The sequence below is a fragment of the Lissotriton vulgaris genome, chromosome 3_2, assembly GCF_964263255.1.
Source record: "Lissotriton vulgaris chromosome 3_2, aLisVul1.2, whole genome shotgun sequence".
Taxonomy (NCBI): Eukaryota; Metazoa; Chordata; class Amphibia; order Caudata; family Salamandridae; genus Lissotriton; species Lissotriton vulgaris.
The window spans coordinates 28105759-28249937 of record NC_141690.1 but is presented as its reverse complement, the minus strand read 5'-3'; positions in this window follow the sequence as shown (position 1 = coordinate 28249937).

Genomic DNA, 144179 nt, shown 5'->3' with positions numbered 1-144179 from the left:
ATTTAACATAATTAAATTACTTCCCACCCTATTCCCCTATATACCCACAACCCGCTACAGTACTAAAAGACATTTAATTAAATTGCATTAAAAATTAATTATAAAACATAATAAATACAATATAATATACACAAAATTTATTTAAATTTCGATATTAGTAAAATCGAAATTATTTGCTTCGATATTACTGACATCGATATTTAAAACTTCGATATTACTAATATCGATATTAAGAGTGTCGATATTACTTACCTTCTATATTATGTCCCTTCGATATTTAAACTTCGATATAATTGTATATCGAAATTTAAAACTCAATATTTTGTCTGTGTAAAGGCCAAAATATCCTTTTGGTTATCTTTAGACGTGGCTAACCCACCTTTAACCTCATCTGCAGGAGATGTCATTAGCTGTTCCAAAAAGTTATCTTGAGACTCATTCTCTGTGTGAATATGTGAGATTTACTCTGGCAGGGATTTCCCCTCCAGGATGTCCACAGTGTTAAGTTTGTGTCCTGCTTCTCCTGAACTCACAAATGTCTTATTAACATTGTCACCTTCCATTTCTCTTACCTTGCTCAAGGGCCCAGGGTTATATCAATCAATCAATCAATCAATCATATCATTTGTATAGCGCGCTACTCACCCAAAGGGTCTCAAGGCACTGGGGGAGGAGGGGAGGGGTCCGCTACTGCTCGAAGAGCCAGGTCTTGAGTCGCTTCCTGAAGGAGAGGAGGTCTTGGGTCAGTCGGAGATGGATGGGGAGGGAGTTCCATGTCTTGGCTGCCAGGTAGGAGAAGGATCTTCCTCCGCTGGTGGCTCTGTGGATGCGTGGAACGGTGGCGAGGGCGAGGCTGGTCGATTGTAGCTGACGGGTGGGAGTGTAAAAGGTCAGGCGGTTGTTGAGGTACCTGGGGCCCAGGTCGTGGAGGGCCTTGTGTGCGTGGGTGAGGAGTCTGAACGTGATCCTCTTGCTGACGGGGAGTCAGTGCTGGTCTCTCAGGTGGCCGGAGATGTGGCTGCGGTGTGGGATGTCCAGGATTAGTCGTGCTGAGGCGTTCTGGATGCTCTGGAGTCTTTTCTGGAGTTTGGCTGTGGTGCCAGCGTAGAGGGTGTTTCCGTAGTCCAGTCAGCTTGTGACGAGCTTTTTAAATTCATCCATTTTCTTCCCTAGTTTCCACTGCCTATTCAAAGTAGTTTGAGAAATATCAGTTCCGAACACAAAACAGAACCTTTCCCATTTAAAGAGCCTGCTTTCAGGGCTTCATTCAAAATCTTGTCATTGATAGTATATGTAAGAAAGTTCACTAAGATTATATGTGGCTTTGTTCTGTTTGAATTCTTCCTGAAGGGGTTTCGATGGCATTCTGAATATCCTGAGTCAGAATGTCTGCCGGACCTTCCCAAGTGCCACTGGACTTAAGCAGATCCACTATAAAGGATTTTATATCCTCCCTCTCACTTCCATCCAGCACATTCAGCAACTTGATGTTATTTTGCCTTGCATTATTCTCTAAAAATGCCAGTTTGTCTCGGTTTTCCTTCAATTTCACCCTCAACCTACACAACTCTTGACTGTCTTGCATCTTGTTCTCTTGTAGTTCCACAACTGAGGCTTCTAATGCATCTGTTCTTGAGATATAGATTCAAACTTCTCAACAAAGCCAAAATGAATGTCTGATAAAATATCAAATACACAAATATCGATATACAAAATTATCGGACCAAAAATATCGATGGCAAAAATATCGGAATCCTATCCCTAACAAGGTAAGTACAAATATATCGAATTTTTTTTATAGAATGACACAAATATCGTTTTTTGTAAAATATCGTTTTATTTTTATAAAATAAAAATATAATATTAACAAAATAATACTTCTAAATGCAATAAACATATTTAAAAATGTACTATAATATTTATAATTAATACATAATGTTATACAAATTAATATTAATAAATATATAATACATAATATATTTTTCATTAATAATAACTTTAAATTAATTATTTTCATAACCTATAAACAAATAAAAATATAATAAATTACTAATACATTTATATACATAAAATAATCATATACTTTTATAACAATTAATAACAACATAAAACTAATAAAAAAGCGAAATACTTTTTAGATAGCGTAGGAGTAAAAATTACTATTCCCACTCCAGAGAGTGCAATAGTAGGGAAAGTGTTGGATAGCGTAGGGGTAACAATTACTATTCCCAATCCAGAGAGTGCAACAGTTGGGAAAGTGTTGGATAGCGTAGGGTTAAAAATTACTATTCCAACTTTAGAGAGTGCAACAGTAGGGAAAGTGTTGGATAGCGTAGGGGTACCAATTACTATTCCAACTCCAGAGAGTGCAACAGTAGGGAAAGAGTTGGATAGCGTAGGGGTAACAAATACTATTCCCACTCCAGAGTGTGCAACAGTAGGGAAAGTGTTGGATAGCATAGGGTTAAATATTACTATTCCAACTCCAGAGAGTGCAACAGTAGGGAAAGTGTTGGATAGCGTAGGGGTAACAATTACTATTCCAACTCCAGAGAGTGCAACAGTAGGGAAAGTGTTGGATAGCGTAGGGGTAACAATTACTATTCCAACTCCAGAGAGTGCAACAGTAAGGAAAGTGTTGGATAGCGTAGGGGTAAAAATTTCGATTCCAACTCCAGAGAGTGCAACAGTAGGGAAAGTGTTGGATAGCCTAGGGGTAACAATTACTATTCCAACTCCAGAGAGTGCAACAGTAGGGAAAGTGTTGGATAGGGTAGGGGTAACAATTACTATTCCATCTCCAGAGAGTGCAACAGTAGGGAAAGTGTTGGATAGCGTAGGGTAAAAATTACTATTCCCACTCCAGAGAGTACAACAGTAGGGAAAGTGTTGGATAGCGTAGGGGTAACAATTACTATTCTAACTCCAGAGAGTGCAACAGTAGGGAAAGTGTTGGATAGCGTAGGGATAAAAATTACTATTCCAACTCCAGAGAGTGCAACAGTAGGGAAAGTGGTGGATAGCGTAGGGGTAACAATTACTATTCCAACTCCAGAGAGTGCAACAGTAGGGAAAGTGTTGGATAGCGTAGGGGGAAAAATTAATATTCCCAATCCAGAGAGTGCAACAGTAGGGAAAGTGTTGGATAGCGTAGGGGTAACAATTACTATTCCAACTCCAGAGAGTGCAACAGTAGGGAAAGTGTTGGATAGCGTAGGGGTTAAAATTACTATTCCAACTCCAGAGAGTGCAACTGTAGGGAAAGTGTTGGATAGCGTAGGGGTAACAATTACTATTCCAACTCCAGAGAGTGCAACAGTAGGGAAAGTGTTGGATAGCGTTGGGTAAAAATTACTATTCCCACTCCAGAGAGTGCAACAGTAGGTAAAGTGTTGGATAGCGTAGGGGTTAAAATGACATACTTATAAAAAAATTTTTTTTTAAATAATACAAATATGAACTATTAAATAAATATAAACCATTTACAATACATATACATATTTATTAAAAACATGATTAGCTAAATATATATAACCAAAAATAATCATTAAAAAATACCATTTTATAATATTTAATTACCAATTAATAAATAATTAACAATTAAAAAATTAACTTAACAATGATTTTTAATTCATTATTACTTAATTAAATTTAAATTAGTTCCCACCATATTCCCCTATAAATGCACAACACGCAACAGAACACATTTATCATTTAATTAATTATTTAAAATTATTTACCAATTTTTTAAAAATAATTACCAATTAATAAAAATTAATGTATGCTTCCTACTAATTAATAATTAATTCAACATAATGAAATTACTTCCCACCCTATTCCCCTATAAACCCATAACCCGCTACAGATCATATTTATCAATTAATCAATTAATTAAAAATAATTACCAAATTAATTAAATGTAATTACCAAATAATTTAAATTAATGTATGATTCCTGCTAATTAATAATTATTTCAACATTATTAAATTACTTCCCACCCTATTCCCCTATAAACCCATAACCCGCTACAGAGCATATTTTTCAATTAATCAATTAATTAAAATTAATAAAAAATATTTCTCAATTAAGTAATTAATAATTCCTACTAATTGATAATTAATTTAACATAATTAAATTACTTCCCACCCTATTCCCCTATAAACCCACAACCCGCTACAGTACTAAAAGACATTTAATTAAATTGCATTAAAAATTAATTATAAAACATAATAAATACAATATAATATACACAAAATTTATTTAAATTTCGATATTAGTAACATCGAAATTATTTGCTTCGATATTACTGACATCGATATTTAAAACTTCGATATTACTAATATCGATATTAAGAGTGTCGATATTACTTACCTTCTATATTATGTCCCTTCGATATTTAAACTTCGATATAATTGTATATCGAAATTTAAAACTCAATATTTTGTCTGTGTTAAGGCCAAAATATCCTTTTGGTTATCTTGAGACGTGGCTAACCCACTTCTAACCTCATCTGCAGGAGATGTCATTAGCTGTTCCAAAAAGTTATCTTGAGATTCATTCTCTGTGTGAATATGTGAGATTTACTCTGGCAGGGATTTCCCCTCCAGGATGTCCACAGTGTTAAGTTTGTGTCCTGCTTCTCCTGAACTCACAAATGTCTTATTAACATTGTCACCTTCCATTTCTCTTACCTTGCTCAAGGGCCCAGGGTTATATCAATCAATCAATCAATCAATCATATCATTTGTATAGCGCGCTACTCACCCAAAGGGTCTCAAGGCGCTGGGGGAGGGGGGGGGAGGGGTCCGCTACTGCTCGAAGAGCCAGGTCTTGAGTCGCTTCCTGAAGGAGAGGAGGTCTTGGGTCAGTCGGAGATGGATGGGGAGGGAGTTCCATGTCTTGGCTGCCAGGTAGGAGAAGGATCTTCCTCCGCTGGTGGCTCTGTGGATGCGTGGAACGGTGGCGAGGGCGAGGCTGGTCGATTGTAGCTGACGGGTGGGAGTGTAGAAGGTCAGGCGGTTGTTGAGGTACCTGGGGCCCAGGTCGTGGAGGGCCTTGTGTGCGTGGGTGAGGAGTCTGAACGTGATCCTCTTGCTGACGGGGAGCCAGTGCTGGTTTCTCAGGTGGCCGGAGATGTGGCTGCGGTGTGGGATGTCCAGGATTAGTCGTGCTGAGGCGTTCTGGATGCTCTGGAGTCTTTTCTGGAGTTTGGCTGTGGTGCCAGCGTAGAGGGTGTTTCCGTAGTCCAGTCAGCTTGTGACGAGTGCCTGGGTGACCGTCTTCCTAATTACGGTGGGGATCCACCGGAAGATCTTTCGGAGCATACGCGGGGTGTTGAAGCACGATGACGAGATGGCGTTGACTCGTCTGGTCATCAAGAGGGAGGAGTCCAGGATGAATCCCAGGTTGCGTGCGTGATCCGTTGGCTTGGGAGCGGTGCCCAGGGCAGGGGGCCACCAGGATTCGTCTCAGATGGAGGGTGATGATCCCAGGATGAGAACTTCTGTCATGTCTGAGTTCAGTTTCAGGCGGCAGTTCTTCATCCACTCGGCGACGTCTTTGATCCCTTCGTGTAGGCTGGTTCTGGCGGTGGCGGGTCGTTTGTGAGGGAGAGGATCAGCTGGGTGTCGTCGGCATAGGATATGATGTTGAGGTTCTGTTGGCGTGCGATGGCTGCGAGGGGGCTCATGTAGACATTGAAGCGGGTGGGGCTGAGTAATGATCCTTGTGGTACGACGCAGATGACTTCGGAGGCCTTGGATCTGAACGGGGGGAGGCGGACTCTGTGCGTTTTTCCGGAGAGGTACGAGTTGATCTATTCCAGTGCCTCCTCTTGGATTCCGATGTTGCTGAGGCGCTGTACTAGGGTGCAGTGGCAGACAGTGTCGAACGCTGCAGAGAGGTCCAGGAGGATGAGGGCCGCAGTTTCCCTGTTGTCGAGCAGGGATCTGATGTCGTCTGTGGCTGCGATGAGGGAGGTCTCAGTGCTGTGGTTGGCTCTGAAACCGGACTGTGAGTGGTCAAGGGATACGTTCGTTTCAAGGAAGGTGGCAAGCTGTCTGTTGATGGTCTTCTCGATAACTTTGGCAGGAAAAGGGAGGAGCGAGATGGGGCGGTAGTTCTTGCGGTCGGTGGGGTCTGCTGAAGGTTTCTTCAGGAGGGCGCTGTGTTCGGCGTACTTCCAGCTCTCCGGGAAGGTGGCGGTGTTGAAGGAGGTGTTGATGATGTCCTTGAGTTGGGGTGCGATGATGGAGCCGGCCTTGTTTATGTTGTAGTGGGGGCATGGGTCGTTTGGTGATCCGGAGTGGATGGTGTTCATCAAGCGGATGGTGTCTTCGGTGCTGACCGGGGTCCAGGCGCGAAGGATGGTGGTGGGGGGCGTTGGTTCGGTGATAGGGTGCGTGGTTTGTGTGCCGAAGCTGTTGTGTATGTCTACGATCTTGCTGTGAAAGAACGAGGCGAGTGAGTTGCAGAGGTCTTGCGAGGGTGTGATGTCGTTGTTTCCGGCGCTGGGGTTGGAGAGCTCCTTGACGATGTTGACGAGGCTGGTGGTGTTTGCGGGTGGCTTGCTTGAGGGCAGTCATGTTGTCGGTAGTCGGGTCGTTGCGCTACGCTTTCTCGAGAGTGCAGCAGTTTTTCTTCGAGTTCTTGAGTTCGTCGGTGAACCAGGAGGCTTTCTTGCTGCCGGGCCTGCTGGGAGGGGTCTTCAGTGGTGTGAGGTCGTCTGCACACTTGGTGATCCACTGTGAGAGGTTGCTGGCTGCTTCGTTGGGGCTCGTAGTGCTGGTGGGATGGTTCTGGCTCAGGGACGTGGTAAGCTGGTCGGTGGTGATCTTGTTCCAGCTCCTGTGAGGAACCTGTTGCGGTTGGTGATGAGTCGTGCTCCTTCTGAAGCTGAAGTGGACGCAGCTGTAGACTGTCCAGTGAAGTCCGGAGGAGTGGCTGAAGGAGATGTGTTTGCTGGGGGAGAACACTGGGTCAAGCATGTGTCCGGTGTAGTGGGTGGGGGTGTTCACCAGTTTCTTGAGTCTGAGGTTCGCGAGGTTGTCCAGCAGGGTGGTGGTGTTGCTGTCTTTGTTGTTCTCCAGGTGGAAGTTGAGGTCCCCTAGGAGGATGTAGTTGGCTGAGGGGATGGCGTGCGGGCTGATGAAGTCAGCGATGTCTTTGCTGAATTGTGTGCGAGGTCATGGGGGTCTGTAGATGAGGGTGCCTCTCAGGGTGGTCTTGGGGTCCGTGTGTATTTGGAAGTGCAGGTGCTTGGCGGTTGTGAGGGTGTCGTCAGAGTTGGTCGTGATGCGGATGGTGTTCTTGTGCACGATGGCGATTCCTCAACCAGTCTGGTTGACGCGGTCCCTCCGGGTGATCTTGTATCCGTCCGGGATGGTAATGGCGATGTCTGGCGCTGAGGAGGAGTTCAGCCATGTTTCTGTGAGGAAGGCGACGTCTGGAGATGCAGTGTCAAGCAGGTTCCAGAGTTCCACGGCGTGTCTGTGGACGGAGCGGGTGTTGATCAGGATGCACTTGAGGTGGTTGCTGCTGGTGCTGGTGCTGCTGGTGCTCGGCTTGGCGGGTTCGGTGCAGGTCCGGAGGCAGGTGAACTTGCAGGCTTTGCAGGTGAAGGGTCCGTGGGTGCATTTCAGGGTGGCTCAGTAGCAGGCGGGGTTCCGTCGGGTGAGCTGGCATCTGCGGGGACCAGGGTTCCTGACGCTGGGCGCGGTCCAGGCGCGGACGGGCGCAGACGGGCTTGCCTTTGGGGCGCCTTTGGCGCACAATCGTCGTACCCGCTGCACACGTCCGCTGCGCTTCCCTGTGGCGACCTCCATAAATGGTGAAGTGGGAGGGAGGAGCAGCTGGGAGGCGGGAGCGGGGTGGCCAATGGCGGGAACACAGGGAAAAAGGGGGCGGGCCGCAGGGGAGCAGCGGCGGGGAGCGTGGAGGGGAAGAAGCGGCGGGACAATCACGGGGGCACTGGCAGAGGAAATACAAAACTGGCAAGAAATACGGGGCACAAGCAGAGAGACACAATACTGGTGACAAGAAAAACGAGAAAAACGGGGCACAAGCAGAGACAACAATAGTCACAAATTACAGAAATAGCGCGACAAACCTGCGCTCGTCCGGAGCGAGGCAGCAGCGGAGGAGAGGGGTCCTGGCACTCACGGGGGGGAGCCGCATGGTGTATCGAGCGGCCGGCCCTGCAGGCAGGGGCAAAGGTCACCTGAGAGACGAGAGTTTAAAACTTCTGTAGAGGAAGCTTGGAGGGTGTCATGCAATAAAAGGCCCGTCTTAACCTTGGGGCTTCGCTCACGCAACTTGAAATAAGGCCTAGGACAGGGGGTGGGAATATTTTACCTGACCTCTGAGACTGAGGATGCCATGGTGGTGTGGCTCACTGGTTAGAGGAAGCTTGTTTCCAGTCCAGGGAAGACATGGCTTAGCAGTTCGGGCTGGACTGTTCCCATGAGGCACAGGGTCAGACTGATTTGCATATAGCCATGTCTGAACTGGGGTGGCAGAGTGGGCTAAAGAACGGTGATGGATTAAACCCAGATCTTTTGACTGGGTGTGAGTGTTTGATTGATTCAGATGCTCCGTCCATCACCACCCCCTTTTGTATCACTGGTTAGAGGCGGCAGACCCGGGAGCAGAGGACAGCACTGGACCAGGGTTCAATTCCTGACGCAGCAGGGTCGTGGACCAGGGTCAGCGGACTCGATAATTCTCACCTCGTTGCCTACTCTAACCAGGGATCAAACTCGGCAACTCTGGGCATTAGCTTGCCTCATCTCCACAACGGCCCCCCACATACGCCGGGGATGCCTGATTTCACCTTGGAGATACCCAGTAGGGACTATCTCACAGGGAAAGCCAGGAAGGGTTCCCCAGCGGTTTATTGCACAGCGATACTCCTTCGGGAGTCGATACTAGCGCGTTAGAAACCCACAATTAATTAATAGTATCCCTTGGAGCTCTTTGGGGGGCACAATCAAATGCATATATGCTGCAGCACTGGGTTTTCTTTTTTGCCCCCCCTCGGGCCTTTGCTTTAACTTTTGTAGGGCCCACCTCTGATTTCCCCACCAAAACCCCAGCACTCCTCAATGCATACCTGTTAGACTTCTGTGCCTTCCTCTCATTAGCCAGACCCCTGTTATCTTCCTACCTTCACAGTTCCAGCTTGGGACTCTCCTTCTGTATCATGGAGTCTAATAAGAGACACCTGATTTGGTTGTCCCATGTGCTGTGCTCCAAGCATTTAAAAGAATTCCAGGCAACATCAGTGACACATAACACAGGATTGGAAAAGCTGCTTCCTCCGTAGTTGTTTCTCCCCCACTATATGACGCTGGAAGTGAGCCTGCGGCCTTGCCTTACTCCCTGTCCAGCATTCTCTCTCGGCTGCATCTCTGGAAGCATCCAGCTGCTCATCGGTGATTCCTAGAAACATCCTTGCTAGTGGCTGATCTCTTACCGCAGCGGTGCTGATGTCCGTGCACCATTCTCTACGAACTACAAAAAGCTCTCATTCTGTTAAGCTAAATTCATGACCCCTAAATCTCTCTACCTTCCACACAAACAGGTATTTTTCCATTTTCCAGTGTGTTGTTACTGCTTCTCAGTTCACTGAAACAGCATATCCCCTTCTTCCTGTAGAGCGCTTGGGCAACAGTTTCAGAGAAGTACAGGAAGTGGAACAAACCTTTGTTGAAATTGTTTAAACCTTGTATACAGAGGATTTGAACGTGTCGAAGGATCAGGTCAATAATTGGTTGAAAGGACAGATCATGGGGAAACTTTCAGTGGAAGAACGAGAAACCCTTGATGAGTAGATAACCCAGAACAAGGTCAGGTTGCTGATTAAGGAATGTAAAAGAGGTAAGGCGGCTGGGTCAAAAGGGATTCCTAATGAGCTTTATATAACTTTAAGTGATAGATTATGCCCAGTAATACCCAAGCTTTTTGCAGAGATTTTGGGAGAAGGAGTTCTGTTCTCAGAATCCTGGGAAGAGGCAGTAGTCAACCTAATTCTAAGACCAGGCAAAGACCCAATGTCTCGTGAATCATGTAGACCAATCTCACTGTTGAATTGTGAGTATAAGCTCTATGCCAGTATTCTGGTCAGTAAACTGAAAGGAGGGTTGATAGCTAAAGACCAAAAAGGTTTCATGAAAGGCAGATTTATGCACCACCTAGACCATAAGTTAATAGGATTTGATTTGGCAACAGAAAATAAAGTACCATTGGCGAATATTACAGTTGACCATGTTGGATCATTATCATATGCTTATTAAGTTCTATACGGCCATATGGAGAATTTATAGGGCTCCTCCTGCAAAAATGTGGTTGAATGGTCATCTTTCAACGGGGTTCAGGATAACAAGAGGGACCAGGCAGGGCTGCCCTCTCTCCCCGCTGCTTTTTAATGTGTATATCGAAAAAGGGATTATCCCCTTTTTGTACAGTACATGGTTAAAGAAATTATCCTTATATGCCGATGATGTAGTGGTATATAAATAAGATCTGATCCTACTTTGGAAAGCCTAGATCTCCTCTTTTCAGAATTTGGGATGGTGGCTGGGTATAAGGCCAACTCCTTCAAGACAGAGGTCATGGTGTGGAATATAGGCTGATAAAAGGGAACTAAAATATTTGGCATAAAGGTTGTTTGCTCTTACAAAAACAAAATAGAATTAAACTTTCATAAAATAATGGTATGAACAAGCAGGTTACACTCAGCTGGCCCACTTGGGAGCACTAATTTAATAAAAATGTCAATACTGCTGAAATGTACCTTCTTTTTTAACATGATACTCCTCCATTTTAAAAACAAATGGCAGCAAATAGCCTCATGGTAGAATAGACTCAATTATATGGCCATCTAAGGGCACGGAAAGTGCAAAAATGAAGTTGGAGAAGAAGTATGATAAAGGGGGCATTGAACTGCCAGATTTTAAACTATATGCATGGGCTTTTCAATCCATAAAATGTGTGTTCTTGTTATCTGAAAGGGGTAGGTCAAGGAGCGACCAGTTCTTGCAGGCACTGCTAAATTAAGTGGGAAATGGTGGACCCAAATAAACTTCTGAATTTGGAAATCGGAGGTACTTAAAAAAATATTAAGGCTAAATGTTTTGCATGCATGGACTTTTGGGGCCCAGATTAGGCATGCAACAAACCTGTCATTTTACAGCAGGTATGCACCAATATGGGAATCTCCCGGATTCCTTGAATGTCTGTAAGATAGGCTAGCGGTGAATTTAAGAGAAACAGGCATTACTGAATGGGGCCAGCTCCTTCAATAGGGGCAGCTTTGATCTTGGGAACAGTTCCAACAAGTAACCAATAACACGGTGTCCAAGTTTACACTTCTCCAACTACAGAGCTGTTCCTGATCTGTGGAAGAAGATAAAGGTGGTACTAACGATTTGGAAGAACACTTGATTAAAACTCACAATGGAAAAAGGTGGTGGCTACCTGGTATGCGCTAATTATGGATATCTCTGAGAAAGGGAGAGTATACCCAATTCTCTATGGGAGAAATAATGCCAAATATAAGTGTCTACCAATTATGTCAAGTATCTTATTGGTCACTATACAGGGTGGTTAAACCAACATATCTAAGATAGAATCATCTCTTCTCCCTCCACAGAGGTCATCAAAAAGGCTAGTCAAACTGAAGGGTTCTAATGAGGTATGCTGCAAGACATGTGGCTTAAAGATCACTGATGATGTCTAAATGTTTGCATCTGGGCCCATTATTCAGGACTTCTGGAAGCAAGTGTGTAAGTTTGTGAATTACCTCTTGCATACTCAAATTCAGGTATGCCATAAATTAATTATTTTTGCGTAGTCACCAGAAGCTGGAGATCCTTTGAATTATGGTAACATATTGGTGTTTTATTCAATTTTTTGGGAAGAATATAGATCTGTAAATATTGGATTCAATCATTGCCCCCCCAAAATCAGAATGGCTTGACCTAGTATTTTATGTTCAAAGGATGGATTTGAATCGTACCTCTTCCAAAGAAGAGGCTAAGATATGGGATCCCTTGACTACCTGGTTGAAAATGAATGATCAAAGATAATTCTTGAGATTAATTAGGATGGGATTGAGTTGCTACACTGCTGACTGGAAAACGACTATTTTTAAAAGTAATTACAATCCGATTCAATGGTGAAGTTGGATTTTTAATAAATCATAAGGCAAAGTAACCTTTAGAAAGTTAACCTTTACCTTCCTGAAGTGTCAGGTGGCTCATTCGCATATGCCTCTGCCAGCCCTGGAATAGTTTTGAAATGCTCCCAAGTGGACAAACAATAGGCTGACCTACATGGGCAGACATGACTTTTCTGAGCTCCACAGAACATTTAGAGTGGGGATTGTTGGCATCCTGTGACACCACACTCTTACATCCTACTTGATAAATCTGGTGAGCCACATCTAACATTGTGTGCCTACTTCACAGGAAGAAAACAGGATGGCAAGACAATTCTTGTGGATCCCCTGTCACGCTGCTGGAGGACATACATTTTTCCAGACTTCGATCTCTGCATTTGTTGTGAACACAGTGCCTGTTTCAAACTTTAATTTAATGTGGAAATTGGGAGGATGCTGTTGATTTCTCTATGCAACTCCCATACCCACCACTAGAGCTCAGAGCCCATTTTGGTGTGGCTGTTTTTGATACATTGAAAATGCCCTGACTTTGCGATTTTGGCCTTTTTGCAGCAAGGCAAAAAGGAACTACTAAAATAGGGGCTAGGATTGGCACTGTGAACTTTTACCCCATTGGTTATGGAGTGCACAGGCATAGAAGTTCCTTTAGACACCCACTTCCAAACACGTTCTCTACCAGTGGAAGAACAGAAGAGGACTGAACCTGCTATCTGAGACTCAAGAAGATCCCTTAAGGGCTGGACCTGCTCCCACTTATACCCACTGCAAAAAAGTTCCTTTTCCCTAAATTGCCCAACTAACCCATAGCAACTGGAATTGGACAGGACCTTGCTAGCATCCTCTATTCGAGTAGGCCCTGGCCCCCTAAGTCCTGCCTCTGAGTAGCCATAGAAGTGACCCAGAGGAGCCGCTCCAGAAAAGCTGAAACGTTGGAACGCATAGTCCAAGTCAGAAGTAAAATCATTGAGCAGGATGAACATGGTTGGTGTAATTAACCCACGCTCCATTTCAGTCTTCCTGTAACAACGCCTATGCCTGCCTCTGCAACAACAACTGACTTTCATTGGAGCTTTGTGCTTTATGGGGCAATTTTGCTCAGGTCCCGATATTAGATTTCTACATATTAGTGTCATTTTGTTTATTAAATGTTACTCTATTTTTCTTAGTTGTTTTCATGATTGTATTTATTTGGCTTTTTAACTTGGTACTGCAGGAACATTTTACACATTACTCTAAGTTAATCCTGCCTTCTCTGTGCTATTGCTAACAAGAGATTGTGCTCAGGTTAATTTAGTGATCATAAAGGTTTACCCTGACAAGGGTTGTGATTATTCTTTGTGGTGGGCAGTCACCCAACAAAATAATAATCCTATTTCTTACACCCCCCTGGCAGCCAAGATCCTTGCTGATCTTCACCTTAGTTATGTTAATCTCTTGCTTTGTTAAAATTACTTTCTGAAAACAACTGGTGATACAATAAAGAAATAATTAATGCAGGGACCCAATAAGTCATGTGAAATAATATTGTTTTTACCAAAAATTACCAGTAAATTTGGAAGCGTGATATTGTGCAGTATTCAATCTTGTACCATCTCCCTTTCTGACTCATTCCTGGCTGTGCAGCCTTGCTTGCTCTGACCCCACTGCCTGCTGTGCCACATTGCTCCACATGCAATTGGAATCATTGTTTTTGTTGAGTGCTTGTTTTTATTTTATTTTTCTATTCATTGCCCTTTATTACCACCTATAACTCAACAAAACCACCCTGGGATTTCCACCTCAATTACTGGCTGTAGAGAGAGGGATAAGACAGCAGTTTTTAGAAAAGAGACTCCTCTCCGAGCATAACCCATGAGGGGGGGAGGACAAGGAGTTCTCCTCCACAGTGCTTCAACCCTTACCCCCAAATCCTCTCAATAAACAAGAGGACTTTCACCAGCCGAGACAGGCTAAGGCTTATTCATTGGAGTTATATCTTCCAAAAACCAAATCACCCTACCCTCACCCAAAATGTGTTAAAAAAGGAGTCCAAAAATTGTATCTCTTCTTTGCCTGAATATCCAATTTTGCAATAAATCTCATCGCTCGTAACCAATCCATTTCTTTTGGTGAGACCTGAGAAACTCACAATTTACACAATTCTCTTTGTGCCAAGAACACAACATAAAAAATAAGGTTTGCATTATAATCTGTGCCCTTACCTTCCAAATCAAGTCTTCCAGATATGATTAGTTCCGGGCTTACCTTAATCTGTAGCCCAAAGGCAGTCGACAACAGGTACTCATGGCCTCCGAGAATGCCTGAATCTTTGGGCATTGCAAGAACATGTGCAGATCATCTTCATTAGGCTTTTGCACTTGGGACACACAACCACTCCACCTGAACCAAATATGGCGTGTCTTCTTGGGGACCAGTATGCCCTGTGCATCGTAAAAAAAGTGATTTTTACTTAAATTTGCAGGTTTTACTATTTTACAAAGTGTAGACATTGTTACTTGCCATTGGCAGCTATTAAATATGGGTGTGTTGTCAGTTTAGTCACGTGTTGTCTCATGCATCTAATGTAGTGGTGTCCTTTGTTATAGGTGAGCAATGGTTGTGAGACAAAAAGGATTACCACTGGGGCAGCAGAGCTTGGTCAGCTATGTTACTTTGGTGCATGCTGATTGTTTGTCCCAGTAGGTGCATCTAGTGTGTCTTTCAGGCCGGAGATATTCACCCAGGTCTTAATATGCTGTTAGATTGAATGATAAGTCCTGTTGGAATTCCATGTTAGCAAACTGGCTAGGATATATACAATACTTCATACATATATGCGATGTACTGGCAAGAATTGGGTTGAATATTTAGGTACAGAACTACTTGGCATTTAATGATGTTGTGAACCCTGGATTGCACCCTTTGCACCAGGTTCTGTGGTAAATCCTATTCTGCAGCAAACTTTAATTAGCTTCTTAATTTGAATTGCAACGTGGGCATTAATTTTGCACCTAGCTCATGAAATATGGTGAAAACTGAGGGGAGTTGTTCAGCAGTTATGAGTTTCCACACCTCAGAACAGGGAAAATATGTACTATTAGTATGGGTGGGTAATCAATTCCGCTCCGACGGCTGAGTTTTCAGAATTTTGGTCACTCCGTGTTATACATGTAAAGTGGAGTTTCTTCCCTGTGACTCGCCAATGTTACATTGCCAAGCAAGATTTGGCATCCACTAGTGTGATTTTCTGTTGCTAGGAGGGCACCTGGCAAAATTTCTCTAACGTGGGTGGTTGCAACTGTTCGCGGTCAGAAACCTGCCACTCGAGAAGAAAACCTACCCAAACAGCAGCAAAATCAACTCAAGAAGCAGCACCCTCTGACACACTGTATGGTGCAATTTGCACTGATTTGGTCAATATGAAATGAGCTCCCAGTGCTACATCACAGCTCAAGCAGTGCAATAAGCTTATTTCTGCTCATTTGCAAAGCTCAGCTTAATTTCACTGAGTTTTAATGTACCTCCATGTAATTCTGCAGAGTGAAACTCCACAAGTTCCACGCACCCGTAATATTCCTCGACTCTATGGTGCAACACTGAATTGCTTAGAAAGATAAATCTAAGCTTCTTTTAGAAGGCAACAGTGGATGGAGGAAGCTAGATCTTGGCCATGATGACAATTCAGTCCCTTGTAACATAGCAGAAGCAATTCAGTTATTTCTTCTTCTGCTGCATGCGTGTCTGGTTTCTATATTGGTGAAACTGATGCTGCAGGAGTTGCAAGTTATGTGGGCTATCTTGATTTTAGATTTTTAATACATTTAGCTATTGATCAATTGGGCCATGTGGGTTTATGTTTGTAAAGCATGTATCTTTATTGAGCCTTGGCTGTGATTCCTACTGTCTGATTGTGCCGTGTCCTGCCTCTCAGTTGACCCAGTTGTAGCGTTCTCTTTTGCCCCCCACTATTCCCCCCTTTCTTGTCTTCTGCTCTCCCTCGCCACCCCCACCAATTCCTGGTTCCTGCCGATTCGGCCCCTGCAACCCCGCCCCCCTCGCCCTCTGTTGGCCTCCCTGCTCCGGCCTCCCAGCTGCACCTCCCTCCCACCTCCCCATATATGGCGGCCGCTGTGCAGCAGTAAGAGCGACCCTAACCCTGCCTCCTGGCATGTGCCTCTCAATTGACCCTGTTGTAGCGTTATCTTTTGCTCCCCACTGTTCCCCCTTTTTTTGCCTTCTGCTTTTCCTTGCTGCCACCACCCATCCCCGGTTGCTACCGATGCATCCCTGCAGCCCCGCCCCCCTCGCCCTCTGTTGGCCTCCCCGCTCCGGCCTTTAAGCTGCACCTACCTCCCCATATAGGGCGGCCGCTGCGCTGCAGTAAGAGCGACCCTAACCCTGCCTCCAGGCAGGTGCCTCTCAGTTGACCCCGTTGTAGTGTTATCTTTTGCTCCCCACTGTTCCCCTCTTTTTTGCCTTCTGCTCTTCCTCGCCGCCCCCACCCATCCCCGGTTCCCGCCACTGCGTCCCCTGTGGCCCCGTCATCCTCGCCCTCCATTGGTCTACCCGCTACCACCTACCAGCTGCACCTCCCTCCCACCTCCCCATATATGGTGGCCGATGCGCGGCAGTAAGAGCGACCCTAACCCTGCCTCCAAGCAGGTCACTCCACTCACCGCGCAGCTCCACCTGACTGTGCCATTGCTTCCAGCCAGCCTCTGCCGCTGTACCCAGGGTTTGAGGCCCATTGTCAGCTCTGATCGTCATTTAGTCTTTTCTCATATCGCTATTGTGATTCCAACTGTTTAATTGTGCTGTGCTCATCTTTTTGTCTTTTCATCCTGCTATTGTACTATTGTGATTCCTACTGTCTGAATGTGCCATGTCCTGCCTCTCAGTTGACCCCGTTATAGCGTTCTCTTTTGCCCCCCACTGTTCACCCCCTTTTTTGCCTTCTGCTCTCCCTCGCTGCCGCACCCATCCCCGGTTCCCGCCCCTGCGTCCCATGTGGCCCGCCCCCCTAACCCTCAATTGGCCTTCCTTTCCCCCCTCCCAGCTGCACCTCCCTCACACCTCCCCATATATGGCGGCCTCTGCGCTGCAGTAAGAGCGACCCTAACCCTGCCTCCAGGCAGGTCGCTCCACTCAATGCACACCTCCACCTGACTGCGCCAGTGCTCCCAGCCAGCCTCTGCAGCGGTGCCCAGTGTTTGAGGCCCACTGTCGACTCTGATCGTCATTTGGTCTTTTCTCATATCGCTATTGTGATTCCAACTGTTTGATTGTGCAGTGCTTATCTTTTGGTCTTTTCATCCTGCTATTGTACTATTGTGATTCCAACTGTCTGATTATGCCATGTCCTGCCTCTCAGTTGACCCCATTGTAGTGTTCTCTTTTGCCACCCACTGTTCCCCTCTCTTTTTTGCCTTCTGCTCTCCCTCGCCGCCCCCACCCATCCCTGGTTACCGCCGCTGCGTCCCCTGTGGCCCTGCCTCCCTCACCCTCAATTGGCCTCCCTGCTCCTGCCTCCCAGTGGCACCTTCCTCCCACCTCCCCATATATGGCGGCCGATGCGCGGCAGTAAGAGCGACCCTAACCCTGCCTCCAGGCAGGTCGCTCCACTCACCGTGCAGCTCCACCTGAATGCACTAGTGCTCCCAGCCAGCCTCTGCTGCGGTGCCAAGGGTTTGAGTCCCATTGTCGGCTCTGATCGTTATTTGGTCTTTTCTCATACCGCTATTGGGATTCCAACTGTTTAATTGTGCTGTGCTCATCTTTTGGTCTTTTCATCCTGCTATTGTACTATTGTGATTCCTACTGTCTGATTGTGCCGTCTCCTGCCTCTCAGTTGACCCCGTTATAGCGTTCTCTTTTGCCCCCCACTGTTCCCCCTTTTTTTCCTTCTCCTCTCCCTTGATGCACCCAGCCATCACCGGTTCCCGCTGCTGCATCCCCTGTGGCCCCGCCCCTCTCACCCTCCATTGGCCTCTCTGCTACCGCCTCCCAGCTGCACCTCCCTCCCACCTCCCCATATATATCGGCGTGTGCAGTGGGCGCGCCAAAGGCACGCCTAGGCAAGCCTGTCTGACCCGTCACTGCCTGGACTGCGCCCAGCTCCAGAACCCCTGGACCCCGCGAACGCCACGTTGCCCAAATCCACTTCAACGCCAACACCCTCCACGCACTCAACCATGGACAAGAACACACCTGCTACAGGGCTACCCAGAAGCGCACCCAAGGGCCCTTCACCTTCCGGAACTGTAGTTCCACCAGCATCTGGCCCGCCAAACCGCCAACCAAAGAACCCAACTACCTCAGATGTATCCTCCTCAACACCCGCTCTGCCCGCAAACATGCCGTCAAACTCTGGGACCTCCTCAACTCAACCTCCCCAGACGTCACCTTCCTGACAGAGACCTGGCACCCATGCCACCGACCAAACGCTTGACCCCCATCTTCTCCGCAAGTCCCCACGTCTCCTTCAACCACACCCCTGAAATCCACTGAACCGACCATCGCTGCATCCATTTCACCTTCAGGATACCCACCACGCACCAACGCACCCAACAGATGCCCCGACGCTGCTGGGGCAAAGTCACCGAAGACCAGCTAACCACCACCCTTGTCCAGAGCCAACCTGCTGACCCCACTGATCCTGACACCACCGCCCACAACCTCAGACAGTGGATCGACGACTGAACCAACACCCTCGCCCCACTCAAGACACCCTCCAACAACCACACCAGCAAGAAAGCCACCTGGTTCACTGAAGACCTTCAGGCCTCCAAAAGAACATGCCGGAAACTGGACAAGAACTGGCTCCGCGAACGATCATCGGACAGCTACACAGCCCACAAGAACGCCACCTGCAGACACCATCAACTCATCAGAGCCCCCAAAAGGGCCTAATTCAAGGACCGCCTAGATAACAATGCACACAACAGCAAAGAGCTCTTCAACATAGTGAAGGAACTCTCCACCCCCAGCTCAAACACCAACGACATCCCGCCTTCGCAAGATCTTTGCAACTCACTGGCCACCTTCTTCCACTGCAAGATCGCCGACATCCATGACAGCTTCAACTCCACGACCACCCCGACAACCACCACCCCATGACAACCACCCCCATGACCAACCACCTGCTCTCCTGGACCTGCATCAACAACGAGGACACCTGCAAGATCATGAACACCATTCACTCCGGATCACTGTTAGACCCATGCCCTCACCACATCTTCAACAGAGACACCACAACCATCGCACCCCATCTCCGGAAAGTAATCAACATCTCCTTTGAGACAGCAACCTTCCTAGAAAGCTGGAAACACGTTGAGATCAACACCTTACTCAAGAAACCCAAAGCGGACCCCAAGGATCTCAAGAACTTCCGACCCATCTCCCTGCTCCCGTTTCCAGCGAAGGTCACTGAGAAAATTGTCAACAAACAACTGACCCACTACCTCAAGCAGAACAACATCCTGGACCCATCCCAGTCCAGGTTTCACAGCAACCACAGCACCGAAACCGCCCTAATCTGTACCATCGGCGTAGTCAGGACCCTGCTAGGCAACTGAGAAACAGCTGCCCTCATGCTCCTGGACCTGTCAGCCTCCTTCGACACGGTCGACCACCGCACTCTACGAACACGCCTTCACAACGCCAGAATCCAAGAGAAGACCCTGGAGTGGACCACATCCTTCCTCTCAGACAGAACTCAGAGTGTCCGTCTCCCACCCTTCCAATCCAATGCCACCGAAATCATCTGCAGCATTCCCCAGGGCTCATCTCTCAGCCCAACGCTGTACAACATCTACATGGCACCCCTCGCCCACGTAGCCCGACAGCACAACCTCAACATTATCTCCTACGCCAATGACACCCAGCTGATCCTCTCTCTCAACAATGACCCTCACACCGCAAAAACCAACCTCCACAAAGGAATGAAGGCCATTGCCGAATGGATGAAGAACAGTCGTCTGAAACTGAACTCAGACAAGACGGAGGTCCATATCTTTGGCTCCACCCCAGCCTGGGACGACTCATGGTGGCCAACAACACTGGGAACAGCCCCGACACCCACCAACCACGCACGCAATCTAGGGGTCATCCTCGACTCCACCCTCTCCATGAATAAGCAGGTCAATGCTGTCTCCTCATCCTGCTTCAACACCCTCCAAATGCTCTGCAGGATCTTCAAGTGGATCCCCACCAAAACAAGAAGAACGGTCACACAGGCCCTCGTCACCAGCAGGCTGGACTACGGAAAAGCCCTCTACGCAGGAACTTCGGCCAAGCTCCTGAGACGGCTACAACGCATCCAGAATGCCTCTGCACGTCTGATCCTCGACACCCCCCCACCGAAGCCACATCACACCCCACCTGAGAAACCTGCACTGGCTCTTCTTTAACAAGAATATAACCTTCATCCACTCACACAAAGCTCTCAATAACATCGGACCAGCATACCTTAACAGACGTCTCTGCTTCTACACCTTCACCCACCAGCTCCACTCCGTCAACCTCGCCCTCGCCACAATCCCCCGCATCCAAAGAACAACCTCGGGCGGCAGATCCTTCTTCCACCTCGCCACCAAGACCTGGAACACGCTCCCGACCAACCTATGGCAGACCCCAGACCTACTGGCCTTCAGAAGACTCCTCAAGACCTGGCTCTTTGATCAGTAGCAGCACACCCCCCCTAGCACCTTGAGACCCTCACAGGTATGTAGTGTGCTCTATAAGTGAACTGATTGATCGATTGATTGATTGATTGATTGATTGATTGAATCTGCGACCTTGCAATGATGGACATTGCAAGTTTTAGGGGTCCACTACACATATGTAACCCATCTCTCTTTTCTGAATTTGAAACATTGTTGACCATTTTACCATGCTTCAATTTAGCTTTTTAGGATCATGCATGCGTGTTATCTCTCTGTCTGTCTCACTGTGTTTTGAACACTAACACCTTTAGTCAGTCTGCTTTCTTTTCAGAGGATTTGAATGGATTTGGTGCAAAGAAGATAGCGACTCATCTTATGTAAGGGAGAATAGCATTTAATTGAAAAGGTTATCCCACATTATGTTGGCGTGGTTGTTCACACTGGCATAAAATCTTTTGACAAAGGTGAAAATTGCGATGTATAAAATTTGAGCATCTTTTATACCTCGTGTTGTAGTCTCGGCAGGTTTCTCCTTAAAGACTGTTTTAATTACATTTAGAAATGGAGTGATTACTACTAAAGCAGCGTTAAACGTTTTTCCTAAAGAGAAATTGATTGCTGGGAAATTGATACAAGCCTTGCTGACTTCTGGTAATGATCAACAAAGCCTGCATTTTAAGTAAAGAATGTTCACAATGGCTATTTCCGAGATATATTCTAAAGTGGTTATATTTTGTTTTGGGCATTAAGCATGTGCAAAAAAGCTTAAAGACTCCGCATGAAAGGTGTTCATTTTCTTTACCTTTATCTTAAATTCAAACAAATACAAGTTTTACTACATGTTTTACTGGATAAAATCTTCACCTACCAAATATTTATTTATTTAATCTGTTATAGTTGTTTCCATAGCACTCCGAAGGACCAAGAGCGTCAGGGAACTCCATATGTCGTATAAGCATTACATAGTCTGTAGGTGGGCCTCCATTAAATAAACAGGCAAATCATATACAGTATGTTTACGAACTTCAATTCAAGTCAATAAAACTTTATTCGATATTAATAAGAAAACACTGTATAAAATACAGAACCAAGAATAAATTAGCTTAAAACCATTTTCAATAAATGTACAAGTTATCGTCGAGCCAGAAAGTGCATTGTCAATTAACTCATAACAGAAAATACGCCTCACTCCCCATTCCACAGTCACAACCTCATGAACTGTAACCACAACGCTCATCCCACTAAGTCTGGTTGGAAATAGACTGCACAATCGGGGTAGGGTAACTTTCTCTCCGAAGAAACTGCAACCATTACATAGTTGTTAGATCATAAGAGTTGCACCTTTAATACAGTTGGGATCATAAAAACTATTAACCGCAGCATATAATCAATACATCACACAGTAACCTGTTCCCCAAAACACTTGTGTACAAATAGAGCCACTTAGGTTTTATGCCCTAACTGTCGCACAAATCTCCTTGGAACCAAAACCATGTAAAAAAAAAAACTAAGGCGGGCCCACAGTTTCTAATATTATTTTTAAGCATAAAAGCCAAACAAACATAAGAACTTTTTTCTAACACCCAGAAAAAAACACGGTAAAGTACATTGTGCTTTGTAATGAGGTTCCATCATAGGGACAAGGAACATGCATACACAACCAGGTGGTCACTTTGGGGAAAGACACCATGATATGAATCAGGTTCAATATAAAGTGGGACGTTAAAAATCTCTTAAAACTATTCATTACCCTCATCAGATAAGGTTAAACTTAAGTAATGGTTATTAGAAATTGGGTTTCTGTTTGACAGAGGAATGCACTCTGTCCAAGCAGGAACCACAATCCTAGTCAGGATAAATCAGATACACACCATATATTAACCGGTGCTCACCTTCTGGTAGCTTGCCACAGAGCAGTCAGGCTTAACTTAAGAGGCAATGTGTAAAGTATTTGCGCAACGCTTCAAACAGCAACACAGTAGAAACACCTTGAAAAGACAACAAAAAATCCAATAAGTATAACCGGAAATATGACATTTTCAAAGATTAAATAAAATTGTAGTGGTTAAAGTGCCAGCTCGGCTATCTGTTTCCTCTAGATTGGTGTAAATCCAAAAGTAGAGGCTGACCGCAACGGAGCACTGGTCCGATACAAGGACCAGCCTTGATCCACTGCATAGTACCTTAGATGAATCTTAGATGCAGTCTAGATGCAGAATGTAGGGAGGCGATGCGTCATCATCGAACCTCTGGGTTGAAGGCAATTCATCGGCACTGAGCTGTGCAAAGGCAGAGATGCATTGGAAACTGGAGGTTTAAAAAAAAAAAAAAGGAAACTGGAGGTGATGCACCCTGCAGCCGGCGATACGATGTCCGCAGTCCATGCAGCTGCAGCAATGTGTCAGCTGGTAACAAATACAAGTGAGCATTAATGCCCCCTCCTCAAAGAATGTAATTCTCATATCTCTTATTCACCCATAAAACCTTTAACTCTTTATCCAGCGCAGCTATCTCCCAACTTCTATCTTGATTGATAAGGTTTTTTTTTTTATTTTTTTAAATATGTTTATTGATTTTCATCAAAAAGAAGAGCAGCAGTATACAAGACTGCAATTACAGTAGAAGCCATACAAACAAACACCCCGCCCTCCCTCCCCCCACCCGCCCTCAAAGCAGAACAGAGACAGTTCCTAAATGATGTAAACATGCATGTGGCCCTATAGTTGTATACAAGTAAAAAGGATACCTTAATGACCTGGAACCGGACATGTAGCAAAACCATAAGTGATCCACCAACAAAGGCAACAAGACATAAGAGTACTACCACCATAGAGCATTGCTGAAGAAAGGCAGTGAGCCCAACATTAACCAGAGCAAACTGGTACACACAGAATCATAATGAGTCCTGACTAGTGAGTAGGTATGCTGTGAGTGGGGCTCAGAAATGCTTGCGGCGAGGGTGACTCAGGTAGTTCCTCCTCATAAGTTTGTAACTGAGTTTTACAGTACAGCAGATCTCAGAGTCCCTTTTTTTTTGTCAGAGCGGCTTTCGCCCCCCACTTTGTGCCACAGCTCTCTTTGCAAACAGGGTAGACAGTGCAATTATTCACCTATTACAGGCTTTGAAACGTTTTACATACCGTAGCAAGAAGAGTTTGGGGGCAAAGTACTGGTTCCTGAATGACATCTGTTAGCATCTTTGTCACATCCTCCCAGAAAGCAAACACATGCGCACATTGCCAAGCCACGTGTAAAAAGTCTGCATCTGCCATGCCATACCTCATACAATTAGCAGTATCTCGCAAACCGTATTTTGAAGCTGCATGGTGATATAATATAATTGATGCAGAAACTTAAAATGTATTATTCTCAAGTTGCAATTATCTGTCAAACGGCCAGTGAGGGTACAACATGCAAGCCACACATCAGGGGTGAGTGTGTCTCCTAGCACTACCTGCCACTTCACAAAGAGAAGGTTGGTTATAACAGTTAATTAGAACTACTCTATGATCTGTATCAATCTCCAAACCAATACATTGGTAATAGGGGGAAACAAGAAGTAGCTTCATCGTGTTTCACATCTTTGAAAGGGAATGATTCATCCTCTTTACTGGTAAACTGGATTTAACATTACTATTTTGGAAATGCCACTTTTAGAAAGCGTACATTTCTCTGCTCTTACTGCTCTGTGTGCCTTGCAGACTGTCTCCATTACAAATCTGGGGTGGGTGACAGCTACACTGTGAGAACTCATATGCATTCTGATAGCTCTGCCTGGGAAGGAAGAGTGAGAAGAGCTGACACTTACACCTGAATAAGGAGTGTCCTGTTTACCACACAAAGCGTCTGATTTCCCCCTATTGATAGTCTTTATGAGTCATTGCTGGGAAGAAAGAGTGACCTATCCACTTCCAAGGCCAGCTGTGTATTCAGCTCCACTTTAAAGGCATAACTGTTTATAAGTAATGGGCCTCCGACCTTACCAAGACAGTACACTACTGGACCTGTGAAGAACTCTGCCTGGAATAAAGACTTGTGTGCTACAAGGATTGCCACTCTGTTTTACTACTGTTCTGGAAGAACTGCTTTTCTGCTGTGCTAAGCTGCTGTGCTGTCTGCAGATTTCTGCCCTGTTGAGGACAAGGACTGCACCTTTCACCCAGAATGATTCAAGGGGCTTAATGGTTTGCCCCTGTTTTGAAGTCTCAGTGCCATCAAACACTTCTTTCAATCCTACAAGAACACCTATACTCTATCATCTGTGAGTACTGTCCTGTGAAGTGGTCTTAATCCAGGACACTTGGAAGGTGATTTCTGCTGTCTTCATAATCAAAGCACTGACAACTTTGTTTTAATAGGAACTAACATATTGCCCTTTGACGCAGGATCTGGTCGATGACACAGCTTCAATGAACTGCATGACTCGACGATGGCAGATAATGTGGCTCGATGACGACGCAGCGCCTGCACCGTAAAGGGGTTTGTTGACAACGCCTTCATTGCCTGCACAGATCAGAACCAACGCATCAAGTCTTCGAGGCTTGCTCCAAACAAGGTACTTTTTCAGCGAGACCTTTGTGGGTCCTGTAGTAGGCCTGCCCTCTATCGCAGTCAGCCTGAAAATTAGATTTACTCCAGACCAACTCCGGGTTCTAACTTTTTGATGTTTTTTAGTTTTGGCCTTGTTTTACTCATAAAAATAGAACTTATTTTTCTAAATCCTGTGTAGAGTATTTTTGCGGTGTTGCTATTGTGTTGCTGTGTGTGTGTTTTGCACTACTACCCTATACATTTGCACTTTAGATATGGCTGACAGCTCTGTGCCAAGCTACCAGAGGGTGAGCACAGTTTATCTTTTAGTGTGTTTCTAGCTTACCCTAACTAGAGCAGTGGTTACTGCTAGAACAGGGTGCATACTCTGAGAACCAGAACCCCCAGTTCGAACATTGGTGGCACTGGCAGAAGAGGACTTGTTGTACCATATAGTAACTCATTGTTCACTACAACTCCATACTAAGACCATTTTGAATTTTTTTTAATTCTCCCTGATTGGCCTTTTGATTTGATTTTTTGGAGAAGCAGCACATGCACCTACAGGAATTGATTTTGAGCTGGCCAGGTTAGAGGTCTACGCTGTCCCTCAGTTGATAGATTTATGAAAGGATTTTCAAGTTTCTACAAGAGGCTTCACCAGGAAGGTAGAGTAGCAGAAACCCTGAGAGCCTGGGTAGAGTCTCAGGTTGCTGGGCATGACAATCTAAAGGAAGAGCAGCAAATTTCTGAGGAGGAGAATGAACTGTTTCTGGAGTCTGCTATGGCCCTGGGACTACCTGTAGTGGGGGGGGGGGGGCAACAATGTGCTGAATGCCATGGTGATTCCCAGGGAAGGGAGCAGTGTTTCTTCCAAGACAACAGTTCCCAGAGAAGCTGGCAGACAGAAAGGAGGAAAGGAATAAAAGACTGAGCCTGCTAAATTGAAGCAGGCTTGGGAAGAAGAGAGGAGGATGGCCTTGGAGAAGGGGAAACTACCTCAAGAGCTCTACCTCACGGATCTGGACCACGTGGGATCCAACAACAGCAGTAGTGGCAGCATACCTCCAGGTCCAACTGCTAAGTCCAGAGTTAAGATTCTCAAGGATTTGGTGTCCAGCTATATGGTGGGGGATGACATATACAAATGATTTGTAGCCTGTGAAGTGGCTATAGAAGTGCGCAAGGTCCTAGAAGAGGTCTGGGTTAGTAGTTTGTGGCGGTATATGCCCACTGTGGGAAGGGATGCACTCTTTACAGAAATGTTACGCTGCTATGAAGGTCATCCTAGTCAGTAAGTTTGGACTGATCTCTGAGAGGTATAGACTTAGGTTCAGGGGCAAACACAAGATTTTATCACAAGCATGGGTGGATTTCCAGGATTATGCCATCAAGGCACTGAAGGGCTGGGTGAGGGGCTGCAATGTTGAAGATTAATAAAGGAGCACATGCTTGATATTTGTTTTCCAACAGCTGCACCAACAGCTAGTTGATTGCAAGTTAACTGACCCCAAGAAACGTGTTGGTATGTTTGATAGTTGCTTGTGTGTTTGATGTAGATTGGCCTATATGTTTTTGGGCTGGAATTTGATAATCTGGTGTGTGTTTGCTTTTAGTTGGTGTTGTTTTATGTGTGGGTGTGATTTTGTGTAATTGTGCTGATTTTGATGAGTGTGTTGTGGTGGGTGGGCAGCTTCTGGTACTTCTGGGTACAGATTACATACTTTGGCTATGCTGCTTGGGTGTTTGTGTTTCTTTGTGTGTTTGTGTTTATGTTTGTGTGTGATTGTTCTGCCTTTGTCTGTTGTAGTGCGTACAAAGATGTGAGTGTGCTTAGGTTGAAGTGGGAGTTTGGAAGTGGGTTGAAGAAAGGCCAGAAGGTGGGATTGGTGGGGAGGCTGGTGTGAGTGAAGAAGCTTCTACGCTATAGGTTAACAAAATGCAAAACACACTAGCAACAACAAATTCAAAAACAAACACTACAAACCGAATTATCCCAATTATTTCACCTCCCAGAGTGGCTAACGGTCATCACCCCCCTTATCTCCAAGATAAGGGGGTTATGGTCAGAATATAATTGAGGCTGTTTAATAACATCTAGGTTACCTATCAGTAAATAGGAGGCTAAGAAGTAATCCAGTCGTACAAATTTCCTGTGTGGGTGGGAGAAATATGTAAATCCGGGATCTTTGCATTTTTCTACCCATACTTCACATAGGCCATGGCTATCTTTAAGTGCCATAATTGCCCTAAAGAAATTCGGTTTCCTTCCTACATCAATCTGCTTTTGAATATTCGAAACATCTAGATGTATATTAAAATCAATCATTGGGGACATTTAGCTAGTTCAATTTCCAGTTTGTCCCAAATGCTCGTATCATCTAGATTAGAGCCATAAACATTAGCAGCCTGCTTGTCAGTTACACCCCCTCTCGTGCTCTCCGCTCAGGTCAAAAGAACTTGTTAGTGGTGCCTCGGATCAGGAAACAACGCCAGGGAGGCGGATCTTTTCACTTCTTGGCCTCCTCCCTGTGGAATTCTCTGCCACTGACGTTAAGGCTTCATGAAGACCTGTTAGCCTTTAGACAGGCTTTTAAAACTTGGCTCTTTAAGCAAGCTTACCCTTAGTTAACTCCGTTCCTTTCTGTTACATGTTATGTTTTGCCAGTCTTCCTATAGCGCCATGAAGCCTACGGGCGTACGTGCGCTTAATAAATTTAATTTAACATAACATAACATTCACAACGTCAGCCCTATTGATAATTCCAATATAGCCCAACGTCCCCATTTATCTGCAGCTGATCGCATTGTCAACACATTCCATTGTCAAGTATATATCGCAACCCCTCTGATCATGGTGGTCTGGGAGGAACATGCCGCCAAGCGATATCCCCTGATCTCTAAAAGACCTTTATTACACCATGGAATGTGTGTTTCTTTTAAGCATATCAAACCTGGATTTAGTGTTCTAAGTTTCTCATATACCTTTCCTTTTTATTTTCTATCATTTAGACTGCCAACATTAGATGAACAGAGCTTAAATGTATCCGTATTTCACAGTATGTTCCCCCTTGTCTAGCCATTGCCATTGCTGATCTAACAACTCAATATTGACATTTTCATAGAAAACAAAAGTCTCTAATATCATTTTCCTTGCTTATCCCTCTCTTTAATAGCCCCTCAGCTTGCCTTCCCCAAATTCTCTACCCCCCACAACAACCTACCATATCCCCACCTACACCCAAACCCAACATTATACTCCACACCCAACCCTGTGCCCTCCTCCGCCACCACCGCACCCCCCACCCTTTTCCCAATACACAAGCAAAAGGGCCGATGACCCTTGCGATGGAGAGAGACTTGCGCCTCAGAGTCTCCCCTTCTTCTGGTTACAAGTAGTATTGTCACAGTACTTAATTTTATTTCAATTCACTGATTATCTGTTTGTTTCATATCTAGCCCAGTGGTCTTTAACAGCCCCATTTTCTAGTTACTCATATAGAATTTAGGCATTCTTTAGCTTGTATTTCAGATATGAAAAATTATGTCTGACCTTTAACAACGACCTTTAATGTAGCAGGGTTTAACAGAAAAGCCTGCACACCCTCATTCTGGAAGGTGTTATAGCTGGCGTAACTGCCACCTTTCTTCTACAGTGTGATCACAGAAGTCGGGTCTTACGAAGAATTGAACTTTTTTCCCTGTCACTTCTGATCCGGTCGAGCCAAATCATAAAGGACCTGGAGTGCTAAGAAATTGTTTAAACAAATGAAAATTGCCCTTGTCCTAGTCTCAGTTGGTCAAGAAAAGTATTCCCTTTAGAAAACTAAAGATAGCATACAATCACTCACTCTACACTGAAACGTCCATTTACACAAGAGCTGTGCCAGTAGCCAAAAGTCAAATATATAAATGTTTTATTCAGGAAATAAAATACAATAAATTAAAAATGTTAAAAACAATGTTTAAAATGGTGTTTTTTTTCAACTCATACATTTGAGTGTACATGCATCAAAGAACTATTGCGTAGTATGTAACATAGAACAATTCATTACACAGTAAAAAACAGCTTATAAGTCGACAGAGTGATCCTTGAACATGTAATTATATATATATATATATATATATATATATCACTGTTTCTTTAATACACATAAATATCTATATTATCTTGTTATTTATCATATACAAGGCATTAAAATTTCATAAACAAATCAAGCATATACAAGATGGTTGGCTAAGTCACATAATTTATAGAATTATCCATCTCACTCAAGCTACATTAAAAGAATGAAAGCAAAAAGATCCCATGTATAACAGGCAATCAAATTAGTTCTTGCTAGTATATCTCCGTCAGTATAAGCGAGAGAGAGGACTCCTACCACTCTGCACATTCCAAGATAGCACCCACTATTCTATCAATATAGCATAGGAGGAAACTTGGTTGTATTGGCTTGCGCACTCACTTTATCAGCTGTCACACGCACACCTCAAAATAATTGCAAGAACCCACTGTGTTCTCAACGTGCGGTTCAGTAGCAGGGGAAGAAACCTCATAGTCTTTAGTGGCCAACAGGTCCCAGACTTCAATGAACAACACTCCCAGTAAGATATATATATATGAAAATGGAAACTGTCCAAATTAACAGACTATGTAGGTAATGTTAACACTGATTCTAAGGTCATGTTCCACCACCAGTGCCACATACCTTACCATTCTGGGAGTATATGCTATCTTCTTATCAATGATATTTCCACAGTTAAAAAAGGGGCCAGTAATGCTTCCCTATAAATGGCAAGATAATATATATGTATTTATAAACATATTGCCCTCAGACTCAAGGTGTGTGCTCAAATCATAATAAATAAACAACAGGGGGTGGTGATGGACAGAGTTTCTGAATTAAGCAGAATACTCTCACCCAGTCAAGAGATCAGGGCTTAATCCAACACCGTTTTTTAGCTCACTGCACCATCCCAGTTCAGAACCTGGCTATATGCAAATTAGTCTGTCCCTGGCCCAGTGTATCATGGGAACAGGGCAAACCAAACTACCAAGCCAATTCTTTCACTGGGAAGGAAACAAGCTACCGGGTTGTTTAATTATTTTGTCCACCATAGGCGTGGAAGGGTATACTCAGACGTGAGTCCCTAGCTCATTGCACCATCAGGATTCAAGCAAGCCGGGCCGAAGACGGCTGAAATGCCAGAAACCGGTCCCCGGTAGCTTGTTTCCTTCCCAGTGAAAGAATTGGCTTGGTAGTTTGGTTTGCCCTGTTCCCATGATACACTGGGCCAGGGACAGACTAATTTGCATATAGCCAGGTTCTGAGCTGGGATGGTGCAGTGAGCTAAAAAACGGTGTTGGATTAAGCCCTGATCTCTTGACTGGGTGAGAGTATTCTGCTTAATTCAGAAACTCTGTCCATCACCACCCCCTGTTGTTTAATCAAATTCTAATAAAAGCAGGAATTATGTCATTATTACCTTCATTGATATAGGAAAAATACTCCTTATATAGATCCAGGATGGCTATCCTTTCCTTTATGTCAGTGCTCTTCGTATTCCAGTTTTTTGATTTACAACAACTGAAAATCAGAGACAAAAAACAGTCTAATTTGTTTGTATTTAGTCTCTTAGTTGTGTAGGAAAGCTCGATTAATAATAATATTCTTACAAATTTCCTAGTCTCAGTTTGACCTCTTTTAGCAATCGGCTTCTTAAACGGAAACCTATGGGCCCTTTGGATCTCAGAGGACCAATTCCACGTTGTTAGGTCTGGGAAGGCTTCGGCAAAAAGGTCAATCAAAAATGTATGTATATCTGGACCCTCACTACCTTCAGGGCTACTTAATACTCTAAGATTATTGCGGCTTAATCCATTCTCTAAATCAACCAGTTTCATTTGAGTATCATCTTTGTGAGAAGTCATAGTATTTAGGGTAGTTTTTTTTGCTGCCATTTCATCTTCTATGATCGATATTCTTTTCTCCGCCTCTTTCATTCTGTCAGTAAATTCATTGCAGGTTCTTGCTATTTTTCTGACAGTGCTTTGATGTTTCTGGCAGGCAGTGTGTGTCTTTATGTTTTCTGTGTGAGTTTCAAGCCTATGGTCTACTATGGAATGATAAATTGCGGCCAAGAATATTTATTGTGACTTGCCACCGGCCGCACCCATATCCCCCAATGGTTGATTCTCAGTTTCTCCTGAACACAGCCTACCAGGTAGGCTGTGTTCAAGAGACAAAGAGATCTCCCACATCAGACATTTAGCTGTCACAGGGTGGGGTTCCTTTTCCTTCTCCTTGTTTGTTAGATTTATGCAACATAGTAGTATCCAAACTTGTTCCATCCATATTCGAAGTGTTAGATTCCCTCCACAAACTAGTTGCTGACCCCTCCAGAGATCCAGATCTTGGCCCCCCATCTTGCTCATCTTGTTCGCCTTGCTCTTCCTCTGATGAATCCGAGGGTTCTGAGAGTGAGTCGCCCTCTCTATTAGTTTTGGCTACATTACCAGGGTCCTCCCCCTCCTTCAAATCACATTCCATAGAGAAATCTGATATAGATATATCTTGGAAACAATCTGGGTCCATATTTGCTTCATCATGTCTAGCCTCTAATGTGTCCAGTTGTACCACTTGTACCACATGTACCACATGGATGGTCTGGCTTAAGGTCAGAGCCGAATCTCTTTCCTTGTCATGGTATGCCTTGTCTTGTTGTATACTCGCTACTTCCATAGAGTTTTTCTGATTTGGGATATCAAATGGGATATGTATGTTGTCAGTAGAGTCGGCCCCAGCATGTATCTTCTCATCTTTGGCACTGGAAGTGTCCTCTGCATTGTCCTTTTTTGTCTTTGCGAAAATTGGTTGATTTTTTTTATATAGGGTCAGCCTTATATTCATCCTCCTGCATGCTTCTGCTCAGATTGCCTACTGCGCCATCCAATGCCGCTTTCATGTTAATTCCCATTTTTGCCGCGGCCTCTATTCTACTCCCGGCCTGAACCTCCGACGATCCCCGACTCTTGCCACCATGAGCTGATTTTGGAGGCATACTGGCATGGATTAACAAGCATGCAGGTCAGTTTGAAGGGAGATATAAATTGCAGCTTACGGCTCAGTGTTTTTCAAAGCATCATAGATGTGTGTTTTATACTCCCGAAGCTGATAGCTGATAACCAGATCATAAAACCTACCAGAGCTCTACGAGTTAAGTTATATTTCGCTATCCTCCCTCCAAGTTCAGTTGTAGCATGATAATATATTCCGTATGCTCCGCCACCCACCATCAGCACAGACCTCCTCCAGACAATACGCTTACCGGCCGAGCCACTCAACACATCACCTCTAGGGGGCCAAAGACGTCCAGAATGTAGAGTTCTACCATCAGCATCAGCCTCGGAAGACTGCCGTCACGGACACACGTCTGCCTCCTGCCACCGCGATCCACAGGCGACAGCGTATCAAGAGCACCATGTCTCTCAATGTCAGGTGTATCCAACGGCGAGTCTCCATCCCTCCGTCCATTTAGGTGAGCGGTTAGGTGAATAGGTAGATCGCAGAGTTATCGCTGTCAGTGGAATCTTTTACTTTGTTACTGCTGCGGTTTTCATGTTTTCGTGTTTCTAGTTTTCCTGCTCTTCGCTCCTTTCCGTAATCTTCCTTAGTGCCGAAATACAATGTGTCGTCAATCGTTCTTCAAGTAGATTCCATTGAAGAGGAAGAGCTCAGTGAGGTGCTCATCTCTCGTACGTCCACCTGGCGGTCACCATCTTTGCCCTATGTCATTTTGTCGGAATTTTCGATGTCAGCGAGGGCACCCAAACTGAGGGAACACTCTCAAAAGATGAACACAGCCTCTCATAAGCAGGACGTTCTCTAAGTAAGAAAAAGCAATAATGTATTGCCCTGGTCAACTCTAAATGTGAATATTACTCAAACTCAATACCCCAATACTTTCTTAGTTGCATTAGGTGCAACTCTATTCAAGCAAACTTTTACCTTTGTGTGTCATTTATGAACCTATTTTCCTTCTGCATATCATGGATACAACCTTATATCTCAGGCGTTGTTAAAGACATATCACTTCAATGAAGTTGACTTCAAACCTTAAATGGTCATCTTTATAGCGGATCTATTAAAACTAAGTTTGATATTTTTTTCAGAAAAAGAAAGTATATACAAAAGAAGTGAGAGTGAAGGGGGGTAAAATATTTTTCCTGAGTGTCAGGAAAATATCAGTTTTTTAACAAAATCTGATTTTTCCATCTGTCATGGGCATATGGTAATATGATACTCGACTCTTAATGTTTTAAGAAAATCTCCTCAGAAAATTTGTTTATTGTTTACATTTTGAGCTCATGGGCAGGTAGATTACTCTGAGGAGGTCTTCGTCACGATGGGAGTTCTTTTATGCAAATTACTATTTATCCAAAGAGAATACTATTCCTCCGCGAGATTGGTCAGGTGTTCTTTAATAGTGAAAAAATATTTTACGGAGTGGTCTGTCCATTTCAGTTGATTGAAGCTGCCCCTTTTCCATTTTCTTTAGAGAGTTCAGATTTAATTCCAACTATCATCCGAATAGTGTGTGAATCCTCTGCTTTGTGAACGTAAATGAAAAAAAAAATGCTTTATTATTTTTTAGAAGCTCTACTTTCAGCAACCTCACCAGTGCCACACTGATGTTTCTTGTGTTAACCACTGGCCTTTTCCTTGTACTTTTGAGAGGTTTGCTTTAAGCCAGCCATAGACAGCTGAGCCAGGGTTAGGGACCTCTTGATCCAAAAGATTTTCCTGAGTACTTCCAAAATACTCCTCACATTCTCTGTCACTATTATTTTTGTCTCCTTAAAGCGGTAGTTTGTCTCTAGATGCACTGGCGTGCCCTCCCACCTGATCCTGGTGATCTTCTGACCTGATGTTTTTCCTCAATTCACTCACAATCACACTTGCAGGTCTTCCAATGCAGGCCTTCCTTTTTGTCTGCACTCCCCAGACACTCAAGCCATGCATCTCCTCTAGGATGGCACAGCAATAGCAAAAGACAACAACTCCTATTCCTCAAGGCAAAGTAGAAAGATCAATCTGGCAGAAACTCACAGATCTCCCACCTAATCCTCTAGACCTAGGAGAGAGTCAGAGAGTCCAATCCATTAGCCCAAGAGAGATCCAAAGAGACTATAGCAGAAATCAGGAAATGGTGCACCCACGAAGCACGAGGCAGGGTTCCTTGTGTTTCTAGTCCAGGCTCCTTGTCCCTCCGCCCTGCCTTCACATGTACTTTTGAAGGGAGGTGGAGATTTTAATGGTTGGCGAGTCTCCCACCTACTCAGTCTTTCACTCTTACTTTACTAAAAGAAACCAATCCACTGCCTGCCCCACAACTGCAAAGCCTTCTGCTTAAATTGAAAAGAAACAGCAGTCTCCAAGAATGATGCACATCATTCTCTGAACTAGTCTCCTCCACCCAGGTACCTGGTACCTTCCTTACAAAATCTTCAATGTGCCTAACTCCAAGGCAACAACCCCTCTATGTTGTATACATTTGGAGTTTAATTTCCTTTAATTAGAAGGCAGGTGCTGATGATGGCCAAGGATCTTCCGACCCGATTCCATTCTCAAGCAGAATATTTTAGTGTCCCTGGAACATTTATTCACCAGGAGGTGCAGCACAGTAATTTGTACACTCAAACAGGCAGCTTAAGGTTTTCATTTACTTGAAGGCTGTCTCTGAGGAATATGAATAATCCACGTAAACATCTCTGTCAGTCTGGATTATGCACTTTCACAACTATGACCTAGACCACAGGGGCACCTATGAATTACTTATTTTGATGGTGTACCATATGTTGCAGAACTTTTGCAACTAACTCCCCTATTTTAATTAATGAGGTAGGAGGTATATCCACATTGTGCCACATTTTCGGCAAGTAGAGTTTGGTTGGATAAGTAGTAGCTATACTCACTTTTTTAGAGCCCACAACCAACACGAAAGAGACAGAATAAAAGTAAAGACCTGTGTTGTTTGTGGTTTATATGTTGTTTTGACACTATATGTGTTGTTTCTGGTTTATTTACACTGCACATCTTCACAAACACACTTTTTGTTTGTTATTGGACACATCTTTTCTTTCGAGCTTGATGGTGCCAATGATGAGATCAGGGCAATCCTGGTGAGTACCTGCCAGGTTCCCGTCTGTGGAGCGCCTGTGAGGCGCCATCTCGCTCACACACACTTTTTTCTGTTTGTCTGAGTTTGGCACATAGGTGTGTGTTATTCGTCGTCTCACAACTGTTGTTTTATTCAAAGGGATTGGGCAATTTTTAAATGTGGCACAATGTGGACGTACCTCCTACCTCATTAATTAAAATAGGGGAGTTAGTTGCAAAAGTTCTGCAACATATGGTACACCATCAAAATAAGTAATTCATAGGTTCCCCTGTGGTCTAGGTCATAGTTATGAAAGTATACATTGAGTGGAGGGCGACCTATGACCTCATTTCCCTCTAAGCTCTTTGTTGTTAGTTATAGTCTGCATTATGCAACCAGAAAATGATATCCAAAACAGTGACTCCTACCATCATGTTTAAGTCCAACTTTACATATGTAACACAGTTTTAACATAAAGTGAACAAACTAAAAACATAACACATTTCACACTTTCCACAAAATAATTGATTCCATTTATTTCAGCCTCCAATTGAAATATAACAATGTGTTGTCCACCCTAAGCGTGGAAGGGTATACTCAGATGTGAGTCCCTTGCTCATTGCACCATCAGGATTCAAGCAAGCTGGGCCGACGACGGCTGAAATGCCAGAAACGGTCCCCGGAAGCTTGTTTCCTTCCCAGTGTAAGAATTGGCTTGGTAGTTTGGTTTGCCCTGTTCCCATCATACACTGGGACAGGAACAGACTAATTTGCATATAGCCAGGTTCTGAGCTGGGATGGTGCAGTGAGCTAAAAAATGGTGTTGGCTCTAGCCCTGATCTCTTGACTGGGTGAGAGTATTCTGCTTAATTCAGAAACTCTGTACATCAAGCGTGGAAGGGTATACTCAGATGTGAGTCCCTTGCTCATTGCACCATCAGGATTCATGCAAGCCGGGCAGACGACGGCTGAAATGCCAGAAACCGGTCCCCGGAAGCTTGTTTCCTTCCCAGTGTAAGAATTGGCTTGATAGTTTGGTTTGCCCTGTTCCCATCATGCACTGGGACAGGAACAAACTAATTTGCATATAGCCAGGTTCTGAGCTGTGATGGTGCAGTGAGCTAAAAAACGGTGTTGGATCTAGCCCTGATCTCTTGACTGGGTGAGAGTATTCTGCTTAATTCAGAAACTCTGTCCATCAAGCGCGGAAGGGTATACTCAGATGTGAGTCCCTTGTTGTTAAATATTTTGTCCACCCTAAGAGTGGAAGGGTATACTCAGATGTGAGTCCCTTGCTCATTGCACCATCAGGATTCAAGCAAGCCGGGCCGACAATGGCTGAAATGCCAGAAACCGGTCCCCGGAAGCTTGTTTCCTTCCCAGTGTAAGAATTGGCTTGGTAGTTTGGTTTGCCCTGTTCCCATCATGCACTGGGACAGGAACAGACTAATTTGCATATAGCCAGGTTCTGAGCTGGGATCGTGCAGGGAGCTAAAAAACGGTGTTGGATCTAGCCCTGATCTCTTGACTGGGTGAGAGTATTCTGCTTAATTCAGAAACTCTGTACATCAAGCGTAGAAGGGTATACTCAGATGTGAGTCCCTTGCTCATTGCACCATCAGGATTCAAGCAAGCCGGTCCATGACGGCTGAAATGCCAGAAACCGGTCCCCGGAAACTTGTTTCCTTCCCAGTGTAAGAATTGGCTTGGTAGTTTGGTTTGCCCAGTTCCCATCATGCACTGGGACAGGAACAGACTAATTTGCATATAGCCAGGTTCTGAGCTGGGATGGTGCAGTGAGCTAAAACACGGTGTTGGATCTAGCCCTGATCTCTTGACTGGGTGAGAGTATTCTGCTTAGTTCAGAAACTCTGTCCATCACCACCTCTTGTTGTTAAATATTTTGTCCACCCTAAGCGAGGAAGGGTATACTCAGATGTGAGTCCCTTGCTCATTGCACCATCAGGATTCAAGCAAGCCGGGCCGACGACGGCTGAAATGACAAAAACCGGTCCCCGGAAGCTTGTTTCCTTCCCAGTGTAAGAATTGGCTTGGTAGTTTGGTTAGCCCTGTTCCCATCATGCACTGGGACAGGAACAGACTAATTTGCATATAGCCAGGTTCTGAGCTGGGATGGTGCAGGGAGCTAAAAAACGGTGTTGGATCTAGCCCTGATCTCTTGACTGGGTGAGAGTATTCTGCTTAATTCAGAAACTCTGTCCATCACCACCCCTTGTTGTTAAATATTTTGTCCACCCTAAGCATGGAAGGGTATACTCAGATGTGAGTCCCTTGCTCATTGCACCATCAGAATTCAAGCAAGCCGGGCCGACGACGGCTGAAATGCCAGAAACCGGTCCCCGGAAGCTTGTTTCCTTCCCAGTGTAAGAATTGGCTTGGTAGTTTGGTTTGCCCTGTTCCCATCATGCACTGGGACAGGAACAGATTAATTTGCATATAGCCAGGTTCTGAGCTGGGATGGTGCAGTGAGCTAAAAAACGGTGTTGGATCTAGCACTGATCTCTTGAATGGGGGAGAGTATTCTGCTTAATTCAGAAACTCTGTCCATCACCACCCCTTGTTGGCAATTAAACCTTGGCTTCAGGGATGTATGTGTAGCCTGATGTCAAGTGTGCCAGTGTAGGTAGTGAGCTGAAGAGTGCCATATTGTTGCAGACATGATACTCTTCAGCTCTCTCCTGTTAAAGCAACAGAGCCCAGCTACTTTTCTTCTGCATTGCATAAACCTTTAATAAATATGTCCCCAAGTGCTTTCCACAACGTCAAGGAAACATTAAGAGTCACAAGTAACTGTTCTAAAAACGTGGAATAGCCAAAACTTCTGGGACTGGGACTGACGACTCAAGGATTTTCATACAAATTCAGCAGGCAAGAAAATCAGGTTGGTCAAACTCAGAGCTTCTTGCCGGTCAAAAGAAGCCTTCAGTGTACACTTACTGCTAAGGTATCCAGCTTCAGTATGATGTGATGATGTCTCCATCTACAGCTTCCTAGTTTGTCCCACTGGATATTTTCAAGCTCTAAAAAAAAGACTAAGGGGTCTATTCTGTATTTGGTAGTATATTTAGTAGGGGGAAGATCCTTTACAATAAAACTGTAATTACGCGTTACCATTACAATGCAGGTTTTACAACGAAAGTTGTTACAACGACTTTCGCTGGAGGGCGCTCTAGGATAGGGAATAGTTTAATTTACTATCCAACACCTTCCCTACTATCCACGGAGACTGGAGTTGGAATAGTAAATTAAACTATTCACTATCCAGCGCCCCCCAACGCAAGTCGTTGTAATGACTTGCATTGTAAAACCTGCGTTTTAACGGTACGAGTGGTAATACCACGCGTTGTTCTGTCATACATCCATTTAGTAGCCCTACAATAGCATTACTAAAGTACTACAAAATGCTATTCAGAAACCTATAGGTTTTAAATCTCTACATACACCTCTCATATTCTTTCTACAACACACATGTAAGCTTGCTACTTAGTAGTAAATGTGGGAGGGAGAAGTGGAAGTGACTGGAAGAAGGGGCATATTGACTACCAAATGGGAGGGTTAAGCAAGATCCCACGGCACACGCGAGTACAATCAATACAAAATATGTCACATTAATGTAGACAGTATTTGTTTTCTTATTTTTCTTCTTTAAATTATTGTCCTTTGTTCAGTTGTAAGGGTACTCAACAACTGTATCGTCAAGAAATGAGTACAGCAGGGGTACTCATAGTACGGCCCGCGGGCCGCCAGCGGCCCGGCAAGCCTTCCTTGGCGGCCCGCCGGACCTTGCAGACATTATTATTAATATTATTATTATAATTGCATTTATTGAGCGCACAGCTACCCGGAGGTTTCCCGGCGCTAAAGCAAACAGAAGGTGAGCTAAGTTAAGAGGGAATGAGCACGCACGTTAAGCATTAAAAAGCCAGGTCTTAATTCCTTTACGGAATTTCAGGTAACAAATTTCAGATCGCAAGGATTGATGCATGGAGTTCCATAAGGAGGGTGCCAGTAAAGCAAACGAGCGACCGCCCATTTTGGCTCTGTTGACATGGGGGGTCTGAAACTTGTTTTGCGTGGAGGATTTCAGCGTACGGGAAGGGACATAGTGCTGTACTAAAGAGGACACATATTTCGGAGCTTTACCCATTTTAATGTGGTGCGTTATGCAGAGAGCTTTAAATTTCACTCGGCTCTCAATGCGCAGCCAATGCAGCTTGCGCAGATGGATGGCGGCCGAGGACCTGGCAGGCAAGTTACAGATAAGGCGAACTGCCATGTTCTGAACCACCTGAAATTTCTTTATTACCTCCTTACAGGCACCCAGGAGCAGAATGTTCCCGTAGTCCATCCGTGAGGTGACAAGGGCCTGGACCACGGTCCTCAGGGTGTCATCTGGAAGCATCCACGTGATTTTTCTCAGCCACCTTATGATGGTAATGCAGGTGGCAGAGACTTTTACAACATGTTGCTTCAGCGACAGCTGGTTGTCAAGAAGGACCCCGAGGTTGCGGGCTGTAGCTGAAGGGGTAGGAATAGGGCCCATCTGATGAGGCCAATGTTGCGGGCCCCAGAGCGATGGATTTGGACCGAATAGAAGCAGCTCTGTTTTGTCACCATTCAGTTTTAATTTATGTCTGTGCATCCAGTTGGAGATTTCTTCCAGCCCAGACTGCAGGGAAGACGTGGGGAGATGTTTATTTGTGGATAGCGAGTAGACGATTTGCGTATGGTCTGCGTAAGAATAGATCGTGAGGCCTGCTTGCTCTGCCAAGAAAGCTAGAGGTCTCACATAAAGATTAAAGAAAAGAGGGCTGAGGATAGACCCCTGGGGAACACCGTGAGGGGAAGCGAAGTTGGAGGAAACAGAAGTGGAGGAAAAGACTTGAAAGGTGCGATTAGAAAGAAAACTAGCAATTCAGGCCAGGGCAGGGCCGTCAATACCCACAGATTTCAAGGTGGACAGCAGGATGGAATGGGAGACGGTGTCAAATGCGGCACTCAAATCTAACAGAATGAGTGCCACTGTCTCCCCATTGTCCACTTTTTCTAATGGTCTCAGACACACCAAGAAGCGTGGTCTCAGTGGAGAAGCCAGCCCTGAACCCGGATTGTGAACCGTGAAGAAGATTAGAGGATTCAACATAAGAGGTGAGAAGAGAGTTAACGTGCTTTTCAAGAATTTTAGAGTAGCAAGAGAGCAGAGAGATAGGACGGCAGTGGGAGGGATTGTTGGGCCCGCGTTGGCCTTTTTTATCAATGGAACCACCATCGCATGTTTCCATTCTTTGGGGACCGTAGCTTCGACCAATGAAGCATTCAGAAGATCCAGGATGATCTGGAGTATGGCTGGATCCAAGGTGCACAGTATTTGTGGAGGCATAGGATCAAGGGGAGAGCCAGTTTTTATTTCGTGTAGATATTTTTAAAAAAGCGAGGGCGAGATCGGCTCCCAGAAGTGGAGTTGGGGGGCAGTGGGAGTTAGACTAGATGCATCGACGAGACAAGGGATGGGTAGTTGAGGATCAGGAGTGGCAGATAAGATGGAAGTAGCGCTAAAAATAGTATAGATCATGTACCATTAAAATAATTTTTTTCAAGAGTTTTAGTAAACACCGCCGGTTGATGCAGCCTGACTCAGAGAGGCTCTGCTCTAGGGGGGCCGGGAAATTCCAGCCATAGAGTGGAGCTGCAGGGGCCTCAGAAGAGGTGAAACTGAACAAAGCCTCATTAACGATTTAATGGTCTTTTAAAGACCTGTGAAGTGCTCCAGCGTGCCAGGCAAGCTGACTCATCCCGGGCTGCCAGGGGGGGAGGGGGGATTGTTGGACAATTACAGTGACCAGGACAAACCCCGTGACTGATTGAACCAAGCCGAGCATGAACTTGGAGATCACTCTGCGCAGCCTCGAGTAGCTTTTGTTTTATCGACTCTGAAGGGATGAAAGTCTGAATCAGCCCAGCCTTATTTGGAATCTCTGCCCTCCGGATTACACCTGATCTCTGCTGCAGTGGTCCAGCCAACTCTCCTGCACCCTCTTCATTAGGGTGTCACTAATAATGTGCTGCAGATTTTGGGAAAGCTGGGGAAGGTGGTTCGATGTGTGCAGCAAATAGCTCTTGCTTTTCGTGATATTTCTAATAGAATTAATACACCTTGCTTAGACAGAGATAGGGAGACAGAGATGGAGAGAGAGGGCGAGGGAGAGACAGAGGGAGGGAGAGTCAGGGGTGGGAGTGAGAGTGTCAGGGGAGGGCGAGGGAGGGAGAGAGGGAGGGGTAGAGTCAGGGGAGGGAGAGACAGAGGGAGGGAGAGACAGAGGGAAGGAGAGTCAGGGGAGGTTGAGGAAGGGAGAGAGTCAGGGAAGGGAGAGAGGGAGAGTGAGGGCGAGGGAGGGAGAGAGAGGGAGAGTCAGGGAAGGGAGACAGAGGGAGAGCCGGGGGGGTGAGGGAGGGAGATAGAGTGAGAGTCAGGGGAGAGGGAGGGAGAGAGAGGGAGAGCCAGGGCAGGGTGAGGGGGAGTGAGAGTGAGAGTCAGGGGAGGGCGAGGGAGGGAGAGACAGAGGGAGGGAGAGTGAGGGGAGGGAGGGAGGGAGGGAAAGGGAGAGTGAGGGGAGGGAGGGAGAGGGAGAGTCAGGGGAGGGAGAGAGAGGGTGAACCAGGGCAGGGTGAGGGAGGAAGAGAGTCAGGGGAGGGCGAGGGAGGGAGAGACAGAGGGAGGGAGAGTGAGGGGAGGGAGATTGAGGGGAGGGCGAGGGAGTGTGAGGGGAGGGAGAGAGTCAAGGGAGGGAGAGAGTCAGGCGAGGGAGGGAGAGAGTCAGGGGAGGGAGGGAGAGAGTCAGGGGAGGGAGAGAGTCAGGGGAGGGAGAGAGTCAGGGGAGAGGGAGGGAGAGAGAGAGAGAGTCAGGGGAGGGCGAGGGAGAGAGAGAGAGAGAGAGAGAGGGCGAGTCAGGGGAAGGCGAGGGAGGGAAAGAGAGTCGGGGAGGGAGAGAGAGGGAGAGTCAGGGAAGGGAGAGAGAGGGAGAGTCAGGGGAGGGGAGGGTGGCAGAGGCATAAGGAGGGAGGGAGACTGACAAAGGGAGGGAGGGAGGGAGACAGAGAGAGTGTGGGAGACAGAGAGAGTGAGGGAGACAGAGAGAGTGAGGGAGACAGAGAGAGTGAGGGAGACAGAGAGAGTGAGAGTGAGGGAGACAGAGAGAGTGAGGGAGACAGCGGGAGGGAGGGAGGGAGACGAGAGAGAGAGAGGGACGCAGAGAGAGAGAGAGAGAGAGGGAGGTAGAGAAATAGAGAGAGGGAGGGAGGAAGAGAAAGAGAGAGAGGGAGGGAGGGAGGGAGAGAGAGAGAGAGAGATATTGTGTATGCTCGGTCTGGTGGCTCAGTGGACAAAGACATCCGCTGCCAGGGCCTGTGTTCAACCTCATGGTCACAGTTTTTTTTGTCTCTAGCCCCGCCCCCTCTCTCACTGACCACGCCCCCACCAGTGCGGCCCTCGGTCACAAACTACACTGTGAATTTGGCCCCTGAGAGAAAGTTTGTGAGTACCCATGGAGTACAGTATCCCACGTTTTCTTCAGGGCTAAGGGCCAGATGTACGACATGCAAAAAGGCACATCACACATTGCGAGTCATTTGCTACTCACAATTTGCAAGAAGCTATTTTGCATGTACAGCAGTGTAATTTACACTGTTTGCGATTCCCAATGGGGTCGCAAATTGCGAGGCTCATGAATTTTAATGAGCCTCTCGCAATTTGAGAGCCCATTGGTAATGACAGGCCCTCCCAGGGATGGTGGCCTACTGAGATCAGCATACCACCATGTCTGGGACTGCTGTTTTAATAAAGCAGTTTTAAAAAAAAAAATGAAGCCCATTGTTCTTAAAGGAAAACAGGATGCATTTAAAAAAGAAAATGAAACTTTTCAGTTTCAATTTTTTAAGGGCAGACAGTGGTCTATGGGACCAGTGCCTGTTCTTAAAAAATATTTTCCAACATACGCACAACTGGGGAAGGGGTCCCCAGGGGATGCGTTCCCCTTTGCAAGTGGTTTACCACCTACGTAATGTATGTTGTAAACTGCAAGTGTTTTGCAGCCACAAGTGCGGTTGAAAAACACTTGTAGATAGCATGACTCGCTATTAGGAAGGGACGCCCCTTCCTAATAATGAGACTCGCAAATGCTATTTTGTGAGTCAGTGACTCACAAAATAGCATTTGTACATGCTATTACCCTTTTTTGCGGCCTCAAACAGGAGGTTCTCACATTTGCGGCCTCAAAAAAGGATCGTGCAATTGGCCATAAGAGAATTGTACAGAAAATAAACACTATAATGTGTGCTCTGAACTCATATCACAATGAATTGCCTCATAGTGAATTTTGTGATAACTTTTGTTGCCTTTATAATAATCATACTGAAATCATATAGTGGAAATCCATGCACATAGTTTCGTTATTATAATTATTAGTTGTCAAACATCCTTGGTGTCCAGCTTAAAAAGGAGGAGTCACAACAAAATTTTGTGTGTTTGTGCACTAATCTAAATCGTATCAGAGTGACAAGCAAACATAAGTGTCCCTTATTTGATCCCAATATTTGTGCAAAGAGTACAATCAACACTGTGCCTATATGATAGGAGTGAGGACCCCTAATCATGAGAAAGGGGAAATAAGATTACCTACGTCTTTTGGGTGTATACCTGGAAGCAGAGGAATAGTATGAGTTAGTCTGGAAATCTCACCATGGGGCTGATTTCTTTCTTGAGGAGGATAGCTAAATTAAATATTAAGAGCACATACCTTCCTTTTGTTGGTAATCCCATCTCAAAAGTAGTAGTAATCATGATCTAATTAAAATGTATACTTATGCTTTTCCTAGCACCGGAGTGACGCATATCATAAAGTGGGAAAATTACCCCTAATATCATGTGTACCTGTGTAAAGAAACATATATAACCAAATCAAAATCATTTTAAATCTAATACTCTAATTATAACTAAAAGTCAGCCAAAATCATCATCTGCTGCTTACAGGAACAGTAGTCCCAAAACAAAAAGTATGTATGATCAGATTTGGACATCCTTAACTTAAGGAGTTTTTTTGTTTTTTTGTATAGCTTTGCATAGCGTGAACTAGATCCGAGTAATCGGGTATCAGAGTGCTTTACTTGAGCACCAGTTTCAATACAGATGGACACATTCATTTATCTTATTTTTTTGTTAGGCACGGGGTGAGTAAGTGATTTGTCCAGAATCACAGGATGTTCAGTGCCGTTGCAGGGACTCAAACCTATTTTCCCAGCTTCGAGTTCGACTGCGCTAGCCGAATGCTGGAGAACTTTCTCATGTAATGCCTGAGCTGTCGAGGAGAAGTAAAGAGAGTGCAGTGTCAGTTGAATATACAGAGACGAAGAAACATAGAAAGAGGAAACCCTCTCTCGAGACTGTTTTTGTGCAAGAATGTGCCCCTTCCTGCACAAAAAAAATCCTGCCCATGTCAGCTCTAGGCAGTATTTGTGCGCCAGCACAGAGGGAAAGGACAGGAGTGCAACATATTTCAAAAATAAGGTGCATTCCTGCCCTTTTACATTGGCATAGGTCAGCGCTGCAAGAAGGCTTGCGGTGCTGTCCTACGTGAATGCCTCATAATTGAGGCACGCTGTTTTAGGCCACACCTTTGACCAAGGCCCCACCCTCACCGACCTTTGGTTTGCTAAACATTGTTTAATTTATTTCCCCAATGGTAAAATGATTTGCTGTTGGAATTGGGGGCATATATGGTTGTTGATATTTGCAGTGGTGGCAGGCTCAGGTAAGCACGGTGAGGCGGTGGCAGGGCGGGGTGGGAGTAGGGAAGTCGACAGACGAGGAAATAGGTATGAATAAATAAATAAATAAATATTACCTATTCTGTCGTCCGTCTGCTTCCCCCCCTGCCGCGCCCTGCCCCATCCCACCCCACCACGCTTACTTGAGCCAGCCGCCGCTGGATAGTTACAATGATGAGAAGGACCAAGTTTTAACAGACAGTGGGGTCTCGGCATCAAAATGTTTGAATACTTCTGCCTTAAGTTCTGAATATCCTTGTGAATTCCAAATACCACACCTCCCTTTCTCTCCCTCTCTCCCTCTCTCTCTCTCTCTCTCTCTCTCTCTCCCTCGCTCTTCTCCCTAACCTCTCATTTTCCCGGGCTAATCTTATCATCTTTAGTGCAACTTGCCACATGGAGATTAGCTGTTTAAGAGAGGGGGCAGATTATGCTCACTCCTGAGAAACAATGCTGAGGGTGTGGACAATGTCTAACACAGATGAGTGAAGAATTTCAATGAGTAATGGCTCCCTATTTCTAAATCTGAGTTTTGTTATTGAGCCACTTCTCATCAGTTTTTTTTGCAATTTTGCAATACTTAATCATACCATATACTAAACATTACATTCTATACTATAATCGTGTTCTTAACTCAGATCCAATAGATGGTAAAGACACAGTGGTGGTGGTCTTTTGAGTACCGCAATATATGCTCCATCATCAGATTTGCATTTAATAAGAAATGAAAATTATTTTTATAGAGCGCACATAGGTGCCCTGAGGCGTCCAAGAGCTAAGACTAAGGGTGTTATCTGATGAGGCATAGAGCTGGGGAGGGCTTTACTTATTAAATAGGAATGTTTTTAGATGTTTTCGAAAATATGTCAATTCCGGATTGGATCTTAGATGAAAGGGGAGAGCATTCCATAACTTAGCAACATTGAAAGAGAAGGAACGCCCTCCCGCTCTGGTTCTTCTGATCTTGGGCACCACAGCCAAAAAGGCATTGGCTGATCGTAGTTGTCTTCTGGGATGATACAGGGTGATTAGAGGGATGTTGATTGCTGGACTGGTTTCCGAGAAAGCCTGATGGGCAATACATAAAGACTTGAAACTAATTCTGTCCTTAACGGGAAGCCAGTGCAGTTTTTGAAAAGGAAAAGTATGAAAACTGTTTCAATAATCTGGAACAAAGATTCAAGAATGGAATTTAAAAATGCATGAAAGATCTCAGTTCTCAATGTCAATGTGTATCCGAAAGTCTACGGTTTGACCCAAACCTTCCCTGCCTCAAATTATAACATATTTCTTAGGAGTGACATCGCATCCTTTATGTTGACCACAATACAGTTGATATTAGCTTAGGTGCGTTTTTCCTGAACCGTCATTTCATTCTCTTGCTCAGCATTAGTTTCAAACAATTTAGTGTTAATTTAATAAGCAGATAGTGATGTATGTCTTACTGCCTGTATTGACGTCTGGCTAACCCTCCAGATATTAATTGTATGTTTTTCTGATCATCACCAAGTTTTAATGTGTGCTTGTTAGTTATTGTTTACCATTCTTGTCCTTAGAGCTCTATGCTCTTCCTATCCCTGATGCCATTTATGTTCAACTGTTAGGAGAAATGATAGGGAGTTCTCGTTTCAAGTGCACTCCTGTGTGGATGACAATGAATTGATCCTGAAACTAGTGTGCTTACCAGGCAGTGAGAACCCCACTTAAGGACTATCTTCTTGCCATCCAAGACTGAATGGCAGTCCATCTTTGGGAGATCAATGGTAATAAGGCATAAATCCCGATTATTGGTGGTACCTGTTCAGTTGCTTCTTGCCCTTCTTCATGGGTTGTCTACCCACTACATTTAAAAGGATTAAAATTGCTTTTGACTTCCAAATGCACAAAATGAAGGCATCATGTTTCGAGCTCCTATGAGCTCAGTAGAAAAGCCAATATTTATTACACTTAAGTTCCATGTTTCAAAGGCCAGCTCCGAAATTCTCTCTTTCTCATGTTATGCCAAGTGAGGCTGACTATGCCAAGCAAATCCATTGAGATTTACATACAAAATGACATAGGATATAGAATATGGTGATCTAGCATGAAACTGGTAAGCAGGTTTCACCATAATAAAACAGGGACCATTTGGTCATTTTCCAGTAACACAAATAGGAAGTGTTGCAAAAGAACCTGGGTGGTCTGCACACAAATAGTTGTAGAATGTCTTGAGTCACTGGCTAGGACACACAATACATCTGGCACCTCTACGACCACCTCCTTGGAAAATTCCTGGACCTGGAAAGACTCCATCTGAAGAAGAAGACCCTGCTGAAAGAAGACTCCTGTTGCATTCCTAGCTCCGGCTGGAAGAAGAGTCCAAATACAAGAATTCAAGGGCTACTAACGTTTGTTGCCACCCAGGGATGAGAACTGCTTTTCAAGCGTCAAGTGGTTGGCCTCCTATTTGCTTGCTTAACGGGTACAAAAAGCAGAAGGGCTCCTCACCCCAAGAGAGCCCAGCTGAGTTAAGAGGACTACGTCCTGGAGGTGAACCAGCTGGAAAGAAGCGTGGTGTTGAGAAGACTGCCATGAGTAGGTAGGGACGCAGCACTAAGTAGAAGAAGCTTTACTGGCAAACAGAGACGGAGGGCATGATTTAGAGTTTGGCAAATGGTCACTCCATTGCAAACATGACAGATATCAGCCCACCTTATGTATGCGCAATAAATAATTATGTACTTGTAATAAGGTGGACAGAATATTAATCACATATATGATGGAGTACTAGTCAGCCAATCTCTAAGTCATGCCCAAAGTCTGTAGGTAAAAGGTTTGATTGGGATGACCTACTTGCTGTATCTTACCTCTGCACAATCATGGTCAGCTTCACTCTTAATTCCCAGCCAAAGGGACATTTGATTTGTGTTTACTTTTTCTAGATGCTTATTGTTCTAAATCTTTAAAAATGCATCTTATATTCTGATGAAAAAAGGTTGTTTTGTTAATTAAAACTTTCTCTTTTTTCTAAATTGCTTTGGAAATGCTATAGTTGTTGTGTCCTCCACTTTACAATTATTGTTATTGTTTCAAGTTAGCAAGTACTTCTCTGGGGACTGCCTGATGTGTGTTCCATAGCTTTCAGGGGTGTCTTTCTAGGGATGATTCATTAAGATGGTCAGAGTACCCCTTTCCCAAATTAATAACTCCATTACTGAAACCAATAAAGTAGCATTTTTTATACTTGTTCCTGTCACCAGAAAGAACCTAAAATATTCTTCAAGGTCATGACGGTCATGTTTGTTCCAGACCTGTCAGATCTAGCTCTCTTTTGCTTTCGACCGTCCTGCTTCATAAGAAAGAACAAAGTGGAGGTAGAGGCCTCCTGGTCCTTCTCATCTCCAAAGATAGGAATGGTCTCCCATTGGAAATTCAATTGGCATCTTACAATATTTTATTTGTAAAAGTTGACACCATCATTAAGAACAGTGTTTTTCCAAACTCTGTTATTTATTGCCTTGTTGGCATTTTGTGGTCAAAGGTAGTATTTTTAAAACTCATATATTATCTGTGAAACTGTGCTGAAAACACGTACTCATTCGAAAATATGATGTTCTGTCTCTATGACCGAAATCGGGTGCTATAAGCACCTTGTATTCCAACAACAAGAAAAGAGGACAAACGTATTTCAGAAACAATGTTCATTTGGTGAAAATTGTTTTTGTAGTTTTTTATGAAATGTAAAAATGAGAAATAGTCTTCAAATTATTAGGACACCTGCATCAATTACTGAAAGACATTAATTATGCACATTATTTTCAGGAGCGTTCTTCATACCTTTTTTTGAAGACTTTTATCAAGCCAAAGTCTCATTAAAATGATATATGCTAATGAGTATGTATACTTTTCATGTTAACTTAATATCACATTGTAGTTTGCCTTCTCATTTTGAATTATATTTTTTTAAGCAATTAACAAAAAATGGGAAATATATTTACAGGTTTATACAGCTAGCCAGATGTTAGCATCTCTATAGTTTAAAAATAGAGTGAAATGAGTGCAACGCTTTATTTGAAAAAGAGCTCAGATATTGTTCTGCTACATACGATTTCATTTCAGCAATTAAATACAATTCGGATGATTAATTACGTGCTGAAACTAATTGTTACTACAGATAGTTAGCACAAGCAATAAAAAGTATAACAAATAAGAGCATATGGATCATATTAAAACTAGATGTGTCCAGTACACATAAAATGGTATGGACCATACAGTAAAATATTTCTGGGAATAACATATCAATATGTATAATAACAATATCCGTACAATGTCATAGTATGAATTTAGATTTAAAAAGAGTGTAGAGCAAATGTATTTTCTCTTAAAAGAACTACAGCTCATTTAGTAGCATATTGTAAACAGGTATTTTTGATATAGAACCGTGCGCTGGTATCTATATCTGCCTTTTTTTATTAGGGAGGAGTATAATTGTTTGCTTTAACTAACTTAAGACAATGTCAGTTTGAAAAATCACTTATGATGGAGACTCATTTGGATCACATGATTTTAGGTTAAGGGAGTATGAACGTACATGGGACATGATCAGCTCGTCACAAATTTGGTTAGTCTAGAGCTTTTTATCACTTTCACTTTCCCACCAAACAAGGGAAGTCACAATCATTGAAGTGTATAGAAAGGCCCAATTACAATATAACGTGGAAACTGTTAGAAGATGGCCAAGTGATACATCGCATGAAACCTGATTACAAGATAGGATAGGTTAGGAGAGGATAGGATAGACAATGCCAGGCCAAGTAGGTCCAAATACCTTTTGATACAGCCAGAGTTACCACCAACACTAAACATGTGGGATGCAAGATAGTAGAATTATGTGAACTTTGAAACTAGTTACTGGGAAAGAGACACATATCAACCACTAATCTGTCAAGGAGCTAATGACTGTTGTGCTGAGGACATAAGCACATAATCAATAAAATGTTTCTTGAAGCAGAACCGAGGACTTAGTAGCAGATATTGTGAATGATTACAGTAGGAACAGTACAGGAAGAAAATACATTGATATGAGCAGATTGAGAATGGTGCTAGGGCTTCCCTTCTAAGTGGTCAATAAACATTTATTAGCATAAGATACCACTTGCAAATAAGGAGGAGGCAGATTTATTCTTCTACTTTCAGTTCCAGGAATTTTGGGGGGAAGTGAAAATAATTAGAAGGACACATTTTTATTTTCTAACTACTGTCCTACCGACGTCAATCTATTAGGTGGGGATAGGGTTTAATATTCTAACTGCAGTTGCATGGACATTGGGAAAAGTGTACATAATTGGGGGTGGAGACTAGATATACTATTCTAAACATAGCCCTCCTAGCACCTAACATTGGGGAAAGTGCATATACGGGGCGGGGAGGTTTACTATTCCAACATCTGCCCTGCAAACAATGCTTAAAACGCAAATATTTGGTGAGGTGGGAGTCAAATGTACTATTTGAACTGCAGTCCCTCAGAAATTAGGGAAAAGGCATATATATATAGTGAGAAACAGATTTATTATTTACTATTCTACCTCTCACAGAACATTAGGGAAAGTGCCCCCAACTGTAGAATGGTGGAGGAATACAGATATACTACTGTATCCCTAGTCCCTGAAACAGTGTCGTAAATTCTTATATTTGGTCAGGTCAGAATTACTACTCTAGCTCTAGTCCTAAAAACATTGCGGAATGTGTATGTGCTTTTCACTGTGTATGCACTATGCAGTGCAATGTATGGTTGGGCGCACTGCCGTAATTCATTTTTTTGTTATAGTGAAAGATAAGTCTGTGCTTCTTTCTCTAACAATTGCATAAAAAACTCAGTTTAACCTGATATTGCATTTACCAACTTTAAAGCTATGATAGTCTCTCCACTTCTTTGAAAAACCTCCTTGGACACATCAGACCTTACCTGTTTTACCCATGTCCCTCCCATTCTTCAAAACTGATGGTACAAGTAGGTAGAGCCTTTCATATATAATCATGTATTTTTATTTATTTATTTATATGCTTCTATAGCGCAGGAATCGACCCCGGGGGGGTATCTCCGCGCTTGTGATCTTCCAAGATGCCAGATCAAAATCATTATCATAGTCATAGAGTGCCCTAGGTCTTACGCAGCCAGAAACAAGTGTGTCTTCAGGGATTTCCTGAAAGCATAAAGGTTAGTGATTTGTCACAGGATAGGGGGCAGAGTGTTCCACAGGGTAGGGCCCTTGTAGGACAGGGCACGACCCCCTTGTCTTGCCTTCTTGATACGAGGAACCTGAAGCAATAATTGGATGCTAGAGCGCAGCGAGCGGGTCGGAATATACAACTGAAATAGTTCAGCCAGATATTTAGGGCCAGATCCTTAGAGACATCTATAGATTACACAACACACTTCAAACTCAACCCGCTGGCGAATGGGCAGCCAATGGAGTTTATACTGAAGGGGGCGTGAAGAGGACCTAGGAGGAACGTCAAGAACCAGTCTGGCCGCAGTATTCTGGACCACCTGCAGACGGCTCAATTGTTCCTCATTTGCAGATAACAGCAGTCCATTGCAGTAATCCAACCTACTGACAATCAGTGTCTGAACCAGCGTTTTCCTGTAGCAGTCATCCAGGAACGGGAACACACGCCTCAGGAGTCCAATAATCCTGAAACAGGTTCCCGCTACCTGATTCACATGCTCCTTTAATAGTAGGGCCTGGTCAAGCCGTACCCCTAAGTTTTTTACTGTCTGCTTAGGACAGGGAGCAGATCCTAAATCCAGGGGCCACCATTCAGGCGACCATAAGAGGGGGGCCTCTCCAAAAAGCATGACCTCTGTCTTGCCCACATTACATTGTAGGCAATTGGAGGCCATCCAGTCAGATACTGCTCTCATACCGGTGGCAAATGCGTGTTTAATTGCCGGTGTCAGGGTATGGAAGGGAAACAAAAGCTGAGTATCATCAGCATACGATACTGGAGTGAACCCATATTCTCTCACAATGTCCGCCAGGGGGGCCACATACACATTAAAGAGTGTGGGGCTTAGGCATGAGCCCTGTTGAACCCCCTTAGTGAGCTCCCTAGAGATCGACTGATGGGAGCCCAACCTGATAATTTGTGATCGGCCCGAGAGAAAGCTCTTAAGCCAGGCCAGAGCCGAGCCGCCTATCCCCACCTTCCGCAGACGACCGAGAAGAATATCATGAGACACCGTGTCAAAGGCAGCGGACAAATCCAACAGCACCAAGATAATAGAACCCTCTCTATCCTGTGCCATCCTGATGTTATTGGTCACGGAGAGGAGGGCTGACTCAGTGCTGTGGTTAGGTCTGAACCCAGGTTGAGAGTGGTCCAGACCACCCTCTGCCTCGATGAACTTAGACAGGTGGGTGTTCACATGTTTCTTGGTCATCTTGCTGATATAAGGAAGGAGGGAGATAGGACGGAGATTGGAAAGGTCTGACCATGGCAGGGCTGCGTTCTTTCAAATAGGGTTCACTACCGCTTTCTTCCATTCACCTGGTACATGCCCTTCTCTAAGGGAGAGATTGATCACAGTTTGAATTCCAGGTAGGAGCAGATTCCCTAGAGAGCCCACCATCTTCGCTGGCAGAAGACCCATAGGGGATCCTGTTTTAATTTGACTGGCCAGGGAGATGACATCAGGAAGATTGACCTCCGGGAACGTGGTAAATAACATATTACCACGCGCAGGTAGCAGAGGTGAAATAGGTGATATAGGGGAGGAGCTTGCGGTATTGCTCTCAACAATCACTGCCTGTTTAATTTTCTCGTGGATAAGTTCTATTTTATTCTGGAAGAACAAAGATATATTGTCACACAGGGCTTGGGAAAAGTCATCAGGGCTCTCACAGGCTATTGGTTTTACAAAGGACTGTAGGATCTTATAGAGTTCTCTGGAAGAGTTGCCTGCTTCAGCCAATTGTGAAGCAAGACAACTCCTCCTGGCCACCTTTATGTTTTTGTGATAGGAGGCCAGGGCATCAGTATACATTTTCTTACTAGCTTCCATGTGTGATTTCCTCCAAGCTTTTTCGAGCTTTCTACACCTCTGTTTCTCCCCTCTAAGCTCTTCAGTATACCATATCTCTTGTTTAGATGCTGGATACTGTTTGTGTAGCTTCAGAGGGGCCAGTAGATCCACTGCCTCTAAAAGAGCTTTATTAAACTTGATTAGGCCGGACTCAACATTGTCTGTCTCTGTGATGGTGGATTCCTTCCATACCCTCTGTAATTCATCTTGTGTTACTTTATGACACGGTCTCCGCAAAATAGCGGGAAGGGATTTATGATGTGCTATGGCAAGACCAGAAAAAAAAAATGTGACCATATGATGGTCAGACCAACACACTTGAGACGTTGACCAATATTTAATTTTGGGACAGTTGGTAAAGATTAGGTCCAAAGTATGTCTACCAATATGTGTGGGGCCCTTATTTTGAATCTCTAACCCTAATATTGTGAGATCTGAGAATAATGATGCAGTATCGGGGTGGCTAGGGAGATCTGCATAAACATTAAAATCTCCGAGGAGAATAAAATCTTCTTTGGCTTTTAAATATGGAGCCAGAAATTCCACTAAAGAAAGTGAGAAGCCCGCACTTGGCCCCAGGGGACGGTATACTAACACTCCCTTCCAGTGAGTTCTTGAGGTGGAATTGATCTTAAAGACCATAATTTCCATCATGGGACAACTTCTTTATTCTAGTAGAGTAATCTTCAAGCCTTCTTCTCTATATACTATAGCAATACCTCCCCCGGTTTTGATAGGGCGATCTAGTTTAAGGAGCTTATAGCCCAACGGGACCCCCAACGTAATGGCGAGAACTGTGTGGGGTTTTAACCAAGTTTCTGTAAGGAAACAAATATCTGGATTTACAGTGTTAACCAGATCCCAAAATTCAAGATGGTGCTTTGGTAGGGAGCGAATGTTTAAAAGAAAACTTTTTAAACTATTCAATGGCGGGGTTTTCTCAGTGTTCAAGCTGGTGGGAGGATTGATAAGAGATGCTTGGAAGCAAGGCCTAATAGGTACCTTGATTTTCCCGACATTACTACCAATAACCGGATTGGTAAAGGATGCCCGAAAGCAACAATGTAGGCATGAAAACGGTCCTTCGGGGCATGACAGGGAGCACACGGCACAACCTACCAGAGGTTCTGGCTGCAGATCTTTAAGCACCTGGGATGAGTACCGGATACTATGTCTCATAGTTACATCTAGGTCCTTTAAGACAGAGCCCATGGCCCCTGGCCCCAGCCGGTCGCGGACTGGCGCAGACGGGCTTCTCTTTGGCTTGTCTGAGGCGCGTCCTTAGGTGCACCCCTGCGCGTGACAGCTGCGCGTTCAGAGCAGAAGGAAGGCTAAATAGCCCTTCCTAAGAAAAGTCTAGAACGCTAACTGCTGCTCCTAACGGAAGTGTGTCTGGCTCTTACCTGTCCGCCCTCCTCTCAACGGCACTAATTGCCGAGTCGGACCGGGGCGGGCAGGCTGGAGTATCGAGCCCAGACTTCCTTATGTTGGAATGAGCCCCTGTTACCCCTTATGGTACTAGGAGTGCGGCAATAGGAGCGTGAGGGGGACTGAACCAGTAAGTGACAGCAAATTTAAAAATTCACAAATTAAAACGTATTTTTTTTAAAACGAAATTCCTGGCGTCAGGTAGACAAACGCGATATTGCAAGCATGTCTGGCACTCTCATGACAGCTATGCTGGCGTCAAGCGGGTCGGGGAGACTCTGCCACCGTCCTCCCTCCTGCAGTCAGCCGGCGATTATCTGCTGTCTAAATAGCCCTTCCTAAGAAAAGCCTAGAACGCTAACCGCTGCTCCAAACGGAAGTGTGTCTGGCTCTTACCTGTCCGCCCTCCGCTCAATGGCACTAATTGCAGAGTCGGACCGGGGCGGGCAGGCTGGAGTATCGAGCCCAGACTTCCCTATGTTGGAATGAGCCCCTGTTAGCCCTTATGGTACTAGGAGTGCGGCGTTAGGAGCGTGAAGGGAACTGAACCAGTAAGTGACAGCAAATTTAAAAATTCACAAATTAAAACGTATTTTTTTTAAAACTAAATTCCTGGCGTCAGGTAGACAAACACGATATTGCAAGCGTGTCTGGCACTCACATGACAGCTATGCTGGCGTCAAGCGGGTCGGGGAGACTCTGCCACCGTCCTCCCTACCGCAGTCAGCCGGCGATTATCTGCTGTCTAAATAGCCCTTTCTAAGAAAAGCCTAGAACACTAACCACTGCTCCAAACAGAAGTGTGTCTGGCTCTTACCTGTCCTCCCTCCTCTCAACGGCACTAATTGCCGAGTCGGACCGGGGCGGGCAGGCTGGAGTATCGAGCCCAGACTTCCCTATGTTGGAATGAGCCCCTGTTACCCCTTATGGTACTAGGAGTGCGGCGTTAGGAGTGTGAAGCGGACTTAACCAGTAAGTGACAGCAAATTTAAAAATTCACAAATTAAAATGTATTTTTAAAAAAACTAAATTCCTGGCGTCAGGTAGACAAACGCGATATTGCAAGCGTGTCTGGCCCTCTCATGACAGCTATGCTGGCGTCAAGTGGGTCGTGGAGACTCTGCCACCATCCTCCCTACCGCAGTCAGCCGGCAATTATCTGCTGTCTAAATAGCCCTTTCTAAGAAAAGCCTAGAACACTAACCACTGCTCCAAATGGAAGTGTGTCTGGCTCTTACCTGTCCGCCCTCCTCTCAACGGCACTAATTGCCGAGTCGGACCGGGGCGGGCAGGCTGGAGTATCGAGCCCAGACTTCCCTATGTTGGAATGAGCCCCTGTTACCCCTTATGGTACTAGGAGTGCGGCGTTAGGAGCGTGAAGCGGACTTAACCAGTAGGTGACAGCAAATTTAAAAATTCACAAAATAAAACGTATTATTTTAAAAACTAAATTCCTGGCGTCAGGTAGACAAACGCGATATTGCAAGCGTGTCTGGCACTCTCATGACAGCTATGCTGGCGTCAAGCGGGTCGGGGAGGCTCTGCCACCGTCCTCCCTACCGCAGTCAGGCAGCGATTATCTGCGGTCTAAATAGCCCTTCCTAAGAAAAGCCTAGAACGCTAACCGCTGCTCCAAACGGAAGTGTGTCTGGCTCTTACTTGTCCGCCATCCGCTCATCGGCACTAATTGCCGAGTCGGACCGGGGCGGGCAGGCTGGAGTAACTATCGAGCCCAGACTTCCCTATGTTGGAATGAGCCCCTGTTACCCCTTATGGTACTAGGAGTGTGGCGTTAGGAGCGTGAAGGGGACTGAACCAGTAAATGACAGCAAATTTAAAAATTCACAAATTAAAACGTATTTTTTTTAAAAACTAAATTCCTGGCGTCAGGTAGACAAACGCGATATTGCAAGCGTGTCTGGCACTCACATGACAGCTATGATGGCGTCAAGTGGGTCGGGGAGACTCTGCCACCGTCCTCCCTACCGCAGTCAGCTGACGATTATCTGCTGTCTAAATAGCCCTTCCTAAGAAAAGCCTAGAACACTAACCACTGGTCCAAACAGAAGTGTGTCTGGCTCTTACCTGTCCGCCTTCCGCTCAATGGCACTAATTGCTGAGTCGGACCGGGGGAGGGGGGGGCAGGCTGGAGTATCGAGCCCAGACTTCCCTATGTTGGAATGAGCCCCTGTTACCCCTTATGGTACTAGAAGTGCGGCGTTAGGAGCGTGAAGGGGACTGAACCAGTAAGTGACAGCAAATTTAAAAATTCACAAATTAAAACATATTTTTAAAAAAACTAAATTCCTGGCATCAGGTAGACCAACGCGATATTGCAAGCACGTCTGGCACTCACATGACAGCTATGCTGGCGTCAAGCGGGTCGGGGAGACTCTGCCACTGTCCTCCCTACCGCCATAACCAGTTAGCAGGTGCATTCGCCATGTTCCCATTCATATCCCCTTGCCTTGTTACTTTTTGAGATAGCCCCTAGCAATTCTTCGTCATTCTTTGGAACCCATCACTAAAAAAATATATGTTGCTTATTATATCAGATGCTGTCAATCAGTGTGACGGTGGACATTTCATTCACCATTCTGGCAGATTTCCATCAGATTTCCATCAGCCTAGAGATCATCTATGAATACATTGAAAGGAATGTATAGAGATTATCCATTACAGCGGTTCCCTTTAATGTCCAAAAAGTTTGGTGGGCTGCGATCATCGGTTTCGAAGGCGGTTCACCAAACTTTAAACTTTTAAGGGTTTTTTAGGAACAAACTCTGAAAGTAGAAGTTTGCAACAGAAAAACAAAAAACTAATGACTCATACACCCTATGGGTTTTCTCCCAAGTTGTTAGAGTCTTTTTACTTTATTGTCTTTCCTAAACCCCCAATTTTTCCTGGAATTGAAGGATGGAAAAAAGACATTACACCATCCACACTAAATGGTGTGGGTGAAGTAATATCCTTCTTCCCATGGTTCTTACCCTGACAAATCATCAGAGCAAGTTTTCTATTGACGGAGCTAGAGAGTGCTCCATCAACCGAAAATCCAAGACAGCTCCCACTACTCTTGCCAATTACCAGAGCTCCCTGTTTGAAAAAAGGGTTTTGTTTCACTTATGCTGCCATGCCGATAAGGCTTATGAAGAATTTGGCCTGCCTTCTTGAGCAATACATTTTACAAATATTCACCCAATCACAAGTTGAGCACCTGTTCAACTCTCTAGTAGGCACTTCTGCTGTAGACATTCATCTGGATGCTGCTCATGCTGTCGTGTAGTTCCTATAAATCTATAAAGGATCTGCATATTTAGATTGGTGTTCAGACTTATTCTAGACACCCCCACTGGGTATGTTCGCCTGTATACCAGCTAGCTCACAGTGCCACTAGAAACCCCTGTTACCAAGGAGAGAATAGCTCTTGGCAACTATCGGACATGACAACTCTGTCCCATCAGGGATCATGGAAACAGTACAGTACTATTCACTCAGTCACTCGTGCTCACTTTGTCTCAGAGAGATATATAGAATATACCACGGGGTCGTTTTCCATAAGCATTTATTGAACCATCATCATTCTAGTGTAACGTAAGTGTGCTGAAACAACCATAAGACAGAAACAGATATAAATGATTATAAGCACCATCAGAGTAGAATGATGGTAGATCTCTGCCATAGTGCTAAAACAATTAATACAGACATGTATAAAAATACATGACAGTAATAATGCGTACTCCTACGATGCAACCCTAACTAGATGTACCTAAGTGTACCTAGCATGTATGTAGGTGTAGAGCCAAGAATCCCTCTAGGATCGATTCAATGCCATTACCTGAAGTGAGAGACTGTGGGACCTATTTTGGTCTCGAGATGGACACCCCACAAGGGATGTCAGACCACTGCGAGCTTGAATGTCTGCGTGTAGGTACTCAGGGTCTTGCATCAGCATGTCAGCATGGAAGTAATTTTTCTCCTCTCCCTGCCTCAGCAAAGATATGGTGTTTATATACACAAATTGGTACCCTTAGGGGATCTACCTTGCTGTGTCATGTCGTACTTAGGATGACAGAAGGAATGACCCTTATACATAGTTATTATGCAGGAGATGTAAGTCCTGCTGAGTTTCCAAGAATCCTGCATAACAAATTAGGCTAGTTTTCAGAGAAAACACCATGTCCTGTTAGCAGTACAGTAATTAGGTAAAAGGTCATTCCCAAGAACCGTTATGTGGGGTAATGGCAGGGGAAATATAGGTGAGAAGCTAGGTTGCTACCTGAGCCTATATAGGGGTACCTATATGAAACATTGGAATGGCTGATCATTTTTACTTTGAGCTGAGCAAGATCACCTGATGTCCAGCTTAAAAAGGGAGAGTCACAACAAAAATGTTTTGTGTGCTTGTGCACTAATGTTCTAAATCGTATCAGAGTGACAAGAAAACATAAGCGTCCCTTATTTGATCCCAATATTTGTGCAAAGAGTACAATCAACGCTGTGCCTATATGATAGGAGTGAGGGCCCATAATCATGAGAAAGGGGAATTAAGAGTACCTATGTCTTTTGGGTGTATACCTGGTAGCAGAGGAATAGTATGAGTTAGTCTGGAAATCTTGCCATGGGGCCGATTTCTTTTTTGAGGAGGATAGCTAAATTAAATATTAAGAGCACATACCTTCCTTTCATTGGTAATCCCATGCCAAAAGTAGTAGTAATCACGATCTAATTAAAATGTATACTTATGCTTTTCCTAGCACCGGAGTGCTGCATATCATAAAGTGGGGAAAATGACCCCTAATATCACGTTTACCTGTGCAAAGAAACATATATAACCAAATCAAATTCATTTTAAATCTAATGCTCTAGTTATAACTAAAAGTCAGCCAAAAGCATCATCTGCTGCTTACAGGAACAGTTTTCCCAAAACAAAAAGTATGTATGATCAGATTTGGACATCCTTAACTTTAGGAGGTTTTTTGTTTTTTTGTATAGTTTTGTATAGCGTGAACTAGATCCGAGTAATCGGGTATCAGAGTGCATTACATGAGCACCAATTTCAATTCAGATGGACACATTCATTTATCTTATTTTTTTGTTAGGCACGGGGTGAGTAAGTGATTTGCCCAGAATCACAGGATGTTCAGTGCCGCTGCAGGGACTCGAACCTGGTTCCCCAGCTTTGAGGTCGACTGCGCTAGCCGAATGCGGGAGAACTTTCTCGTGTAATGCCTGTGCTGTCGAGGAGAAGTAAAGAAAGTGCAGAGTCAGTTGAATATACAGAGACGAAGAAACATAGAAAGAGGAAACCCTCTCTCATGACTGTTTTTGTGCAAGAATGTGCCCCTTCCTGCACAAAAACAATCCTGCCCATGTCAGCTCTAGGCAGTATTTGTGCGCCAACACAGAGGGAAAGGACAGGAGTGCAACATATTTCATAAATAAGGTGCATTCCTGCCCTTTTACATTGGCATAGGTCAGCGCAGCAAGAAGACTTGCGGGGCTGTCCTACGTGAATGACTCATAATTGAGGCACATTGTTTTAGGCCACACCTTTGACCAAGGCCCCACCCTCACTGACCTTTGGTTTGCTAAACATTGTTTAATTTATTTCCCCAATGGTAAAATGATTTGCTGTTGGAATTGGGGGCATATATGGTTGTTGATATTTGCAGTGGTGGCAGGCTCAAGTAAGCACGGTGGGGCGGTGGCAGGGCGGGTGGGAGTAGGGAAGTCGACAGACGACGGAATAGGTATAAATAAATAAATAAATAATACCTATTCTGTCGTCCATCTGTTTCCCCCCAGGCCGCACCCTGCCTCATCCCACCCCACCACGCTTACTTGACCCAGCCACCGCTGGATAGTTACAATGATGAGGAGGACCAAGTTTTGAACAGACAGTGGGGTCTCGGCATCAAAAAGTTTGAATATTCTGCCTTAAGGTCTGAATATCCTTGTGAATTCCAGAGACCACATCTCTCTCTCCCTCTCTCTCTCTCTCTCTCTCTCTCCCTCTCTCTTCTCCCTGACCTCTCATTATCCCGGGCTAATGTTATCATCTTGAGTGCAACTTTCCACATGGAGATGAGCTGTTTAAGCGAGGGGGCAGATTATGCTCACTCCTGCAAAACCATGTTTAGGGTGTGGACAATGTCTAACACAGATGAGTGAAGAATTTCGATGAGTAATGGCCCCTAATTTATAAATCTGAGTTTTGTTATTGAGCCACTTCCCATCAGTTTTTTTTGCAATATTGCAATACTTAATCATACCATATACTAAACATTAAATTCTCTACTATAATTGTGTTCTCAACCCAGATCAAATAGATGGTAAAGACACAGTGGTGGTGGTCTTTTGAGTACAGCAAAATATGCTCCATCATCTGATTTGCATTTAACACATGAAAAGGATGAAAACTGTTTCAATAATCTGTAACAAAGATTCAAGAATGTAATTTAAAAATGCACGAAGGATCTCAGTTCTCAATGTCAATGTGTATCCGAAAGTCTGCGGTTTGACCCAAACTTTTCCTGACTCAAATTATAACATATTTCTTAGGAGTGACATCTCAACATTTATGTTGACCACCAAACAGTTGATATTAGCTTAGGTGCTTTTTTCCTGAACCCTCATTTCATTCTCTTGCTCAGCATTAGTTACAAACAATTTGGTGTTAATTTAATAAGCAGATAGTGATGTATTTCATACTGTCTGTATTGACTTCTGGCTAACCCTCCAGCTATTAATTGTATGTTTTTCTGACCATCACCAAGTTTTAATGTGTGCTTGTTAGTTATTGTTTACCATTCTTGTCCTTAGAGCTCTATCCTCTTCCTATCCCTGATTCCATTTATGTTCAACTGTTAGGAAAAATGATAGGGAGTTCTCGTTTCAAGTTCACTCCTATATGGATGACAATCAATTGATCCTGAAACTAGTCTGCTTACCAGGCAGTGAGAATCCCCACTTAAGGACTATCTGTGTGCCATCCAAGACTGAATGGCAGTCCATCTGTGGAAGATCAATGGTAATAAGACATAAATCCTGATTATTGGTGGTACCTGTTCATCTGCTTCTTGCCCTTCTCCATGGGTTGTCTACCCACTACATTTAAAAGCCTCAAGACATGGCTTTTCTCTTCTTCCTAACCCCCCCGTCATATTGTAGGGAGTTCTGTGATCACCAGCGCCGAGACACCTGTATGGGTATTTGCGCGCTTTAAAAATAGCAAAAATAAAATAAATAAAATAATAAAATAAAAGGATTAAAATTGCTTTTGACTTCCAAATGCACAAAATGAAGGCATCATGTTCCTAGCTCCTATGAGCTCAGAAGAAAAGCCAATATTTATTACACCTAAGTTCCATGTTTCAAAGGCCAGCTTCGAAATTCTCTCTTGCTCAGATTATGCCAAGTCAGGCTGACTATGCCAAGCAAATCCCTTGAGACTTACATTAAAAATGACATAGGATATAGAATATGTTGGTCTGGCATCTCACTGGTAAGCAGGTTTCACCATACTAAAACAGGGACTATTTGGTCATTTTCCAGTAACGCAAATAGGAAGTGTTGCAAAAGAACCTGGGTGGTCTACAAACAAATAGTTGTAGAATGTCTTGAGTCACTGGCTAGGACACACAATAAATCTGGCACCTCTACGACCACCTCCTTGGAAAATTCCTGGACCTGGAAAGACTCCATCTAAAGAAGAAGACCCTGCTGAAAGAAGACTCCTGATGCATTGCTGGCTCCTGCTAGAAGAAGAGTACAAACACAAGAATTCAAGGGCTACTAATGATTGTTGCCACCCACGGATGAGAACTGCTTTTCAAGCATCAAGTGGTTGGCCTCCTATTTGCTTGCTTAACGGGTACAAAAAGCAAAAGGGCTCCTCACCTTAAGAGAGCCCAGCTTAGTTAAGAGGACTACGTCCTTGAGGTGAACCAGCTGGAGAGAAGCGTGGTGTTGAGAAGACTGCCATGAGTAGGCAGGGACGCAGCACTAAGTAGAAGAAGCTTTACTGACAGACAGAGACGGAGGGCATGATTTAGAGTTTGGCAAATGGTTACTCCATTGCAAACATGACAGATATATTGCCCTCCTTATGTATGTGCAATATATAATTATGTACTTGTAATAAGGTGGACAGAATATTAATCACATATATGATGGAGTGCTAGTCAGCCAAAGTCAGTAGGTAAAAGGTTTTACTGGGATGACTTACTTGGTGTATCTTACCTCTGCACAATCATGGTCAGCTTCACTCCTAAATTCCCAGCCAAAGGGACATCTGATTTGTGTTTACTTTTAATACTTTAAATGTTAACTATTTGTCGGACTGTTAGGTTGGTCTTACCAAAGACATTTTGCCCGATTACCTCCAGTTGTTTTTTGTTGGCCTTTGGACTTTACCACTGCTAACTGGTACCAAAGTGATTGTGTTCATACCCTTAAACATGGTTTGATTGGCATTGAACAAATTGACCTATTAAAATTCCTTATAATGCCTTGTACAGTGGTATGGAATATATCCAGGGCATGTAAATTAAATGCTACCAGTGGCCATGCAACAATTATTGTGCCATCCTTTTAAATAGCACCATATAACTTGTCCCAGTCCTTCCATTGAATCCTGATTGCAGTTGTAAAGTGCCATGTCGACTTGTCATTCAAAACCCCCCTTTGGCAAGTCTTAAGCACCCCTTTTATTTCGCATGTGCCACTACTAAGGTAGGCCCAAGGCTGCCCATATGCATATTGCTGTGTAATTAATAGGTTGGACATGTACTTTTAAGTTTTACAATTTGATGTTTTACATGTTTTTGTAATGAAAGACTCTTACATTTAATAAGCTGGCATTTCCAAATGGGAGCACAGGGTTATTAGGGATGGGCGGTGAAGTCTGCTCCGCCCGACGATTTTGCTGAATTTTTGACACTTCGCAGTCTGCTTGGAGCGCAGAGTTCAGCAAAAACATCACCGACTGCCGATGGACCGGAGTTTCCCGGCACACGCTCAACCCTGCACAGAGGAGGGTGATGTTAAAGCAAAAGGGATGGAACCCTGGGAGTCTGCTGCTCATTGATTCTGATTTACCCACTGCAAAGGGGGAAAAATGGCCTGTGTGCACACATCAAGGAAGATTATTTCATACGAGAGCCACTAAGTGCCCAGCACATGGTTTTGAATACACAAGATGAGGCAGGGCTTCATATACCATATACGTTCACGAGAACGTGAGAGGCTGTGTACCCTCAGTTTGCGGCACAGTGCATGAGAGCGCAGTGGTGTCGCCCACTTCCAATATTAAGATTTACATTTCGAACATATGCACTAGCTCTGGTAGTAACCCTTACCTAGTGTGTGACTTCTGTAGCTCTCTGACAGCAGCGTGGCAAAGGGAGTAGGGGGAGAGAGAGTCTATGCAAACTTCACTGCAACACATATTTGCACTTTTAAAAATTGCCTACAAGAAATATCGATCCATGAAAAACCATTAAATATCTCATCAAAATGGAGCAAGGGCACTGAGATTTAACTGTGTAGCGTCAGATAATCAACTGGTCCTCGTTTTCCCTGTACATTGCATTCTGGGACGTGCAGTTTTTTTTATTTTAAAATAAACAGGCCTTGTGGTCAGCTCAAAAAGTATTTTGACTTAAAAAACAATTAAAGTGGCCAGGCCTCCTACAATCCACTGGCAGCCTAGGATTTCTTGTTCGGTGGAAGAGGAATGGACGCCAAGTAGCTGAACTTCAGCGGCATTCCTCGGCCAGAGTTCTTTGCAAACAAAGGTAACCAGCTCAGCGTGCGGCATATGTGAAACGATGGAGAGGCGAACAGAGCAAAGTGGTACCATATAGCTGTTGCTGACTCATATATGATTCCATGAACAATCTCCCCAGCACAGAGAATTGGATAGCTACAGGAATCGTGGGATAATATTAAACTCAAACCTGAGTACTCACTGGGTTTTGATGAACTGCGCTCTTCAGAGTAAGTACAAGATACTGTGTGCATGGCAAACTACAGAATGCTTAGATACTCACAGATTTTTCATGGCTTGTCAATATTTTTTCCTTGCAAACTTGTGCCTTGCTGGTTTAGGGGATTCAGTAAGGTGTTGGAGAGGACAATATGCATTTTACATATCGGATTATCCAGGGTAAAGATTTACTCAATCCGCTTGCGGAACTTCACTGATTTTAACGGAGTTTTCCAGCAACTCCATGGAATTCCTCAGAATGAAACTCCTCAAGCTCCACCCAGGCCTAGTGGTTATCTCGTGTTTGGGATCTATGACATTGTAATGATAAATCATCTTTAATGGTAAAGTCAGATTTTCAATTGTCACTTTTAGAAAGTTGGCATTTTCCTGCTTATGACCTTTGTGACCGCAGCCTGTCTTGGGTCACATGACTGGGTGCAGGTGACAATTAGAAGTTGTGAATTCATCCCAGACAGTCACACAAAATAGGGATCAGGTGTGCCTTAATGGGCAATCGGCTGACAGAATGGGGTGGAGCTGAACACAGCCCCACTTTCAACCGAGTAACCTGTGCTCTGACTCACACGAAGGGCCTTACTACCTCACATTGTCACTGCAGCCGGAGTGGACCTAGGATATTACATGCAGTTAAAAGAGCCTTTCCATAACCTTCTCCCACCTTCCAGAAGAAGGGCATCAGGGTATAAATCTAGCACCATCAGACCTACTCTTCAGTATAGTTCTGGATCTGTGGATACTGTGCAAGAAAAAAAAACAGTTGTGCTGCTTGAAAGAACTGCCACTCTGCTGGAATGCTGCTCTGAAGGGCTGCTGCCCTTCTGGATTGCTGCCCTCTTGCCCTTCTGTCCTACTGCCTTATGCCTGGGTATAAGGACTGGATCGTCCCAGGAATATGAGAGTGACCAACACGGGCTAGTTTTTTTGCCTCCTGTTCAGAGCCAAATGGACACAAAAGGCTTCCTTCATCTTAAACCCAGTCCTGTCACATCAAGTGGGGCCTCTCAAGTTCTGGACCCTTGGCAGTGGGTCTAAAGGTGGCTAGATAGACATAATCCAATAGTGGGGACTTCAGAAAGTTTTGGCAAAAAAAGTGTCCTGAGAATCAGGAGGAGACCGGGACCAACCTACTCACTTGTCCGCCAGTGGTGCATCGCCGGTTGGGTTGACTTTGCAGCTTTTCCCTCTATATTCTCCTCTACATCAGCAAATCCTTTTCAGAGGTCCTAACCAAAAGGGGGATCCAGACTCCTGCAATTGATTTTGGCTACAGCCCTCTTCCTCAATTCTCTAATTCAACCCAGGGCCATCCAAAGAAGATTCCCCATCCTCAAACACCTCCTGCAGCCATGGCCTGCTAAACCTTACCTTTTATGACACTTTCCCACATTACTTTTAAGTTTAAAGGTAAGCACTGATTGGGCCCAATCCTTTTTCTGTATCCAGTTCACTTTCGATATATCCATGATGCTCTCCAGCCTTAACAAATCAGTTCCGATAGAAGGCAGGCTCCTCTAGTTACAAACTGCAGCAATTTCTCCTTGTGAATCTTCAAGAGGCCATTGTTAGTCTTTGAATTACCTTCTAGGTTCAGAAATTCAGGGCAAAGCTGGAGACGGTCTTTCAAGAGTTCATCACCCAAAAAAGGAAAACCCTTTCTGAAAACAGCCTGTCTTCCTCTTTCTTTCTAGCCTTGTCAGTTCTGTCTGCATCCTTCACTGCATAATTTAAAAGATAAACTATGCTGCAATTGGCAATTAACCCAGAATGGAAAAATATGATTTGGCTATCCCATGCTGAATCTTTACTACATTGGTATTGAGTGCCTGCAAGGAATAGGCTTTAGTATCATAGTATAATAAACTACTTTGTGTAAAAGCCGATTATGAAGTCAGCTGTAAGTTTGGACAGCCAACTACTGCCTATAGAATCACAGAAAAATTCCACCACTACTGTTCACATCTGGCCCCTAATCATGCATGAATGGCCTCCTCACAGTCAGTAAGCTTGCATCTTCAGAAAGCATGCATCATATAGTCTATAGACAGAGAGGTGGTGCTCCGTTGTGTTGGGTATGAGGTCAGGCAGCTCTTTGCCTATCAGCTTTTAAAGTTTGACACTTTCAAGATGATGATAACAATTATCTTTGGAAGGGTTCTGTATGAGGGAAAGGATTTGGCTTTCTGTTCACACTGTCAATACTTTAGATGGGTGATATGCCAACCTTCCACAGTATACAAGCAGAATTGAAGTGTTCTATTGATGTATTTACATACAAACTGTGAAAAAAGTTTTGTAGCATTTGTGTTAGTGTTTCACCAGCTGTGCCTAAGGGAGGAAGAAGAGATCAGAAGACCTGTCTCCAGCACTATTACTGACAAATCTGGGCAAGGCTGCAGCCTGCAGTTGAAGAGGGCTCAAAGAGATCAAACACCTCCAACGTAAGGTCGCACTAAAACAGGTTCGCTGCTGCAGAAAAGCCCTGAGCAAGAGAAACCTGAGTCTTTGTTCCAGCAACAATGCATCTTTTTTTTTTAAGTTTGAGTTTATTGAAGAATTAAAGAGTCGAAGGGGAAGGGGGAAAGTGAAGAAACAGTAAAAATTCTAATACATTAGGTTACATAATAAAAAGGAAAAAAATTAGAGTTACAACATACAGTAGGCAAGTGTAAGGTATGCGAAAGCTATAGAAGAAAACAAAGTAAGCATAACAATTTACAATACTAAATAAAATAAGTAATGCATTGTATACACAGTAAGAATCAATCAATATCAAGTAATGAGTAAGTAATGAGTAAAAAGGCAATGGGAGAATCAAGGTGGTTTTCGTACTTCAACAGAACTAGGGTCAGGGGAGTTATTTGGAGGAAAGATAAGTTACTAAAGGGAGCCAAAGTAGGTCTCTCTTAATAGCCAGAGAAGTGGGGGAAACATAATTAGTATCCAATCGATGATGAAAACATACTGCATTCCACCAGGATCGGAATAAGACATTAGCAGCTTGTTTCCAATTAGAGGTAATGAGGTGAAAGGCAACAGCTATAAAGAGGTCAACGAGTGGATCACTAACATAACATCGAGGGATATAATATCGAGTACCAAAAATATTGGCGACAAAATATCGACAGACAGAATATCGACTTTGTATCTACAAACAGGTAAGTACAAAAATATCGAGTAAAAAATGTTGTTTACAAAACTATAGTTTGTAAAAATATCGACTTTATTAAAAAAACAATTACATTAATTTAATATTAAAAATGATTTATTAAAATATACTTAAAAATACTTAAATTACCTTATAATAATTAAATAATTAATGAAAGTTATAAAAAAAAAAATTACAATCATATTTGTTAAAACTTATATATATAGTAACATAATATAATAAAATATATCCAATATTATTACTGTAGGATAGCGGAAGTATAAAATTAGGAAATGAGGAAGCAGCAGGAGACCAGGTGGCTCCAGTGACTCAGCGACGGCTCGTGGAGGGAGTTACGGTGGGGCAGGAGGGTGGGGAGGGGGAGGGGCAGGGTGGAGGTTGCTAAAAACCGGCATATGGATAATTGCAGGTAAGTAAACAATTTAATTAATAAAACGAATTTCGTAGCTCGCACTGCATTGCATTTTGCGATGCAAGGCGCACTACGAAATTCGTTTTATTAATTAAATTGTTTACTTACCTGCAATTATCCATATGCCGGTTTTTAGCAACCTCCACCCTGCCCCTCCCCCTCCCCACCCTCCTGCCCCACCGTAACTCCCTCCACGAGCCGTCGCTGCAGTGACTGCAGAAACATGTCGACCTAACATTCTTGTTGGTAGTCATTTGTTACACTACTACTTGCACTGTTTTTATTGATTTGGGAGTGAAGGGGTGCATATTAAAAGTTGGTTTTCCCCCATCACTATCCAATTTTAGAACAATTCTTTTTTCTTTTCACTTTAACACTTTCACTTTTAGCGCTGCTATTCAGTTCCCCACAAGACACACCCTTTTCACATCTGAGTTAGTGTGTCTGGTATACCCTAGATTTGGTCAACAACATCTGCCGGTCTGTTGTGGTTTACCAGTTCTCCAAACGAGCAAGAGATCCCAGATGATGAAGGGCGGTCTCGATGGTGGACTGATGGGAACTCGCTCACACTGATTGGCTTCCTTTCACAACTTTCTTTCCTTATTTATCAACACTTTGGTTGTTTTCTGTTAGATACATAATTTAGTTGGCCTTCAGATCCATTGCTATTCATTGTTGGTTTTATTGTCAGTTAGGGGGTATAGCAGTCAGTGTCATAAAAAATTCCCCTGGGACCTTCTTTTTGTGTTCTAGTACAAAAACAATATGACACATAGGGGTAGGGTGAAAAAAGGAACCGCTGTAAAAGGAGAGAAATGAAATAATGAATATAAAAGAAAAGAAAAAGCAGGGATCTGATAAGTCAAAGGAGAAGGTAAATATATAAGGACAAGACAACATCAAACTTGAGACAACGAGGAGTGAGCAGAATCGGCATAACCAAGTGATCATCAGGCCCAATTAAACATGTCTGGAGGTGTCCATGACGTCTGCTCCGTGACAACGAAGGAATTCTTGTAGAGCTGCAGGATCGTCAAACGTGGTGGTGTTATCCTTATAAGTAACCTTGAAAAGACGCGGATGAAGAAGACTGTATCTGGCATTAAGGGCTCTGAACTGTGGACGCATGTCCAGGAATTTCTTCCGACGGTCAGCTGTGGCCTTGGAAACATCTTGTGACAGGAAAAGATGATGACCCTCCCATGTAATTTGTTTCTTGAGTTTGGTGGCTGAGAGAACCTGCAGGAGATCAGTATATTGTAAAAACAGCATGATGACTCCTTTAGGTTTAGTAGATACTTTGGGACCAAGACGGTGAGCTCTTTGAATATTGATAGTAGATAGGGCTGGTGCGTCCAAACGTTTCGGAAGAAAAGATTGGAAAAAGTAGCAGGGTTAGACCCCTCTGTAAGTTCAGGAAGTCCGTAAAGGCGAAGGTTATTCCTACGATTCCTGTTTTCCAAATCGTCTGTCTGCCGTTTAAGATGCAATATTTCAGCCTCCATGGTGGGTATATGAGAACAAGAGGATTGAAGAGCTTCTGTTCATTGTTCCAAAATTAGAACACGTGAATCCATGGACACCCATTTGACTTGCAACATCTGTAGTGCCTTAGTGGTTACCTCCATGAAGGGTTTAAGAGCACGCAGCTCCTCCAAGATGAGATCCATGGAAGAAGAGGATGAGGCGCTGTCAGGAGAAGGAGGATCCTTTTTAAGGTGTTTTGTAGAAGCGTAAGGTAATTTGCTACCATTATGGGACTTGGGAATACCGCCCGGCGTCTTATCAGGTTTAGAAACAGCGTCATCCATATCCTGAAGAGGAAAGTCAGAGCCCGAACAAGCAAGTGTCTTGGTGGATGTAGAGAGCTTCAAATTGCGAAGTTTTCCCATATAGAAGAGCAGTGAATTGATGGAGAATAAAGCAATTGCCACCAGAGGTTGGAGCGCAGTCAAAACTCACTGTATTTGGAAGGACTCACAAATGCAAAAGAAAGTCTATGCACAAAATGGCGTGGGACTTAATCCTGACAAAAATTCCAGTGAGGGAAAAGTGAGGAGCTGCACATCCCAATGAGGCAGAGGAGGAAGGCACAAAAAACGTGAAGTAATTGCAATGAAAATCATCCATAGGTTGGGGCCTGAATATTTAACCAGGGTAACATTGCGCACTCTATTGAGAGATATCACGCATGAGGAGCAGACAAAATAGCGTCCGGGACCAAAAAACCCGAGCTGCGGTAGAAAAATCGCATAAAATCAATAAAGACTGCTTGAAATAGTTGCCAGAGTCTTTGCATAGCCAGCAAGCATGAAAAAGAATTAGAAAGAGGCATTTAGGCATCCGTAATGAGGCAGAGAGGAGAAAGCGCGATAACAGCGCAAAATGGCGGCCGGAGCTGTGATTGCCGAGTCGCATCGTTTATATCGCTGAAGAATGCATGAAAATTCAAAAGAACAAGGGCGCTGGGCTCACCTCATGTTCCAAACACCAAAGTAACAACTGGTGACAGGAGGCTGCTTCTGAGCGCAATGAAATTTGTAGAAGCGCGGAGGCCGATGTCGGAGCTCCGACGCTACACCGCCATCCTGGCTGACGCGCAAGCCACGCCCCCCCCACAGCAATGCATCTTTAAAGGATCGGATTGTCAAGTTTGTACCTCTATGAAGCCAAAACGTTTCTGAGTCACAGGTTGTAGGAACCGTAAACTTTGATAACAGCCAAGGGTCCAGGAATTTGGGGACATCTGTTGGGGGTCTCACTCACTCCAGCAGAGGCACGCAACAGGTTCCTGTGCAGGTCCAGTTGGAACTAGTCAAACGTGCACCTGCAGGAGGTCAGCCTTTTGATCCTTGGATCCCACCTCTTTGCCCTGGGTAGAAGAGAGAGAGCATCTCCTGTCTTTAGGGTTCTTCTCAGGTAAAAGAGAGCAGGTCCATTCATCTTCTGTTTTTCAACAGGTCCAGAAAGTGTTCTAAAGAGGGTACTTGGGATGCCACATTCATACCTTGCCTCAGCTCTTTGGGTAGGGGAAATTCCTGGCCATTTACTATGCAATGGGGCAAAATTTACCATGGGTAGCTCAACCCACTTTTACAGCATTTCGAGGGGACCCTACTGCAAACATTCCCATAGAGCCCCTCAATATCTAAAACCAGGATGTCAGAAACTTTCTTTCCTTTGTGCAGATCTCCTGTGCCCACCCCTGAGATGTGGCCAGGGAAATAAGCAACTACAATTCTGTGGAAACTCTAAAACATTTGTTGGGACAGCTCCTCTCCCACTGAGTTTAGTGCCTGGCTGACTAATGGAACACAGAAGGGCCATTCCCAGGTGTTAGATAACATTCGTCTGTGACATGGTAGGCCTATTTGACTTTATTCATGTTCCTTGGCACTGCCCAAATGGGGATCCTGCCAGAGAAGCAGACAGCACCTCTCCACACCTAAGGCTTTGTCTCAGTTTTAGGAGCAAGTTTGTACATCATCAAGGGAGTAAATCAGCTGCCATGTGACAGTTGAAGCTCATGCAAAGAGGCCTTTCTAAGTTTTAAGCAGGAAAAAAGTGACGAATTTCGGAGTGCGTGCTGCATCGCATTTTGCGATGCAGGGCACGCTTCGAATTTTTTTTTTATTTATTACATTGTTTAGCTACCTCCAATTATCCATATGCCGGTTTTTAGAACCCCAAAACCGATGCGATAGGGCCTCTCTGCCCTATCGCAACTCCCTCCACAGGCAGCGGCTGTGTGGCACATTGGACTCTGCAACCTGTTCGTAAAATGTAATTTACTGGCCCATACATGAGGGTCTTATAAGTAAGTGAAATATGCGAATTGGGTGCATTTCAATTTTACCAGACAAAACATAGTAATTTCCAACTATAACATAACACAACATAACCAAGAATGTGGACACCTTCATGAAAGTATGCTTAACAGGATGTCTTGCAATGCCTGCTCAGCAGCAGTTCTGTCTTCGCACAACATCCTCAGGAACATAGTGAAACTCGCATTAAAGGGAAATCACATCATTAAATAGAGAAAGACAAGTTTGTGGTACTTTTTGGCTCTGTATAAACCATACCATAGGGAAATGGAGTACACCAAATTGTAAATGAGACCGGGGACCACACAATAAATACTCTGTCCAGCATTTTCAAGTGTATTCCTTCGCCACACATTTGAATCACAGATACAAGTCCCCCACTGGTTCCTAGTTCATGCTGCTTATCTCCAAGTCTTCACTTAATTATTGAGACTTTTATATCCAAACTTTGTAAATTATTTATAAGAAATCCTGAAATGGTAGCCAGGTCTGTTGCTGTGGAAAAAGTGCTGTCTGTGTCTTTTTAACCATAAGTTTTCCACATTTCATAGGCACTCTTGTAGTCAAACGTTTCCCCTAGCAAGATAATGCTTATGATCCTAATTGATTGTATTATATGAAAATTCTGTTCACAATCTAGTTGAAGACTGCTTTTCCCCAAGCATCTGAGAAGCACACTGTATGTTAATGTTAACCATATTTCTGGTATACAACTATAGCGCAAGTATGAAAAACTGCATTTGCTGCAGAAGCAGCAAATGTTTAGGTAAATGAGGTCTAAAGTGATTTATTGGTCAATGTCCTCTGCTATTTCCATTAATGGCATTTCATCACTTATTTTTTCCGAGTCTTTAAATCAGCTTTATTGCATAGACATTGGCAGAACTTTGAATTTAAAGCAGAAAATAATCAGCATGTGCAATGAATAACTGTTCCGATAGTTGAAAATACACTGTGTTCCTAATCCAGAAAGAGTCTGTTTAATGATCTAGTAGTGAACAGCGTGTTTTCGGGCGGAGATGAACAAGATAACTCAATGAGAACGAATTATTATAAGGTAACCCAAAGACAATCTGTTGGCTAGCTTGAAATTCAATATTACATTTTCTCACAATTGCAGATGAATGGTGTTTCATGGTTTACGTATTTTCTTTGTTATGTATGCAGCAATTACTAGATTTTAAGATACACATCCACAGTATAAAGTTTCTCCTTTTTTTTTGATGTTAGCTTGGAATTATTTCTGTTGCTCACCAAAACCTCAGCCATAACACATTAGGAGCTGCAGCCTAACAACTCACAGTAATGTAAAATATGCAGAGGTTTTTTGTAAATATTTTATATTGCACACAACGTCAGGACACTGAATAAAAATGATACAAACATTACTTTTGGCTACAACTATGCAACTTTATCAAAGGAAGTGTTAATGCTGTAGACAGTTATATACAGGAATAGGTGTCACAAGGACAATTTACGAGGTACGTCATAGCCTGAGATCACTAAAGTTAGTACTATTCATATGTCTATACACCTGTAAAAGCACATTTAAACATTTCTTTCGTTTGGTGGCATATTGTTTTAACAGAGCATCCAACTGGACAAATAAATATTCCCTTCACTCATCTATTGTTCATTAATATGAGCATTGAGCACCGCTGCCAAAGCCAGCGTGAACATCAGAGTGCTTTAAAGAGAAGAAAAACACACGTTTATAGGGATATCTGCCTATTTATTACATTATCTGAATCCTTCCTGACCGAGTAGTAAAACTTAACATTAAAAGTGAGTCTGGTGAGGACACCCAGTGAGTGCTTCCCATGCTCCATGCTTCTAAAAGAAAGTAAAATGCCATTTTGAATTGGGAGGATATATGGGGGCATATGTACACGCCCCTATTGCCACCACAACGTCACTTTTATCGACGTTGTGGTGGCGATGGGGACTTAGCCTTATTTACAAGCCAGTGTTAAGCCAAGTAAGGTGGGTTAACGCGGCCTTGTAAATAGGGTCCCCTATCACAATATGGTTAGCGGGAAAGTGGTGGGCACTGGGTGTTGCAGAGGGCGTTCCACCACAACACCTATTGATTTTGACACTGGCCCCTATGTACAAGGGCGGCGTAAATTGGAGGCAGCGCCAAAATTAAGGCCACGAAAAATGCATTATTTCTCCTCGTTTTTGCTTTTCCATGTGTGCTGCCTTTGTCCAGCACACATGGAAAAAGCAAAATGCCTTGGATTGTTTACGTAAAGGAAGGTCCCCCTTCCTGTACATAAACAATCTTTTTTAAAAAAACGGTATTTTGTGACTTTCAAGCAGCACACATGAAAGTGAAAATTGGCATTTCAGGATTGTTTATGTGCAGGAAGGGACACCTTCCTACACATAAACAATCCTCCCCTGCACACAGACACCCTTGCACTATGGTGCAAGGGTGCCTGTGTTGGCGCTACACTTCTAAGTGTAGCACCATCGCAGGGGAAAATGCAAGGCTGCACCATATTCTCATAAATGTGGTGCAGCCTTGCATTTCGGAAGTGGCAGAGTGAGGCTTTAAGCCCTGAAGGATGATGCCTCACTCTGCCACTTAATTGTACATATCCCCCATATTCTGTGAACTAACTGGCCAAGCAAAAGCTCTGGCAATATGTGGCCACGGGGAAGGAGCTCTGCTCCCGAGCTCTAGGGCTCCAGGATCACTCCTTTGTCTAAATCCCTCTTGCCCCCCACGCACCCTGCGACAACTCGGACTCACCGGAGCACAACGCCAGGGGGTGAACCGGAACTGAGTGGTGTTTCCACTGCAGGGAACGTTGATCTGCACCTCGCTGCCTCCAGGGCTGAAACATTTGCCTCGGAGGTGAGTGATCCGCGGATTACACAACTGGCGGTACTGAGACATCCACACATTGGACCCGCAAGGTCCCGCGAGGCAGCTGATTGAGGGGGGTTATTGAGAGGTGCAGCTTTAAGACCGCGGAGAGGCAGTCACCGAATGAGACCGAGAGATGCCCTGACCAGGCTGCTGTGATCTCCCAACCCCCCAGACAGATGGCGGTGATCGACATGGGAGATGCTACAAGGCTGGGGAGAGGGACTGTGCTCGCCATCGAGTGGTTCTGGATCCCCGGAGTGAGGGTCCCCTCCAGTTCATAGCTTCGGTCCATTGCTGGCATCTAAGACTTGAAGACAGCGCCTGTGAGTGTCTGACAGGCTGGAGGCAGGGGTCTTCTCACCCGATCCTTGGGCAGCTGCCTCTGGCACGCTGGCTACAGTGGGGGCGAGGCATGGTACATGAAAATGTCATGGTCTGACTCTAAGATGGAGGCTCCTCTGATGCGATGACCCCAATAACGACGAGGTGTGGTTATAACTTTGCAGTGTAATCATTTGCCACATAATTCACAATCTCATGCCTATTCGGAAGAGTTTAAGTCAAAATGCTTCTACCTCTAATGTAACAAAAGTTACTACAAAGATGGAGAAGTGTTTGTATGTAGTGGAAGGAAACTTGGTTGCCTGACGCTAAGATGGCAGCTCACCGGGTCACAAATGGAGGGTGGCAGATGGCCCATTCTGCACTTCTTCATGGCGGAATTGCTTCTACAGCACAATGGTGTTATATGGCATGACCTCTTTTGAGGCCCAGATATGTACAAGAAATAATTATATACAAGAAATAGTAAACAAATAATGACACACACACACTAAAACAATCACAAAAGTAAACACTGGAATATCGAATATACTATCCAAGAGAATGCCTTAGCTCCACATTAGCTTGAAAAACAAGAAAAGAGAGGGGTTCAGCTCCACATTAACTTTATTAACAAGAGAAGTTGGTGTTACGGAAAAGTCAATGGCCGATGGCCGAGGGGAAAGAGCTCTAGGATCATGCTCCCGGTATCACTCCTTAGTGCAAATCCCAGTTGCCCCCACCACACCCCCTATGCTTTACACCTCTTCTCGGATACTACAGACCCACGACTTTACCTCTCCCTAGGGACCCGCAGTACAACGAAGTGGTGGGTGCAGGGAGATATTCTCCTACCAATGAGGCCAATAAACTCAGGTTGTTGACCCAATTGCTGAATACATCTTCTTGAAAGAGAAGGGGTTAATATCTAACTGCCACTAAGCCATCAAAAGTGAAACTAGTCCCTGGCCCCTAAAACTAGTCTCTGCCTGCTCCTAGTTCTACGCCTCTTTGACCAATAGCCTGGGGAGAGCTCTGGTTGGTAATCCACCCATATAACAGAGAAACAATGATACCGGACAATTTAATTTCCCCCTGCGCCTCTGCACCGATTTGCTTGAAACCACACGGCCCTAACTCTTTCTCCATCATCTTCCCCCCTATCTCTCACTCAAAGTGAAAGGAAATTTCAAACACATGCTGATAAGACAACACCCGGAAACACTATTTGCCGACATATAACACTGCTCCTCCAAAGGCCAGTAGAAAATGGATCTCATTTTCCACACCCAGAGCCCTGTGAAATGGAACACCATTCTTAGAACCCACCTTCATATATCCAAAATAACAAGCACCCCTCTCAGCTTCAAACTGACGTTCTCAATCTCAAACTGCCCTACGCGCAATGGCAACACCTTTGCGGCCATCTACAGCAATGGTACAGTCCTGATCCAAGCCAACAATGACAGCCTTGACTCATTTGAACCCTGTTTCCACATGCTACACAATGCCTTCCCTCATTTACACTATACCATTCGAATAATTCCCTGTACTCCAACTGACTGACCCCCCTGGAGAATTCTCAAAACAATTCCAAGACACACTCCATCAACTTAACTCCCTCCGACGCCTCCCGCTCCTCCTCCCTCTCCTCCCAGACTCGCACAATACATACATCTCATCCAGAACAAATCCGAGGTATGTCTCTGCAGGCATGCCACTATTCCCAATAAGCAACAAGTGAATCCAACCCGCAGTCCATAGCTCCTAACTATCTCCTCTCACTCAAGAATCAGCTGCTTGATTCACAATGTGGATTTTCACACCCCATGCCCATGGCTATCCTCAAGGGCAACATAGGCAACATTAACACTGTGAGCCACACTCCCACTGACAAGGTGTCTCCATCCCTGGACTGCTCTGCTCAGGACATCCTGAACCTAAACTCCCCTACCCCTTCCCTTAGGAATATGACTCAAAGACTTGCTCTGATGGAAAATCAGCTAGAGATCGTAATACAGGGTATCAAAAAAATCTTATCGAACCTCACCACACCTCTGGGGCCTATCCAACTCCCACACCCCACACCCATAGCTACCAACAATAAAAACACAAGCCCTCCCAAGACCCAATGACACAGCTGGAACACAACCCCCTTCATGAACCAGGCTCCGAGACCCAAAAGAACAATCGCCACAATGTCCATGAGAGAGGAGATTGATCTTGCCAAATCCTATGACGCAACTTCAGCTATCAACACCAGCTCCAAGATCCAGGTTATCACTATATGTGGAAGAGACCGCAGTCCACCGAGAACATTGAGGCCTCCAGCCTTCCTCGCTAATATTCCCTAACAAAAAAACTCAACTACAAGGGAATAACCAACTGCATGCTCATAAAGTGCAGTTCTGCTACCAAACATGCAACAGTACTGGCAGAAACCATCCTCACCCATGACATAGACATCACATTCATCAGAGAAACCTGGTTGAATGAGTCCACTTCCCCTATCATTGACATGCTTGTGCCCCTGGGGTTCTCAATCATCAATAAAGATAGAAAGAACCATCAAGGCGGGGGTATTGCAATCATCCATAAGAGCAATATCTCTGTAACGGAAAGGGACTCCTTCAAATATAACACATTTGAATATCTAACATCCACCATTAAGATGACTGACATCAAAACACTATACTGCCCTCTACCATCTGCTAGGCAACACCCCTTCATTTGGAGAATACCTTTCCGACTTGATAAAACACTGCACACTCTTGGACTATAATACTAGGTGACCCCAACCTACACTGGAATGATGAAAATAACTCTCTAACCCAATCCATGAATAAACGTCTACGCAAGAATAATCCAGTCAATCAAAATCTCAACAAAGGAGCGCCATTTTTTCTCACAAAATTTTCAGGTTCAAATCTTGATTTTCTCAGTTTTTTATTTTAGCAAAGTTCATCCAAAATTAGCGACAGTGATTCCTTTCCATCTATGCAAAATAGTCAGAATCAGTCCAAAGTAATGAAATCCCTGTATACTTTCTGATGCGGCGGGAATTGAGGGTATTTCTTATTGGTCGGTTTTTCTTTTAAAATGAATCTGCATGATACAAACCGGTGCGCAGTGGATGTTACCATACCCAGTGTCGCAGGCTTGGGTCTCGCAAGGAAGAATACTTGCTCGAATAAGAGGTAAATGGGAATGAGGGTCAGTCTAGGTCAAAACTGCCCAGAATGGTTTGGTTATTGTAGTTCATTGATTGACTTTGTTTTGTTTTTCAAGGGAATTGTCAATAATTATGAGTGCAGACACCCAGAGATTTTACACTTCAAACTTTGCATTGTAAGGTAAGCTGGTTGTTCCAGCCAGACTGGGTTTTGAGGGATAGTTACAAGGCCACAACCTGATCCGAGAGTTAAAATGTTTAGTTACTTTCTATTTGCTTACAGATTAAATACTGGAAAGAGAAAACTCGTGTTTGTATCCAGGCCTGATTCAGGTTTATCAGTGATAGTTTAAAGGTGAGACTTGTGCTTTTGCATGCATTGAGTTCTAGTAATTGCAAGGGTCTACATGAGCTTGCCATTGTGGGGGACCACTGCTATGGAATCTTGAAACATTTAAAGATCATTCATTAGAGGTGAGAATCAATTTTAACTATGTGAAGGGAGACTTTGTGAGCACTAATTTGGGATACAGGGAAACTTGTGCTAAAAAATTGAAGCACATTACAAAATTTGACTTAGATTACGATTCACACACTTTACTCCTTTTTCCCCTTTGTGTCCTTTTTTTTCTTAAGAATATACACCCGTATTGTGAGGGTTGAACTTATTACATTCTGGAACGTAGTACTGGTCTCCATATTGCTGGGTCATTTATTATCCCTTGGAGGTAGACAGACTTTGTTAAAAAATATTGCTTTTAAGTAGTTCCCCTATTTGCTAGACAATGGTGAGATAGAGTTGGGCACATGTTGATACAAAATGTAGGCCACTGCAATTATTTCAACATATACTGCAGTAAATGTAAGCTTTGTACATCTTGGACAAAACTTTTGGTTTAGATGTGTTTCCATGACAATGTTCTATATATTTTTAGTGTTGATTAGAATGGCAAAGAGGCAGGTGTTAAGAGATGTAATATCATAATTTTTGATTTATTAAGTTATCATCATGTACCATGAAAATCTCATGTTATTATGTTCAACTGATATCGTTTTTTAATATTTATTTTTGCAGCCCTGATGATGTCCGTTCCGGACGAAACGCGTTGGCTGTATTGAACTCTGTACATTTCATTACTTTGGACTGATTCTGAACTATTTTGCATTGATGGAAAGGAAGCACTGTGGCTAATTTTGGATGAATTTTGCTGAAATAAAAAACTGAGGAAATCAAGATGTGAACTTGAAAATTTTGTGAGAAAAAACGGCTCTCCTTTGGTTGAGATTTTGATTGGATGGATTATTCGGGGCCCTAGTGGTAGACCCCTGGAAGTTGAGCACACAGACTATGTGTACTTGTGTGTAATTACAAGCATTTATTATTTTTTCTCTGTGCTTTTTCTTCCCACTTGTACCGTTATCTTCAGAATTGTATTCTATGCAACAATAATCTTATCCAACATTGCAGAGACCAAACCCATAGCAGAGGCTCAATCATGGATGCCATCATTGCTCACGAAGATACATTCACTATTGGCCACATCCTTCCTGTTGACTGGTCAGAACACCACATCATTCTATTTCACATCAACCAAAAGATCCATTGCCTACCTCGTACACAGGAATCCCACCATTGGGTGAGAAATCTAACACTAATTCCCCTTGCCAACCTGGAAGAAAGGTAAGTTAACTCCTTCCCACTAACACATGCAACCTTTCTACAACTGAACTTACTTCACACTAAAATGCAAGAATGACTTCTATACTTGACCAAATAGCTCCCTTGAAACGAAAAAGAGTCAGGAACATTCCATTGAGATTTTGGTTCAAAACAGACCTAAACTCTGACAGAAGACAACTAAGAGCTGCGGAAAGACTGGCGGAAAAACCCATCCACAATCCACCTTGATCAACTCAAAACTGAATGCAGGAAACATAAAAATCATATAAAAATTGAAAAAACACCCTTCTTATGTGGTGCACAAACAATACCTAAAATCGCATTAGATAACAAACATCCAAGCCCCCTCAACCTCAGTGCAGGCTTCCAAAGACCTATGTGATGACTCGCCAATTTCTTTAATGACAAAATCACCAAGATTAAGCTCTCCCTGGATGACCAAGTCCATCCACCCACAAAAGCCCGCCGCCCCTGCGAAGAAGACAACAACCCACCCAAGCACCCCCTAACAACTGGACGTCTTTCAATCCCATCTCCGAAGCTGAAATCATTGAAATGATTACCAGATCCAATCCATTTTCACCTATTGCGGACCCTTTCCCTGCCCAACTGGCTAAAAAGCTCAAACTCATCCTAGCCCTGTTCTGGACCAAGGTTATAAATAGCTCCCTGAGAAACAGAATCCTGCAAGACTGTCTAAATTGGCCAAGTTACGCCATTACTAAAAAAAACGGGCTCTGACCCAAATGATCTCAATAACTTCAGGCCCATCTTCAATCTCCCATTCTTAGCCAAAATCCTAGAAAGATGTGTTCTCTTCCAACTCACCCAACACATTGACAGCAACACCCTTCTGAACCATCACCAATCGGGTTTCAGAATAGGTTCCAGCACAGAGACAGCAATCCTGAATGTCATACATGATGTCCACAAATCACTCGATATGGACCAATGCTGTCTACTTATACTCCGGGACCAATCGGCAGCCTTCAACACGGTAGACCACAAATTGCTCATTAATGTACTCCAAGAAGGGGTTGGAGCGGAAGAGGTGGTCTTACAGTGGTTTACCTCCTTTCTGCAGAACCGTTCCCAAAGAATACAAATTAAAAACTTCACGTCTGACCTACTGCCCATAGCAGGGGCGTCCCCCAAGGATCAGTTCTCTCCCCACTGTTTCACATCTACGTGGAGCTCCTCACCACCATACTCAAAAAAGCCAACATCCCGTTACACCTCTATGCAGACAATACCCAGATCTACCTGAAAACTTACTCCATTGGTGACATTCATAGACTAAACAACACTCTAAGAGAAGTCCAACACTGGCTAACCCTCAACCACCTGAAACTCTACCAAGATAAGACAGAAATCCTTCTCATATCCAACAAAGAGCAGACACCCCAAATCACAGAATGGCTAAAAACCATTGATGGGCTCAACTGCAATCTTATCCCAGCCGACTCCGTAATCACTGGGAATCACTCTGGACTCAAACGTAGACATGTTCAAACATATCAAGAACACCGCAAAGAGCGTTTTCTTCAACCTAAAACTACTCACCAAAATAAAACCCTTCATCCCTCCCGATGACCTTAAACAGGCTACACAATCCCTGGTTCTGTCCAGATTGGATTACGGGAACACAACCCTCAAATCTCACCTAGCTCCCTTCAGATCAACTCTAAATGCACCAGCCAGGATGGTCACTGGAATGAAGAAATATGAACACAGCTATCCCTCTGTCAGAGAGCTAAAATGGCTCCCAATCGAAATATGTACCAACTTCCGAACTGTTTGCCTCACACACAAAGCTCTGAACACAGGCAAACCTGCCTACCGGGCCTCCAAACCCACAAGGCTGGTCAGACAGAAAATCTCAGGAGTACTAACACTCTACTTCTCATCCCTCAGAAAACTCGCAAACAAAAATCCTTATCACACTCCTTCTCTGGAAATGCACCCAAAATTTGGAATGCTGGAATGGCCACTAAGCCACCCTTCTTAAAATTCAACAGATTCTCAAAGACCTCTTCCTCAACCGAACTCTTCCGAAGGGATAGCTGCTGCCTACAGAGAATCTTGCCTATTGGAGTATATAGTCACTTTGATAAGAAGGTTTTAAATCTCCTCCTTCTCTCGCTCCTTCCCCCCCTCCCTGAACAGGATTTGTCACGAATCAATATGCTTATATATATACTTTGTATTTGATTGCTACATGACAAATGTTGTAAAGCGCTCTTATACCGTGGGTCTGGCAAGCGCTATATATAAAACTCCTAATTAAATAAATGATAAATAAAATAATAAATATGTTGCTATGGAGTACAATGAAGTGTAGACCAACTCAAAGAAGAACATTGAGTGAAGCTGATAGGTTTATAATTCACAACAGTTGTATAAGGATCTTCCTTTCAACATACTAAGCTGACCTTTCAAACTTTTCCCATATTAATGGTCACAAAAGAGATAGGGATATTTTTAGTTAAACCCCGAAAATAACTGAATACACAGGAGACATTATCGAAACATTATCATCCAATAGTATTTGTAGGTATATGATCATCGGAATGCATATAATATTTATGTATGTGGGGTTTGCATAGTGTGAGCTTAGCCCAACAAAAGTGTAGTGCTGTACATGGACGACAGTAACGCTATAGTCAACAAGTAGTTGTAGAGATATCTGGTTTCTGAGAGTTGAAGTGAATTGTGAATTTGTTGAGATTTATTCTGCCTTAAAGAAGTGCATCTTCAGCTGTTTCCTAAATTTAAGCAGATTATAGGCAGATCTGATGGATACAGGAAAGTTGTGCAAAATCCTGGTGCCTAAAAGGAGAAGGTCTGTTGTTTTTTTGTTTTTTTTTTACATGCTTTCATCTCCAATCTGATGGAGTCTGTGATGCATGTGTGCCTAGAGCCACCGGTGTTGGGGAGCTTATGTGTTATAAACTTGTGGTGCCAGTTAAAATGGCTTTGAATATGATTAAGCTGGTCTTGACAATGATGTGGGATGCAATGGGAACAAGTGGAGTTCCATGAGGAGTAGGGTGAAATAAACATATTTCTACAGGTTCTTCATGAGGTATGCTACATTTTAATGGGAGGATTTAAGAGGGTCGTGAAGGTGTTGCCAAACACATTAACTATCATTACTTTAGAGGACTGACACATGGTAGTTTTAGGTTTCTTTGAATGTTTTTTTAGGGAAACATTGGTGTAGATAGAGTGACTTGGCATTATATGATTGTTGCAGGGATTCTGCACATACACAGAACTATGGGCAGGAATACTGCACCTCGGTGTATAGGGGTTAAGTCTTCCTACCACCTCTGTACTAGGGGTGGGCGGAAAATCCGTTCCGCTCGCGGATTTTGCGGATTTTCGGGAAATCCGCAATCCGCGAGATTTGCGAATCTCCCGCAAAATCCGCAAATCCGCGAGCAGCGGATTTGGCTCGCACTGCTCGCACTGTTCGCGTGAGTTCGCGCCCCGCGAATAAGTGCGAATAAGTGCAAAATTGCAGAAATACGCTCTTAGCAAAACTGAAAGTAACTACTTACCAGGTTCAAAAGTTCAGGCTCATCATTAGTAGCCATTTTCTGTAGTGCTTCCTGAGGGGCCCCTCCAGAGTTCAGTTGCAGGTTGCAACTATTATGTGACCCTGCTCTGAACCTCAGAATAGTTACATATATGCCACAAAGGTCCTGAATTACAGCTAAGGGAGACAAGCAGGAGCCAGGCTGGAGGTTCAAATCCATTATTCAGCCCCTAATTCATTATTGTCAGTTGGGGCAGGGCAGGTGTTGTAACTAATTTTGCAACAATGAAAGCACTTAGCAAGTTCAAAAGATCACTAATCAGGAAGCACTAAGGAAGCAGGTGCCAGCTAAAAAAATATTCTGTGACACATTAATCAGCCCCAAATTAATTCAGGTCACTTGAGGCAGGGAAGGTGTGCTTGTTGCCACAATAATGTACACTGACTGGACAACCAGAGGGTGCTGTGATGAAACAGAGGGTGGCATGGGTGGGCCAGAGGGTGGCATGAGTAGTCAGAGAGTGGCAGTGGTGACAGAGAGTGGCAGTGATGAAGAAGAGTGTCCCAAACAGGCTGGACACGTAGAAACAACAAGTTCGCGAAACTTGCGACCCGACAGGTAAGTTCGCAATTTGCGACATTGTACAAAACCCTCGCGAACTGGCAGAAACCCGCGCAAACACAAAAAAAAAAAAAATCCGCAAATTCGCGGAAATTCGCGGATTTTGCGGATTGCGAATCCGCAAATCCGCAAAATTCGCGAACGCGAGATCCGCAAAATTCGCTCATGCTTACTCTGTACCCACTATCCCAGGACCGACTAGCTATAGTGTCTCACGTGCCCTCCTAAACAATCATAAAGATACAAATGATTACACACCCCAGAACACAACACTCCTGATTCACTCAGGAATCGCGGTAACAAGACATACCCTTTCGCTCACTCATTCGTACGTGTCAACAATAAGAATTGGCAGAGACACTGTTAAAACATTTATTTTATCTATTGTGCTCTATAACGCAGTATACAAGCCACTACCAGCAGCAAAACGCATAAACCTAAAACAGTTGGCATTGTAGCAAGTCCATATATCATAAAGGGAGATGTCGTCTTATATAGACAGTGGATAAAGAACTATGAGACCTAACCACCCTCCCCTTCGTAAGAAGAAATATTATTATATAATAGAAGATCTCTAGGCTTTGTCAGCGGATCCCATACCTTAGTGCCTAGATGGTACATCTACATCATAGGAACCACATGGCTCTTTTACCTGGAAAGGTCCCTCTCTTAGTGTGTCAAACAAACATGCATTCTCCTAATATCAAAGAACGAGTCTTCAGCAGCCGCAGCTGTTTTAGAGTGTTTTGTCTTGGTGCTAGGGACTGACCAGAACAGAATAACAAGGGGCATTGTTTATCAATCTTGCCCACCGTATTCAGACTAAACTCCGGGAATAGACTGAGAACACACAAAGCAGAGGGGTTCTCATGTGAAAGGCATAAACAGAGTCTTTCAAAATAAAGTCATGTAGTAATTTGCGCAAAAGCATCATCAGGGTAGCAGAGCTCATGCTGACTTAGCGATGTTGACAATGGCCCTATCTGCCATATGACAGTGTCCAGGAAATGTACTGAAGCCAGGTATTATCTAGTTGCCTGATGTTCTTGGTGAATAGTAGGAATTCGATTTTGGTAGGGTTATGCCTCACATCGGGTTCTGGGTAAGGTGTAAGCACCCTTTGAGATGTTAGAAATTTGGAGTAGAGTTTTGAGTAAAGGTGAGATTTCTTGCTGTTATCAGAGAGTAGAGTCCCAAGGCAATCTATGTATATGGTGAAGATGATGGGGGACAAGACGGAACAATGTGAAACTCTACAGGTGTGAGGGATCTTCCATGGACCTGGGCATGAGCAAACGAAATAACTTGTGTTGGTTGGAATGGACAGGAACTTCTATGAGTGATGTAACTGACTTCCTTTGAAGGCCTCAGAGCGTATAAGAGTATAGGATGATTAATGGTGTTGAAGGCAGGTGAGAGGCCAAGCAATATCAGCAGGCAATAGTCAGTAGGGCTCTGTCTATGATTTGTAAGGAGGTAGCAGTTTCTGTGATGCTGTATGATAGGAAGCTGAAATGGTAGTCTAGAAAGAGAAGGTTGGCATAGGAGTTGTATTTAAGGAAGATGATAATAGAAGCAAGGTAATGGAAGACCTGTGGGATGCAGAGAGGAGGGAAAGATATGTTTCTGCATTTGTTCATTGAGGATGATGGTATTATACTTGTCAGTTGATTATGGGATTAGAGGGTGTAGAAGGGTGTTTATTCACTGCTTGATTATCTGGAATGATATTTTGGTCTGTTGGCAGCTTCACTGAGTTTGCTGGTTCATGACTTAGCATTGGCCATTGTGTGGAGGCATGTCAGAGAACTTTGAAATGATCAGAGTCCCTTTTTTTGCATTTCTTTGCTTGTCTATGGAAGGACACTGTAGGAGAGTAGGATCGGCTTACTATGGGTACCCCCACTTTTTGCTGGTGTTTCACTGTTTTTCGACTTTAGTCTGGTTGGGCCCTGTACATTAGGTACACTACAGTTTGGTTACTGGGGTACCCTTGTGAGTCCCTAGTATATGGTACACCAGGTACTCAGAGAAAAGGTACCCCAGAGGCCTACCAGCGGCTGCAGCAGGTATTATTCCACTCATGGGAAGCCTTCCAAAATTACACCACAGGACTGCTACTGCAGCCTGGTTAAGGTGGTGCATCTACGCCTTACTAAGATATAAGTTACCTATATCTACCTTTAATCACAGCACATGTAAAAATATCAGTCACTCCTATGGCAGGCCTTATCAATCCTGAAGGCAGAGTGCTTGATTTTGTGTGAAAGGTTGCCCATGCATGAGCTGGGCCCCTCTGCAGCTTTCAGAGCCTATTCTCTGAGGCTGTTCTGTGATGCAGCCAGACCATATACTCTTAAGTGCATTATAATCTTGCGGTAAATGCTAACTTTGGTATGGCTGCATGGAAACATGTCATGTTTGGTGTCAAGCACTTTAGAATCCCCCCCCCCCCACACACCAGTCCAGGCAGTGGGGGTATAATTCCACCCTTCTAGAGGGAGAGACATGTACACACTGGTCTGACCGGTAATAGCTTAAAAGAGCCTTGGCATCACAAAATGGATGCTACAGCCACAGACATAAGTCTGGCCTCCTGCTGCTGACCAAAACTCGGGCAGGGCAGGCCTGGACAATAGGTTTTCTGTCACAGGGAGGTGTAACCACCTCCCAGACAGGCTTTAGTGTATTGGGGCTGGGTGGGTGCACTCTGAGAGTGCTTTGAAGTCTGCACTGGGGGCACATTTGGTGTCCCTGTGCATAGCTCAGTTCAAACCGGTTGCAGGGGCTACCAGCCCCTGCTCTGGTGTGAAACTGGACAAAGGAAATGGGTGTAGTCACCCCTCTTTCCATACCCTCCCATAGGTGGTTCCCCAGAGTATGTCCAACCCCTTTCTTTAGTATAAGTAAGGTACCCCTTGGCAACAGGACTTTAGATTACACCTGGATGAAACTCTGAAACTAAATCCTGGAACTTTGATGCTCTATGAAAGACTAGAGGATGGAAGAATCTCCCTTGGGTTCAAGGAGTGACTCCCCTGCTCAAGCAGGCACCAACGAAGCATCTTGCCAGTCTGCATCTCTGAAGCTCCCGCCAGACTCTGAAGTATTTGCAACAAAGGAAGAGGATTTGCAGTCTTCTCAGAGGCCAACCCAAGACCCGAGCAAAGTTGAGGCCCGCAGTCCTCGTGAGTGACATGGATCCGGAACTGCTGGACACTGTGCACATTTGCTAGTGCATTGAGTTCTCGAGATGTCCTGAAGTTTTGCTTTGGGTTACTTTTAGCCAAAGCCCAGAGCCCCATCTGCTCTGAAGATTGTGAATGAATGAATGAATGAATGAAATGAAATGTATAAATGCGCTACTAAGCCCGAAGGCATCAAGGCGCCTAACCAAAAAGGAATCATAACAGGCAAATCCAGAGCTAAGGGTAGGCTTTGGCAAATAGCCACGTCTTGATGGCCCTCCTAAAAGCTTGCATTGAGGGTAGGGATTTAATTTCAGCCGGCAGAGTGTTCCACAGCTTTGGAGCCAGACTCGAAAAGGCTCTGCCACCCCACTTGGCTCTACGAACATGTGGGACTGATAGCAGGGATTTATTAGCGGAGCGCAGAGTCCTGGAAGGGGTATAAGGAGAACCAACAGGTCCTTTAAGCCTCCAGATCTGTTAGTAGCCAAAGCCCCATAGATCAGACACAAGGACTTAAAGGAGATCCTGGCCTCAATCGGAAGCCAATGCAATGTCTTTCTTGCAGCAGTGGCTGAAGCTCGCTTAGGTAGATCCAGTACAAACTTGGCAGCGGCGTTCTGCACCATTTGAAGTCGCAGTAACGGACCCTTGTTTATGCCTAAATATAAGGCATTACAATAGTCAAGTCTTGAGCCTATTAATGCTATTACAATTTGCTTTTTGGCTTGTGGGGACAGGTAGTGTTTAATCTTCCGCAAGATGTTTATTATGCCCCAGCATGTGGAGATAGTCCTATTAACTTGCTGACCCATCCCCAGGGTAGGGTCAATCATGACTCCTAAATTCCTGGCCAGGGCAGTGGGTGTCGGACATACGCCCAAGGATGTAGGCCACCATTCCGCCGACCAAATGTCCTCCTTTCCTCCGAACACCAGAATTTCTGTCTTCTCGCCATTAAGCTTCAATGAATTGCAAATCATCCATTGAGCAACTGCCTCCATACAGTATCTTAAATTGGAGGCAGCGGAGATGACAGGTTGGGCGAGAGACATCAATATCTGCGTGTCGTCGGCATAGGAGACTACCTCCATCCCGTAAGATCTAAGGAGCCTGGCAAGTGGGGTCACATAGATGTTGAAAAGGGTCGGACTTAATGCCGACCCCTGAGGGACCCCACAATGCACAGGAAGGGATGGAGGTAGGAACTCCCCCAGCTTAACTCTCTGTTCCCTCTGGCACAGGAAAGAGGCCAGCAAACTGAGTGCGGGCCCCTCAACCCCTATCTCCCTCAGTCGAGATGTTAACACCGAGGGAGACAGAGTATCAAACGCAGCCGTGAGATCTAACAGGATAAGGAAGGTAGTCTGGCCCTTATCCACTCTAGTGCGGATGTTGTCAAGCACGATGGTAAAGGCCGACTCCGTACTATGCCCTCTCCAAAATCCATGCTGCGAGTGATCCAAAAGGCCAGAGGTTTCCAGAAAGGCTGCAAGATGTTGGTTGAGATGGGTTTCCAGCATCTTTGCAGGGGCTTGGAGCAGCGAAATGGGGCGGAAGTTTTTGAGAACTCCCGGATCTAATGTGGGCTTTTTTAACAGTGGCTTAACCACCGCTCTTTTCCATTGTAAGGGGAAAGTCCCATCCCTCATTGCCCTGTTCATGATCTCTAATAATGGAGGCAGAAGAGTCTCCTTACATTGTTTAAGGAGTTTCAAGGGGCAAGGGTCTAGAGGAGACCCAGACCTAGTCTTGATCAAAAGGACTTCAAGTTCCTGGAGGGAAAGGGGTGGAAAACTGGACAGACACCCTGAAGACACCTCCTCGGATGAAGTTAGCGGTGGGACAGGTAAACACGGAGAGGTAGATAGTGACATCCTCTGTAGCTCTAAAGCCGAATATATGTCCGCAATTTTAGATTGGAAGAATTGTGCAACATCATTGCAGAGCTGCTGTGAGCTGCCAACAGGATCTGGCACCTTCAATGATGTGAGTGTGTCTACGATCTTGAACAGCTCTTTCGGCGCAGAGAGTGAGGTGGTAAGAGTCGTAAAATACTCTTGCTTAGTCCTTATCACCTCCACCTTATAATTACTCAGGAGGGTTTTATGACTATCCCTATTGCGCATATCCCAACTAGTCCTCCAGAGACGTTCCTGTCTCCGTACTCCCTGCCTAAGAAGTCTTAACGGTTCCGAGAACCATGGGGCGGATGGACTTTTCCTGGCGGAATAGCACAATGAAGCTGGTGCAAGTTCATCAATAGCTGTTTTGATGGCACTATCCATCCTCAGTACTGCAGAGCCTACATCCTCCTCTGGGGAGATGGCCAAACTGGGCAATCTGGGGGCGAGCGCTTCATTAGTTATGCTTTTGAGGTTACGCCTCAACTCCATTTTACTTGGCTCGTTCCCCTTGCTATTAACAGTGGCAATCACTAATTCTATAGGGACCGCCTAATGGTCCGACCAAGAGAGAGGGATGGGAGTCTCAGTGGTCAACCGGGTATCATTCGAGTAGACCCCATCTAACGTATGGCCCGCCTGATGGGTGGGACCCTTAACTAGCTGTTGCATCCCGCAGCCAGAGAAAATATCCAATAGGGATAGGGTTTCATTTGACTCCAAATTTTCCAAATGAAAATTCAGGTCCCCCAGAACGGTAAAGTGCTCACAGCCAAAGTGTGGCTCTAGAATGTTGAGCATATGATGGCCAAAATCTGTTCTGGTCCCCGGAGGTCTCTAGATGAGAAAGCCCGTAAGCGGAACTACATATGAACCGTTAATCGAAAACTGAAGGGCCTGAAAGGCGTCTTGAGGTTCTGATAGTGAGGTAATATGGCAGGAAAAGCAGTCTCTATAAAGGATACCCATCCCCCCCTATACGTCCCACTCTGTCCTCCCTCACCAACGTATAGCCTTCTGGTACCGCCTCCACCAAATCAAGTCCAGAAGAATCCTTGGCCCACGTTTCCGTAATGAAGACCCAGGAGGGTTTTCTGGCCAGTACAAAATCCTTAAATGCGAGATTGTTCTTAATCAATGACCTCGCATTTACGAGAAACCCCTTCTCACTCCTCAGACTACTACCCGATTTTACACTCGGACCTACCAATGTAGCATCAAAGGATGGAACCGGCACCATAGATGTAGTCCGAAAACAGCATCAACCGTGGAAAGTCTGGAGCGTCTCCGGGGGGGTTCCTATGGTGGCATGGCAGCTTAGAAGGCATAAGAGTGATCATATCCTGGAACGAATACCTGATCCCTAAGTGCTCACCCTCGTTATGCCCTGTCTCCCCGCCATCCAGCCCGTCCTTAGCGCGGACGGGCGCAGACGAGCTGGACTCTGGCGTGACTCCGGCATTACTGCGGCACACACGCCACGCGCACATGCTGCACGCCTGCATGTTGAGCCTATATAGGGCTCTAGCCAGTCAGCCTGACTGCTAGAGTGCTACCTGTAATGGCGTCCTGTCAGCGTCCCCTACCTACCCCCAAGATGGCGCAGATTTTCCCGGAAAGTGCGAAGCGCGCTAAGAAGGACCCGCTAAAGCCGCGATTGAAGGGCACAATTATGGTGCAAGTAAGTTACAGTAATTTAAAAGCAGGGGAAATGTATCAAATGATATTAAATTAAAAGACAAGAACGGGGTATTTTAAAATATTACACAGCGCCTAAATGCCACAGCGCAGCGCGCAGCAAAGGAAAGCCTACACTCCACGAGTGTTCCTTGAGCCCGCTTCTTGAATTTCAGCTTGAGGCTCCTTTGCCATCCCTGGTCCGTCGACTGGTGGGTCCATGTAAAGGCAAGTCTAATTTTCTTTGGGTTTCCTAGTCGCTCTTGATGTGCTCTGACTCCCCACCAAGTGGTGAGTCCCTCAGACCTTGCTGGTCTACACTGAAGCATTTCTTTGAATCCTGCGTGGGTTGCTGTTGCCAAGGCTTTTAGGGTCCAATCCGGGCACGGACACCGCAGCACTCAACATCCTTCATGGGCACCTCGAATCAAGCTCCGGATTGTCATCCACGCCTCCTGGTCCTCATGTCTGAAGAGTCAAGCTTCACCTACTTCACCTGAAATCACCCGACATCTGTGGGAATTCGATTATCGTGCCCCTGGTCACTGGCTAGACTATGTCCCCTTTGCTTTCAGGTTCTTCTCATCTTCGATCCAGGCGTGAATCACACTGGACACTTTCCATTTCTTCGGCAGCAGCACTTTGAAGCAGATCACCATTAAAAATGACGATGAAACCCAACATCAAATGACACCTATGCACCCGGCTTCCCTGGGTGAGGTAACCCGAGTACTCTGGTGCTCCTGAGGTTGTTGGCTCTAGAACCCCTTAAGTCTAAGGAGGTTTGCTCAAAGTCCTCATCTAGATGTCCATTATCTTTAAATTCCCAACAGCGACTTTCCCCATAGACGTTAATGGTGATTCACGGCTGTGTTTAGATACTGCAAGCGTCCCCGTGGGTCCCCTGTGTCACTACCTTGGGTGATTACTGGTGGCCCCAGTGGTTTTACAGTCTCTAGGCCTTGTATCTATGCAATTCGTGGTTCTTAGACCACTTTCTTAATAAATGGGTTGGTACGCCCCTAAGGCTCTATATATATTGTGCTAATTTACTGTGTCCTATTAAGTTTACTGTATGTACTTTTGCCTCTAGCCTCATAAAGAGACTAGTGGGATGTGTTTAGAATAAATACATATATTTTATATATATATACCTGGTGTGGTTCTAACTTCATTTAGTCATTCACAAGATTATATACTGGTAAAACAAGCTACTTTACATTCCTCCAATTTTTGGACCAGCACATCAGAGCCCCACCGTCCGGCGCACTCAGAGAGTATTTACTCGGTCTTGCCGTAATTCGCAAACCCCCATTTCATTGAAATACAGCAATTCCTGACTTAAAGATATTGCAGCTGTAAGCTCATGTGTTCAAGAATTCCGACCATTTGAACGGCTCCAGTTAAGGGCTCTGAGGACCAGCATCTTCAATGCTCTAGTGCAGCTACCTGTCCCACTATTCGGATTATCAACTATACTATTATGCATAGACAGGCATGTTGATAACTACTGTCCTGAAGATTATCCCATGTATCTGAGCGAAGGGATCGAAAAGTCGACACTACTGTACCATATGGCACTTAGTAATTGTGGATGTAATGCACAACGGTACTAACACAACATCAAGTCTGTCAAAAGAAAAATGGAAAACAGACTCTCCTTCTTCTTGCCTGAACCCCCCTCCAATTTTTGTTTCCTTGTTTTGTATATGTGGGTCGCAGGTTGCGCTTCACTTGTAAATGTGTTTAATATTTTTGTCACTATAAAATAAATTCTGTCCGACTAGACAAGGAACATACTGTCTATTCAAGTTATTTTAAACAATTGATGTATACTAGTTTTCTAGGGTCCTCTGTCTTTAGTTACAATTAATCACCCAAGGTCCCTAGTGAATTGCTTTTGGGTTCCCTTGTTTTTTGAAAAGTTACATTCCTCCAAGACTGAGCCTGAAGGCTGCTCTCCACAGCTACCACTAGGATAGCTTTCTATAAAGGTTGGTTTGACCTACTATCAATAAGGGTCGCTTGGACTGGTGCAAGGTGCCCACTAGAATAGTGGACAGCATATGACAGGCCAACTTCTCACATTGGTGTGCAGCGTGTGGGATTCCAGCAAGCCATTGTTTTATCTGATAATCTCAAGTGTTTGACTAACTGAAAACCACTAAAGGTAGCAGAGGTACATATAATACAAGCTTAAATACAGATAGCTCTACTGAACTTAGAGTGGTGTGTTAAGGGCTTAGCACACCCTTTCTACAACTCAAGAGAGTTTAGTAGGTACAACTAGAGTAGGTTTGTGCATACACCACACCTCACTAGTAATGTCTTTAAGGCCAGGAACTAGTGGGTGCCTGCTGGATGTCAGTATGTTAGAGGTATCCAAGTATGACACATTCCCATTCCTAGAATTGAGGTCCATGTGTACTATGAGGAAATTGAAGACTGGCAAACATGCCAATACCCAACGCCTCTAGGATGTACTACTGTTAGATGATTTTAGAAAGGCTTCAGAGCCTGAGGGATCAGGCAGTGGGGATGGGACAGCATATGAGGCAGAGCCCAATGGTACAAACCACCAGGACTCAGACTCTGATGCTGGAGAGGAAGGTGAAAATGATCTTGACCTGGACAATGCAGCTCCACTTGGAAATGAGGATGAAAGCCAAGAAGGTCTTCTCTTCATTCCCCCAGGTAGAATTGGAGTTACACCTAGGAGGCCCAGATCTCCTTCTGTGGAGTCTGATCATTCTGGTGTATCTATAGGGACCTCTGTCCCTTCCCATGGGAGGGAATCCTCCCAAAAGAAGAGAGAAAGACAGGTGAGGCTTGAAGAAGCCCAACTGAGAATTAAAAGGGAGCAGGTAGCCTTAGAAAGGGAATCCCTAGAGCTTGAAAAAGCAAGAAAAAAGATGGGACTAGAGTCCCATTGTGGCAGCAACTTCCCTAGTGGTAGAGAAAGATCTCATGACCATAGGAATTCAAACAAGATTGTTCCTCCCTACCAGAGTGGGGATGAGAAGGAGAAGGAGATGGTGCATCACAATGAGTGTGTGGATATTTTCAAAGTATTTTTATACTGGGATGTCGTTACACTTGCATAATCTTGCATAATCTCTAGCATTTTGTGTAACAGAAATAATATGTAATGCCTGACAATTGACTATTGACTATTAAAAAACTTTGTATCACAAGGCGTTTGGTCAGATAAAAATCGTAATGCAAGAGCACCAACACAAAATGTCAGATATCCTTTCGGATGCCTCTGTGTCAAGCAATGGTAACTGGGACCAGCCATGGAGGTTGAGGTCTTTTACTCATAATGCCCTGAGGTCCAACCTAATATGGGTCTGAGCAACTGGGCCAAGTTACCATTCAAGCACTTGACTGTCATTGATAGAATGGGACAAGCAGCCCAACACTTCAGTGTGCAGGTAGGTAGAAGGTGTACACAGACTTAAGACTGGAAATACATCCAGTAATACCAATAAATGATTATTCTACCAGATACTAGATTTTATGCAAATGTTGCATTTTACTTACAAACACAGAGCGAAATACGATACACAAAATAATACAGACATCTGTCATAATGCTGGGACTCTAGTGTTGTCTGGGCAAACTTATGAATCCCATTTTGATGTCTACTTAGCATGGCTATTCCCCATTTAAAGTAGGAAATATGCAGGTAAGGCCCTACTACGAGTCCAAGTCTTAGAAGACCCACTATGGCTTCATAAAGACACAGGGGCATATTCACAAGAAAACGTCAGAGCGCGCATCTGATCCAAATTTAGCAGTGCCATGCTCAGATATTTTCAAAATGCAGAGATGCACTGCATTCACAATAATAAAGTGCACTTCTGTGTTTCGCCCATCGCTGGTGCAAAAAATGTAGCTAGTACCAGCGCAGGTACCCTGCCATCATGTTGAATGTGTGCCTGCGCTGAAAGGATTATTGTTTATGTGCTGGAAAGGACACCTTTCTGCACATAAACACTCAAGAATGGTGATTTGCACCTTCTATGTGGGCCTCAGAATGCAGTACACATGGAAAGAGGACAAAATAAGAAGGAAATAATAATTTCTTTTTTTTGCGCCATTCTAACAACTGGTAATCTATGGCTTTAGTTTTTGGCACTGACTCAGCATTGTAAATCTGGGGCATCATCAAAAAGCAATATGTGTTGCTCCTGTGGTGCTGAGGGCTTGTAAATAAGCCCCACAGTGTTCCTGCCCTCCTGCGCAGTGAGGCAGACCAAGTTCCTCTAGGGTCCTGTTGATTAGTCTCCCGCTGATGTCTGTAGATGGACGGCCCTAGGAGTTTGCATTATTCCTGTGTCATGTTGGTGTAGCGGAGGCAGTCTTGTTGTGTCTGCATAACAGCAGGTCATCTGCAGCGCTCTTCAAATGAGGCGGTAACTTACTCTGATCCCCCTGGTAGATAGGGGTGCCTGCTCAGCTACTGATGCCTAGTTGAGACTCCAGATACATGGGTCACACCTGCAGGTGATTGTGATTGCAGGATGGCCCCAGTGGTGGACCTCCTTCCTGGAAGATGGTTCAGCAGGGCAATGGCCCTAGGTATTCACAGTGGCTTCCTCCTTGGCACACGGGTTTCCTGCTATTTCAGGGTACATGGGTGCCAGCCCAATTGTTACAGCAAGAGCAGTCTTCCTGGTGGTCTCCCTTAACATACAGGGTCACTAACTTTGTTCAGCACACAGGCATCTGCACTATCAGTGCTACAGCTATTACCTTCACTGCTGCCTGCTGTGGCTTGTGGGGTATCCAACGTACATCAGCACATGTCTGATGATCTGTAACGGAACAGGTGCTCATGTAAAGCGCTCTGATACCCGATGTCTCGGGTCTAGTTTGTGCTGTATAAAACTCTAAAGAAGAGGAAACATGTGCGAACATCCTGCTGTGTTCAACAGCAGTTCTGATTCACTACTGTCCCTCTGGAATATGCGGCTGCCAACTTAACTCAGCCCATAGGTGAACATCTTGATTAGTGCAACAGAAATACTATCACACATTGCTGTTGGAGTTCTGCTAATCAGGATCCCTCAATGGACCTTTCTCTCTCCAGGCACTTTCACCTCAGCCATACAGGGTTCCTCTGATTTCAGCAGGCAGGCAGATGCTGGTGCTCCAGGTACCTGGGCTGGTAGTCTTGAGTTCCTGAAGTAATGTTTCTACACCCATCTGGGAGACTTGTGGTTCTTGATCCCCAGTGCTGTGCACACAAGGCAGAATGTGGTAGATTCAAACTCCTCTTTTTATAACTAATTTTCAGACCCAGATGTGATTCATTGCCTCTTTCTTTGGATTTTGTGTTGTTGGAGATTCTGCAGGTGCCCTTTGAAATGCATCTCCTCTATCCTGTCCTTTACCCAGGAAGCAAGAAGTGACTCCAGTGCATATAGCCCCACAACACCGGCCTTTGGATTTTGTTATGAAATATGAAGTGCTGGTTAGCAGTGGTAAAGAGCACAAAGTTCTATGGCCTACAAAAATAATTCAGCAACATTTGGGGCAAGCAGCAACATGCTTAGGGGAAGACCACCCTAAGGCTGACAGGTCTAATATTGATTAATGTGTTTTTTATGCAACAGCTGTGTCTTTTTACAAAGAGAAATTGTTAATTTGGGCTTTTTGTGCTTGTTGTATTTTCAAAGTTTATTATATTTTCTTGCATTGCTCCTGTAAAGTAAAAGACAGGGGCTTGGGGAGCATTCCGGGTAAATCAAAGTAGCCATGTTCACTTTGTTCTCCATGCCTTCTCTTTTCCTGGTCTTGAGGGACGACCATAATGTTGTGGAATATGTATTTATAGGTGGCCATTTTGACTTTGTCCTTCTGGAATCCTCCTTTGGTGGCAATGTGTCCTTCTACCATTCTATTTACCCTGTGTGTGTATGTGTCTGTGTGTGTGTATGTGTGTGCATGTTGTGTGTGTGTGGGAATGTGGCCTGCATGTGTGTGTCTGTGCATGTGTGTGTATGTGTGTCTCATAAGCAGGCATTTTGTTTTTGTTCTCCATGCCTCCATATTCACACATATTGTGTGAACATGTATTGAGTTTCTGAATATTAGTCATTTATTCATTCTTGTTTTATTTCACTTTGATTTCACCATTGGTTAGTAATATCTCTTTAAAACCCGATGTTTTTCATCTTTATGTTTAATTTTGAATATATATGCCTTTTATAGTATTGCTAGAAATGGGATTCCTGGTTGGCTGAGGTATGCATCCAGGCAAGGCATGGACCACTACTCTAGTCAGGGTAAGCTAGATACACATTAAAAGATAACCTGTGCTCACCCTGTGGTAGCTTGGCACACAGCTGCCAGGCTTATCTAAAGAGGCAACGTGTAAGATGTTTGTGCAATACACACATAGTAACACAATGACTACACCACAAAATACTACACTCAACTTTAGAAAATATAGAATATTTATCTGAGCACAATAAGGCAAAAGTGAGAACAATCTAATCAGTAGAAGTTGAGATATCAATCAATCAATCAGTCAGGGATTTTTAGAGCGTGCTACTTACCCGAGAGGGTCTCAATGTGCTGGGGGAGGCGGGATTCCGTGGTCATCAGTAGAGCCAGGTTTTGAGAACCTTTCTGAATAGGTGCAGAGTCTGGCTTCATCTGATGCGGAGGGGGAGTTTTTTTCAGGTCTTGGCCACGATGAAGGTGAAGTATCTCCCACCCGCTCTGGCCTGAATGCGGGGTACTGTGGCTAGGGCTAGGCAGGCAGAGCAGAGGTTTCTCTTGGGGGTGTGGAAGGACATTCTTTCGTTGAGCTATTGAGGACCGGTGTTATGGAGGGCTTTGTATGTGTGTGTGAGAAGTTTGAAGGTTATTCATTTTGTAGTGGTGAGCCAGTGGAAGTCACAGAGGTGTTGGGTGACGTAGTCATGTAGTGGGATGTCGAGGACGAATCTAGCTGTGGTGTTCTGGACGGTCTGGAGTTTGCGGAGTAGTGCTTTGTTGATTTGGGTGTAGAGCACGTTCCCATGATCCAGTCTGCCGGTGATGAGTGCGTGGGTGAAGGTCTTCCTAGAGTCAGGGGTGTTTCCTTTGAAGGTCCTGCGGAGTATGTGAGGGTGTTAAAGCATGTCGAGGACACAGCATCGATCTGCCGGTTTATGATGAGTGAAGAGTCGAGTATGATGCTGAGGTTGCAAGCGTGGTTCTTAGGGGTGGGTAGGTTTCTGAGAGCTGGGCGCTAGCAGGTGTTGGCCCATGGGGAGGAGGTAGATCTTAGGATGATGACTTCTGTTTCCTCTGACGAGCTTCAGGCAGCTGCAGCTCATCCAGGATGCAACATCCTTCATCTCTTCTTGGAGGCTGTGCCTGGTGATGTCAGGTTTCTTGGTGTGGGAGAGGATGAGTTGGGTTTCGTTGGTGTAAGAGACTATGTTGAGTCCATGTTTTCTGAAGATGGTTGCAAGGGCGGCCATTTAGATGTTGAAGAGAATGGGGCAGAGGGAGGATCCTTGGGGTACTTCATATCTGATCTCTGTAGTGTCGTATTCCATATATGTAGCATAATATGGGCCTCGGTAAACTTGTTATCCTTCACCTACTTTCTCTCCCTACATTACACTTGTATTGGCTTACAGGGACTGAACTTTTACCTAGAAATTACACTGCCTTCAGAAAGACGGTTTTCCCTAGTTTGAAATCTCATACATTATGCATGAGGGTTCTTGGAAGCACAGCAGAACTACTATCTCCTGTATAAAATCTATGTGCAAAGTTCAGGCACAACGTCATCCTTAGGCCGACACAGTTATACAGCAAGGTAGGACCCCTGGGAAGACCTATGGGTATATATACATCACATATTGTACGATAGCTAGAGGAGACCGAGGCTTCCCGGCCAACAAACTGACCAGAGACGCTGAGGTTCCTGCATGCACATGCTCCAGCTTGCAGTGGCCTAACCTCCCTTGTGGGATGTCCAACTTGAAACCAGGACAGGGTCCCACAGTCTCACTTAAGGTAATGGGGTTGACTAGATCCTAGAGGAATTCTTGGCTTAACACCTACACCCATGCTACGTACACTAAAGTATATCTAAAGAGGGAGGCATCGTAGGAGTACGCATCTTTTATCATGTGTTTTATATACTTGAATGTACTCATGATTTTAGTAAGATGCTAGTACTCTACCATCCTTTTACTTTCTTAGTACTGATAATCATTTATAACCTATACTGTCTAACGGTTGTTGCAGCACATCTATTTTACACCAGAATAACAACTGTTCAATAAATGATTATTGGAAACAGCCAGCTTGTTTTATTCAGTGTATTTTTCTGAGAGAAACTAAGTAAGCACAAATGACTGATCGAAAGGTAGTACATTGATCCACGGTCCTGAGGTTTCGGGATTGTCATGTTCTGAGGTTGCCAGTAACCATTCTCTCCTTGGAAAGAGGAGGTTATATTGGCACTGTGAGCTAACTGATACAAAAAGGACCAACATACCCGGTGGGGGTGATCAGAGTTTCTCTGACACCAATCCTACAGTGTATGTTGTCTAAACGCATAGATCCTATATTTTCTATAGGAAGTACATGACATGGCACCACCAACATTGATTGGGTACTTATTTAACAGTAGAATCTGAGAAGTTCAGTCATGCTATTCTCAGAAATCCTTATACCCCAATCGCCACAACCTGATTGAGTTTCTGGTGTCCATTTTAGTCATTGTGTTTTCAGAACACCAAATAACTGTTCAGGGAAACTAAGACGAGGTTTTTGCACAATTTTAGGAAAGTTTTGTCCTTCAAGCTTGAATAACTAACAGCCAATAAATAGGATGTTTGCCTACTCAGCTGTGGCGGATTTTAGCCTACCAACACAAGACAGCGGACTTGAGTGATTATATCACAGTGGAAACACCTTTTACCAGGTTAAGTGTCCCACATAAATTGTATGAAATAACACTCCAAAAGAAGGGGGGCAAATGTAGGACAGTTAGAGGTCTCTTTTGGGAGAACCTGACGTTTGGCGATGAATAAGATTGGCCATCAGCATTCGTCATGGATTGCCCTAGGGGAGACAATGTCATTTTACCAGCATTTTCCGACCACGTTCCAAAACACTTAAAATATACAAATGTGCAGGAATGGGCGGTAGCCCAGGCTCCAGCATTATAGAAAAACCATGTTTGATGGGATGAGGACTCACCCATCCACATTATTGCTTTTAAAAAAACACTTTAACTGCACAAAGGCAGTAACCTATAAATCCAGAAGCTAAAAAACAGGTCAGGAAGATCTTAGATCAACTTTAATATCAGGGGGTGATTGAAATATATACCTCTCAAATGAATAACCCTTTGTTTCCAGTATCAAAACCCAGTGGGGACTGGTGAGGTTTGTGAGTGGTGGGGCTAGGCTTGGTCGGTTGGGGAGGGTGTTTAAGATGTTAGTCGCCATTTTCTGTCCAAATCTTATCAAACATAAATGGGATAAAAAGCCCAAATAAGAACAACAGAGGCCTTGCTTGTTAGACAAGCCTGAATTCCTTTAGCGAAGTGTAAAACAGGCAACACGTTTTGGTGTTGGTATCTCCCTCACAACATGTTTGTACTGAGACAATAGAATGGGTAGGTGGTAATATTCACAATGCATCTCTGAAACCGAAATAAGAAATAGCAGAATAAAAAGGGTTGCCCAAATTAAAATGGTAGTCAGGCCACAAGTCGCTTTATTTGTGCCAAAAACAGAGATAAGTTTGTTTTTTCTTAGCCATGATATTCATCAAATACTTAGAGAAAGAAACAAATGGGGTTTGATGAAAAAAAGATTGAACAATACACTTGCACATATTCAAAAAACTTCAATATACTTCAATATGTTTCTCAAATTAGTTGCAAATCCTTTAGGACCTGTCTTCTTCGGCTTGATCTTGTGCTTTAAATGTGGGATAAAAGGTTTGATACTATGTTTGAACACCACCTGATATTGTTATACTATTTTTAAATGTTTAAAATGACACCTAGGGGTCAATTCCGATTCGGGAAACAAATCCGCACGATCATTCGAATTTGTAGTTGTTTCCGTACGAATCGTACAAATCGGTCCGAATCTCGTAGTACGATCCGTAGGTAAAAAATATGTCTGAATCTTTGCGAACCGTACGAGAAGCGAGGGAATAACCATACGAAACGGACCCTGTAAGTGAACCGTACGAATCGTAAACATGCTGTACGACCCGACAAGTACGATCCAGACCCGGGAATCAGAATGTGATTTGTACAGAAAACGTTGCATATGAGCTGCGATTCATATGGAAAACCTTGCGTATGAGCGAGCCACAAAATCAAACACGAGACAAATCCCCCTGAACGAAGCGCACGCGAACCCCGTAAAAATGTCGCATATGAGCGACCCAAAAAATCCAATACGAAAGGAACCCCTCCTGAACGAAGCAAACATGAACCCTGTAAAAACATCGCGTATGACCGACCGCAAAATCCAATACGATACGAACCCCCCGAAACGAAGCACGCGCAACCCCTAAAAACAGCACAAGGATGTGGAAAATGACGCGTACCGCGACAACGTCTCGTTGCACACACAAATAAACAGAAGCAAATACAAGTAAACGAGCCGTACTGAACCACGCGGACACTGTAAAACAGCACAAGGAGGGTGAAAACAACTCGTACAACACCACAAAAGATGTCTCCAGTGTACAAATCATGGAAATAAATGTCCTAGCCAGATCCAAACATGCAAACAGAGGGGCTAACTCAGAAACACCCTTTATAACACACCCACCAAAAATTCAAACTAAGCACCAGCCACAAATGAACCAATAAAAAGGGCCCACACACACAAACCATGATCCTTTGCAACAGACACAATTAGCAAGACACACTGACAACACACCACAAACTGCACACATCCACCTTCACACATACCCCAATCACAATCTGACCCACACACCCCTTTCACATTCAGACCCACACACCCACATCCATACACACCGTCACCCCACACCATGTCCGCACAGAAGAATCCAAAGTTCACAAAGGAGGAGATGGAGATCTTTGTAGATGAAGTCATCAGAGTCGAGCCACAGCTGTTTGGCGCATTGGTCAGACGGACCAGCAGAGCTGAGAAAACACAGCTGTAGGAGAGGATAGTCAATAGGGTGAATGCTGTTGCAACCATCAGACGCACAAGGAAGGATTGCCAGGCCAGGTGGTATGATCTGCGGAAAATGATCAAGCGGAAGATGGACGAGGAGTACCAACAGAGCCAGCACACTGGAGGTGGTGGTCCCCAAAGACCAGTACAGTACCAGCCCTGGAAGGAGAAGGTGATGGCCCTGCTACCGCCGGTGGGAGTACGTGTTATTGAAGTAGTTGTAGAGCCTGGTGAGTACACAAACAACTCATGTAACATCGGGGTATTGGCATCCACACACCAAGTACAAAAAATGCCTGCACCAACTCCCAAGCGCCCACTGACCCACAACTACATCCAAAAACAACGCTAATGCCACTAACATGTGTATGCCCCATTGAGAAAGCAAGGCCGTGCCATGTCCCATGCTACAGGAAGCACAGACCCAAAAATGGATATCCGGTATGCTGGGAGGGTGGGTGTCTCAAAATGCATTGTGGGACTCCAAATCAAACCCAATTGCATGGGCGTCCGCAGGGGGGGCTAGGGGGGCTCTTGTCCCCCCCCCCCCCCTGGATTGCCAGTGCGTCTGGGGTGGGCCCAGTCAGGGCCGGACCTAGTCCATCATGCTTTTGAAATGGTGACATTGTTCCAGGTGGCAGCCCCCTCCATTGGGAGGGAAGGGTGCAAGGTGGGTGTCTGAGAAGGGAGCAAGTCAGAGGGCGAGAAGGGTGCAAGGGGGAGGGGAGAAGTATGCAAGGCAGAGGGGAGAATGATGAAAGGTAGAAAAGGGTGCAAGGCGGAGGTGGTGCAGGGACAAGGGGGAGGGGGAGAAGGGTGCAAGGGGAGGGGGAGAAGGGTGCAAGGGGGAGGGAGAAGGGTACAAGGGGAGGGGGAGAAGGATGCAAGGGGGAGGGGGAGAAGGGTGCCAGGGGGAGGGGGAGAAGGGTGCAAGGGTAGGGGAAGAAGGGTGCAAGGCACAGGGGAGAAGGGTACAAGGTAGAAAAGGGTTCAAGGCGGAGGTGGAGCAGGGTAAAAAGGGGAGGGGGAGAAGGGTACAAGGGGGAGAGGGAGAAGGGTGCAAGGGGGAGAAAGGTGCAATGGGGAGGGGGAGAAGGGTGCAAGGGGGAGGGGGAGAAGGGTGCAAGGCAGAGGTGGAGCAGGGTACAAGGGGGAGGGGGAGAAGGGTGCAAGGGGAGAGGGAGAAGGGTGCAAGGGGGAGGGGGAGAAGTGTGCATGGGGGAGGTGGAAAAAGGTACAAGGGGGAGGGCGAGAAGGTTGCAAGGAGAGGACGAGAAGGGTGCAAGGTAGAGGGGAGAAGGGTGCAAGGTAAAAAAGGGTTCAAGGCGGAGGTGGAGCAGGGTACAAGGGGGAGGGGGAGAAGGGTGCAAGGCAGTGGGGAGAAGGGTGCAAGGGGGATGGCGATGAAGTTAAAAAATTGCCCACCACTCAAAACGTTTCTGTGGACGCCAATGCCCAATTGCCCTCATCCCATGTAGCACTGGTACACACCCATGCACCATGCTCAATGCACAGAGAGTGGGAACGTACGGACAAGATAGCTGACACTGGGCCCTGGAGTAGGCAGAACAAGGCCCCCTGGGACCAGTGCAAACGCAAACACCAGGACAACAAGGTCAGATATCTTTGACAGGAACTCACAACCACTGTCATGGCAGCATGATCCATGGGGGGACAGCCACACCACGAGGGAGGCCCAGTTCCAAATAAGACTACAACTACCAGCACGGCCTGTCACACACCCCTTACACAAACATACCCTCCTGGCACAGGCAATGAAGTGCCCCACTGTCACAATGGTCATGTAACACAACAAAACCAATACAGATTTGCAGAAGCATCCAAGCATAAAATGAAACGTGCAGATTCACAAGCCCCCTGCGCTTCTTCCACTCCACCCTAGCGCCACCTTTGTGATGCAGCGGCCTCACAAAAGTGGCGCCATGGTGCTGTGTATTTACAAGGTGATGCAGCTGGGAGATGTGTCACGTTCTAAAGCCCTGCACCAGAAGTAAGTGTTCTGGTGGAGGGGGCGTGGGTGCTAGTTCGGGTACAGCAACACCTCCCAAAGTGGCTGAGTGAAACCTTCAATATTTCACTCAGTCACTTTTAAGCACATGCTGCATCAAAACCCAGTGCATGCTTGAAGCAGGCGTAAGGATTGATGCAGCATTGTGCATATATGGCCCCACAGAGCATTGCTGGAGCTGCGTTGGGCCAGTGACACAACTCCAGCAATGCGCCACTTCTACGGCACAGATGCATGTCACAGCTGTGCCATTTTTTCCCCATGGTTCTCCGTATAGTAAATGTGTTGCATCCATGCTGGCATAGCTGTGGTGCACAATGACTGGCCAATCCCTGTTGATATGCAGGGCTGTGCCAGTTATTGTAAATATGCCCCCACATGTTAATGACTCATAAGCACAGATCAATCTGACCCCACAACATACCTATCCACAAGTAAACATTGAGGACAATCCAAAGCATAGACAACTACCAGGTGAAACAGTGCTAACTACAATGTGTATGAAAAATGGATGTTACATTAAAAGACATTAACATTGTCTGTCTCTCATACCCACAGGGCAACGTGCTCAATCTACCCCCAACAAGAAGATGAATCACAGTCCCAGGCTCCGCAGGACCCTCATCCCACTGACAGCGATGCCTCTCACCACTCCATGGATGACCCCAACCAACCTGGCACCTCTGGTGCCCAAACCCGTGCAGCACCTGGTTCAGGAACATCTGCACCAACCACCACCACCATTCCTTCCACATCCCAGCAGACATCTCGGAGCCCTGCCCACAGTCAACAACTGCGCCCAGTCTGACAATGAGGGACAAGGTTCGTAGGGGAAACAAGAGGTGGCAGACAACACCACCACTGCCATCCCTCAGGGGTCCTGTGGACCCGATGTGCCCACAACGACAGGCCAGGCTTGTGTGGGCAGGGGTGGTGGGAGTGGCGGCAGGTGGAGGCGAGAACCTGACCAGCCAGCTGTAGGGCCCGGTATGTCTCAACTACGCAACATTATGGAGGCATACTGGCGGGACACCAGGGAGTTTAGCCAGGTAGTAGGGACCCACACAGAGATCAAAAACCTGCAGGCCGAGCTACACGCCAGTCAACAAGAACACCAAGGAAAGATGGAGGCAAGATTGGCTGAGCTCCTGGCGGTGCCATTCACTCCATCGGATCGCAGACAACATGTAGCACCCTCCCTGTGTCTCTAGGCATGAAACATCTAGGCGAAGACCGCCACCAAGAACAGGGAGGAGGAGGAGGAGAAATCGTCTGATGGAGTATTCCATGCATTGTCAAGGCCTGCATATGAGGGTCCCCCAAGGAAGGTAGGTCGTCCATGGAAAAGACAGTGAAAGGCAGCGGGCCATACGCATCTCCCAGGTCACCTGGTCTGGCACCTTGACTTTGTGTGCAACAGCATCACCTCATTGACTGTCCTACTCTCCCACATGGACTTGCTGATTGCAGTCTGAACAATGAAGCCAAGCACTGTGGTCTGGACTCTGTTGACTCAAACTGCAAGGCATCACATCTCCCTCTGTGTACTTTGGATTCCTGGCATTTTTGTACAGCACCTATCACTTACTCACGTTTCACGCACAAGACAGACAAACAAGCAAAACAATCACAAGTAAAATTGGTGTTGCAGTCATTTAGCATGAGTCAACAACATACGTCTGGGGATATGTCAAAGTATGCCAGAGTGTGGAACGAACTCAAGCCATCCATACACTGGTATTTGAGTCTGGTCGAGGACACACATAGGTCACAACGTAAAATCAAATACATACATGGAGCGCAATACTCACCCGTGATGGTTTCAAGCTGCTGAGGGGGGTTGGCTTGCCATACTGCTCGGACAGACAGTTTTGGAAGTTTCATGAAGGCGTAGAGGTCATGGGTCATGTGGAGGTGCACAGGGAGGGAGTACCAGGTCTGTTTGATGAGGTGGGAGAACTATCTCCTGCATGCAGTTGTACTGTGGATGTGAGGAATGGTGCCCAGGGCAAGGTTGGCTGGATGGAGTTGAGGCAATGGGGTGTTGGATGGGAGATGTCCATGTTCGTCTTTGGGGCTTGGGTTGTGGAGTGCCTCCTGAGTGTGGCTGAGGAGTCTGAAGGTGATCCTGCAGTTGACATTGAGCCTATTCTAGGTATCTCAGGTGGACAGTCATGTGGCTGTGGCAGGGGATGTCAAGGATAAGGTGTGCGGATACACCCTGGATGTGCACAAGTCCTCCTGGAGTCTGGCTGTTGTTCCTGCGTAGAGGGAGTTGCCGTAGTTGAGTCAGCTTGTGTCGTGGACCTGGGTGAATATCTGTCTTGCCTAGGAGTGGATCTATCTGAAGATCATTTGCAGCATGCTGAGGGAGTTGCAGCATGAGGTACAGATTGTGTTGTGTTGCATTGTTATTGGGAGCGAGGAGTTTGCGATGAACACCTGCTTGAGTGCGTGGGCACTGTGTGCTGGTGCGCTGCCCAGGCCAGTGTGACACAAGGAGTTGTCCCAGCTGTAAGGGGCAATCCTCAGATGATGACCTCAGTCTTGTCCAAGTCCAGCCCCTGGTGGCTGATGTTCATCCATTCGTCAACACACCTCATGCCTTCTTGAAGGTTGGATCTGGGAGTGGCTGGGTCTCTGGTGAGGGTGAGGAGCAGCTGGGTGTAAATGGCATAGGACATGATGATGAGGTCGTGTGCGCATTTGATGGTGGAGAGGGGGTTATGGAGACATTGAAGATTGTGACGCTGAGAGATGAACCCTGGGGCATGGGCCCGATGACCCCAGTGTACTACGTGCTGAAGGGGGGAGGCAGACTCCCTGGGCCTTGCTGGTGAAGTGCTTGGCGATTTCATCCTGGGCTCTCCTCTGGATCCCAGTGTTGGAGATGTGTGATCTGATAGTGTGGTAGCACATGGTGTAGAATGCCATTGAGAGGTTGAGGGGGTGAGGGTGGTGGTCTCACCGTTGTTGAGCAGGGTCCAAGATGTTGTTGGTGGTGGCAATGAGGGCTGTTGCAGTGGGGTGCTGACTGTGGAAGATGGACTGGGGCGGGTTGCCTGGAGGTGTTTGCTTGTAGGGAGATGGTTAGTTGCTCGTTGACTGTCTTCTTGATGATATTTGCCGGGTAGGGAAGCAGGGTAATGTTCCAGGTGATCCTGCGGTACTGCTGTCCATTGTTAAAGAAGGGCCTGGGTCTCTGCATGCCTCCAGCTCCCATGGAATGTGGCGTTCTCAAAGGAGACATTCATGAAGTGCCGGAGGTGGGCTCCAAGGATGGGGTATGCTGTGATTGAGATGGTGTGTGGGAGAGCCGGAGTAGATTGTATACATGAGCTGGGTGGTGTCTTTGCTTCTGACGGGAGTCCAGAAACTGAGGGGGGTATGTCCTGTGGATAATAGCACTGTCTGCCTCTGTGTGGTGAGGCTGCCGTGTATGTCCATGAACTTTCAGTGGTAGAATGTTGCGAGGGATACCCTTGGCTTTGGAAGGGTGGGATGTCTTTTGAATAGAGAGCTGTGGTTAGATAGTTCACACACGATGCTTATGAGCTCCTTGATGTTGTGTGTGTTGGTGCCTATGCGCAACCTGAAGGATGTCCTCTTGTCCATGCTGATGATATGGTGATGTCTGTGTGTGGCGGGTTTCAGGGCTGAAAGGTAACTGATGGTTGTTTGTTTCGCAAGGTTTGCACGAGAGTCTGGCTAGACCTGTATGAGTCCAGTAGGTCTGCCTTGTCCCAGGTGTATTGACTGTTGTTATATTTCACAGGAAAGTCTGCCAATGTGGCAAGAGTGTTGGATCAGTCGCTGATCCAGTGTGTGAGGTTGCAGGGTGTGGCGTAGCGTTGGTTGGAGTGTCCTGGGCGAGGGTGCTACACAGCTCGTCTGTGGTGACTTAGGTCAAGCCTCTCTGGGGCATCTGTAGCGGAGTGTGGGGCAGTGTGTTGCTTGTCGGAGAACTGGATGCAAATGTTGATGTACCAATGTTGAGTCCTCATATGTGTTCGCGTTTTAGTACGTGGGCGCAATATTAGGGAAGTAAATATGACCATTTACTAATAATAGTATCCAACATTAATGCAGCAATTCCGATTAATGTGCGCATAACAGTTCTGAGAGTTACAAACAATTAAAGTCGGACATATTTGCCTTATCCCAGGATATAGAGTGATCATTTAAGCGTGCCAGCACATGTAATTTGGGTTATTTCTCTCATCTAAAATGCACTCGATTGATGTCTGAACTGTATGCACATACACCAAACTGAATTCAATGTGCGATAAAAGTTTTCATACCTTGATTGATGTCTGAACTGTATGCACATAAACCAAACTGAATTCAATGTGCGATTAAAGTTTTCATACCTTTCCTCGAGAGCTTCTTTCACACCATAGGTAACAACTTTTGTATCAAACTACAGAGTCCACCATCCCTTGCGCGATCACGTGAGCGCATAGGCGGACAAACAAACAAATAGTCCCTTTTACATCCGTTCGGTGCCTCCCCAGTTAGCGCAGAGGAACGCCGGGAGACACCGACGGAAAGGTAAGGGTGAACAACGGGTTTTCTCTACTTAATATTACTTTCCCGCCCGATACCGAGAAATAGCCTTGGATTCTTCCAAGACTTTTTGTCGCGGCAATGATACGATCTTTGTAACGGTTAATCTGTTTGAAATCACTGCCATTTCTTGCTCGGTACTGTCCCGTTCCCAGAGGCTTAACCATTTTCCGTTTCTCTGTTTAGCCTTGGTTTGATCTCAGATACAGAATTAACAGGGTACAATCTGGTTGTCAGACTTTTGGGAGATTTGGTCTGTTTATAAGAAATGACTAGATCATAACATGGCATAAGATTACTTATATAAGACGCCGAATGCCACCCTAGTACCTTTCGAATTTAATTCATAATACCTTTTGGTAAGGTTGATTTTCACTTCTAAGTGGGATGAACAGTGTAATGCTTACGAATATATATATGTATTTTTTAAAAACAGAGCGGTGCTCCTCATTAACTGAGCTGCAGCCAGGTGAGGTGAGGCGCTATCCCCACACAAATTGGGTGAGTGACAATATGTTGATACATACACATATTGATATATTTAAAAACTGATTCATGTAATCTTGTTAAAGAAATACAACTACTGATGAGTGTATTTTTCAAAAAAATGTGTGTCTCTTTTGACTTTCTTCTTTCTTTAAATGATGATATTTTAGATTGTGGTGGAGTTTCTGAACCTGAAAATCAGGTGATATGATTCCATTTTAACGTTATAATTTTCACTAACACAACAGCAGTAGCAATACCTAGGTCCTGATGAATGCATTGGCACTTCCCATCTATGCAGAAACATGTTGACCACTATTTGCTGAACAGATATTCTGTCAAATCTGTTTATTCACTATTGTTTTTACGTTTTGGGAGCTGAGAGAAATCATTAAAATTTCTTCTTCTACTCAGTCTTACCCAATTTTATTCTATCACTACTCACATATTTGCACTGTGTTTTTTTCAGTTGTCCTATCACACTGACACCGCCCATCAGATATTAACAATGGGTCTTCGGCTCTCACAGTCCTTCTACACTCTTGTGACTGTGATTACACCAGCTCCTGGGTGAGGAAAACCCATATGATGTAAAAGTGGCAGTACTGATCAACAACTGATGGGAAAATTCTCACCTATCCTTGGGTTTGTGTTTCCCAGTAGAGCAATCACGTGCACTGTGTCATATTGAATCATGTGGTGTTACCGAACGATTTAACTCACAATACTTATTTTTTGTCATATCAAGGTTTGTTGGTGAATAGAGTTGCCCTTTTTTTTACTGTTTTACTCCTAGATACTTCTTGTGTAATTCATGTCTTTGTTCGGGGTGTGTATCTAGTGGTGAGTCTTTAAACCAGCCCTTGGACCCTCTTCTATGTAGTGTGTTGTATAAAATACACATACTCCCATATGCACAATCTTTTTCAATTATTCCATAGATGATGCATGCAAAGTGGCAAGAGATCTGCGGTCACAGTGATGAGCACATTGTACTGTGTTGAACACATTTACTACACAAACGGATCAAGTATGTGTTGAGGCCATGCTCCATGAGCCAATGTCCATGGCCAGTGCCATTGCCCTGAATAAATTAACAATCATGGAATTAATTTACCTGTACTGCTGGTGAAACAATGTGCCCAGGACTGCCTCTGACTGTCAGGGCCTTTAATCCTCTGATATATGTGATGCTCAAAGTGGTCCATCTCCCAATAGCCCCTTGGTCTGAGTAGAAATGACAGACTCTAAAGGGTGATCAGGCAAGAGAAGGAAATGAAGGGAACAGCAGGGGGGGAGATCTGAAACAAAGGTAAACAAGCATAAGGATTCAACACTTCTTGTCGCTGAATCACAGAACACCTCAGGACCTATACTGTAACAGTTACATCTGTAAAGGAAAACACAGTCACTGTATCCTAGTTGGGATCACAGTAATGAAAGTGCTACTAGATCTGAGGATCAAACAAGGACATTACTACACACTTAAAAATAAGGATTTTCCATACATTTACATTTATATATCCAGCAGATATCAATATACCCAAAAAAGTCTTAACAGCCACATAACTGGGAAATTTGAGCTTACTCCTGGACGACCTCTACAAACTCCTGCTGTGAAAACAGAGATGAACAATGCACTTGAATTCATAGCACATGGAAAGGTGATGAAACACCATAACACACCAAAGATCATGTTGTACGCGTTGCAAAAGAAATGGTCAATATTGTGATCCTGTGCCAAGGATTTTGCAAGTAGCACAGGGATCACAGAAGACACATAAAAGGTAGCAGAGTATTGCAGCGATATGAAGGGGGTATGATGCTCTGCAGGCTGCTTCAAGGCAAGTTAAGCCATGCGGTAATCCTGAAAATCACAGTGTATGAATAATTTCCAATAAACAGAAATTCAAAAGCGCTGCAGCATGACTCACACAAAGCCAACAATCCATAGTTACCCCAGTGAATCAGTGCTGGTCAAGAATGGAAAATATGCATCCCCGCAAGAGCCTTAAGAGGCTCGTCCAACGAGTAAGGGAATTAGGCAAACACCCCCACAAGAGCCAGTCATCGGCTCGTCCAACTGGGCATTCAAATGCCTTACAGAACAAGCTGCTGGACTGGAACTCAACAGAGAGAGTAATGAGGAGCAATGGCACAAAAACACCCCTATCATCACCAGGATATGCAGCACACCACAGGAGAATCCTGGAATTTACGGCACCCGACTGGTGCCACAGAAGCATTTACATTTGCTACAGCGCAACAATGTGACGTCATCAGCGCAACGTTCTTGGCTTCATGGGAATAGAAATTTCTTATCAACTTACCGAGAAGGCTTGTAAAGCAGTGTTCTCCACCAGCCCTGAGGAAGCGATGTGACAGTGACATGATATACTGACATAAAGGGCAATGCATCCATATGAACAGACTCACAGGACAGTTGACAGAACATGTGGTACATACGCTGCCCCACACCTTCACAACATGTTTGTTGGAAATCAAAATGTACTGGCACACAAGATTAAGTGAATGAGCCAAACACATCCTGCTGCACACAGCGAGGCTGCAATTCCGGGGGGGGCCTGTTGTTGTGATGTCCCACACAATGTCAACACGTGGTATCCGCAATGTGTCAGGGGCAAGGTTTACACACATTGATGCCTTCACCAGAGTTCACACTCCACTACAGATGACTGTCTAGAAGGGTGACTGTCATGTCATGGGAGTGGTGCAACATGTAATTTGATCCATGGTGATGAGACATGTATGCATGGCACTACAACATGCACAGAAACAGTTCCCACACATTCCCAAACCATACAACACAAAAAAGCCTGTTTGGATCTCTTACCCGAATTGACATTTACACGTGTCCGTGCATGAAACGCTGATTCAGCCCACGTTGCAATCATCATGAGGAATAGCAGGAGGACAAAGTTCACACAAACAGACAACAGACACATCAACCTGAGCATGACAGACACACAAGAGTTCACTGGTAAAAATCTTTGCAAAAGACATGGGCAGTTATGAAACGGGACCTATATAGGACACATGCAAATTTCAAGGAAAGTCATTGCGCATTACTGCGGGACACATCAGAACACACATCAAAGTCACTTTGCATACAGTCAGCTGGACACATACATAGCAACACATGCCACTCAATGCTACAAGCTTGCACATTCATTCACAGTGACTTACAATTATGAATAGAAGTTGCGTATGAGCTGACTCCGGATATCATCCTCCTTCTCCTCATCACGTGCATCGTGACCAAGCCTTTGATCTTCAATGGGTGGATGTTCCTGCTCCTCAGGATCCCGGATGAGTCGCACTGCCTTCTCAACTCCCATGTTGTTCAGCATGCAGCGCACGATGAAGATCTTACAGACCTTGTCCGGTGCATATGGGAGGGATCCACCGGTTTTATCGAGGCACCGGAATCGGCTCTTCAGGAGGCCAAAGGTCCTCTCAATCACCCGCCTGATCTGCCCGTGTGCATTAATGTACCGCTGATTTGCAGCTGTTCTTGGGTTGCGGAGAGGTATCATTAGCCATGGCATGTTGGAATATCCCGAGTCCCCTACATAGATACATCATGTAAATAAGTGGGTCAGGAGATGCTGTCAGAGCAAAAGATACTGAAACACACATGACAAACAGAGTTTACCCACCAACAAGACATGCCCGCTATTTGGGCAGCTGCAGCAACATTTGTGGCACCCTGCTACGTCTCATGATGAATGCATCGTGTGCCGATCCTGGAAAACGTGAACAAACGTGGGAAATCAGCATGTTAGCAAGACACACCACAAGGGCATTATTGAATGATAATGTTTACGGTTGCTCCTGTGCCTGTGGTGGCACCAAAGCCACATGTGTCCCATCAATGGACCCAATGACATGTGGCATCCCTCCCAGGGCAAAGAAATCACCCTTGACATCTCTCAACTCTTCAGGAGTCGGAAATTTGATGAATTCATCAATGTGCTCCAACATGGCTGCCAAAACATCACGCAGGACACGGCTGCACATTGTCTGTGACATTCCACCAACATCAGCTATGGTTAATTGAAACATACCTGCAGCAAAAAAATGGAGTGCTGCCATCACCTTTATCTTGAGGGTCAGCGCAGTAGGATACCTGTGTTGCGGTTGAAGATGTGGCGCTAGCTTGTTCGACAACTCCTGAATCAACTGTTGAGTGAATCTGTAACGTCGGATGCAGGCACGCTCCCTCATGGTAGCCAAGTCTGGGAATGACCTTGGTAGAGGCGGTGCCATGCAGGACATATTTAGGAATAATGGAGATTAACAGTCAGCCAACATCAATGGCAATGTACATTGCACATGCCAAACTGCTACTAGACATCATGTCACTATGGAGTCTGGCGAGTGTAATACATCCAGGACACAAATGCCAGCTTGCTGGCACTCCTACACAAAGCCAGATACACCTGTTGATTGACAAATAAACATGACATGCCCTGAAATGAGCTACTGGGCCGGTCTGAGTGAACAGCCTGAGATATCACTGGAGTGACACACATCACCGTACATGCAGTGGAAGGTTGTCATCCCATCCAGACAGATGACTGCCAGGCACATGCACAGGTCACATGGAATGTCAAATGTAAATTTTAAACATATTGCGATTAAGGTGTACATGTGACAACAAAACAACACATCCATTGTCACGACGCAGACATGTATGCCTGGGGAAATATGATGTCTGATGCCATCAGACCCAACAGCCGTGGGAATGCACATGTGGCATGGTGTGCATAGATGTGAAACCATTCCCATCTCAACACAGACCCATGTTAGATGCACCAACAGCTGATGTAGTTTACGGAACACAAACAGCAAGCTCATAGTAACACATGACTAGTCACATTTAATGACGGACTACACATTATTATTATTTGGACATTTATTAAGCGCCTGGTTACGCCACTGGCGTGTCCCCGCGCTGTGATAAGTGAAATGGCTGTCCCCCCACCTCCCACAAAAGGCTATCTGCTGAAAAGATAAGTTTTAAGTTTTTTTCTGAACAGGACTTCGGAGGGTTCAAGTCGCAGTTCCAACGGGAGATCATTCCAGCACTTGGGGGCAAGGTATCTAAAAGATCTGCCCCCCATACGAACTTTAGATACTCTAGGGACTTTTAACAGCCCAGTCTGGGAAGACCGTAGACTGCGTGTGGGCTCATAGTGGGATACTAGGCTCTGGAGCGGGAGAGGTGCTTTGCCGCTCAAGATGCGGTGACATGTGGCAAGGGCCTTGAACTCCACTCTCCTCTCAATGGGAAGCCAATGGAGGGCCCGCAAAGCTGGTTTGGCGGAAGACCTCCTAGGGAGCCTGAGTACCAGCCACGCTGCAGCATTTTGAAGAACCTGCAGGCGGCCCATGACCCTGCCTGTGGCCCCCAGATAAAGCAGGTTCCCATAATCAAGTCGGGAGGTAACCAGGGCGTGCACCAGCGTCTTTCGAGCGGAAATCGGAAGCAGATCTAACACTTTCCTAAGGGCTCTCAGGACACTGAAGCATACCCCCGCCACCCCACCGACCTGTGGGCCGAAGGCAAGGTCTTTGTCCAGCCACACGCCAAGGTTCCTGGCCTCACGGCAGGGAACAGGAACTTCACCCAGACAGGGTGGCCACCATGCCGACGACCACGCAGACGGCCCACCCCCCACCACGAGCACCTCGGTCTTGCTGCCGTTCAATTTTAAACAGTTTGCGGACATCCAGGCAGCGAGATCTTGCATGCAATTCCTGAAGATGTCCGCTGCAAGGCCGGGCGTACGCGATAGGGAGATGACCAACTGCGTGTCATCGGCGTAGGACACCAAACGAAGACCATATCCTTCCACGATGGCCGCCAGGGGGGAGACGTAGATATTAAATAAGGTTGGGCTCAGGGACGAACCCTGAGGTACGCCCTGGCCCAACTCCATCTCCCTTGAGTAGCATTCACCCAATCTGACTTGAAAGCACCTGTCAGACAGGAAGGACTTGATCCAACCAAGCGCAGCTCCTGTCACCCCTCCTCCATTCAGACACTGTAGACACTGAAACGCTCTGCCTAATCGCAATGTTACTATGGCAACGATGCCCGGAAGTGCATCGTCGTATTTCAAAACAGCGAGGCGTGTCTGTCCGGAGCTACTCCGCTTGAAGACCGGTAAGCTTGCCATTGAACCGTTTATCTAATAGTGTGTTTTCGGCCATTATCATTAAAGGTACTGACGTTACCTTTATATTGTAGGAAGCGGCGTTGGTTCGACCACATGTAGACGGTACACACTTCTTCTTGATAGAGGTGAGCATTTTGAGTACCGATGATACGAAACGTTATGCTTGAACATCGAGCTGGTATTGATCTTAGACACTTGTTTTCTACAGAGTTGTTTACATTCGCCATTTAAGAGTTGAGGATTAACGGCGTTTTTCCATCCTTAGTTGAGGTAAGCACGAGTTTATGAAACCTGTATATTTACGCTCTGTTGTTCATGTAGTTCAGTAAGAGTGATTGGTTATCTACATATTTTTTCAGGCAGTGTTCCTTACATCTAAACGAGGTACGCTTGTCTTGTTGTACTATTATTATTTTACGCTGATCATTATTATAGAAATCATTGGTTTTTCATTCATGTTATGTTTGTTTCATGATAATTAACTTCACATCCAATTTTTTCAGAGAGCATTGCTATGACTGTCATGAAGTTTTTTCATTATAAAAAAGAAGCGTTAACAGCCTATAATTTGTAATGTGAAAAATATGAGAATGATTTATAACGCATGACGAATTGAAAATATGTGATATGGCATCGTTTATATATTGTTTCCTTGTTCTTTTCAGTTGACAACGGGAACCCCTGACGAAGGGACGAGAGCGTCCCGAAATGCATTGGGTGGTGGTTCATGCAATATGGCTGCAAAATGTATATTCATGTTGAATTGGAATTGCTTTAATGAATCTTTGATTTTATATATGGTTCAGTACAAGAAAATGAATTAAATATAAGGTTGATAAATTGAAGAGTTGTTTTGAATGTTTGGAATTCCAATTAAGTAGTGCGCACTGTAGTCCTAACAGGCTATACGAGGGTTAGGCCATATTCATTGTTAATTGTAATGCTTAGCAGGCATTAATACAGAGCAGCACACATATCACAAATACCCTGAGTAATTTGAGTAACGTGTGCAACATTCACCCACATTCACACACTATGCTATATCACTGGCTGCCACACCTAGGGCCTGCACATGAAAGTATGCAATGACAAGTACTTTATAGACATCCTTGTGCGAACCATACCCCTACATCCCTGCCGTGTGTGCGCCTCATATCACTATTGTATTGGTGCCATACGTGAGTGTGTGAAACGCACCGTACCCCTGCATTCGCATCACCATGTGAAACGCACTGTACCCCTGCGTCTGAAACGCACCATGTGAAACGCACAGTACCCCTGCGTGTGAAAAGCACTGTGTGGAAGGCACGTACCCCTGCATTAACATCAGCGTGTTAAACGCACCGTACCCCTGTGTGTGAAACGCACCATGTGAAACGTACCATACCCCAGCGTGTGAAAAGCACCGTGTGGAAGGCACCGTACACCTGCATATGCATCACCATGTGAAACGCACCGTACCTGGCGTATGTGCGCATCGTAACACTATTGTGATGGTGCCATAAGTGAGCGCGTGAAAAGCACCGTACCCCAACATTCATGGCGTTTGTGTGCATCATATCACTATTGTAATGGTGCCATAATTGAGCACCTGAGACACACCGTACCCCAACATTCATGGCGTTTGTGTGCATCATATCACTATTGTAATGGTGCCATAATTGAGCACCTGAGACACACCGTACCCCAAGATTCATGGCGTGTGTGCGCATCGTATCACTATTGCAATGGTGCCATACGTGAGCGCGTGAAACGCACCGTACACATGTGTGGATCTCAAAATTACTTAGGGGAGATATAGGGAATTAGTAGTAAGCCCTGAATGCATCCTGGGTGTCATGTATACTGAGTTTAGAATAGCTATGTTTCCAACAGGTGTCCTGCAAAAGTCACTTGGCCCAAAAAATACTATGTTGTAAATTGATTGTTGAGCTGAAGCTCAAATTTTAAACAATGCCAATGCTGTCTGAGCCATACGTCTAAAGGGATTGGAGGAAATGTATGATGCAAACAAATCTGACCTATCACTCTGTACTCCTCGAACTGAAAGCCTATCAGCAGCACTGATTTAAGGCAGCATGAACCCCTGAGAGGGCACTTGCCTGCACGTCATTGGAGTGGACCACACTGCTGCTGTCTCTGCATCCTCTGACATATCATGGCTCATACTATGGAGAGGGCCCCTGCCTTTATTGAGGAGGAGAACCAGGCCCTCCTGGACAGCCTCCTACCACAATACAGCAAGCTTTATGGGAGACTAGAGGAGCAGGTGAGTGCTGACTTAACTACATTTGACTGTGCACCTTTTGTGTGAGTGTCACAACAGGCATTGTGTTTTGGTGGAATAGACTTGCAATGTGTTTTGGAGTGAGTTCCAGGGGGTGTACATGGTGGTGTCCCTAATGGTGAGCATGATGTAGTTCATGTGTGTTCACTTGCATTGTGCTTACTGTAACATTCACTGCATAGTGAATGACACATTCAGCCGTGCCAGACCTTGGTGGCTTTATTTCCAAATGTCCTGAGTTGGAACAGTGGACCCCCCAGAGTGACAGGTGACTGTACTCACAGATGTTTATGACTTGAGGGGGCCTGTGCTGAGATTGTCCAAATGATGTGTACAACCTCATGGACATTGATGTGTGTGAATGTGCCTTGTCATGTGGGTGAGTGTGTATGTGATGTGTTGCACCACTGCTGCATGGCATATGCAGCAGCTCTAACCATCCGATGTGACAAGTAAGCAGTGCTGTGTGCCTGACTTGCAAGGCTAGCACCACACCTGTGACACCCCAGTGGCAAGTGGTACATGTGCAAAGTGAGGGTTGTATCTGCTGTTGTCAGTGACAGGTGAGTGATCTGTGCCAGGGTGTGTCTGTGTGGTCCGCTGAGGGTTCTTCAGTGGAGTGGGATATGTGACTGCTTGGCACGTGCTGTCCCACACCCTGCAGTTGCTTGTGTTGCCCAGTGTGTGTCATGATCAGTGTGTGTTGCACCCGTTACGCCATCTGTTGGTTTTCAATGCCATGTAGTGCATTGTGGATAGCACACAGGCCAAATTCACATGGACAATGATGCAAGTCCTGTCAGCATCCTATGCCCTGTTCACATTATCAGAGGTGTGCAAGTGTGTGTCTCTGGGACATGGAGCAGGTGTAGTAATGTTGTTTCACTGTGTCTCCCTGACAAGGAACTGCCTACGAGAAGGGGGAAATCTAGCGGGACATCATCAGGGCCGTCAGGTCTGAGGGGGGCCCTCGCCGGCGGCTGAGCAACATGCAGAAGATGTGGCAGGACATCCGGAGCTGGACCCTGCGTATCGCCCGGGTCCAGCTGAAGCTGTCACCTCCACGTCTGCATGGTGGACGCCGTCGCCTGACCCTCCACAAGCTCCGTGTTCTGGCGGTGGTGTTCCCAGACCTCGATGGGTAGTTGCAGGAGAGACAGCAGCAAGGAGGGGGTAGGTACATGGCTGTTTGTTGTGTTGTGTGTCACCTGCTTTTTGAAGTGCTCTGAAGCCTGACTACACTCCCATAGTTGGGGTGTCTGCTCAGACAGGTTATATGTGTCTTTTTCTTTTCGGTTCCCGATAGTCACCTGGTGCTCATTTTTATCCCTTCCCCTCCTTAAAATGTGTCCCCAGGTCTGTGTGTAATCACATTTGCACATATTCATCTAGGGTGCAAGAAATTCACACTGCACATTGATTTATGCATCATGTGGGAGGGTGGTCTGTGACATGTGTTGGGACCTTGCCTGTGCCATGACCAGTGCACTGTGTTTGGCCTTCATATTTGTTTTTACTGATGATGAGTCTCAACATTGGAGTGTGAGGTTTCAAATGCACACCCTTGCAGCATGCATGACCTATGTTGTGTCCTCAGACATGATTTACATCAGTGGGAGATATGCATAGTGCCATGACGGTTACTCATGGAACAGTCAGCTCATTCCAGACCCACGGATCAGAGTGCCCACTACAGTCCCCTGAGACACCCTGGCCTCTTAATCATGTGTGTCATCCAACACTGTGTCCATTCTATGTGGGTTTCAGCCTGGGTCTGCCTCTGTGGCATTGGTCCCTGGCATAGTTTGTATTTTTCTTGTGTCTGCTACATGTGTCCACTGGACAGGGATACAACGTTTGGCGTGTGTGTACTCACACTGGGCAGTGCTTGTGTGCCTATTCACAACACTCTGTTTATGGTTGTTTGTCACAAATATGTATTGCCAGCCCCACGGGGCGAGCTTGGGTTACTTTTGGAATTGTTGCTGCCCAGTTTTTGTTACCCCGATTCAGAGGTCTCACTTCTTGAGCTGTATCAATCACATTGACTGAGGGATGGGGGTGTTGTGCAGGAGAGGTCTACATGGGCCTGCCTGATTTAGCCTTGCCAGGTCTGACCTGTGGGTGAGAATTGGCTGAACAATGATTCACCATGCACTGCCCCTGTGATGGTGGCCAATAATTACAGTTTGGGCTTGGCAGCCTATGTCATTTTGTTCCTGACATGATTCAGGCTCATATATTTTTGCCACATGTATGTAGTTCAGGAGCAACACTGTTTTGTCGTAGTGTGCACACTTCTATGTTGGCAATTTTGCCCGGGGATAACAGTGTGTCCACAATGCAGCAATGATTTTGTTCATCACAATTGCTGGCCCAATAGCTTAAGCATTGTCCAGAGTTGGGACATGTGTTCCACTCAACATGACAGCCAGTAGGTTTTATGTGCAAGAAACTGTAATCAGGGAATGGATGCCCATGTGAGAACTGACATATTTCAAGTTGTGTCACAAAAATGATTGTACCTTGGCACTCACAACACTTGTTAAAAGTTGTTCATGTTTAGAATGTGCTAATATGTCGAATTTTGTAAATGACACGTAGGTGCCTGCATGATAGATGTCTAACAAGGTAGTGCACGCAAAACAGCATTTCCACTTTCTTGAAAGAAGCTGGCACCTATTCAAAGTAGCCAGTGTTAGCGATTATTGGTGTGCCTTGATCTCCATATACATGTTCCCACCGTGGTCTTGAGGTCTTGAAACTCCTTTGTTGTCAATTATACAAACTAATGAGTGTCAAGACATCAAGACCTCCGTTGGAACATGTGTATGGACAATCTGCAACGCCATTTGTTTCTAACAGTGTTTTATCTTAAAGGGTGCCAGCTTTTTCAATGAATGTGTAAATGTTTTTTATTGTGTATTTCATTGTGAGACATCTTTCATGCAGGCACATACGTGTTCTCTTCACAAGATGGCGAATTACCACATTCAATACATGTTGATTGTGTAAAGTATGGTGAGTCGCAAGATACCAACATTTTTTTATCATTCATTTTTTGACCAATGTACTTACAAGGCTCTGAATGTGGTGTCACCTTGGGGAGAGAGGTGGGTTACTTTGACCTGAGGGGCACCACTACTGTTTATTTCTTTGTGAACTTCAGGGGGCATCACTGCATTGCATTGATCTGCTCACCTGTAAACAAAAACTAGCTTTTCTGTTTATTTCTCATTCAAGTTGTGGCCTTGTGTGGTCTTTGGATCCTTGTGTCCAAGTAGAATTGTGTCTATACCAACTGGGCAGTACAAGGCTCAAATATGTGCAGTTATCTGGCTGTTACTCATGATGCACGGCATGGTTTGCAGTGTGACCTACTCATTTTTTATTTTTATTTTATTTTTATCCTCATCTTGCGGTAGTATGGATAAGGAGGTTTAAGGAGTAAAATGGTTCTTTGTTCCTAGTCCTTCACTGCCCCATTATCGAGTTCTCCTTGGGGAGTATACCCTTTTGTGTTGTGACCATTCATTTTGCTCCTGTAACCTTATATCGTTACCAATAATTCCATGGTTTGGGGAGGGAGCTAGCCTATTTGGCTACTCAGCAGTATTCAGTCCTGCTTGTAATTATTGTCTCCGCTTTAATCATTGGATTTTATTTATTGGTGTTATAAAGGAGTTAATGGTATCTCTAAAAGTGTTGTTCGCAAATTTCCCAAAATGTTATTCTCTTGGTGTTTTTCCCTTTTCTATCAAGTTTATTTGTTTTTATTATGGAGTTTAGCCAGTTATCATGTGTAGGCGGTCCCGGTTTTATCCAATTTATGCAAATCTCTCTACGCGCCAGCAGGATTAGCATGAACATCAAGCTTTCTTGTCTTGTACTTAATTTATCTTTACTGATAGCACTATTATTATGTATTCCAAAGATAATGAGAGAGGTACTTACAGTTATGTTGACTCCTAATACTGTAGTTAGTGTCTTACGGATCTCATTCCAGTATGTGTCAAGTGCAGGGCATTTCTGAAACAAATGGATGTCGTCTGCTTTTGTCTCTCCGCATTTTGGACATGATTTTATGTTTGTACCTTTAAATTTAGATAGTCTTTTTGGGGTCCAATACGCTCGATGTAGTGAGAAATTGTGGTTCCTTTTTAGTGAGGCAGGTTTTACACAGGACCAGCATTTTTCCATAGATTTCTTCCAGAGTAGTTTTAAATCCAAGTCTTGTTCTGGCATGTCTTTTCTCCATGTTTTCCAGGGTTAAAAAATCTTCCTCACCTGCTTCGATAACAGCCCAATACCATTTCGCTATTTCTTTCTTTATTGGTGTTATTTTGGTCATTTCGCTTTCAAGAATATCATGGTTACTCTTATTTTTTGGTAAACTGTTTGACCAACTGCTTAGTTGATAGAATTTAAATTTTGATAGTTTGCCTTCAGTAATTGAAAATAGGTGATCCCACGTTGTTAGAGTATTTTCTGTCAGTAGCTGTCCCCATCTTTCAATTCCTGCATTTTTGAGTGGAGTCGCTAAAGAGTCTTTTAAGCAGTCCGGTGTCCCGGGTGAGTTCCATACTGGAGCTGTGTTACTGTAATACGGGATTTTTACTGTTGTTCTTATTTGGCTCCAAAGTTCCGCTGCGTTAAATAGAATCTTTAGTTTTATTTTTTTTAAGTATTTGGGATGGCCAAATTTAAATAGGAAGAGGTCTCTCTTTTCAGTCATAGTTTGTAGGAAGTTTGAAATGTTTAATGTTTTCTTAGGAGAGGTCTAAAGTTTTTAAATTGAAAAGATCTATAATATTCATATATATGCGGACTTGCTATTCTGCCTTGTTCTTTCCTTCTCCTAAGTTTATTCCAAGCAATCCTTGTACTTTTCGATGCCCATATGAAACTAGCTATCTCTACTTGTATCTTCTTTAGAGTTTCTTTTTTGGTGTTGAAAAGGTAAATACATTTAGGAATAGTGGTCATTTTTACAGCATTTGATCTTCCTAGAAAACTCAGGGGGAGTCCTGACCAAATCTTGAAAAGTTTTCTCATTTCTTTCATTACTATATTTAGATTAAGTTGTGGGATATTTCCAAGTTCTTTTACTATTGTGATTCCCAAATATTTTATTTTATCTCTGGAAAAGGGCGTATTGGGATTAGTATTCCAACTCATTGCTTCTGTTTTTTCTTTGTTGGTTAGGTATCCTGAAACTTTGCCAAATTTTGTCATCGTGTCCTCTATTGCTTGACTAGCTTCTTCATAGTTATTTGTGAATATCATTAAATCATCTGCGTAAAGTGCCACTTTTTTTGACCAGGTATGATATTTGAAAGGTGTTATTGTGAGATGGTTTCTGATCGAACAGGCTAGTGGTTCAATGTAGAGGTTAAAGAGTAAAGGTGATAGGGGGCAGCCTTGCCTCGTACCTCTTTGAATATCGATGTTGTTTGTTAGATTTCCGTTTACTATTAATTTTTGCTCTTGGGTTTTTATAGACCTCCCTTACCATATGACCAAAGCAGTCTCCCAGATTGCTTTTTTCAATGATTTCATTTAAAAAGGACCAGTTAACTCGATCAAAAGCTTTAGCCCGCGTCATAGGTAATAATGGTTAAGGGAAGTTTTTCACAGATAGCAATATCAACAGCTGCAAATAGTTCATGGGTGATTTCATGAATTTGTCGTCCTTTAATAAAACCTTTTTGGTCCAGGTTAATCAGAGTTGGCATGATCTTGGCTAGTCTTTTGGCGATGACTTGCATAAATAACTTATAATCACAATTGAGTAGTGATATAGGTCTGTAAGACTCACAAATTTTAGGGTTTTTACCTGGTTTTAAAATAATGCTAATCGTGGCATCATTCCATAATTTGGGTATTTTTTCATGGTCCAAATATGTGTTATTCATGATTTCTGTTAGTTGGTTGATTAGGGACTCTTTTAATGTTATGTAGAATTCGTTTGGTAACGCATCAGGGCCTGCTGCTTTTCCTTTTTTTAGGTCTTTTATTGCCGCTCTAACTTCTTCAGGTTCAATTTTCCTGTTTAATTCTACTTTTTCATCTTCTGTTAAGCTTGGGAGTGGTATGGGGTTCAGGTAGTTCGTAATTTCTTCTTTTGTTGGGTTTGAGCTTTCTTTGTATAAGTTGGAGAAAAACTTTATAAACTCTTGTCTTATTACATCATCATTCGAGCTTTGCGAGGTTTGGTTTTGAATCTGTATGCATGGGATATTGTTCCTTACCTCTTCAGTTTTCATTAACCAGGCGAGTATTTTTCTGCATCCCTCCCCATATTTGTAGTTTGATAATTTGCTGTTTTCCCATTTTTCTTGAACTATATTTTCCAGATAATCATTCAGAACCTCCTTAAGTTTACAGATCTTTTCTGTTAAATCTTCCCTTGTTTCTGAGTAATTTCCACAGAGCAGTTTTTTCTCTATTGTATTGATCTCTTCTTCAATTTTTTTGATTTCCTGCTTTTTAGTTTTTGTTTTATGTGCTCCTAAGCTGAGTAGTTTACCCCTAATCACGGGTTTGTACGCATTCCATCTGATTTGTTTAGACGTCCCACTTGTATTCTCTTCAAAGTACTGCTTAGAAGCTATTTCAAGTTGATTCACACTTTGTACATCTTTCAATATGGATCGTTCTACCATCCATCTAGGGGGGGTTTGTTTTTTGGTAATGTGAGAATTAATTGTACACCGGAGTGGTCTGATAAGTGAGCCGGGATATGATCGATTTTTCTCACACTATCTTGAAGGAGTCTGTTTACTAGAAACAAGTCAATTCTTTATCTGTGACCTAGCTTTTTATTGTGAAAGGTGTAAGGACGGGTTTTCTCCCCTTTTTGTCTCTACATGTCTTCTAGGTCAAGGTCTTTTTTGTATATTCCTAACCACTCTCTCATTTTGGGAAGGTTCATCTGTTTATTTGGGGGTAACCTATCTAACTTAGGATCTGGAATTATATTATAGTCCCCCCCTACTATTATGGGGGCGGTGGTTGTTATCAAATCTGTGTAAACCTTTTGGAGGGATGTTGAGTCATCCAAATTCGGACCATAATATCCAGTTATAGTTAAGATTTTATCTTCAATCCTAATTGTGATTACTACCCACCTTCCTTTATTATCTACTACCTTTTTTTCTATCTTAGCTTTTAGCGATTTTTTTATGATAATTGCTACCACTTTTATGTTACAATCTTGTGTAGTATAGATGCAGGTGTCCACCCACTTAAGATTTTTAACTATTTTGTCCCACTCGGAACTTATAAGGTGAGTTTCTTGGAGGATGATAATCTCATTTTCATATAATTTTTGATATTCCAGGATCTTTCTTCTCCTATTAGGAGTTCTAAGCCCATTTACATTCCATGAGAGGACTTTAACTAATTTTCCTATTGTCTATGTAAGTCTGTTTTTACCTCTTTCCCTACTGATTTGGGGCATGTATTATATAGTTCAGTTGACTCCCAGTTTACTCCTTTATTTTAGTTTTTTGAGGATATTTTTTCTATTTTTTTCCCTATTTTGCACCCCATCCATGTCTCGTCATTTCTAACGTTTTTAAATAGAAGTGTGTTTTCCTGTTCCCACCCTGAGGAAGCCTCCCCTTTTCTTCTTTTGGGTAGAATTTCCCACCCTGTTCGTGCTCCGATGTCACCAAGCTTATATACAGACTTATATGCAATTTTGTAGTCGCTTTCCTTTTATTTTTTTATTTATTATTATTATTATTTTTTAATTCTATTTTGCGACTCTTTTGTATTTTTGTAGTAATTTGTAACTTAATTTTAGTTACTTATACTTGTAATTTCAGGGATTCTTACTGACTCTAATTTACTTTTTAAAATCTTTTAAGAATCTTCATTAATTAGTTTTTTCAGATCTTATCTGGTCTTTAATCAGTTGTATAAGGTTCTCAACTTCTTGTGGGTCTTTAATATTATGCATCTTGTTGCGCCACATAATTCTTAATGCTGCCGGGAATTTCATTTGTACGGTTGCTCCCAAATTTTTCAGTTCCTGCATGTGCTGTCCTTATTCCCATTGTCTATCTTGGGTGGCTTTGCAAATGTCCGATCGGATCCTAAATGACCAGTTATCTTTGTTTAGAGTTCCATTTTTTAGGCCCTCACTTAGAATCTTTTCTTTTAGGGTGTAGGTTTTGAAATTAATTAGGATTTTTCTCGGAGCTTTTCTGTCCTTACTGTTTCTAAAAGGGTCTCTGTGAACCCGCTGAATGTCTTCCGCTAAGTTACAATCTTTAGTTCATGGAAAAAATTCTTCAAGTAAGGAGATACTGAAGGTTTTTATGTCTGTCCCTTCCTGGTTCTCAGGTACATTTAACACCCTGAGGTTGTTCCTTCTGCTTTGATTCTCAAGAGACTCTAGTTTCTCCTTGATGGTTCTATCACTTTCTTTCAAGTGCCTTATGTCTTTTTGATTTATGTCTATCTTTTTACTGAGTATTCCAGTTGTCATTTCTACTGTAGTGACCCTTTCAGCCAGGTTGTTTAGTTTTTGATCCAGGTTTTCACATGCTTCCTGTATTTTGCTTTGATTCCCCTCAGAGATAGAACATTTCTCTCTCATCTCTCCCTTCATTTTATCCATGAATATTGCCATCATTTTTCCCATTTGATTTTCTGCCATGGAGTCTGCCATGGAGTCTGCCCTAGGATCTTTACTTACTTGTGTCGGTTGTTGATCAGGATTCTCTGATTGCGACTGCATAGGAGTAGTATTATCAGTAATTGTCTCCTTAGGAGTTATATTCATTGAGGTAGGTAGTGGCTCAATCGAATTTTTATTAGATCTTCCTGTGAGGAGTGATTTGGTTGAATAGTGTTCAGTTCCTCCATTTCCTCCAATTCCTCCAAGTCCTCGAATTCCTCCTCAGATGTAGTAGTTTGGCTTCGATCCTCGGATTTTACATATGGGGGATGGACTTCTACTTGTGATTGACCTCCTCTCACTTGTACTGACTGTTGTACTTTGAAGTACGATCTTAGAGAAGGGGGTCACTCTGATTTTTTGTATTTGTTTTAAGTCATTTGACCCCTGGTTCTTTAATTTTACGGACCTTGTTTTTATGTTTTCTGACAACTCAGCAAAATTAGGTAGCGCTTTCTGCTTTCTTTTTGTGCTTTTAGGGGTCACGCTTTACTTTTGGGTGGTAAAATGGTTTTGTTTTACCACCTGGTGACTTCTGAGACAGTATGAGGATCTACCAGCGAATCCCTGTATTTTTTCCGGTTCTATTTGTGTATCAAATCTCCCTTCGATCTTTCTAGTTTTTATGTCATAATTAGAATTTTCTGATTTTTCTGATTGCAAAAGTTCACTTTTTTCTTGATCTTTGTTATATATTGGGTCTGCTTGGTGCTGGTTGGTATTTTGGTTGGTGTTTTTCCTCTTAGCGTTTATGTTTATAGTGGCATTATCAAGATTAATGACAGGCACCACCCCCGCACGATACTGCAGTGGTTGTATACCTTTATTCAGCTCTTGCTCTTTCACCGTCTCCTTTTGTAAGCCAGTTTGTACAAGAGATGATTTAGGCTCTTTAATTTCTTTTGCTGCAAGGTCGGCGCTTTGATTGACTGCCAGTCCCAAACCAGGTATTTCTCTATTCAACTGGCACAGATTTCTTGTAGAAGTTACAGACACTGAAACACCCTGTCCTCGCTCAGCCTCTTGCACTGTTAACTTGTTCGGTGCAGCGTTCATCGGCAACCGCTGTGTAAACCCACTTCTTACGAGCGGGGAAGACCTTTCTGCTGCAGGCAGCTCTCCACGCCCTTCGACAATTGACGCACTGATTCCACCTGGCGTGCCCCGGAAGAGGATTCTGCGGTATGCTCTGCGGCAGATCAGTGAGGCTGTCAGCACCTTTGCCCAGACACCCGCAACCGGTGACGACATACTTTCAGGTATGCTTTCCCCCTTAGAAGTCCAATAGCCATGGTTCCTGATGGGGGTGTTATGCAGCCGCTATATTTTCTAAGCTCATGCCGGCGTCAGCAGGGGTCTTTAGCAGCGCAGAGTGCACGAACGATAACCAGTAGTCTCTCGGAGTCTTTCTCTCAAGAGTCGCTTATTCTTTGGAGTTTCGAAAGTTTTTTGAAGTCCTTAGATCATCCTTTACATCCGTTTGTTAAGTTATAATTAAGTTATAATTTCAAGCGAAGTTTAGGAGAGCGGCACACTGCTCCGTGTAATGGTGCATCGGAGCTCGCGACCGAGCGTCTCAGCCGGCCGCCATCTTCCTCGACCGCCGTGACCTACTAATTTTGTGCTTATGTGTCAGATGTGTACAGGTGACTGATGCATTTCTGTTTCTTCTCCTTGCCCACAGCATCATCACCAGAAACAGGAGGAGACAGCTGCATTGACCAAGAGGAGGGAACCAGCCACAGTCCCACCAGTGTGGCAGAGTCAGAGGGAGCCAGTGGCACGAGGGTGAGGGGAGTCAGTCTGTGTACCTGTTGGAAGGCGAAACATCTGACCACATGTGGCAAAGGGCACACCTCCTGGCACGCACACTCAGGGGGCTACAGGCACTCCCAAAGGGACTGGGCTTAGACCGCATACACGCAGCCAGAGACAGAGTGCGCAACCCTCACAGCCCTCTCCCTCCACTCCAATTGTGTCCTCGGGTGTAGGGGTTGGGCTGTCCGAAATGGCTGCAGTGTGCAGTGCAGGGTATGAGTCCAACTTCGGCACTGCACACTGCACTGAGGAGGATACATCCACCCCTGCACCACCATACCTACCCTTATCACTCCTGTCCTTGCGGTGCCTGGTCCTGCCCCCGATGATGGCCCCCAAGGGTCCACATCACATTGAGCACTCCACGTACAGGCAAGTTGGGGTAGATTGCCTACCCAAAGTCCCCGTACAAGGACAAATTTCTGGACTGGCCATTGGCCTTATTTGAGCGGAGACTCATTTTTGGACATCTTTTTTGTTTGTGCTGAATAAAGCCTTTTATTTTACGTTCAACATTATTGCATTTCAGGTACTTGATGCTGGTGATGTGGAACCTGGAGTTGGTGTCATGGTAATGTTTTGGGTTTCTGAAAGATGTTATGTGTTGATGGTCATGAGTTGGACCATGGTATCTGTGTGCCATCACAATGTCTCTGCAATTAATCATTGGTTGTGTGTGTTCAGTTTGGCTAGAGACATTGTCTCAAGGAGTGTTCCTTCCTCTGTGGCACCTGACATCTTCACTGCAGACAGTTGCACAATTGTTTTTTTTTGTCCTCATATGCCACATAGGTTCTGATTGTGCAACCTGCTGATATACAAGCACCATGTTGCCTCAGTTCTTACGACTGTAGGGGGATGTGGAAATGGAACGGGGCGTTCATCCCTCAGCAGTAGTGCATAGATCAGCTTTGCAGAGACAGAAAACCATATAAAGGTCTTAGGAGTGCAGCCAAGATGCTAGTATAACATCAAAATTCGGCTATACCCAAGGATGGGATTGATGGCTTAATCATTGAACCTGGGGAAAAAAAAAAAAACAGGTTCTCAATGGTCCCACCTCAGGAGATGCCAGAAAGATCCTTTGTCACCGTTCCCAACTCTGGCCAAATCTAACCTGGAAACCTGTAGGGCCGAAGTATACCAGTCATTAATTGAGGGAGGTAGAGAGTCTTTCCATTTCTTACATATCTCCTTCCTAGCAAGCAGGATGGAATAGAAAATAAACTTTCTTGCCGATGCTGGACCCCTTTCCACAATGCCAAAAATTACAGAGGTAAGGTCTAGAACAATATTGGTACTGAGTGATATTGAAAGGGTCTTACTTAAGTCTTCCAAAAACAGGGAAAGGTGAGGGCACTCAAAAAACATGCACAATTGTTGAGGTGACATGTGTGCACATTTCCATTTTTGGTGACAGTAACCTTCAACAATGGCCATGCCTGCTCACAGATGTCTACTGCTCATTTGTCTGTGCCATCCTTGAAAATCGCTATACTTGTGTTTTGAGTATGTACAAATGTCTTCATGGACACATTCAACCTTTTCACCACTATGCCTGTGTATAATCACAGCCTACCCCTATGTTGGGGAATGTTATGCAGGGTATTTGAGCACATGACTCACAATTTTGTGCATTGTATCTAAGGGGTTTCAACCTTATTCCTTCCATGATAGACTACATCTTGGTGGTCTGACCACCACCTGGACATTCATATCAGTCCTGGGATGTGCGTGACAGTGTGTGTTTCATTTCGCTCTCTTTCTTTGGTAGGCTGTTACATCACTATACACTATTGTGTCATGATGGTGGGGTGTATATTTCGCCAGCAATCTCCATGGGTGGGTATGCATGTGGAGTTTGACAACACACCCACATGTGGTGTGTCACGCAGTGTGTGAAAGTAATCCATCCTCCTGGGAGTCGAACACTCCTGTAAGTGATGTGTTGCTACGGCACTATCATTATAGTCACAAGTTAGGGATGTGCACATACCCCAGTGTAGTTGTGGTATGCTGATGATGATGATGTACCCTTCATATATCTGGCCTCTGCTGGGAGTCCTCTGCACCCACCCCCATACTGTTGGCCAATGCTGGGAGTCCTCTGCACCCACCCCTCATATGTCTAGGCACTGCTGGGAATCCTCTGCACCCACCCCTCATGTGCCTGGCCTCTGCTGGGAGTCCTCTGCACCCACCCCCATACTATTGGGCGATGCTGGGAGTCCTCTGTACCCACCCCTCATATGTCTGGGCACTGCTGGGGGTCCTCTGCACCCACCCCTCATATGTCTGGGCACTGCTAGGATTCCTCTGCACCCACCCCTCATGTGTCTGGGCACTGCTGGGAGTCCTCTGCACCCACCCCTCATGTGTCTGGGCACTGCTGGGAATCCTCTGCACTCACCCCTCATGTGTCTGGGTACTGCTGGGAGTCCTATGCATCCACCCTCATGTGTCTGGTCACTGCTGGGAGTCATCTGCACCCACCCCATACTGTTGGCCTATGCTGGGAGTCCTATGCACCCACCCCTCATATGTCTGGCTTCTGCTGGGAGTCCTCTGCACCCACCCCTCATATGTCTGGGCACTGCTTGGAGTCCTCTGCACCCACCCCTCTTGTGTCTGGACACTGCTGGGAGTCCTCTGCATCTACCCCCATACTGTTAGCCTCTGCTGGGAGTTGTATCCACCCACCCTATAGATGTCTGGTCTCTGCTGCGAGTCCTCTGCACCCACCCCTCATGTGTCTGGGCACTGCTAGGAGTCCTCTGCACCCACCCCCATCCTGTTGGCCTATGCTAGGAGTCCCATGCACCCACCCCTCATATGTCTGGCCTCTGCTGGGAGTCCTCTGCACCTAACCCCATACTGTTGGCCTCTGCTGGGAATCGTACCCCCCACCCCATATATGTCTGGCCTCTGCTGCGAATCCTCTGCACCCACCCCTCATGTGTCTGGGCACTGCTAGGAGTCCTCTGCACCCACCCCATACTGTTGGCCTCTGCTGGGAGTCCTACCCACCCATCTCTCATATGTCTGGCCTCTGCTGGAAGTCCTCTGCACCCACCCCTCATGTGTCTGGGCACTGCTGGGAGTCCTCTGCACCCACCCCCATACTGTTGGTCTCTGCTGGGAGTCCTATCCACCCACCCCTCATATGTCTGGTAAGTATGGGTGAATTTTGCGAATTCGCGATCCGCAAATTTGCAAATTCGCAATCCGTAAAATTCGCAAATTCGTGTGAATTTGCGGATTTTTTATTTTTGCGTGTTCGCGGGTGTTCGCGGGGAACTTTGCGTATTCGTGGGGCGCTTTGCGTGTTCGCATTTTTTTTATGCCTGGTTCATCACTGCCACCCTCTTGTTTTTTATGCCCTTCTGCCCTCTGTACCACTTGTTTTTGTGCCTTTCTGCCCTCTGCCCCACTCTTGTTTGTGCCCTTTTGCCCTCTGCCTCACTGGTTTCTGTGCCCTTCTGCTCTCTGCCTAACTCATGCCCTCTGTCCCACTTTGTGTCCGTCTACCCTCAGCCATAAGTCAGCTTCAACAGGAAGCACTTATAGATAAAGTAAAGCAGGTGCTTGAGTTGAAGGTCAAATTAAGTTACACAGTCATTAATCACCCCAAGTTTGTTGGCCTATGCTGGGAGTCCTCTGCACCCACCCCTCATATGTCTGGGCACTGCGGGGTGTCCTCTGCACCCACCCCTCATGTGTCTGGGCACTTCTGATAGTCCTCTGCACCCACCCTTCATGTGTATGAGCACTGCTGGGAGTCCTCTGCACCCACCCCTCATGTGTCTGGTCATTGCTAGGAGTACTCTGCATCCACCTTCATACTGTTGGCCTCTGCTGGGATTCCTCTGCACCCACCCCTCTCATGTCTGGCCTCTGCTGGGAGTCCTCTGCACCCTCCCCCATACTGTTGGCCTCTGCTGGGAGTGTGTGATATTCTACATGACTCTCTATGGTTATAGATAAGGTAGTTAACCTCTATGGTAGTTTGTCATGCTATTTTAGAGTTTAGTGATGTAATTCTCTTGTGATAGAATGCTGTGTTAGTGCCAGATATCAGTTGTTGTTGGCCTGGATTAATGAGCTCCTTTGTGGTGAGTGAACCTGCTTCATGATCAACATACCTGTGGAGAGGAGTTATTACACTGGCGTAGTCTGCATCTACGCAAAGGGTCTCAACACCTGAGAAACTCTTATTATTTTTGCGGTGTGAGATTTTCTCCTTTATTTCTGGAAAGGGTAAGATCCTTGTTACAACTCTGTGGCAGTTTGCGTCATGCGTGATTTGAGCAAATCTCGGCACATGCTCATCTGTATGTATGCGTAATCTGTGTATTTAATGATTTAACATAGTAGACTGGGAGCGGTTCGAAGTGCTTTGCTAAAAAATAACATTAAATGCATGACTGTGGACAGGTTGTTTTTCTGCAGATGATCGGAGTATCCTTTAAATTTGAGTTCGGAATATTCTTTGAAGTTGAATTGGGAGGAATAGCGGCGAATCTAAGAAGTGTCTTTTGAATATATAAAAGTATAACAGTCTTCAAAGATTTGTAAAATAACATTTGAACTTTACCACATTGTGGATCATTCTCTCATCGAGTGTATGCTGCTCACATTCCTCATGACGCTTCTGTGTTTTTTTTCTGATGAGGAATGCGTATGTCATGACATTGGCGTTCACAGTTTTCCGGATGAAGTGATAAGCGTAATCAAAGTACAGCGTCATCTTTGTGCAACGTATCATCAACGTACAGCGTCATCTTTGTGCAACGTATTTTATCTCAGTGTTTACCAAGCGTTAGTGCGCTTCATAGCTCAACTGCTTGTTATTTTAAAAAATGTTATGCCGCGCTCGGTCACCGGACGGTTTCATGGCGCTCATAACAAATGCGGAGGGCAGGAGCGGGGTTTACTCAAATGCTGATTGGAAGAGGAACGTTTTCAACATCCTACGAAAGCAGTCGTAGGAAGGGCAGTGGGGCCAAAAAATGAAAAACTGAGACCACCGTGTTTTTTGCGTTTAATTTTGGGAATAACTAAAAGGTTGTGTGAGGTAGAGCGGAGATCTCTCGAGGGAACATATCGCTTCAGACTAGATGAAGTGAAAACAGGAGCGAGATCAGACAGGGCTTTGAATATCGTGCAGCCAAGTTTGAAAGTGCAGCGCTTAGCCACCGGGAGCCAGTGCAGGCTCCGCAACAGCGGTGAAACGTGCTGATGCCTAGGCTGATGGTAGACCAAGCGAGCTGCCTGATTTTGCACCAGCTGCAACCTGTGAAGATGGTATGCTGGAATTCCCACATACAGGGTGTTGGCATAGTCAATTCTTGACATACCGAGGGCCAAGATGACAAGGATAAGTGCATCTCTGATGAGGAATCTACTGATTTTACGTATCCTGCGCAGGTGGAAAAAGCAGGATGACGTGACAGCACTAATCTGGTGCTTCTCACATGTTTGGTAAACTTTTGCGAGTGCATTAATGCAACAGCAACGTGCACGCTTAAAATTTGTGGGGTAATCTTTTGATGTTCTTGTTGGATTACTTGACAACAGCGTTATTTATGTACAAGCGACTTCCCATGTTTTAGTTAACAGCGCTTTGCAGGCAATAGTGCGATCTACCTTATTTGTTTTCGAATACAGCGATTTGCACGCTTCCATCGTTCTTCATTTTACATGTGTTTACACTATTTATCCAGGTTCAAGCAGATTTTAATATTCAAGTTAACAGCGGTTTGCACGCTATTTATTTGGCACGATCTGCAGTGTTAACGTCCGCCCGCAGTGACCGCGATGAGTCCTCCATCAAGGACTTGCGGGAGGACTCATCGCGGTCACTGCGGGCGGACTTTGACACTGCAGATCGTGCCAAATAAATCATGACTTGGGCATTTTCTACCATACAAATATTATGCATGAGTGTCTTTACACTGTGGGATCGTACATCTGATATGGATGACAGTTAGATCCATTTATCACATATAGATCCATCCTCTTGGACCCATCCATATTGGTAACACCGAATATCATGGTTATTTCTATTGGATTATCATTGGATCTCTTGTCCTCACCTTGAAGAAGTCCATCTTAGGGATGAAACGCGTCTGCTGTATGGTACTTCATTTTTCAATTTGAAATAAAGAAAATAAACTGAGGAACTTCGATCTCTGTGACTCATTGGAACTGTATATTAAATATTGACTTGTCTTATGTTAGATACTGTGGTGCACCTGTGCTGTTATACTTAACTGATTTCGTTCTCTAGGCAACCAGCATTCTTACAGTGGGTGCTATTCAGTGTGCACTCAAACCCCTGTGAAACCAGTGGGGGTGATAATTATAATCTGGGGCTACTTTATGTTAGGGGCTGTTCCTAAGAAGGTTCCACTGTAAGGTCTCTTACTTGCAGCAGTTCGCACACTCACCACCACAGCAACGTCAGAATCCAAGAGAAGGCACTGGATTGGATCATCTCATTCCTCGCCGGAAGAACCCAGAGAGTCCGCCTCCCCCGTTCAAATCCAAGGCCACCGAAGTCATCTGCGGCATACCACAAGGCTCATCACTCAGCCAGAAATGTGACCAAAAACCTCTGCCTTCCTCATCAGATTCGGGATGGCTTCTTGCGGATTGCTTGTATATAGCAGTAGGTCGGATGCATAGAGCCCTAACTTAACTTTAAAGGTATATGATTTAAAGGGAAGGATGGCCTTGTCCGCTCTGATCAAATTAGCTAGGGGCTCAATGTATATATTAAGTGGGGTAAGGGACAGCCCTTCCTTGTCCCTCTAAAAATTTCAAAAAAATCTGATAATCTCCCATTTATGAGAACTTTAGCTTTAGGGCCATGATACAAAGTCTGGATTGCCGTTACCATATTCGATGGTAAGCCAAAGCTTCGCAGAGCCTCCCATAGGTAGGGTCAGTGCACCTGATCAAAGGCTTTGGCGGCACCCACCGCCACTTTTGGCAGGGGTAAATTCCGAGTTCCAACAGGGCTATAGCCCTTAATGACTGAAAAGTCAACTCATTCAATTGCCTCCCGTGTATAAAGCCTCTTTGATTAGGATGGATTGCCTTGTGTATTGCTTAAGCTACCCGAGATGCAAAAATACCAGAAAAGATCGTGTAATCTGCATTCAATAACAAGACTGCCCTATATGAGTCTATCTTCCGTGGATCCTTATTGGAATTCTGAATCATAATGACTGTACCTTCTAACCAGGATTTAGGGAAATTTTCCCCACCTATGAATATCCTATTAAATAAGATTAGTAGAACAGTGATTACAATATCTATGATGCAGAGAAACCTTCCACAGAAGACCATCTGGCCCAGGTGCCTTACCCTTAACCATTTTATTGCACCGGGCCCTTAACTTGCCCTCCTTAATCGCTCCTCCAGAATTTTTGTTTGCTCAAAAGATAATCGAGGGAGGGTTGTTGACCCCAGCCACTCCTTTATATCAACTTGCCTAGGTGCTATATCTCCTCCATATACATTCTTCATATATCTGCAAGCCTCCTTACGCATATCCAAATTAAGAATCAGAAGGTCTCCTGATTCACCACTAATCAATTCCCGTATTGTAGTTCTAGCCCTATCTGCTTTTAGCTTCCAAGCTAATAGCGATCCACACTTCTCACAGTAGGCAAAATATTGGAGTTTGCTCGCCTTCCACTTGTCCAATGCTTTTTTATCTGTGTTTGCCTTAAATGCAGCTTGTAGCCCCTCCAACTCCTCACTTAGAGCCCCCACTGTGTTTGAATCCTCTATGGATGCCTTCTGTAGCTCACCCTCTTTATTCTTTATATCTTGGATCACACCTTCTCTATCTTGTTTCCCCACTCGATGTTTCCCTACCATAGTAGATTTCAGGGTTCCTCTTTGATAAGCTTTGAAAGCATCCCAGACTATATCTTTATCTGCTGAGCCTTTATTAAAAATAAAAATGCTCTCCGCTTTTTCCTTAAATCCTCAATTACCCTCTTGTCCGAGAGGATTGCCCTGTCCAGAGTCCACCTTCTGCACTCCTCTATTTGATGATAACTTAGAGATAGTGCTACCGCAGAATGATCTGATATTATCACCGGGATATGAGTCACCTCAATCACCTCTTCACATAGGTCCTGATCAACTAAAAAATAATCAATGCGGGAATGATGTCTATATTTTTTACAATAAAAAGTAAATTCCCTCTTATCCTTCTTTATGATGTGGCATATATCTACTTAATTAAATTATCTCATTATGCTCAATAATCTAGAGAAGGTTTTCGGCGGCTATTATATTTAGCTTTAGACTCCCTATCTAATCCTTTGTTTAAAACCAGATTGAATTCTCCTCCTAATACAATAGGGGCTGTTGTCTCCAGTAGGCAAGACTCCAGTTTTACTAACGAGTCTGGGTTATCATTATTTGGCCCATAATAAACAGCACATACCAAGGGTCTAGCATAGACTAAAAAAAAATCCACTACCCACCTTCCTGACTGGTCTGACTCATATTTAAGTAGTCTTATTTCCTGGTTGGTTTTAACAATTATAGCGACTCCCCCGGAACTAACACTCAGGTCCGAGCATACTACCTCCCGTATCCATCTGAATTTTCCAAAACACTGCTTACACTCTTTCTTCTAAATGGGTTTCTTGTAGTAGTATTATTTGAGCCACACTATCTTTACAGAATTCAGCAACCCATGACAATTTTTTCCTAGATCTTAGTGCATTTACATTCCAGGTTAATCTAATAATTATTTTTGCTGTGCTCCTCTCCCTGGATAGAATGAGTCCTGTAATCCCTCTGCATCCACAGCCCCATCTGGTTCCTCCCAAAGGAAAAATTTAAAAACTACATCAATGAGGACACATTTTTTTGTTTTTTTCTCCCACTGCACCCCACACCCAGTGACCTTCACCCCCCTCCCCTCCGGTAAACCCCCTTTCGACCACTTGGGCAATACAATCCGCCCTTCGTCAACCCCATCTTGAGAGCACAGGGTCAGAGGAGGCACCCGCCCAAGCAAAACCAATAAAAAGTGAAACTAAACTACACACTACTCCCTATATTTTAAGTTTCTACTTTTACCAAGCATTCAGTAACTCATTTTCCATCTCTTGTATGAATGTGTAAACTTCATCAGGATCACTAATGTTATGCATTTTATTCCGCCACATTATTTTCAACAAAGCTGGAAATCCTAATTGCACCTGTGCTCCCTTTCTTTGAAGCCCAGTCATCTTTGTACCTTACTCCCACTGTCTCTAGGCTGTCCTCCTGATTAAATCTGATCTTATCTGATATGTGAAATCTGCGTGCTTCTGGGATCGCTATTTTAATGCCTTTCCCAATATCAACTCTTTCAGAGTAAAATTCAAGAAGTTGATCAACATTTTTCTTGGCGTTTTCATCTCTTGATTCAACCTAAAGGGTCGCGATGTGCCCTCTGTATCTCATTTCCCATTCAATATCAAGTCTATCTGGCATAATCTCCCCTAATAGAGTACAAATAAAGGATTTAACATCTCCCTTCTCTGTACCCTCTAGGATTTTTAGGAACCTCAAGTTATTGCAGCAAGATTGTGTTTCGAACCTTTCTAAGTCATCATGTAAACCTCTATTCTGTCTCTTTAACCATTCAATGTATTTTGAATTTTCTGCGACAGTTACTGACAAGGTTTTTACTTTCCCCTCCAAGATACAAGTACAATTTATAATGTCATCAAGTATTTCCTCTAAAGCTTCACATTTGTCATGGATCCCCTTTGGTTGGACTCCGATATTTCAAATTTATCAAAAAGATCTTGCCTTAAATTCAAGAACATTTTTTCAAAACATTTTTCTTCACTCCCACCTCTTTGGTCCGTTGTGCACTTCTCACAATCATCCCCCTGTTTTGAATGGTCTATCCCTCCGTGGGAAGATTCTAAGTTTGTATGTGTAATGATGGGTGGGCAAAAGCCAGTACCCTGATTGGAACTAGTATTAGGGCTGTTATTTGGATTAGACGATATACCAGATATACCAGGGCCGAGATTTAGCTCAGCAATATTACTAGTTGGTGCCTTCTCATTTTTCGACTGTTGCCCTTTGTCGTTAGAAGGCAATCAAGCTAAGGCCGAATATCTGTTCTCCACAAGGAGAGAAACAGGGTTTGTTTGCATCAAAGTTTTCTTCCCTTTTAGTTTGTGCGTTTGAAACGTGCTCCATAATTTTAAAATATGACTTCAAAGAGGGGGATGGTTTTACTGTTATACTTAACTGATTTCGTTCTCTAGGCAACCAGCATTCTTACAGTGGGTGCTATTCAGTGTGCACTCAAACCCCTGTGAAACCAGTGGGGGTGATAATTATAATCTGGGGCTACTTTATGTTAGGGGCTGTTCCTAAGAAGGTTCCACTGTAAGGTCTCTTACTTGCAGCAGTTCGCACACTCACCACCACAGCAACGTCAGAATCCAAGAGAAGGCACTGGATTGGATCATCTCATTCCTCGCCGGAAGAACCCAGAGAGTCCGCCTCCCCCGTTCAAATCCAAGGCCACCGAAGTCATCTGCGGCATACCACAAGGCTCATCACTCAGCCAGAAATGTGACCAAAAACCTCTGCCTTCCTCATCAGATTCGGGATGGCTTCTTGCGGATTGCTTGTATATAGCAGTAGGTCGGATGCATAGAGCCCTAACTTAACTTTAAAGGTATATGATTTAAAGGGAAGGATGGCCTTGTCCGCTCTGATCAAATTAGCTAGGGGCTCAATGTATATATTAAGTGGGGTAAGGGACAGCCCTTCCTTGTCCCTCTAAAAATTTCAAAAAAATCTGATAATCTCCCATTTATGAGAACTTTAGCTTTAGGGCCATGATACAAAGTCTGGATTGCCGTTACCATATTCGATGGTAAGCCAAAGCTTTGCAGAGCCTCCCATAGGTAGGGTCAGTGCACCTGATCAAAGGCTTTGGCGGCACCCACCGCCACTTTTGGCAGGGGTAAATTCCGAGTTTCAACAGGGCTATAGCCCTTAATGACTGAAAAGTCAACTCATTCAATTGCCTCCCGTGTATAAAGCCTCTTTGATTAGGATGGATTGCCTTGTGTATTGCTTAAGCTACCCGAGATGCAAAAATACCAGAAAAGATCGTGTAATCTGCATTCAATAACAAGACTGCCCTATATGAGTCTATCTTCCGTGGATCCTTATTGGAATTCTGAATCATAATGACTGTACCTTCTAACCAGGATTTAGGGAAATTTTCCCCACCTATGAATATCCTATTAAATAAGATTAGTAGAACAGTGATTACAATATCTATGATGCAGAGAAACCTTCCACAGAAGACCATCTGGCCCAGGTGCCTTACCCTTAACCATTTTATTGCACCGGGCCCTTAACTTGCCCTCCTTAATCGCTCCTCCAGAATTTTTGTTTGCTCAAAAGATAATCGAGGGAGGGTTGTTGACCCCAGCCACTCCTTTATATCAACTTGCCTAGGTGCTATATCTCCTCCATATAAATTCTTCATATATCTGCAAGCCTCCTTACGCATATCCAAATTAAGAATCAGAAGGTCTCCTGATTCACCACTAATCAATTCCCGTATTGTAGTTCTAGCCCTATCTGCTTTTAGCTTCCAAGCTAATAGCGATCCACACTTCTCACAGTAGGCAAAATATTGGAGTTTGCTCGCCTTCCACTTGTCCAATGCTTTTTTATCTGTGTTTGCCTTAAATGCAGCTTGTAGCCCCTCCAACTCCTCACTTAGAGCCCCCACTGTGTTTGAATCCTCTATGGATGCCTTCTGTAGCTCACCCTCTTTATTCTTTATATCTTGGATCACACCTTCTCTATCTTGTTTTCCCACTCGATGTTTCCCTACCATAGTAGATTTCAGGGTTCCTCTTTGATAAGCTTTAAAAGCATCCCAGACTATATCTTTATCTGCTGAGCCTTTATTAAAAATAAAAATGCTCTCCGCTTTTTCCTTAAATCCTCAATTACCCTCTTGTCCGAGAGGATTGCCCTGTCCAGAGTCCACCTTCTGCACTCCTCTATTTGATGATAACTTAGAGATAGTGCTACCGCAGAATGATCTGATATTATCACCGGGATATGAGTCACCTCAATCACCTCTTCACATAGGTCCTGATCAACTAAAAAATAATCAATGCGGGAATGATGTCTATATTTTTTACAATAAAAAGTAAATTCCCTCTTATCCTTCTTTATGATGTGGCATATATCTACTTAATTAAATTATCTCATTATGCTCAATAATCTAGAGAAGGTTTTCGGCGGCTATTATATTTAGCTTTAGACTCCCTATCTAATCCTTTGTTTAAAACCAGATTGAAATCTCCTCCTAATACAATAGGGGCTGTTGTCTCCAGTAGGCAAGACTCCAGTTTTACTAACGAGTCTGGGTTATCATTATTTGGCCCATAATAAACAGCACATACCAAGGGTCTAGCATAGACTAAAAAAAAATCCACTACCCACCTTCCTGACTGGTCTGACTCATATTTAAGTAGTCTTATTTCCTGGTTGGTTTTAACAATTATAGCGACTCCCCCGGAACTAACACTCAGGTCCGAGCATACTACCTCCCGTATCCATCTGAATTTTCCAAAACACTGCTTACACTCTTTCTTCTAAATGGGTTTCTTGTAGTAGTATTATTTGAGCCACACTATCTTTACAGAATTCAGCAACCCATGACAATTTTTTCCTAGATCTTAGTGCATTTACATTCCAGGTTAATATAATAATTATTTTTGCTGTGCTCCTCTCCCTGGATAGAATGAGTCCTGTAATCCCTCTGCATCCACAGCCCCATCTGGTTCCTCCCAAAGGAAACATTTAAAAACTACATCAATGAGGACATATTTTTTTGTTTTTTTCTCCCACTGCACCCCACACCCAGTGACCTTCACCCCCCTCCCCTCCGGTAAACCCCCTTTCGACCACTTGGGCAATACAATCCGCCCTTCGTCAACCCCATCTTGAGAGCACAGGGTCAGAGGAGGCACCCGCCCAAGCAAAACCAATAAAAAGTGAAACTAAACTACACACTACTCCCTATATTTTAAGTTTCTACTTTTACCAAGCATTCAGTAACTCATTTTCCATCTCTTGTATGAATGTGTAAACTTCATCAGGATCACTAATGTTATGCATTTTATTCCGCCACATTATTTTCAACAAAGCTGGAAATCCTAATTGCACCTGTGCTCCCTTTCTTTGAAGCCCAGTCATCTTTGTACCTTACTCCCACTGTCTCTAGGCTGTACTCCTGATTAAATCTGATCTTATCTGATATGTGAAATCTGCGTGCTTCTGGGATCGCTATTTTAATGCCTTTCCCAATATCAACTCTTTCAGAGTAAAATTCAAGAAGTTGATCAACATTTTTCTTGGCGTTTTCATCTCTTGATTCAACCTAAAGGGTCGCGATGTGCCCTCTGTATCTCATTTCCCATTCAATATCAAGTCTATCTGGCATAATCTCCCCTAATAGAGTACAAATAAAGGATTTAACATCTCCCTTCTCTGTACCCTCTAGGATTTTTAGGAACCTCAAGTTATTGCAGCAAGATTGTGTTTCGAACCTTTCTAAGTCATCATGTAAACCTCTATTCTGTCTCTTTAACCATTCAATGTATTTTGAATTTTCTGCGACAGTTACTGACAAGGTTTTTACTTTCCCCTCCAAGATACAAGTACAATTTATAATGTCATCAAGTATTTCCTCTAAAGCTTCACATTTGTCATGGATCCCCTTTGGTTGGACTCCGATATTTCAAATTTATCAAAAAGATCTTGCCTTAAATTCAAGAACATTTTTTCAAAACATTTTTCTTCACTCCCACCTCTTTGGTCCGTTGTGCACTTCTCACAATCATCCCCCTGTTTTGAATGGTCTATCCCTCCGTGGGAAGATTCTAAGTTTGTATGTGTAATGATGGGTGGGCAAAAGCCAGTACCCTTATTGGAACTAGTATTAGGGCTGTTATTTGGATTAGACGATATACCAGATATACCAGGGCCGAGATTTAGCTCAGCAATATTACTAGTTGGTGCCTTCTCATTTTTCGACTGTTGCCCTTTGTCGTTAGAAGGCAATCAAGCTAAGGCCGAATATCTGTTCTCCACGGGGAGAGAAACAGGGTTTGTTTGCATCAAAGTTTTCTTCCCTTTTAGTTTGTGCGTTTGAAACGTGCTCCATAATTTTAAAATATGACTTCAAAGAGGGGGATGATTTTACTGGAGCTCCCACCTCCTTCTGCCCACAGCTATGTGATTTTCCAGTGCCTTTTAAAGCTTTTTTTTGGGGGGGTAGACTGGAGAACAACATTATCAACATTAACTTCCACAGGTGTCTGTTCCCAGGTCGCCCTTTCTTTACTTCCTCTTTCCTTCTTTCCTTCTGGGAGTGATCTCAGCTGGTACCAGCTTCTCACTTGACCCTACTAAACTAATGGTATGCTCTCTGTGACATACTCATATAACCCTTGGACCAGCCCCTGCTTACTTAAAGGGGCTCATAGAGTAGAATTGACTTCCTTGCCTATATTCTTTCCAATATCAATAGAAAAAGCAATTTCTTTCACCCTGCGGGTAGGATCGTGACCATATTCTAAGGCAGTAGTGGAAAGCCTGTGTGATCCCCGTCGTCTCCCCCTTTTCCTGTTAGCTAGCCACCATTGAAAAGTCGATTGTGCGCTATGTGCGCTTTGTGTGCTCTGGGATATTGGAATAAACTTCGTCTCTGCTGCTGCTTCTGCTGTTCTCCCCTGACACCACAATGCCTTTCCCCTCACGTTGAAGTCCCGCTGCACTTCCTCTGTTGGCCCAGAAGCCAATCACTGAAATCACCACTCTAGTCTTCCTCAGGAGAGGCCCCGCCCATCTAAATGGAAGTGGTCAAATCAATTCTGTCCACTGAGATGAGAAAGCTAAGAAGAATGTCAATAAAGCTGTTTCTGCTTACCTCATAGATCATAGAATGGACTCCATTTCTAACAACAATCTTTGTTTTGATATGCCTGACATCTACAGAAGTGATGGAGTTAATTTAACAGATGAAGGAAGCAAAGTTTTTCTCAACAACCTCAAGCTGTGCATGCTCACTTACATATAGCTCCAACAAAGTCATAATGAAAACAACAGCTCTTTTTACAGCCACCCTATAGCCCAACACTGAATCTTATTTATTTTTTAACATACATACTTTTTTTAAATATTTTCCGGAATCGAGAACCTGTTGCAACTCCAAAAAAGAAAAAGCCCAAATTCAATGTACAACAACACAATACACTTTTCAAATTCAGTTATTTATATTATGTCTAACTATATCAAATGTGATGTGAATATAGCTTCAATCTCTCTAGCTTTATAAGAGAACTTCACAAATGCAACACTACCTTCTGAAATATATACTATTAAATTATTTATTTAAGGGGGACCCGCAAATCCATTGCATCGTTACATGGGGCCCGGCCTGAGAGCCTCAATGGTGTGGGGACTTCTGTCATGAAAGAAAAAAAATCATAATTAACACCCCCTAGTTAAATTACCCAATATTGGCCCCAGGGACCCCATCCCCAGGGGCCCGGCCATTTTTGTAAAAAAGGAAGAG